The sequence below is a fragment of the Chiloscyllium punctatum genome, chromosome 26 (genome assembly GCF_047496795.1).
Source record: "Chiloscyllium punctatum isolate Juve2018m chromosome 26, sChiPun1.3, whole genome shotgun sequence".
Classification (NCBI taxonomy): domain Eukaryota; kingdom Metazoa; phylum Chordata; class Chondrichthyes; order Orectolobiformes; family Hemiscylliidae; genus Chiloscyllium; species Chiloscyllium punctatum.
The window spans coordinates 52588129-52723732 of NC_092764.1; the positions used below are offsets into that span (position 1 = coordinate 52588129).

At 42.7% G+C, this 135604-nt stretch overlaps 1 protein-coding gene across 9 annotated transcripts; it reads right to left on the minus strand.

Moving 5' to 3' along the window:
- Nucleotides 1–1608: 1608 nt before the first annotated feature.
- Nucleotides 1609–92335, minus strand: dpep2 (dipeptidase 2). 9 transcript variants are annotated; one of them, XM_072547402.1, is made up of 11 exons: nt 92255–92335; nt 52386–52584; nt 51446–51572; nt 45533–45662; nt 45290–45431; nt 38649–38718; nt 22462–22638; nt 19411–19495; nt 17810–17885; nt 17591–17726; nt 1609–2638 (listed from the first exon to the last, which is right to left on the minus strand). In XM_072547402.1, the coding sequence occupies exons 2-11, from the start codon at nt 52505–52507 to the stop codon at nt 2441–2443; spliced, it is 1263 nt and encodes a 420-aa protein (XP_072403503.1). In that variant the 5' UTR covers nt 52508–52584; nt 92255–92335; the 3' UTR covers nt 1609–2440. The 9 variants fall into 9 exon arrangements, 8 of the variants coding, with proteins under 8 accessions (XP_072403503.1, XP_072403500.1, XP_072403501.1 ...); XM_072547399.1 differs by lacking the exon at nt 92255–92335 and adding an exon at nt 58566–58635; XM_072547400.1 differs by lacking the exon at nt 92255–92335 and adding an exon at nt 58520–58581.
- Nucleotides 92336–135604: the final 43269 nt, after the last annotated feature.

The window sequence follows — 135604 nt, forward strand, 5'->3', positions numbered from 1 at the left end:
TGTATTTTTATGAATTTTATAAATGAATGTATTTTGGGAAAACAGAATACCTTTTAAATTGGCACCAGTTGTACCATCTACACAACAATGAACTGATTATCTTACCTCTACTTTGTCAAGAAAATGAATCAAAGTTTTAAACAATCTTCTCACAAAGGACGCGAGTGACTTTCAGGAATGTTGTGATCTAACCCCTCTTGGCCCTGAAAGATGCTTATTGTGTAGGTAGAGTATGATTAGGTCCAGAGGACCTGAGTGGAGCAAAGTTAATGCCTGCTATGCTCAAGACAAACAAATTTCACAGATACCTCCTAAAAGTGGTAAAGGCCACTTGTGTGGATCTGGAAAGGTTTGAAGACTTATTTCAAGTGGTGGCTATGCAAGTTCAAGTCTGAAATATGTTAGACATCCTGAAGGCACAGAATCTTCCATCTTAGAATTGTACCGCAACGCACCCATTTTACGTACATTTAAAAAAATGCAAAAAGGTCTGGTTTTTCTCTGATGTTTTAGAGAACCATTTGTCCATTAAGTGAAAATAAGTGGTTGGAAAGTATACTATTTGTGGTCTGTATCTAAAGTGGATTCACAAAAGGTGCTTGGCTTGCTGAAATCTATACACAAAATTGTGCATCTGGTCATGTTTCTGCTCATAAACAACATGACTTTTGTACATGGAAAGTGCATCTAAAGCAATCAAATGCAACTAGTTAATACAAAATGCTCTTGTTATTTCTACACCAAAAGATGATATTGCATCTTGTAGATACTCTACACAATGTTGTATGCTGACAAATTGTTGACTTCTTTGAGATTTATAAATCTTGGAAGATGTACCTGCTAATAATGACAGGGTTAAAGATTGAAGCTGGCCAAATCGTGTTCTTATGCAGGGCAATATTAATCACATGCAGTACAAGAGAGACCATGTTTTTTGTCCTTTTTGTGACATTCATTAAGAAAACTATTGGCCAAGGCAAATGGAATCAGTCAACTATTTTTCTTCAAAATAATCCACGAGATTTCTGCATTTCCCTGATTGGGCAGACAGGCCCTTGGTTTGACATTTCAAACCTCTAACAGTGTAGTTCCCCCTAAGTACTACACTGGAATGTCAACTTAGATTTATATTTCAGTAGGACTTGAACCTGGAGCCTTCTGATTGAGAGGGGAGCTACCATCTCAGCTGTAGTTTAGATGATTGTGTTATGGGTTTTTAATTTTTAAAACCACAAAAGCCACAATTACTCTTTTGACTATTAGGCTAGAGGCATGTAACAGATTAAGTGGTACTGCATTGCACAAAGGTGGTGTACAAAATCCATGTTTGACTCCTGTGATCCCTCTGGCCTGTTGTCATGTATCCACAAGGATATCGCTGAATTTATATTGGGTAATGGCCCATAGAAAGAGAATATCAAAAGGTGAGTCACCCAGAATCACTTCCAGCAGACTTGTCAGAGGGCTTGAACTCAATCATGTACATATTTCCCTTTTTGAATTGGATACGTGGGCAAGAATACACAGAACATATGAAAAAGGGAAGGATTAGTTTTCTTAAATGAGAATTTGTGTGTATTTGGCACAATAGCTATGTTGTTCAAAACCTTTTTCCTTTTTTTGTAATATCAGTCAAATACATGACAATAATCAGATGGAATTGTGACAAAAATACCATAAGCAAGAGTTGCACATCCATACTGTGTTTTTGGTATTTCAGTGAATAAAATGTCCAAAGGCACTTCATTAGTCATTAGGCACAAAACAAAAATGGCACAAAGGCATATGAGGGTATGTTATTTCAGATGACCCAAAGCTTGGGTAAAAAGATCAGATTTAAGGAGCGTCTTAGAGGAGGAAAGCAAGGTAGAGAAATACTAAGAACAAAGCACAACCCGTTAACCTCTGAAACAGTTCTTCTCAAGAGAGTTTTCTTCTAATGCGAAGTAATTAGAGGAGGTATTTAAATTATTGCACTGCTCACAATTTAGTAGGATATCTATGATGATATCTTGTTTGGTCAACAAGCTCATATACGTGAACAGAAATAATTGTGCTCAGTTATTTTCAAACTTTGCATCTCATTCTGTAAATCAGAGATGAATTAATTCAAGTCCTCCATTATTTTAAGATGTGTAGGTTGATTTACCTCCAACTCTCATCACTCTGCCAAATAGCAAGATTATTACAAGCCTTTATCTTTTAGCCCAGCGAGATAATTCCTTGAACATGGTTTGGCTGTCCAATAACCTTGGGAGAAAATGAAGATTGCAGATGCTGGAGATCAGAGTCAAAACGTGTGGTGCTGGAAAGCACAGCCGGTCAGGCAGCATCCGAGGAGCAGGAGAGTCAATGTTTCGAGCATAAGCTCTTCATCAGGAATGTCCCTAAGCAGCTGTGCTTTTCCAGCTCCACACTGTTCAATGACTGTGGACTGTATTCAATAACCAATTAAAATGATGGAAACGATGTAGAGTATAACTGTATGAATAATGTTAAGAGCAGGAGGCATTGTTTTGCTTAGCGATAGTCCTAAATTTGGAAATGGTTTCTTGAGATTCAAGCGACAGGGATTGTTAACGTCTTCAAAGGGGATCTCCATTTCACTGGATGAAATATCCTTCAGTTGCTCCTTCACCTGTTTGAAACACAGAATTTTGTTAGCTATTTTAAGTTATATTTTTGAGCGCTATCCTTGAAGCTATTTAAAATGTTTAAATTTTGGTTGAACTGAACCCACATGATGACCAATTTCTCTGTTAATGGCCACTTCTGGCAAAACTGCAGCAGAGCTCCAGTGTTAGCACTTTCACTTCTGAGTCTGAGAAGCAGCAGTTAAAGTTCCAATTCAAAACCTAAAGGGAAAGTAAATCACTGGGAAACTGTCGTGCTAAGCATGTTCTTCTTTCAGACAAGATGTTAAACTGCTGCTTTATTGATTGAATACAACATCTTATGACACTATTCTAAAAGGGACTGTGAAAAGTTTCTTAGACAACTTTTGGATTTTTTTTAGCATTACATTCAGACATGTTATAACATATCTCTGGAACACATGGGACTTGAACCAGATGTATGGCCATTACCACTATGCTACAAGAGCCTCTTGACCAACTTTTATATTCATTTGATGCAGCTTAAACAGAACAGATAATCTCATTATTTATTTCATTGCTAACTGATGTATTTGTCCACATTGCAACAGTGAGTATATTTTAAAGTAATGCATTAATTGTGGAGCACTTCATGATGTGAAAGATGCAATTTTGGTCTCCTTCCTATTGGAATTACGTTGTGAAACTTGAAAGGTTCAGAAAAGATTCACAAGGATGTTGCCAGGGTTGGAAGGTTTGAGCTAAAGGGAGAGGCTGAATAGGCTGGGGCTATTTTCCCTGAAGCATCAGAGGCTGGGGGGTGACCTTATAGAGGTTTATAAAGTCATGAGGGGCATGCATAAGAGTAGGAGGCATTGTTTCACTTAGCAATAGTCCTAAATTTGGGGGAGTCCAGAACTAGAGGGCATAGGTTTAGGGGAGAAGGGAAAAATATAAAAGGGACCTAAGAAGTAACTTTTTCACAGAGTGGTGCGTGAAAGAATGAGCTGCCAGAGATAGTGATGGAAGCTGGTAGAATTACAATATTTAAAAGGCATCTGGATGGGTTTATGAATAGGAAGGGTTTAGAGGGATATGGGCGAAGTGCTGATAAATGGGACTAGATTAATTTAGGAACTTGGTTGGCATGGACAAGTTGGACCAAAGGGTCTGTTTCTGTTCTGGAAATCTCTAGGACTGTCTGTGTTCATCTTTCTTTAAATGTTTCAAGCTGCTGCCTTGCCCATTAAGTGTATATGACAGGAATTAATATCAGTAAATTTGATTATAATGGGAAAAAATGACAATACGAAGATGAGGAATATTGATGCAAAGGAGTGAAGCTCATACCTTTCAAGGCCAACAACAGATCAGACAAAACACTGTGGATGCTGGAAATACTCAGCAAGTCAGGTGGAATCTTTGGAGAGGAAGGCTTTCCAGGTCTGTGAGGTTTTCTTAGAATGCACCCTACCCTGAGCTTCAGAACAGCCCTGTTATGCAATGCAAATTATGATATTTCTACTTCTACACAAACCAGATATTCAGCAGACATTTGGACAAGTTTTTTTTTTAAAGTCAAACTATGTGACAGAAACTGGATTGATGTCCCTGCAATTCGCTGCATCCTTTAAAGCATGTTTCAGAAGTTCAGAACTGATGTAAACATTGCTCTCTAAACATCGTTGCCATGACAACAAATTCAAAATTGATTTTTAAAGAAGGGGAATAGAGTATAAACTAAATGGATTACAATCATAAACCATTTAATAATCAGGTCTGTGTCACCTAATTACAAGGTCAAGTTGCTGATGAATTATTGATATCTGATGCACAGCACAAGTTTTCTTTGTGCCTACAGACATTTCAGAGAAGACATTTTTGATATTAATTCCAAAGATTAATTGAGCCTGTCAGACACAACAAAAAAAGAGAAAAGACAACCATGACTGAGTCTTTTTTTTGAGGATGTATCCAAAATGACCGAGGGCAGAGCAGGAGACATTGTCTACATGGACTTTACGAAAGACTTTGACAAGGCTTCACACAGTTAGTAATGTTAAATCACAATGGATTCAGGGAGAGCCTTACCAACTGGATACAAAATTGACTTGACGGTAGGAGAGAGGGTGGAGGGTTGTTTCTCAGCCTGGAGGCCTGTGACCAGCGGTGTTCCACAGGGATCAGTGCTGGATTCACTGTTGTTTGTCATTTAATTAAACTATTTGGATGAAAATTTGAGGCACAGTTAGTAAGTTTGCAGATCGCACCAAACTCGATGATACAGGAGACAGTGAAGGTGATCTAAAATTACAAAAGGATCTTGATGCATTGGACCAATGGGCTCAGGAGTAGCAGATGGAATTTAATTTGGATAAACGCGAAGCATTGTATTTTGGTAAAATAACTACATAAGTCCTGACCTTATTTAACGTTAGAGCCCTAGATAGTATTGATGAACAGAGAGACCTAGGAGTTCAGGTTAAAAGTTCTTTGAAAGTGGAGTCACAGCAGGACAGGGTGGTAAAGAAGGCATTTGAGGATGCTTGCCTTCATTGCTCAGACCTCTGAGTGTAGGAGATTGGATGTCATGTTAGGGAAGTATTGTGTGCTATTCTAGTCGCCCCGCTATAGGAAGAATATAATTGGAAAGGGTTCAGAATGGATTTATCAAGATGCTGCCGGGAATAGAAAGTTTGAGTTATAAGGAAAGGCTGGAACTTTTCTCCCTAGAGCGTGGGGGTTTGAGGGTTGGCCTTATAGATGTTTATAAAATCATTTGGACAGTTACATGAACAGGAAAGGTTTAGAGGGATAAGGACCAAATGCAGGCAAGTGGGATTAGTTTAGTTTGAGAAACCTGGTCAGCATAGACGAGTTGGACCGAAGGATCTGTTTTCTATGCTGTAATGCTATAATTTCAGGTCATAGAGTTATAAATAGGACTTGCACAAGTACAATATCCCTCTTTTTTTACTGTCTTGTTTAGACTGCCTTGTTTAATCAGAACTGCAGTCTTATTGTTTAGATCACCACAAGGCAGTAATTTGGAAAATCAAGCCTCAATCCAAAGCCAGAAAGAACAAGATGCCAGGAACCAATGTCAGGAATAGTTCAGATATGTTTGAATAAAAGTCAGTGAATGCATAAGGAAGAAGAAAAAAAGAAACATATACTGGTGGGTTTAGATGAATAGGGGCAGGAAAAGGCTTGGATGGAGCATCAACATGAATATACAGCGTTGTGACAGCAAAATGGCTGTCTAGTGTGTCGTTACATTTCCCAGGAGTTTTGAGCACAGTTGCACAGATTTATACAAAGAATGTTTTGTGTCCCCATACATACCAATTCCTGTTTAAGAATGTCAGGGTTTAATGGAAGAACAGTTTGTAGAAAAGCTTCCAGCTACTCATTTACTACAACAGTAATGGTTCCAGAAGATCATTGTCATCATTGGCAGTCCCTTGCAGATGAGAATCACCCTCTTCCACTCTCAGATGGCTGTACAGTCTGGTGAGGCTTCTGCAGATTCTGTTTGACTTGGGGCAGAAGGTGGTCATGGGAAGGGGGTGGGTGAGGCATTGGTGTGGCAGTGTGCTCCTTTCATTTGGTTTCTGCTTTTTCCCAATAGCAAGCCTCGAGGTTCTCGCTGCCTTCCTGAATGCTGCTCCTCCATTTGGGAGGGTCTTGGGCCATTGATTCCCAGGCATTGGTGGGAATGTCGCACTTCACCAGTAAGGCCTTGAGGGTGTTACTGAAGCATTTTTTATGTCCACTGGGGCTCACCTGCCATTTCGGAGCTGGGCGTAGAGCACCTGCTTGGGGAGTCTCATTATTAGGCATGTGAACAACATGCCTGGGGCGTCAGTGCCTCAATGCTGGCCAGATGAAGGATGCTGGCGTTGGGGTGTTTTTCTTCCCAGTGGATTTGCAGGATCTTACATGAGCAACATTTGTCGTCCTGCTCCAGTGCCCTGAGGGGTCTGCTATAGGTAGTCCACGTCTCAGCTGTATAGGAGGGCAGGAACCTTCGCAGCACTGTTAACCAGGACCTTGGTGTTGGATCTGATGTTATCGTTCTCGACCATCCTTTTCCTCAGGTGGCCGAAGGCTGTGCTAGCAACTGGACGCGGTGCTGGACCTATTCATCAATAGCTGCTTTGGCCGACTGACCACTTCCAGTACCATGGGAGTGTCCTATGTTCTCCAAGGCCTCCCCATGGATCTTGATGATCAGGCATGCTCTCATATGCCTCTGTAAAGGTGCTGCTGGTGGTCTGGAATATATCCTCAGAGACTGCGCATACACAAGCACCATCTGTGTACTGCAGCTCAGTAACACTGATTGGGACAACTTCCATTTTGGCTTGAAGACAGGTTGAATAATTTCCCATCAGTTCTGTAAGTTAGCTCCACCCCAGTGGGAAGCTTGTCAGCAGTGAGGTGAAGCATTGCAGTGAGGTAGATCATGAACAGTGTTGGGGTAATGACAGTCCTGCTTGACACTGGTCCGAATGGGGAATGGGTTGGTGGGAGAGCCATGTGTCATTACCATGACTTCTATGTCATCATGGAGCAGGCGAAGGCTGGTGACAAACTTCATGGTGCAGCCAAAGCGGAGAAGGATGCTCTATAATGCTTCCTGGCTGATGGAGTCAAAAGCGTTTGACAGGCAAACACGTACAAGGGTAGGTTATTTTCTCTGCATTTCTCCTACAGCTGTTGCACGGTGAAAACCATCTCTGTTGTGCCCCTTCATGGCCAAAAGCCACACTGCAATTCCAGGACGAGATTTCTCAGCCACAGGAAGGAGACAGTTGAGGAGGAACTTGGTGATGACTTTTCCAATGGGTGACAATAGGAGATTTCAGCTGTAGTTACCACTGTCAGATTTGTTCCCTGTTTCGAAAATGCTGACAACTGTGGCATCGCGGATCTCTGCTGGGATGCTCTCCTCCTTCCACATAAGGCAGACAAGGGGATAGCTGCAGCAGGAGCTCTTCTGTGTTTCAATAGCTCAGGGAGGATACTGTCTGCTCCAGCAGCCTTGTTGTTTTTGAGCTGGTGAATGGCCTTCTCTATTTCAGGCAAGGCTTGGGTGTTGCTGCAGAATGCATTCAAGGATGCTTGGATCAGTGGCAGAGCGTCTGGTTGAGGAGGTGTCTGAGATGCTCCCCCAACATTGTTTGAAGGCTTCTTTACCTTTTGATAAGTGTCACTCCATTCTTGGCCAGCAGTGGGGTGGGGTTTTGAATGTTTGGTTCATAGGTGGTGTTGACAACCAGAAGAAACCCTGCACATCATGGCTGTTGGCCATTCTTTGGGCCTGCAGTGCTTTCTCCACCCATCATCTGTTCTTTCTGTGCAGGTCAGTTGTTGGACCTCGCCAGTGAGCTTACCTTTTCTCTTCTGAGTGCAGTTGCTGTTATACACTCAAAAATGCCACGTGCTTCCGGCTTATCAGTACTTGGATCTCCTGATCATTCTCAAATTAAATTAACCAAAATTAGTTTAAGTGACCAACGGAGTTTTTGCAGGCATTGATGATGCAGCCTTGAGGATGGACCAGGGACTGTTGGGATCCCGCAACTCAGTGTCACCGAGGGTTGCTAGGTTTGTGGAGAGGAGCCTGTTGTATGAGGCTGTCTTTTCCAGGTCTTTCAGAGCCGCAGTGTTGAACTTCTTGCAGCAGTGCTTCTGTTGTCTCCACTGCACCGGTGCTGTATTTCTATTGATCCTGGCTCTGACAATGACGTAGTCAAGGAGGTGCCAGTGTTTGGAGCGGGTTGCTGTCACGTTGTTTTGTATTTCCCCCTTTGGCAGATCAGTGTGGTGGTGATGAGGAAATAATGTTGCAGCATTTGGTCAGGAGAAGGATGTTGTTGCAGTTTTGCTTTCCTGCTACCTCTTTCCCGATTACATTGTCCCAGAGATCTGCACTATCTTCCAGAAGATACCAATCAGTGGATGCATATATTAACTGCAGGAACTGCTAACTGCTACCATTTTCTGGTACAAATTTCAAAGCAATTCTTCCACTTTCTTTCAAAATAACCCAGCATTAACTTATCAAAAATATTACTTTGTAAATTTCAATTATGTTGCAAGTATGTTTCAGCTAAAACAAACTATGTATAACTATTCATATGCAACACTTTAAATGAAGGAATTAATGGTAGACTGATGCTGACCATAGTAGAACATTTATTTTTAAAATGTTAAACCAGCCCATCCTTCTCTGTGTGACTTGCATTTTATTTTTAACTATTGAATTGCAATACGGATTTTGCATAAGTTTCACAACAACCTGTCAAGACCAAAATAAGCAATTAACTAGTTATCTCAGGACTTCAATCCCTGTGAATCAGATCATATTGCTGAATAAACCCCCCATTTGTGTGACTGGAGCTGTGCTGAAATACAGGTTCACACTAACCAGTTTCTGCTAATGAACTCCTGGATTCAAGCCACCCCATCTTTGGGATGGTGGTCACATTTAAAAAAAGGGAATGAATAGCAGTGAAGTCACCCTGACCACTCTCAGTCTTCAGTGTCAATCAGATATTGTCCTTGGTCAAAGAATGTTCTGTATTTTGTGATTTAAGGGAGCTGGTGTTGTACTGGGGTGGACAAAGCTAAAAAGCCACTCAACGCCAGGTTATAGTCCAACAGGTTTATTTGGAACCCCTAGCTTTTGGAGTGCTGCTCCTTCATCGGATGGTTGAAGAAGAGGCAGAGCTCTGAAAGCTAGCACTTAAGAATAAACCTGTTGGACTATAACTTGGTGTTGTGTGGCTTTTAAACTGTATTTTATTGGTCTGCTGTAGTGGGGGTTTGTTTATTTTGTCATACTTCTGTAGGGTCATAGGGTCATAGAGTCATAGATATGCACAGGAGGGAAACAGACCCTTCGGTCCAACTTGTCCATGCCTACCAGATATCCCAACCCAATCTAGTCCCACCTGCCAGCACCTGGCCCATATCCCTCCAAACCCTTCCTATTCATATACCCATCCAAATGCCTCTTAAATGTTGCAAATATACCAGCCTCCACCACTTCCTCTGGCAGCTCATTCCATACACGTACCACTCTCTGCGTGAAAAAGTTGCCCCTTAGTTCTCTTTTATATCTTTCTCCTCTCACCCTAAACCTATGATCTCTAGTTCTGGGCTCCCCCACCCTAGGGAAAAGACTTTGTCTATTTATCCACTCCATGCCCCCCATGATTTTATAAACCTCTATAAGGTCACCCGATAAGGTACTTAGAATTGAAACAAAATTATCTCTCAGACTCAAACATCCACTACTTATTAACTAGATTGATTTGCTAAAGTGTAACCATGCAGTAGTTACTGATCGGGGTTCAAAAAGGTCCACAAACATAGCACAGAAAGCCAAAGGATTCCCTGAATGTTATAATGGAAAAATAACACAGGAAGAGGATTAGACTAATTAGTCTCCAACTGTGTTCCCCGTTACTTCAGACCATGTTTCATCGCATCAATCACCCTCCAGCCAGGATTCTATTTCCTGTGGCATTATCCTGTCCCTCACTTAACAATCCTATTATCATCCCACGCTTCTTCCTTTTATTAATGTGCCTGCAAAATATTTTGCTATTTTCTGTTCCTTAATCATTCAATTTCAGAGCTCATATTTTCCCTCATAATTGTTTTGTTCCTAACCTTTTCACATTCTCTTCTCTTGTGCATTCTTTTCCTGCCTATGTATTTAATACATGCCTTTTTTCTTATACTCTATTCAGTTATGTTTATCATCCCTGAAATGTCATTACTCTAAGCCTTTTCTCTGAATTGTGTTAATATGTTTCCTGCAATATAATGTTTTCCATTGTTGTTCTATGTGACTGTTTGCCAATATAGTTGCTCATTTTATTTTCCCAACTGTTACATTCACCTGACAAAATTGTTTTTTCTTAGATCCATTCCTTAGGCTTTCATTAGACTTACATTCTTTCCTCTTTTTGTCCTAAAGTGCTATTTCCTACTCGTCTTATAAATGTTTCCTACTTTTATTTCTCTTATCTGCTCTGGATTATTCCTAGTACTAGATCCAATGAGAATCTTCTTTTAATGGGTTTTTACATCTTGGGCAAAAAAGGAGACACATTCACAGGGTAGGAACTCCATTCCCCTCTTCCCCCCTCCAACCCCCCTTTACCTACTTCCTCTGTTCAATTGATAGTGAAATAATTTGAATCAGTCTTCTGAAGGATTTTATGTTTCTTACTCAATCCTTAATTTGAAGGACTTTAGTGAAGAGGATAAGTTTTTTTTAATGACAGTCTACCATTGTGATGGCCTGAGATCTTACAGTAAAATGGAAAATGTTTTTGAAATATAATTTACATCATTCAATTTTATAGCCAACCCCATATCTGGGCTTTGTTTAATGTCCCATTTGAAACATGTTATCTCTGACAGTACAACATTCCTTTAATGTTGCATTAAGTACTAATCTGTTACATTTACATTTTCTCCTTTAGTCAAATGCATCTTGGTGGTAAACACTATGAATACGGCACTTTGAATTTGCATAGAATATTCAACATGGAAGCAAGCCATTTGGCCCAATAAATCTAAGATGGCCTTTATACTTTACACAATTCACCTTCTATTTCTATCTGCACCATCTCACTCTTTCATTATATCTTTATATTCATAATCTTTCTATTCACATCTCTCAAGAAATGCTCTAGTTTTCATTTGAAAGCATATAATAAACTTCATTTTGCTACTAGATTTATTCATAACTATATAATGATTATCCACACTCTTATTTTAATTCCTTCAATACCAGTTGCTAGATATGTATATTTGAATAGTTCTCAACTGGCTTGAGGCAGGAGAACATTATAAAGCCATAGAACATTATAAAGCCATATATGGCACGGAAACGCACCCTTTGGTCTAACTTCTCAATGCTGACTAGGTATCCTAAATAAATCTAGTCTCATTTGCCAGCATTCAGATCACATCCCTCTAAACATTCCCTATTCAAATACCTATGCAAATAGCTTTTAAATGTTATAATTGTACCAGTCTCCACCACTTCCTCTGGCAGCTCAATCTATACATGTACCACCCACTGTGTGAAAAAGTTGCCTCTCTGGTCCCTTTTAAATCTTTCCCCTTTCATCTTAAACTTATGCCCTGTAGTTTTGGACTCCTCTATCCTAGGGAAAAAAAACTGTTCATTCTATCCATGCCCCTCATTATTTTATAAACTTCTGTAAGATCATCCCTCAGCCTCCGACAAATAGCCCCAGCCTTTCCCTATAGCTCAAACTCTCTGACCCTGGCAACATCCTTGTAGATCTTTTCTGAACCATTTCAAGTTTCACAACATCCAGAATATTAAACCAATTAATCTTTATTTTTAATTTGGTTAAGTGGGAATACTTGGCTTAAACCCACACATTTATTTGGTAACGTCCTTGCAAGAACTAATAATTCGGATTGAATCCTGATGCCCTGCTATTTTACACCCCATCAAATGCATAGAATGTTACTAATTACCAGTTAAAGCATTGGTTTTACTTATTGTTCAATCCACTTGTACTTCCACTGTGCTCTAGATTCCAATCTTGAACAGATCATATTTAAAATGTCTTGGGGGCAGAAAGCCTGCCGACTGTAACACAGTCTGATAACTGAATCTGGTAAGGCAGCAGAGACAGGCAGAAGATTAGTGTCTGGGAATGTGAGCAGGAAGAGGCATACAAACAATGAATGACACTGTAATACATCCACATGATTGCAGCTATTTGAAATAATAAAAAAACATATTTGTCATTAAAAGTAATTACATTCACAGCATTCAACAATGTTGGTATATGTGCTGCTTCCTAACTGGTATGGTGTGAGGATGGATCTTACCAGTTTTTTTTCCCCTTCGTCTTACTGCCCCACTACAGCACTACTGAAAATCTTGACTTGTTGCCTGGAAAACTTCCAGAGATCTGTACCTAAATAACTCATTTGAGCACATATTTTTCATGTTGTACCCTTGAATATTTGCCAAGTATTCAGCTAAAGCAATTTTAATGTCAGCCAACTTGGCCCACTCATACCAGTCAAAGATGTGGTCTTTCCATTAGAGATTTCTGGATAATACTCAGCAGCAGGAATGCCACCTAACCTTACAACTTAGTGCCAAAGTATACAGACACAGACCACAATAACCATGAACAAACATAGCACGGATCTGAAATCAAACGTGATATTTTCTTAATCCTTATCTTCAACTTCCCACTATCCTAACCAACTAAGCTATTACAGGAACTTGGGGGAAGTGTGTGATTAATACAACTTGAGTGTGTTTCGCAAACTACAACAGAAGTAATGCACCGCCTTACACCAGCTTCTGTGATACCTTCTACTCCCTGTAGCCTTTTTATTTTTAATTAAATTGTCAACCTCTCCCTTGTGACTGGGAAATAGTTTTATAATAGAGACCTACTTGGACTGATAAGCTTTAACTTCTTACTCCACTGGTAATGAATAAACGTCATTGTTTGAGCTACTCTCATTAATCATATCTTGTGTATTTGGAAATAGTCACTGATATCTATGCTGGGCAGCTGATATAACTTGTTTGAGTACTACGAAGAGTGTCAGGAAAAGAGTTCAAACCTCTTCACTGTTTCACACAGCTTTTCAAGTGCAGATTTCCATTAAAGGCTATGAAATCAGAGAATGGGGAAGAGTTATTTTATAATGATAACATCGTTAACAGTGGAAGGGAAGAGGTACTATCTAAAGATATAACCAGTCAAACTGGATTCTGTCTGCATAACGCACAGCTCAAAAAAACATTATTTCTTTTAAACTTTGGACATACCCCTGAGTGTGAGCCTGTGCGCTGAAGTTGAGAAACAGACATATAACTTAAATATATGTATCCTCAACTGATAAATCCATAAGCGCAATTTAAAACTTCTTTACCCAGAGATTGGTCAGAATGTGGAACACAATACCACAAATGTTTAGCTAACCTGAATAGCACAGACATATTTAAGAGGAAGTTAAACAAAAACACGTTGGAAGCAAATGAAGATTATGTTGACAGAGTTAGGTGGAGAGAGATGGGAGAGAGCTCATGTGTAACTTTTTTAAACTATTCACTCTTGGGATGTGAGAGTCACTGGGTGACCAGCATTTATTGCCCATCCATAATTGCCCTTGAGAAGGTGATGGTTAGCTGTCCTCTTGAACTGCTGCAGACCATGTGCTGTACATAGACCCACAATGCCCTTAGGGAGCCAATTCCATGATTTTGACCTAGCAACAGCAAAAGGAATGGTGATACATTTCCAAGTCAGAATGGTGACTAGTTTGGAAAGGAATTTGGTTTTGTTCCCATGCATCTGCCGCACTTGAGCTTCTAGATAGAAATTGTCATGGATTTGGAAAGTTCTGTCAAAGGATCTTTGGTGAATTTCTGCAGCACATCTTATAGATAGAAGACACTGCTGTGACTGAGTGTCAGTGTGTAGTCAATAGATGTTGGTAGATGTGGTGACAATCAAGGGGTTGCTTTGTCCTGGATGGTACCAAACTTCTTGAGTGTTGTTGGAGCTGCATCCATCCAGGAAAGTAATCCATCATACTCCTGTAGATGCTAGACAAGCTTTGGGGATTCAGGAGACAAATTACTCACCACAGTATTCCTAGCCTTTGACATGCTCTAGTAACCACTGTGTTTATGTAGTGAGTCCAGTAGAGTTTCTAATCGATAGTAACCCCAAAGATGTTGATAGTCGGGGATTCGGTGGTAGTAAAAGCATTGAATGTCAAGGGCTAGATTGACTATCTCCAGAGTAAGACAATGTCTAGCATTTGTGTAGTGTGAATGTTATTTGCCACTTGTCAGTCCTGCCTGAATATTGTCCCAATCTTGTTGCATTTGAACATAGAATGCTTCAGTATCTGAGGAGTCACAAATGGTGCAGAAGATAGTTGGGCCTAAGATACTAACCTGAGGGACTCCCTCAGAGATGCCCTGGTGCTGAGATGACTGACCTCCGACAGCCACAACCATTTTCCTATGTGCCAGGTATGACTCCAACCAGCAGAGAGTTTGCCCCCTCATACCCATTGACAACAGTTTTGCTTGAGTTCCTTGATGTCACATTTGGTCAAATGTGGCCTTAATGTCAGTGGCTATCACTCTCACCTCCCCTCTGGAATTCATCTCTTTTGTCCATGTTTGAACCAAGGCTGTAATGAAATCAGGAGCTCGGTGGCCCTGACAGAACCCAAACTGGGCATCATTGAGCAGGTTATTGCTGAGCAGGTGCTGCTTGATAGCACTGTTGATGACATCTTCCATCACTTTACTGATGATTGAGAGTAGATTGATGGAGTTGTAATTAGCTGGGTTGGATTTATCCTACTTTTTGTGTACAGGACATACCTGGGCAGTTTTCGATACTGTCGGGTAGATGCCAGGGTTATAGTTGTACTGGAAGAGCTTGGCTAGAGGAGTGGCAAGTTCGGGAGCACAAATCTTCAGTACTATTGTTGGAATGTTCTTAGGGCCAGTAGTTTTTACAATATTCAGTGAGCTTATCGGTTTCTTGATATCACATGAAGTGAATCAAATTGGCAGAAAACTGTAATTTATAATGCTGGGGATCACTGGAGAAGGCTGAGATGGATCACCCACTCGGCAATTCTGCCTGAAGATTGGTGTGAATGCTTCTGCCTTATCTTTTGCATGTGTTGGGCTCTTCCATATTTGTGGATATTTGTGGAGCCTCCTCCTCCTCCAGTGAATTGTTTGATTGTTCATCCCCCATTCATGACTGGATGTGGAAGGACAGCAGAGCTTAGACCTGATCTATTGGCTGTGGGATTGCTTAGCTCTGTCTATCACTTGTTGCTTATGCTGTTTGGCATGCATCTAGACCTGTTTAATAGCTGCACCAGGGTATGCCTGGTGTTGCTTTAAGCATGCCCTTCTACATCCTGTATTGAACCAGGGTTGATCCCCCGGCTTGATGGTAATGGTTGAGTGGGGTGGGGTGTGGGGTGGTATGCCAGGCTATGAGGTTACAGATTGTGCTGGAATTGATGGCCCACAGCACTCTATGGATACCTAGTCTTGAGTTGCTAAATCTGTTTAAAGTCTGTCCCATTTAGCACAGTGATAGAGCAACACAACATGATGGTAGTCTCAATGTGCAAAATGACAGTGCAGTGGTCACTCTTACTGACACTGTCATGGACAGATGCATCTGCAGCCAGCAGACTGCTAAAGATATAGAGCGGTTGGACCAAATAGAATTTACTGTACAGAAACAGACTAAGTTGCTTTTTGTTACTTTCCTTCATTTAGAGAGAAAAATATAAAATGCTCAAGTATTGAAGATGCAATATTTGTTTTCAAAGAGGAAATATCTTGGATTGTTTCCCACTTAGACAAGAAAAGGTTTCATTTTTGATTTTATTTGGTGCTTCTTCCAAAAATTTGGAATTTAGAATGAACATTGGCTTTGATTAAAAGGTAGTTTTCATCAATTTTATTGAAAACCGCTCTCAAATTGTCACGTAGAACTCATTATTTATCTTCAAATTCTTTCACCCAATAGCACCAAGCAAAATCTATTTAATGGGGGAAAAGTCTCAAAACGGTTTCTTTATAATTTTTGAAAATTGTTCAATAGCAAAGGGCACATTATGCTCATTATTATTGAACACAAAATATGATTCCTGAAGAAGGCCTCATGCCTGAAACGTCGATTCTCTTGCTCCTTGGATGCTGCCTGACCTGCTGCGCTTTTCCAGCAACACATTTTCAGCACAAAATATCTTCAGCCAGGGCTGTGTTTAAAAATCAAAAACAGCCTTCAAAATGTTGCCCGGCGAAAGTGAGGCCTGCAGATGCTGGAGATCAGGAGTTGAGAGTGTGGGAGTCGACATTTCGGGCAAAAGTCCTTCATCAGGAGGCCCTTCCAGATGAAGGGCTTTTGCCTGAAACGTCGATTCTTCTGCTCCTCGGATGCTGCCTGACCTGCTCTGCTTTTCCAGCACCACACTCTCAATTGAAAATGCTGCCCACCTATTCTTGCAATGAAGATATCTGCAGTTGATCTGGATAAATGTCCCTTCTGATGTACTTCTTGATCTGAAATAATTGGATCTCAGACATCGTGTTGTTCATTTTAATTCGGTCTTACTGAAAAATGTTGCTGGTATTGGCTAACAGATGCTTATACGGATGAGAGAAAAGAAAAGCTTTGTGCAGACTGAAAATGGCAATATAATTCTACCCTATGACTTTTGTAATTTTCTTTTGGTAGTAACTGCTTGTCATGTCTCATTGTAGACAGGCAGGAGGCTGGAAGAACACAGCGAACCAGTCAGCATCAGGAGGTGGAGAAGTCGACGTTTCGGGTGTAACCCTTCTTCAGGACTGAGGGCGAGTGTGGTGGCAGCTGCAGATAAAGGGGGTAGCGGGGGGGGAGGGGGGGGGGTGGGGGCAGGGTGGTGAAGTGGTGATAGGTGAAGACAGGTAGAGGGTACGGTCAATGGGAGGAATGAATCCGGTTAATGATAGAGAGCAGCAACAGTGAGGGGGAGGGGGTGGGAAGGGGGTCGGAGGATAGGAAGGGAGGTTATGTCTTACTGCCAGATAAGAGACTAAGCCACTGAAAATATTATCCTGTGCTGAGCACTTGTTGACATCGCCTCTCCCTTTAAATTTTCCTTCACTCTTTGATATTGCTGAGACTGAGGGTTGGGGCCTGTCACTCAAGGCAGTTATTTTATACACAGCTGCACATTTCCTCCTTCACTGCAATGATAAATGAGGGTTGGAAGAAGGAAGGGCATGATATCATTGTTGAAGTTTGCTCCTAATGCTGGTTTCTTCGGACGATTTTGACTCTTAGCAGAGGTGACATTATTTAGCTAACACAGACAGTGACGAGGTGATCCAGCCCTCCAACCTCTCACACTGGGTCTCTTACCTTTTCCACACTGCGGAAAACCCGCAGAAAGTTGTATCGAAGTACAGCTTTTAGTTCTTTTTCTGGCCACTTGCGTCTCAACAATTCCTCAATGAGTGCAGGATATTTGGACACATCTTCCAGACCCTGTGGGAACCTGCAACCCACCACAACTGTCAGGCGATATTAGGCAACATACCAAAAGAAGAAGTAACCATTGGATTACGATTGAATACAAACCCAGTGGCCCCATCATAGTCTCCACCTATTCCAACTGACTCGTATCCTGCAATCTTTTTGATGTGGTCAAAATGATCTGTAACAGAAGGCACAAATTGTAACATCAACTGTGACAAGAAGTTCCAATGTTCTAAATGAATTCTCAGTGAGGTTCAAAATTCAATAAGAAATTAAAAGCAAGTCCATTTATTCTTAACAAGTTGCACATTGATTGAAACCTGTTATGGGGGATAAAATTCAGATTTTTAAAATTTGCTTGTGTTAATTTACTCTTAGAGTTTCCAGGACAGTCCGAAACCATTCAGACCATTGCATCAGAGTCATTTCTGACTTTTCAAATCAATTAAACTCCTCCCCCACCACTACATTTGCATCTTCTGTCTTTATTGTTCTCTTTATAGAGACAGAGACTCCAATTTGGTGTCAGATACTGTGATGTGGAATTGTGATTGATTTGTAGCTCTGAGGATAGAAACTCTGCAAGTTACCACTTGCTCCACTAATACAGCATCACTGCTGTGGGGAGGTGATCACAGACATTCATTTTAATCCATTACTTATCTGTCTCCGTATTTTACCTGTAGTCCTAAACAGGAACAGGTTATAGATATCATAGGCCTAGGTGCTGCTCCTAGCACAGGCCACGGTCAAAGTACAGGGATCCCCTAGAATCCCCATACCCCTGGTTATTGGGCCCTATAGTTCCTGATCCCAGGCCTTGGCCTGAGGCACATCTACATTTCTCTTGGAACGTGGGCTTAGATTAATAGCTGTTTTGTGGCTAATGTGGACATGATGAATCAAATGTGCTCCTTCTCTATCCTGGAATTTTAAAGTTTTTATGTAATCTGCTCTGATTAACATACTGCTTAGCTTTTCAATTCATCCTTTACCAATCCCCCAAATATGATTTCTACTTGATCAGGCACTTACATTCATAGAATCACAGAATTAATACAATGTAAACAGAAGCTATTCAGTCTGTTGTAACTGCAACAACACTCTAAATGAGCAAATCACTGAGTTAATCTGCCTGAAACCTAATTCCAAATTCCCCTGTGAAATGCTTCACATGAAACTAACTCCACCACAGTGTTAGCCAATGTAATGCAGACTTTAACCATTCACTGATTAAGAAATCTTTTCATCATGTCCCTTTTGTTTCTTTGGCCAATTACTTTAGGTCAATGCTGTCTTGTGTTCTCAATCCTTTCCCGAATGGGAACCCTTTCTCTACCTGTTTTGTGCAAGATTGCTGACTCCCTATTCTTATTCACTACAGTAAAGAAAAACAAATTAATAAGTAAATGATGGAGGCTGTGTTCCACATTTCATACGACATAACCTTTCATTTTGATCACCAGGTATTTAACTAAAATTAAGGCATAGCTTCTCGTCCCATCACCAGAGTATCCCATGAATTCTTTCACCCTGAAACATTTGTGAGCAAGTACATAAGTGGTTTATTTCATCCAAAGGAACAATTTCATAACTTGACTGTAAATATTGGAACATCAAAGGCTGTAAACCTTTTAAAAGGGCTTTGGGGCAGAATAGCATAACAATTGCTTTATCCCAGTGCAACTGTTCAAATCAATTACCTGCAACTCTAGAAATATTGGAAAGCTTCTGACAGGAGACAAAACCAGAGTAGAAGTTCACCATTACTAAGCCGTTGTTCTTTTTCTGAAAAAAATGTCATAGAGAAAATCACAGCTGATGTGAACACATATTTCCTTATTTAATTCTTATTTTTAATGTTGTGGTTATTTTCCACAAAATCTTCACACCTTCTTGAATTCTCTAGCTGAGAGATTAGAATGGCTGGGACAATGTTTCTGATGTTTCTTTGTTCGTTGTAAACATCTGTTGCCTCCCATTTGACATCTACTTTCAGATATAAGATTGAGATCAGGAACTCTGTGTGGGAACATGACCAATGCAGCAGCAAATTGGCATAGCAATGATTCATTGAACCATCACTGCAATGCAGATGAAATTCACCAGAATGATTACAGGGGTTAAGAGTTTTAACTACAAAGTTTTATTAGGGAAGCTGAGGTTTTTCTCAATGGATCAAAGGACATCAGAGGAATGGGAGCTTTAATTTATGATAGTTTGAGATAAATTAGACAAAAGGCCATGACACAGTATCCTGCAGGCACAGTGTAAGATATTGAGCGAGAGATAGAGAAAAGAGTTTCTTTTACACAGTCAGTGATAATGATTTGGAACTCTGCCTACGAAGAGTTGGAAGCAGAGCAATTAATAATTTCAAAAGAAAATTATATAGACATTTGAGCAAACTAACCTTGCAGAGCTAAGCGCATAGAGAGGGGGAATGGAATTGATTCAATTACTCAACAGTGTTATGGACTCAAGGTTGAATAACCTCCTATTACTCCTATTGTGCAACCTCATGATCCATCATATCACCCATTCCACCATTACCATCAAGCCAAGAGGCCATCCCTGGTTCAATAAAAGTGCAGGAAAACATGTCTGGAGTAGCACCAGGCATATGTCAATGAATATATGGTGCCAACTTGGTAAAGCTACAGTGCAGGACTGCTTGCATGCCAGAACAATGGCAGCACCATGTGACAGATGGAGGTAAGCAATCCTACAACTAAGCGATCAAATCTAAGTTCCCTTGTCATGAAGGTGGTGAACAATTAGACAAATAATCAGAATGGGAGGCTCTCCAAATATCCCCTTCCTTAATGAGTGGGGGAGAACCCAGCTCATCAGTGCAAAAGCGTTTACAATAACTTTCTGTCAGAGGTGCCAAGTGGATGATCCATCTCAGATTCCTCCGAGGTCCCCAGTATCACAGTCTTCAGCCAATTTGACTCACTCTACATGATGTCAAGTAGTGGCTGGAGGCACTGGATACTGCAAAGGCTATGGCCTTGAGTATATCTCAACAATAGTGTTCTAATAGCACTAGCAATAGCCATGTCCTGAGCCATGTTATTCCAGCATAACTATGGGCATTTAACTGGTAATGTGGAAAATTGCTCAAAAGTGCTTATTGAGCAAATCCAAACCAGCTGATCACCATGCAGTCAGTCTACACTTATCATCAGCAGAGTAATACACAGGGTCATCAAAAGTGCTGATAAATGGCACTTACTCAGCAATAATCTGTTCACTGACAGCCAGTTTGTGTTCCACCAAGGCTTCTCAGCTCTTATTACAGTCTTGTTTCACACATTTACAGAACAGTTGAAATCCAGAAAACAAGTGGAAATAGTAGCCACTGACATCAAGGCTGCATTCGGCCAAGTGTGGCATCAAGGAGTCCTAGCAAAACTGGAATCAATGGGAATCAGGAGCAAACTCTCTGCTGGTTAAACTCTCTCTGGCACATAGGAAGATGGTTTTGGCTGTTCAAAGTCAATTATCTGAGCTCCAGGACATCTCTGCAGGAATTCCTCAAGGTAGTGGCCTAGGCCCAACCATCTTCAGCTATTTCATCAATTACCTTTCCTTCATCGTAAGGTCAGAATTGGTCACAATTCACAACTCCCCAGATGCTAAGGCAGCCAGTGTCCAAATGCAGCAAGACCTGGACAACATCCTCAGACTGGGACTAATAAGTGGGAAGTAACATTTGCATCTCACAAGTACTAGGTAGTGACCAACTCAAACAAAAGAAGCAGCTAACCATCTCTCTTTGATGCTCAATGGTGTTTACCATCACTGAATCCCCCACTGTCAATATTCCAGGGATTGCCAGTGATTAGAACCTGAACTGGACCAGCCATATAAATTCTGTAGCTATAGAAGCACTTAACTTACAATGTGAGTAATTCATCTCCTGTCTCCCCTTGCCTGCCCACCAACTTCAGGAGTCATTTTCGACTTGCCTGGATGACTGCACAAGGAGGTCAATACCCTAAAGGACAAAGCAGCCTGCCATCCACCACTTTCATACCCTTCACCATCAATGCACAGTGACAATGGTAAGTACCATTTACAAAATACACTGTACCAACTCAGAGAGGCTCCGTCTTAGAACTTTCCAAACCTGCAACCTCTCACCTGGAAGGACAGAGGCAGCAGATGTATGGAAACACCACCTGCTGCTTTCCCTCCAAGCACACGGTATCCTATGTTGGAACTATAGCAGCTTTCCTTCAGTGTCACTGGGTGAAAACCTCAGAATCCCTCCCTAACAGTCCAGTGGGTGTTCTCCAGGGACTGCAGTAGTCCAAGCTGGCAGCGCACCACAATCGAACTAGGGATGGACATCCGATCCTAGCCTAGACTAGCCACAGCACCCACGTACCATGAATAAATAAAAGTAAAACCACCCAACACTAACATATCACATTTTACAAAATCAGCAGCATAAACAGCTTTGTTCTCACAGGAAAGCCAAAACAAATGACCTGCCATAAAATGCAAAGTTTAGTGGCGTAAACAGTGTTTGTCGCAGATACAGCAAAGATATGGTGGCCAAGCAGATGATGCTCAGGGAATGTTTGCCCCCAGTAGTACTAGCTGGGCCACACCATGGCTATTTCTCCTGTGTAAACACCTATCGCTGCTCCTGGCATACCACGATAACATCAGTAAATTGTAAATTGTGTTCTCTGAACAGTTATTAAAGAGGAACATCATAGAAATGAGTTTGAATTGCTTACGATCATCTTGAGAAGTTCATCTGGAACATTCCTGTGATGTTGGCAGATAGCGTAAGCCGATGAGTGGCTGAAGATAGCCGGTGCCCTGGAGATGTTAAGGACCATTTTTGCTGTGTTACTGGAAGTATGTGACAGATCTATTATCATTCCCAATCGATTCATCTCCTTCACAACCTCCTAAAATTCAACATTAAATTTACACAGTTTATTAATGTCAGTCTCCTTGAGCACTCACATGAAAATCTGCTGACTTGCAACTTTCATGTTCATCAAAGTGTCTGTTGGAGCTAAGGATTAAACTCTCCCAGATCAAGTAAATGGATAGCAGATATAACACACCTCATGCCCAACCTCAAATAGCCATTCTTCCAATGTGACAGCTTTTTCATTGCCCCATTCAGGATCCTTAAGCCTGAGTAAAGTTGCCAAGTGTTGGACTGATGGACTGATATTTCCAAAACTTGTTGCACTTTGAACACTTCGAGTCACCAAACATGGGATGTCTCACCTCCAGCAGCTTGGGCTGGGTGTGAACCTCTGAAAATGTCTCAGGTGCATAGAAGATTCCAGGGCACTAGTTTGAAAAAGAATAGAGGGCTTTTCTTACTGGTCTGGGCAAAACTTTCCCTCAAAATAACAGATGAACTGGCCATTATTTGTAGTAGCTTGCCATGTAAAAACGATCCACTATGCATGACAACAGTGACTTACTAAGACCTGGGAAAGGGGATAAACAAGGGGCAAGCTTGCACCCCTCCAAGTTCCAAGCTGGCCTGGGCATACTACAAGATAAGCAGCAACTATTGGATGAGTAGCCTATCAAACGGGTTGGTCTATGCAGCAGATTGGATGCTTCGGACACTGCCAGAATAATAGTGATCAATGGCTGGCTAGAACATGCCAAGTTCCCCAGTTCTTCCTTTCTCACTCGGCTCACCAGAGTGAGTGGCAGTTGGGAGGGTGGATACAAAGAGCTGGAGTGCAAGATAGGCAAAGCACATGCCACTTCATTCCTCGAATTGTGACCACAACCTTTAAGAAGCAGTAAGGGAATGTAATTGCGCCGAGACATCATAGGGCTTTACTTATAAACATTGCCAGTGGGCTGGGTTATCAAGCGATTGTACAATTGAGTGGTTCAGCAACATGGCATTCTGAGGATGTAATTCAAGTGGGTGCATTTTTGTAACTCTAAGTCTTCCCGAACCCCTGATAACCACATTACATATAAAAGTGTACAAGTGGATTGCAGATTTATTTTCTCCAGGGGAATGCTGATCAAATTTACTCTATGCTCAAGGTATGTACTGCTCAAAGCATTTCCAAAGCAGAATATTACACTGAGAAAGCTTGAATTCAGCAGTAAGGCAGCAAGAACTACTCTATTGGAACAGCAATTAAAAAATTAAACTTTCTGAACTACAAAACAGACAGGAGCTTTGCAATCTGTGGATAGCAATTAAGTAGATAATGAGTAAAAACTAACAAAGAAGCACGGAAATATAGATGTAGTAATGTTGTCTAGCCATTCTGAATTTTTGTAAATGCAAAGTGTGAGGAAGCTGATTACTTTCATTCTGATAAGGCAGTGAAGCTGCAGTTCATTACTGAAATACAGAGTTAGCCCTCTGGCTAGAAGCCTGTCCATAGCAGGTACTATCAATAGCTGCCATTATAATGATATTGCTGTTAGAATAGATTTTCAATAACCTGTGTCACAGTTTCATGTCTTCCCTTCTCCATTTATAATTTATTTTCTCAACCTGTGGTATCCCAGACTCCACAAAGGTTGATTGATGCTACTACTTTTGTAAGGATGGCAGAAGTGCACAGTGCCAATGTAACATAAGATATTGAGTGCACAACAACACGTAGCTTTTGAATACTTGGTGAAGAACTGCTCACACCAGTTTGAGTCCCCAGAACGCCCAAGATAAACCTACCTATTTCTTATGAACAGACTGTTTCAAATTTCTGGCATCCGCAGTTTGTTTTATTTTTCAAAGCTGTTTCCTGACCTTTGACAACTCAGGAGATGCATACATATAGTCCAGAAAGAATACCAAAAAACATACAAATCAGGAACAGGATTATACCACTCGCCCTTATGTTTGCTCTGCCACTCAATGAAATCATGGCTGATCTGATTATTTGACCTGCCTACCCCAATAAACTTTCACTTCTCCCCCCTCCCTTTCTTTATCAAGAATCTATGCACCCCTACCTTTAAAAAAAACACTTAAAGCTTCATCTTCCTCTGCCTTTTCAGGGAGAGAGTTCCAAAGATCCAAAACATTCAGTGAGAAAAAAATCTCCTTGTCTTCATCTTAAATGGGCGACTGATTTTTAAATGCGATGATATAATTGGAGATTCTCCTACAACAGGAAACATCCTTTCCATATCCACCCTGTCATGACTGCTCAGGTCTGAAATGTTTCAATCAAGTTTCAAGATCTCAGTTCCAGCAGTTACAAGCCTAGCCTGACTAATTGTTCTTCATAAGGCAATCCATCTAATCCAGGTATTACTCTACTGACACTTCACTGAACTACTTCTGATGCAGTTATGTCCTTGCTAAATAAGCAGACCAATACCATCCACAACAGTCTGATGTGCCCTCAATAATGCTCTGTATAATGTAAGCAATACCTGCATATGTTGGTACTCAATTCCTCTTGGAACAAACATTCTGATCATTTTCCTAATTACTTCCTGTATTTGTATGCTGACTTCGTGTGGTTCACGTACTATGACTCCCTCTGCATCTCAGAACTCCGCAATCTCTCACCATTTAACATGCTTTATTAATTCTTTCTACCAAAATGGATAATTACAACTTTCCAAAATTATCATTCATTTGGCAGATTTTTGCTCTCTCAGATTTTATGTGCCTTTTCTTAACCTCCTTATACTTCTTCACAATTTACCTCCCTACCAGTCTTTGTGACATCATTGCATTTTGCAATCATACCTTCAGTACCTTCATCAAAGGCATTTATACACAGTTTAAAACTGACACTCTGGCACTGATCCCTGTGGCACCTAAACCATTATAATCTTGCCAACCAGAAATTGGCCCATTTATTTGTTTCCTATTAGCTCAACACAATAGATGTCAAACTTCTATTCCTGGAAATTTGTTACTCTCTACACCTCATTGTATTTTCCACAATAATTCTTGATATAGTACTTTATCAAATGTCTTCTGAAGATTTAGGTACAGGAGATGGAATTTTGCCTTCATTTCAATGCAAAGAGAGTATTGAAATAGGCAGCTGAAAATGTGTTGCTGGAAAAGCACAGCAGGTCAGGTAGCATCCAAGGAGCAGGAGAATCGACGTTTCAGGCATACGCCCTTCTTCAGGAATCCTGAAGAAGGGCTCATGCCCAAAACATCGATTCTCCTGTTCCTTGGATGCTGCCTGACCTGCTGCGCTTTTCCAGCAACACATTTTCAGCTCTGATCTCCAGCATCTGCAGTCCTCACTTTCTCATTGGAATAGGGAGGTCTAGCTAAAACTTTACAAGGCAGTAATTAGTCAAGAGAAGGTTCACTAGACTGATATCAGGTATAGAGACACTGTGGGGTTAGATAGAGTAGGATCGACCTGAATTTGTTGGTATTTTGTAGAATGAGAGGTAACCTTATTGAAACATACAAGATGCTTAGGGGATTTGTCAGTGTAGATGCAGAGTTAATGTTTCTCTTACAGGAGAATCTAGGTTCAGAGGGCATAATCTCAGAAAAGGGATTGCCCATTTAAGACAGAGATGGGGAGGAATTTCTTCTGAGGTAGTGAATCTGCAAATTGTTCAGCACAAATGACTTCAAGTTTTGCTCCTTATGTATATTTAAGGTCGAAATAAACAGATTTTTAATCAGAAAGGGAATCAAGGGTTATGGGAGAAAAGGCAGGATTATCAGATCAGCCATGATCTCATTGACTGTAGGAGCAGACCTGATGGATTGAATAGACAATTTCTGCTCCTGTGTTTTACCATCTTAAATCGACCAGTTCAACTTTATATGCAGTATGTTTCATTTTCACAGAACTCCAGTAAATTGAGTGAACGGGTCTTCCCTTTCAGAAAACCATGCTGATTTTGATTGATTACCTTGCATTTTACCAACTGTTCTGCTACATCGTCTTTAGTGATAACCTCTCTAGGTAAGTGTTAAGTGGCCGGTAGAGCTTTAGTTTTTGTCTCCCTCTTCTTTTGAATGAAGGAGTTACATTCGCTATTTTCCAATGTAATGAGACCTTCCGAGAATCAGGAAAGTTTGTACAATTATAACCAGCACATTACTTATCTCATTCACAGCAGCTTTGAAGACTTTAGGATAAAAGTCTGTCAGAAGCCAGAGACTTATCAGTTTACAGCTTCAACAACTTTCTCATTACCATTTCCACAATGGTTGTAACTTTTCCAAGTTCTCCCTCACTTCCTTTCGATTCTTCATCGATAGCAATTTCTGGGAACATAGGAACATTGGAGCAGGAAGAGACCATTCATCCTCTCAAACCTGCTCCCTTATTGTCAATCTTGGCTGATTATCTACCTCAGTGCTATATTCTCACACCTCATTTTGAAGAGGCTTCCATATCTTGCTTGTACTGAGCTCTGATGTTGTTTGCAACTAGCATTGAACAACTTGTTTCGTCTACATGTGTAAATAGGGGAAATGTGTGCAACATCCTAACCTATTACCGGAGTGCTTTAGTATGCATCATTAAACCTCAGAACGTTGGCCTGGGCACCATATGATGCCAGCAAGTCAGTTAACGATTTGTATTTTCCACAATGGTGGTCTGACAGCCGAATTTATTTTTATGTAATCTGCTAAGAAGATATTGTCCAGGCCTTGCTGCCTGTGACCACAGAATGCTGAAGAGTTGTGAACAGTAGTGCACTCTGCAACTTTCTCATCTGGGTCTACAAATCCTGCCCATAGATGCAGAAGGAAATCACACTGAGCAAGAATTAGGGCAAGAATTGTTAGTATGCCATCTTAATGATCGCCTTTCATGGTGAACAGCAGCTACTTATAATATTGCAAAATGAAGTTTCTAACTGCTTATGATTTGATATAAAAACCCTGTTTCTTCTTTTGGCTTCTCCCATTTTACATGGGTTCATCACAATGCTAGTTGATCACTCCTGCTGCCACCACCTGATTCTCTCTCTCTCTCTCTCTATCTCTCTATCTCTCTCTCTCTAACAGACAACCATATCACTTCCATCTGTTTCAGTTACTTTCTTCAATGTTTTCACAATATCCTGATATGCTGGATATTGATTTTGTTCTCTTTTCTCCACACGATATCCATCTCAGCACTTACCTCTCAATGGTATTCAGTCACTGGTCTTGTCTTCTTGATATTTCCTTCTTGATTAGATAACAAGGTCAGTTTCTGAAATGCCTTGTGATTCTCCCTTTCAGTTTCAGCAACAGTTTTCTATCATGTAACATTCAACTGTACTTTTCCAAATACTCCAAACAGAGCTAATCTATTACTTAATTTCTCTCTTTTCAAATTTTCATCTTCTGCCACCACTGACCCCAGGAATTTGAAAATATTCATTTCCTATGTTTTCATCTCAAACCTTTTCCTCTTCACTCTGATGCTCGCTCCTTGTCCCAATCTGACTGTCTATGAATGTTCATTGTGCGTCAGAAGCCATCTTCCAGTGTCTGTCTCCAGATGTTCGATTGTCTTCCCATCAGTCCCACCACATCGCCCAATGTCAATCGCAAACATCACTTCCCATCTCACTTCCTTTAGTTACAACATTCAACATGTTGAGAGAAAGGGACTCAGTGCTTATCCTTGATGTGATCCACCTTTGGATTTGAAATTGTCACAAACCCTCACACTGTTTCTCACTGTAACTCTGGAACTCCTTGCATATGTCGATAATTATTGTAATTACTTCGTAGGGACACCACAAATTCTAGGAGATCTCCAGGCCTCCTTGTGAAGCACTTGGTCATAAGCCTTCTCTAGATCAATGATTAAAATCTTCATAATGTATTGACCTTCCTGATATTTCTCCACTACTTGTCTCAAAACAATAGTAAATACAGTTGTGATCCATGCACTGATCCCGGTCACACTCCACTTGTTCTGGAGACACATCTTGAATATCCCTCCCTTATTCTAACTCTGTCTTCTATTAGTTAACCAATTCTTTATGCATGTTAATGTGCTATGTGGAACACTAAGTCCCTTATCTTGCAAAGTAGCCTTATGGATGGTACCTTATTGAACGCTATTACATTATATCCATTGGTTCTCCTTTATCTATCCTGTTGCTATCAAAATAAGACCATAAGAAATAGGGACAGGAGTAGGCCTTTTGGCCCCTCAAACCTGTTCTGCCATTCAATAGGATCATGGCTGATCGGATATTCCTCATATCCACTTTCTTGCTCTTTCCCTGTAGCCCTTGATTCCTCTACTGACCAATAATCTACTGATTTCAGCCATAAATGTACACAAGGACTCTACCCCCACAGTTCTCTGTGGCAAGGAGTTCCAAAGACTCTCAGGTCTCTCAGAAAAGGAATTCCTGCACGTCCTAGTTTTAAATTGGCACCACTTTATTCTGACCCTATGTCCCCTGCTCCTAGATTTTCCCATGATGGGAAGCATCATCTCAGCATTTACCCTGGCAAGCCCCTTTAATAATCCTACATGCCTCAATGAAATTACGTCTCATTCTTCTAACCTCCCGTGAGTAAAGTCCCAACCTGTTTAGCTTTACTCATAAGACAATCCCTCCATACCAGGGATCATCCTAGTAAACATTTTCTAAGCTGCCTCCAACAAAATAATATTTTTGTCAAATAATTCTAATTATTCTGTCAGGCATGATTTCAATCTCATGAAGCTATGCTTAATTATATTACATATTACATAAGGCTCTGCTATGAAAGTCCTTATAATAGATTTGAATATGTTCCCTATGACAGGTGTTAAGCTAACTAAGCTAAAGTCTCCATAGTCTTACTAGATCATGGGGCTGCTGCCTCAGTAGGAAGAGAGAGAGAGACAGACAGACAGACAACTGGTGGTGGTTTAACCGGAGGGTCACCACAACTCAGGAAGGAAAGATGTTGACAAGGAGAGTCTTTCATGGTAACCTCAGCCTTTACGAGAATTGAACCACACTGTTTGTATCATATTGTATCACAAACCAGCCATGCGGCCAACTGAGCTAACTGTCATAGTTAATTGTGTTGGTTTCCCTTCCTTATTGAATAAGGTTGGCAAATTTTCCAGTTCTCTAGACATTTCCAATTCTGAAGGAATTTTGCAAAATTACTACCAGTGCATCTATTATCACCATCACTACTGCCAACAATACTCTTGGATGCAACCTATCAGATCCAAGGGATCTATTGCTCTTTAGCACTATTAGTTTCCCTTGTACTCTCTTTTCAGCAATAGTTACTTGATTATTTTGGGTCATCTTTCCTTGATTGAGAAGATTCCCAATCCTCTGGCTTACCGCAGGTACCACGTTGTATGATATTTTTCTCTCAATTTGATGGTGTCCTTGACTTCCTGGTGAACTATCATTGGCATTTTTACTTGAGAACCTTTCTTCCTTCCGAAAATACATCCTTGTTGCAAAATCATGAACTATTTTCTGAAACGTCTGCAATTGTTTATCAACAGTCTTTTCTGCTAACCTCATTTTCCAGTCCAGTAAGCACACACTGCCATCATTCTTTTATGATTTACTAAAGAAACTTGGCACCATCCAGGATAAAGCAGCCCACTTATTTGGCACCACTTCCACAAGCATCTCCCTCTACTATGACGATCTGTGATAGCAGTGTGTCTCATGCACAAGAAGCACTACAGAAATTCACTAAGGCTGCTTAGACAGCAACTTCCAAACCCACAGCCCCTTCCTTTCAAAGGGACAAGAGCAGCAGACATATGGACACCTCCACTTGCAAGTTCTCTCCCATCATCCTGACTTTGAAATGCATTGCCATTCCTTCAGTGTCACCAAATCAAAGTCTTGGAACCTCCTTTCTAAAGACTCTGTGGGTCTCCCTACAGCACCTGGACTGTGGCAGTTCAAGTTGATGGTTTACCATCACCTTCTCAAGATACTGTTGTAAATATCTGTGTCTTTGGGTTAGTCATTATTTATACATATGAAGCATCTTGACAAGGGCTGCCACAGTCAGGAATTATAAATGAGCAATGACTGATCAGAACTGCTTGAAGAAAAAAACAAATTGGGGATTTAAGTTGATAGATAAGAACCAAGTAATTATAATGGAGTTCAGAGTTGGAAACTGTGCACATTCTACATTATAGCTCTGGATTTTGATTAAATGAATTTCCAGTTTATATTGAAGACTCTGAACAAAACTCCTACTTGATAGGAAAAATCTTGTGATTTGATCAGCTAAGTGGGATATGCATGTAATTGAACAATCCGGATACAATTTCAGATATACAACACTAAGCAGATTTGAATCATTTGTGACTTTGCAACCTGTTTGTTCATTCTTATTGCTTCACAGTATGATGTCTAATCACTTGTTCAGTTTCCATCTCTCATTAAATATGCTTTTACTCAATATTTTAAAACAATTTGTACTATCCTGAACTGCATTATTACAGTTAATTAACTGATTAATTGGCAAAGCTTTATACCTTTCCATATTGTCAGTAATCTGTGTCATTACATTATGGTTCCTTTAAAGCATGGCTGCATTGATTAATGTTCAGTCAGCGACAGAAGTTACGGCAATATGAGGAAACATGTAGGTAGCATAGCAAGTGAGGAACCATTAACGGAAAGAGAGACTGTGTGTTCCTCATAAAAAGCACTGGCACTGAAACAAGGGGTTGAATAACCTTCTGTGCAGCAGCCACTTTTTTTTAAACTCGATAAGCTTGCTTAGGAGTAGGATAAATCTAATTGTTGGGATTCTTTACTATTTCTGGATAGTATGGAGGCAATACTTCTCGTGGATGTTGAAACTGTATGAATGACATGTTAAAAAAAGGAACAGGAGAAACAGCATAAAGAAGCTAAAGCTGACTAAGATAAACAAGAGGGGCTAAAGCAAAAATCTGTAGAGAGAACCTAAGACTTTTCGGGATCTCGAGTTGAGGTCTGGCATACCATCCCTGTTTGAGGAGGGAGGAAACGATACTGAGGTAGAGGGGGAATGGGGATGTTACCCTAGTGCCTCCTGTTGAGCCACCTATGACTCTGTCCCCGCTGCTGTACCAGAGTCCCTGTATAGCTGATCGGGTTAAAATGTGCTGTAGGAAACTGCAGCACCCTACTATCTTTGCACTGGAGTTCACCATCCCCATGTCTTCCCCCCCAAAAAAAAAACTATGCCCCCCACAATGAAACAGGCTCCAGATCGCTAAAGATAAACCTGCCCAATTCACCCAATACGTCCGGCACACAATTCAAATGGACAATGCAACATCCCGGGATCAGTTTGCCCTCTGTTGTATGATCTTGTCACCAGCAGAAGTTACTAAGTGGCAGGAACAAATGGGCTAGGGTGACGGAAAAGAACCAGTCCACACTTAGTGATTTAAATGACAGATTCAAAGAGGACACCTCAAGTGTCACAGACATGGTACACACATATAACATGGATTGGTCTGAGAACACCAGGACACAGATGAGGAGAGCCCTTATTTATTACTGGGATGGCCAGAATGATCCCAAATCACACTCTAAAAGTCATACAAAAATGGAGTTTGTTCAGCTGCCCACGATCACAATGCACCTTCAGCCAGTACTGATGAATTTCATTGGGACCAGAATACCACAGACCTGCCACTTGAACACGAGGACTTCACTTTCTATGTGGATGGCAGCTCCCTTATTTCGCCCACAGACAACAATGCTCCAGATACGTGATTGCTACGGATCCTGAAGTGGTTGAACGTGCAGGCTTAGAGACTCCACTGTCAGCACAGAAGGCGGAATTGTTTGCCCTCACTTGGGCTTGCATCCTGGCAGAAGGGAGTTCGGCCAATATTTATACAGACTCTTGCTACGCTTTTGGCGTTACCCATCACTATGGCATCCGATGGGAGCATAGGGGATTTTTAACCTCCATGGGGCAACCCATTAGTAACACTGTTTTTGTGCATAATCTTTTACAGGCCTCCCAGTTACCATCCAGCCTAGCGGTGATCAAATGTTCAGCTCACACTGGTGCCACTGACAGAATCTCCAAGGGCAATGCGCAAGTTGATGCCGCTGCCACGCAGGCAGCCTTACACCCACTTTCCTGGTTCAGATGGGCTCACAGCAACACCTCGTTACAACACATATGAGGACGGGTATGCCTGACCTGGGTGAGATACGCCACTTACAGAGGGACGCCCCCTGCAGAGGAACACAGACTGCAGAGGAACACAGAGGAACAGAGAGGAACACAGAGGACATAGATGGGGTGCACCCTTGATGTTCATACCAAACTGTGGGGCCAGGTCTGTGTTCCTTCTTTGCTTTTACCAATCATAACTGTACACACCTAGGAAAGGAGGGAATGGTCAGCACTTTGCTACAAACCTGGTGGCACCCTGATTCCCAACAGAATGGCTGAGAAACAAGCCAAAGCATGCTTGATCTGCAAAAAGACAAGGGATGCCTTGCTTTTCTGAGACTAACCCCTTGCCTGGTGGGCCTTTCAATTGTCTAAAACTGGATTTCACAGAATTACCCAGAGTACAATGTTATAAATATTGTTTGGTAATAGTAGATGTTTTCAGCTAATGGATTGAGGCAATCCTGACAGGGGACAACATTTCCCCGCTTTGGACTCCCAGAAACAATAAGCTCAGACAGTGCGCCACAGTTTGTGGCTAAAGTTAACCAGGGGATCTGCGGGGAACTAGCATTCACCACCCAAAAAGCAGCTGGAGTGATGGAACAAGCAAATGGTACCCTCAAATAAAGCTGATAAAGCTAAAACAGGTAACAGGCCTAAGGTGGTTGAAGGTCCTACCCTTGGCCCAGTTCCACATGAGGATTACCCCTTCAAGCAAAACCGGTCTGTCTCCTGCTGAGGTGGTTTATGGGAAGCCCATGAGGACCCCATGAAGACCTGGGATGGTCCAACTCCCCCCTCCCTGAGAGACTAGATATGAACACCCTGGGAGAGGAGATGAGGCCATACCTGCAGTGGGTAACCAAAACTCTCCAGAGTTTGTATTCACAGGTACGCCAGGCTTACAGAGCAAGTGACAATCTGCCTGAAGGGGACTACCCTGCAGCTGAGCCTGGGGAATTTGTCCTGGTAAAAGACTGCAAATGAAAGAAGCTGGGACCAGGATGGAAAGGACTGTTTCAGGTGCTGCTGACCACCCCCAAAGCTATGAAGGTACAAGACTACCCCCTGTGGATACACAGAACTGACTGCAAAAGAGTCTGTGTGGAAACTGACACCGATAAGGACAAAGATGTTTTCCATACTTGTGACTTTGGGGAATATGGCCTTGGGAACAGGTGGCTTTCAAACTGACACCATTATGCATAATACCTTTTTGTACCTGGCCTACCAGACAGCCCGTGTCATGGGGAGAGACACCAGCTGCTGGATGTGTGCCCACATGCCACCCCACTTGGGGGGGGGGGGTGGAAGGGAGGAAGAAGAGAGAGATCCCTTTGTGGCCCGTACCTTTTCACTGGCACAAAGTGGCTGAATGGCTACTGTGTTGATGCACGGGAATGACAGTCGGCAGGGTATAACCCGACTTTATTCAGGGACTGGTATCAAACTAATTATGACCAATCGCATAGACCTCCCTCCCTTGTCATTCTCAACAACACCATTTGGTTCAGGCAGGAAGGGAAACTTTCTAAAGGGGACAAGTGCTGTTTTGCTATCGCCTGGGTTGAACCTATTCAGAATTTAACAGAATTTGGTATTTGATTGGTCTTCTGTCCCAAACAGAACATCAGGCTGCCTCTGGAATAACCCTGCTCCCAGGTTGTAGGGGGCTGCAGTTTCCACCTTCACAGCTTACAGTGGCACTTATTTTATTTACAGGTTGAAAGCCTACCCCTGGCTTCCCTCCGATTGGAGTGGGTTATGTTACACGGGGTATGTTGTACCCCGCATTCACGTTTTGGACAACCTATCCTCACCCCCGAGAGCCAGAAGGTCTCTCACCGGGTTCCTCACCTGGGTGGGAATGTTCACTCCTCCAACAGGAATCTATTTACATGCCCATGACCTTAGTAAGCTCAGGACCGTATGGGAAAGAGTCACCAATGATACGGCTAGTGCCTTAACTGAAATTAACGCAGAGCTACTTTCAAAATGCTGTGTGCATTTAAGGAAAGAACCATTATGCTTGTCTTTGTACCATTTCTTTCCCTTTTGATTCTTTTTATTGGTTTTGCTATATTTGTACACCCTGTTACTTCCTGTCCCACACTGGGTGTCATTGTCTAAATAGCTGCCCTACAATGCAACCAAGTCATTTTGCTTTGTAAGCCTACGTAGGTCTTCATCAAGACCAATCCCACTCTCCCCATTTAGTTTAAAGTCCTCTCTGTAGCCCTAGCTATTCAATTAGCCAGGACACTAGTCCCAGCATATTTTAAGTGAAGCCTGCTCCATTGGAACTGCTTCCTTTTACCTCTGTACACGTGCCAGTAACTTTAAACTGAAATCCATTCCTTCCCGCACCAACCTTTGAGCCACGCATTGAACTTCTTGATTTATTTATCCAATGCAAGGTTTCCCATGGCTCAGGTAGTAATCCCAAGATTATTAATTTGGCGTTCTGCTTTTTTGTGTAGCTCCGAAATGAATTCTTTCTGCAAAATCTCCTTTCTAGTTCTATCAATAATGTTAGTACCATCATGGACATGACAACTCTCTGCCACTCCAGGTTCTTCACCAGCCCTGAGGTGATGTCTTCAGCCTGGCACTGGAACGGCAATACTGCCTTTGGGACTCATGATCACGACTGCAAAGAACCATACACAACTTACAAAAACCTTGTGACTGTTGGACAATTGTAGAGGCTAAGACACCTTGAAATTTACCCCTTGGGACACCATACCTGCATGAAGTACAGGCACAGCCTTCTGTCCCTTATCACCAAACTAAGTTTGAATTATGTAGTCTAGGGGATGTGACCACCTCCTACAGCCATGTGTCTAGCTAATCCTCTGCCTGCCTGTGCAATGTCTGCAGCTCAGACTCTAACTCCTCAAATTAGATCAGAGGTTCCTCACGCTGCATTTACTACAGATGTGTTTGTCCTAGCTCACCTTGATGTAAAATAGCACCCACATGCTACAGCAACAATACATCACCCATTCTGCCTTTGCTTTGTTATTTAATAAGTACATTTCACAATTAAGTATGATTTTTTTATATCAGTGTAAATCTTATATGTAACAAGCTATTTTAAGGAAAGGAGAAAAAAACATGACTAGAGACCTTATCACAAACTAAACACCTTAGTTTTGTTTCAAAAATGGAAATTCTCACTAATCTTAGAATCCCTACAGTGTGGAAACAGGCCCTTCGGCCCAACAGGTCCACACCGACCCTCTGAGAGTATCCTACCCAAACCCATTACTCTACATTTATCCCTAACTAACACATCCCTGAATACTATGGGCAATTTAGCATGGCCAATTCACCCAACTTGCATATCTTTGGATTGTGGGAAAAAACCAGAGTACCCAGAGGAAACCCACGCTGATTCGGGGAGAACGTGCAAACTCCACATAGACAGTCGCCTGAGGCAGGAATTGAACCCAGGACCCTAGCGCTGTGAGCCACTGTGCCATCCCTAATCTTATTCACGAATCATCTTCCTTCTCTGCAATCATTTCATGTTGTGGTTCATGATACCACACTGCTGATATGTCAATACAGGCAAAGCCTCAACCAGGCCTTTCACTCTCTCCAGATTACCCCATACTCAGGAGGCTTTACTTCTTACAGTAGCTACCCTACTTAAAGCACACCCTCACAGATATCCACCACCAAACCCCTGCCCCTGGTCCTCGGCAGGGTACAGCAAATTACCACTTGAACCAAATTCCTACAAATGCTCTCTCACTCAAACAAAAGCTTCTTCACATTGACCATGTTCCTTAAATGTGTAGTTATTTAAAATGATATCAAAATTCAGGGTTGCTTACAGTGAATTAATAACAGAGATGGATAATATAATAGCTTAGAAATAAATGGGGTTTAAATAAATCAAGCCAATCAGGCTAGGCTGACAGGAACATTTCTCAATCATGTTCAACTATGTATGCAATGTTCCTCTGTATATAAGGGCAATACCTCCTGGACAGTCCATTGAATACATTCATTGGTGGTGACCTTAGTACCAGACGACCTTAGGGCTGCACTGTTGTTAGAGAAAGGTGACTGGTGATGAGTTTAAACTGAGGGTCACTCAACCAGGGGCAAGGTTGAGAAGGCATGACCTTCATGCTGACCCCAACCATTGCCGGAATTGAACCCATGCTGCTGGATTCAACCTGCATTGCAAACCAGCCTATGTTAATAAGCATCTGAAACAGTTAAATATAAAATGTTTTATAAAATTCTCTCTTCCCAGCTTGATCCAGAGTTCACAGATCCTGGAATTGTTGACAAGCCCAAACATAGCAGTCAAGTCTAAGTCCTCTATTCTGTTAACAATATTGAGTAGTTGGTGCCTTCTCCAGAACAACTAACCTTGGACTCTTCAATCCTGCATCAGACCTCGGATGTATTCAGCTCTACATCAGTGCAGTTGCTCTTTTCTGCACTGTACAGTTCCTGGCCAGTCCTAACAGCTGTAGTTCCAAACAGTGTTCTATATGCCTATACAGTTCCAGAGGCAGGAGAGCTCCTGACTTGGCAGATCCAAATCCATTCAAAACAATACCTGCACATGATTTTCGTTCAGGAGAGGTGGGGGCATGATCAAACTGGGCCCTTGGAGATGGGAAAATGCTAAGAGAGGATGGTTAGAAGGCGATCTCAGTTCTGTGTGACTTAAAGCCCATTTGTCATTTCTTCGCAATACCACAGGCATCCCTCCTCATACTCCCATGCTACCTCACCCACCAATAGTGGGAAGACTTCAAGTGCCATACAGAGAGAGATAAAAACAAAATAAAGTTGAGTATTCCTGTACTAAAAGATACGCTGGCAAAGCTTTTTATTTTCCACTCATGAGGACAGAATGCAGGAATACCAAATTTCACAGGGACCAACTATTTCTGCTGCATCAGAAAGCGTGCTGATTAGTTAGGAAGAGAACTCCGATTGATTAAGGGGTTACCATGGAGGGTCCAACAGGTTACATTTAATTCCTCTAATTAGCTGAGCAATTGCCATGTGTAATGTTCCAGGGAAACATTGTCTCCCAAACTTTTGTTTAGTTGAAAAAGGTGCAACGCCTGGACAAGTTGTTCTTGATTGGGTCCTGTAGAAGTGATTATCTTGAATTGGTTGTTAGTACAACTCTTCGCACATTCAAGATTGTTTAATAAGTGCTGTTCATTCATGGAATTGCATGAAATGTTGAGAATTATGTCCTGAGCTTTGTGAACATTTGTTAATGAGTACACAGTCAGCTGTGAAGACAATCCAATGGGATGTGCTCTCGGATACAACCCACCAGTACCTGGAATTACAGGCACTGAAATTTACATTCTGTATTACTCATTTTTATAGTTGATAGAGAATCTTTATGGCTTTAAGGCAGCATCCTGATAGTGGAGAATATCATGATATCCACTTTGCTGGTTAATGTTCGTGAAACAACGACAATGGAATCCTTTCAAATTCAGTACTGCCTTCAAACGGACTGGCTGATTTCGGTTTCCCAGCCATCTAATTCAAGACCTGTTCCCCTTCTCTGACATAAACGTGATTTTTTGGAAAATCACTTTTAAAGCCTTTCAAAGTCAGCTTGACTCTGGGGAAAATCCAATCCAATCTATCTGTACCCAAGATGTATATTGTATACCTTGGGGTGAGTTTCACATACTGCTGAAATTTACTTACAAGAAATGCTAGAGCATAAGTACAAACTGAATGGGATGGATTGACATTGGCTAATCACGGACAGAAATTAATATTAGCTGTAACATCATTGCAAACAAGGGCAAAACTCAAAAACATGTATCAAAAATGAAATCTTACCTGGCCAAATTTAGATAAACTGGCATTTCTGTGAGACTGCCTGTTGTGTTTCTCTGCTGCACTCTCTGCCCTGAAAATATAAATAAGAATGATTGTGTTTTCCAATTTTAAAGGTCAAATCTATACAATTACTAACAAACCGACAGAACGTTACACATTTCTAAATGCACTTCACCATTAGAACTGCTCAATCAAATGTGACAACATACAGTACCCACACGGCCACAAACAGATGTGCACTGTGGGGCAAATTTGAGTCCACAGTATTCTATAATATTCCCTTTCCTTGCGTCACTGTACTGTGGGGTTTAGTTAAAGTTCCCTGATAGAAAGTATTTTTAGTATTCACCATAAAACAAAAGAAGCATGCCTAAGGTATAGGTGATTAAAAACAAAGTCATAGAGTCATACAGCAAGGAAACAGACCCTTCAGAGCAACCAGTCCATGCCAAACATAGTACCAAACTAAACTAGTCCCACAGAAGTTAGATTAGATTACTTACAGTGTGGAAACAGGCCCTTCGGCCCAACAAGTCCACACCGACCCACCAAAGCGCAACCCACCCATCCCCCTATATTTACCCCTTCACCTAACACTACGGGCAATTTAGCATGGCCAATTCACCTGACCTGCACGTCTTTGGACTGTGGGAGGAAACCCACGCAGACACGCGGAGAATGTGCAAATTGAACCCGGGTCTCTGGCGCTGTGAGGCAGCAGTGCTAACCACTGTGCCACCATGCCGCCCAAAGTACTTGAAGAATTTAGAGAAAGAAGGAAGGAGCTCAAATGGGAAGTTAGGAGGATTGAAAGGGGTGATGAAATTCCTTGGCCAGCAAGATTAAGGAGAATCCCAAGGCATTTAAAACATATATTACAGCAAGAGAGTAGTGAGGGAAATAATAGGCCCACTCAAGGATAAAGAAGGGAGGTCATGTATGGAGCTAGAGGCAATGGGTGAGATCCTTAATGAATATTTTACATCAGTGTTCACCAATGTGAGGGATGTTGAGGTTGGGGAAAGGTGTGTGAATACTTTCAGGCAGGTCAACATCTTGAAGGAGGAAGTGTTGGGTGTCTTTTTTTTATTAGATTAGATTGCCTACAGTGTGGAAACAGGCCTTTCAGCCCAACAAGTCCACACCAACCCTCCGAAGAACAACCCACCCAGACCCATTCCCCTACATTTACCCCTGACTAATGCACTTAACTTGAAATGGATTAAGGTAGAGAAGTCCCCAGGACCACATTTGATCTATCCCAGGATACTGAGAGAGGCAAGGGAGGAAATAACTAGGGCTTTAACAGATACCTTTGTATCCTCATTGGCCTCAAGTGAGGTTCCTGAGCACTGGAGAATGGCCAATGTTGTTCCTTAAAAAAGGGAAACCGACGTAATCCAGGTCATCAAAAGAGAAAATGCTGGAAAATCTCAGCAGGTCGGCAGCATCTGACAAAGGGTTAGTTAGACTCAAAACGTCAATTGTTTTCGCTCCTTACAGATGCTGCCAGACCTGCTGAGCTTTTCCAGCATTTTCTCTTTTGGTTTCAGATTCCAGCATCCGCAGTAATTTGCTTTTATAATCCAGATAATTACAGGCCGATGAGCCTAACATCAGTGATGAGGAAGCTGTTGGAGAAGATGCTGAGAGACAGGATTTATTCACATTTGGAAGCAAGTCAGCTTATTAGTCATAGGCAGCATGGGTTTGTGCAGGGAAGTCATGTCTCACCAACTTGATTACGTTTTTTGAGGAGGTGACAGGGATGATTGATGAGAGAAGGGCAGTGGATACTGTCTACATGGACTCTAGTAAGTCATTAGTTAAGGTCCCTAGTGGCAGGCTGGTATAGGGTGAACTGGCTAGATGGATATAAAACTGGCTTGGTTTTGGAAGACAAAGTGGCAGCGGTGGAAGGGTCCTTTTTAACTGAAGATCAGCAACTAGTGGTGTCCACAGGGATCAGTGCTGGAACCTTTGTTGTTTGTAATATATATAAATGATCTGGACAAAAATGCAGGTAGCTTGTTTAGTAAGTTTGCAGATGACAACATTGTGAGAGGCATAGATAGGGTGGATAGTCAGAGGCTTTTTCCCATGGTGGAAAGGTCAACAATAAGAGGGCAAGGTGAGAAGGAGAAAGTTTAGGGGAGAATTGCAGGGAAAATTGTTCACACAGAAGTGGAAGTGGTAGAGGCAGGGACATTAGCAACATTTACAACTTATCTTGATAGACATGTAAACACGAGATGAACAAAGGGGCAGAAAACACATATGGGCAGTAGGTATCGGGTCTAACTAAAGGTTAAGAATCTTAGTGGGCTGAAGGACCTGTTCCTGTGCTGTATTTTATTGTGCAAATGTAATGATAATATGGATGACTTAATGTAAATGATAGGGAAATTGATGTATACACAACCTACTTACCCATTCACCTTGACTTCAGGTTTTACATTCACTCCTTATTCTTCAATTTGTTAAGCAAAATTCTCCTGCCTTATTCCTCTGCCCCGCCTTCATTTGCTCACACTTTTTTTCTTATAATTCTGCGAGATGCTTTATGACATTCTAAAATGCAACATTTAGTCCGGGACCACGCTGTCTGTCTGATTTACCAAAACGTTCTTCAATAATTTTTAAAAAACGGTTGCCATTTATCTACTATGTCCATATTCTATTACATTTTCAGTTCTATAAATATTACTACTAGTTTAATTCCAGCAAGATTTCGGATGAACGTGTTCTATTTAATTTCCCATCCAGAAATCCTAACCAATTCCCCACCTGTGCACTCTTACTGGATCCAATTGGTGCTTTGGAATTTGTAAACTATGTACATCCTATCTCTTTCTTTACATTACAAACACATAACCTGTAAAGTTACTACACAATTGGACCTTTTGGCTGGAAAATGCAAAGGCAACCACCATGCTGCAGTTCTTCAATTTCTGCAGGTGGTGGGGGGAGCACTGGATGGTTTAGCATCAACTAGAAGGAACCAGGAAGGTCTGTGAAATCATGCTGGAGAAAATAGCATATCCTGAAAAGGAGATTCTTGATTCCAAAATTAATACCGAGTACATTTAAACATACTTAGGCTGAAATTAGACCATACTCACTTCCTTTTGGCCTGGTCATATTTTTGGAGAATTGTTATATTTGTAATTAAACAGCAAAAGTTTTATTTTGTTTGTACAATTTTATGTCAAACATCTGAATCTCATTCTTGTTGATTGTATTGAGCTAACTGACACTTTTCTTTGATGTGAAACATGTACATTCTTTATTTCTCCACATTTAACAAACGATCGAATACCAATTCAATTCCAACATTAGGGAAGTGGATACAGGCCGCTTGTTTGCATTTTCATTGATCAATTACTGCATGGCTTCGGTCCATTGGTTTTTCTTACATGGGGCTGATCAGCTCCTGGAGTCCATAAAAGCATACCAAAAGATTTCATAACCAGCACCTCAGTGATTTCTTTGGAGCCAGTTTGAGGGGCGTGTTAGATAAGTTACCCATGCAGAAAGCAGGCAGAGGCTCAATGAACTGAATGGCCTCCTTTTTATCTAATCATTCTCCAATTCTACGATTTCAATGTTGAGGTACCTACACAGTGACTGTAAACAAACGGTATGTTGAAATCACTATACATGCACCAACTCAAATAAAAGGAGTTGTATTATTTTGGAAAGTAGCATATCTTGCAGTGGTGTTCATGATTTCACAATGCAGAATTTCAACACTGCTTCACTTAGTTTTACAAGACCAATTACTGATTACCTGTTAGGATAAAACGTTGACTTTTAAATGAGTACTGACATTAATACATTGTGACTAACCAATGAAAAGAAAGACCCAGCAACATGTGTCAACAAAACGTACTTTTAGAAAAATATTAATGGTTGATGTAGCAAGCCAACATTTTGGAACAGAAGTATGTTGCAATCAGGTTTCACCAGAATGCAATATCAGTGGGTGTTTGGTTTGGATTTGTCTTTCCTTGCAATGGAGATGATACTCCAAAGGTTTACGAGATTGGTGCTTGGGATGAAGGGATTGCTGTATGATGACAATCTGAGTAAATCTGTATATATTCTCTACAGTTTGCAGGGATAGAGGTGATCTGATTTAAAAAGTACAATTTTCTGATTGGGCTTGATAAGGTAAACACAGAGATTGTTTCCACTTATCAGGGGATCTGAAACATTCAGGCAGTTCCAGGACAAAGGGGGTAGGGTTATTTAGGTCTGAAATTTTAAGAAATTACTTCACTCAAATGAATGTGAAATTTAAAAGTTTTCTGCCCCAATGGTTTATGGATCCATTGTTGAATACAATTAAAGCTGGGGTAAATAAGTATGTTGATCTCTCAGAGAATCAAGGGTAATGGGAAGCAGACAGGAAAATGATCAATCATGGCCATATTGAATGACTGAGCAGACTTGATGGGTCATACTGTTTACTTGTGCTCTAATTTCTTGTGCTTTTTTAACTTAGATTACTGACAGTGTGGAACTAGGCCTTTTGGCCCAACAAGTCCACACCGACCTGCCGAAGCACAACCCACCCAGACCCATTCCCTTACATTTACCCCTTCACCTAACACTACGGGCAATTTAGCATGGCCAATTCACCTAACCTGCACATTTTTGGACTGAGAGAGGAAACCGGAGTACCCGGAGGAAACCCACTCAGACACTGGGAGAATGCGCAAACTCCACACAGTCAGTCAGTCGCCTGAGGCGGGAATTGAACCCGGGTCTCTGGCACTGTGAGGCAGCAGTGCTAACCACTGTGCCACCATGCCACCCACTTTTGTGGACAATTATAATTGAATTGTGGCAGAAACAGACAGAGCATATAAACTTTACAGTCCACCAGCATAAAAAGCCACAGTTTGCAAGAATGGTGAAAAACCAGAAGTAAAGAATCTGGATCTGAAAGTGACCTTCATAACAAAACAGATGAATCGACAACACAAGTAGAAATAAATAAGTATGACTTACATTGAAGAAGAACAGGAAACTCGGAGAAGGTGATACAATATCTCTCAAGTAGGCATGGCATTAGTTACAGTAGCGGAAAATGCCCTTAGTTCAGAAAATCAAGATCAGAATGGATGGAGATAAGAAATAGAAAAGGTTAGAAGTTACTTTTTGGGAATGGTTGAAAGACACAGTAGTAGTAGCTATATTGTAGGATAGAATATACAGGAAGAAAGGTACTGCAATAACAATGGAGTGATTTCAAACACTTATATAGAAGAGGTCAGATTGACAATCACAAGGGTATGAAGACGGATTTCACTAAAGCGTATTCGAAAAATAAGTTAAAAAGTGGGACATTGGAAAGCAGTGGCAACATTTACTGGCAGCAAATATGTATTCTTGTGCAAAAGAAGGACTCAAAGGGAAGTATCATAGAATCCCTCCAGTGTGGAAGCAGGCATTTGGCCCATGAGTCCACGCTGACCCTCTGAACAACATCCCACTCAGACCCACCCATTACCTCATTCCTGTAAGCTTGACTTTTCCATCACTAACCCACCTAGCCTGCACACTCCTGGACTCTATGGGTAATTTAGCATGGCCAGTCTACCTAACCTGCACATCTTTGGAATGTGGGAGGAAATCAGAGCACTCGGAAGAAATCCACGCAGATACGAGGAGAATGTGCAAACTCCACACAGACAGACTTCGGAGGGTGGAATTGACCTGGGTCTCTGGTGCTGTGAGGATGCTAAACACTGAGCTACCATCTTGCCCTAGGAATACAGAGTTATTAGAATTTATTTTTGCTATTACCTGGAGTGTGAGAGTGTGCACTTAAGGGGAATCAAAATTAACATAACAGGGAGAAGGAAATAGAGGATATAAAGAAGAGTTTGATAAGAAATTCTGAGGGATGCTCATCTAGAGCATGAACATTACCATTGGCTAAATGGCCTATTTCTTCACTGTATACTTTGAAAGATAAAATATATCTCAGAAAAATAGTCTGTTAAATAATTGAACAAAATGTTTTGAGTAAAATGCTCTTATAAAGCACCTTTAAGATGAGCTTAGAAAATGGGACCATCATCAGGAAATTTGTGAAGATCCTAAAAGCCAGTCAGGCTCTAACAAAACTCAGTGCCTGTATAATAAAGTCACCAGTAGTCTTTATGTCATGATGTGCAACAATTATGTGTAACAAAACCTATAGAATAGAGACTTTGCATGAGATTGGTCAGGCAGGAAGGCCAGAGGAAATGGTTCATTGTAAGCTCAGCCTACAACAGTCAGATAAAAATATCACCTCTCCCAGGGCTGTAAGGATTGTGGAAAATAATCTGAATCTAGTTCCCAGACCAAAATCAAACACACGTTTGTTCATGACCTGGGAAACTGTGGCTTCAAACTCAGGGAAATGGAACTAAATTCAGTGTGTGTAACTTTATGAGATTGCCATTAAAGGTATCTTGCTATCTCTCCAGAAGGGACATTACTCCAGCTCTGTCCTGCTCCAAATATGACTGAACATGCTCAATGCTGGCAGTCAGTTCCAAGATTGGAATTTTTAAAATTCAAGCACAAAACAGTAATTTCTGTTTATCATCTCACTATGAAAAATGTTGAACTAAATGTCATACCATGGTGTGTGGCAGTCATGCGTCAAGGACATAGAGCGCACTCCAAGTTCATAAAACATCCTTAAGGCTGCCAGACTGCTGTCAATGGAGTGTCCTCCTTCAATGCTGATGAGACAAGCTATTTTTTTAGTCTTGTTAATGCCTAGAATCAAAGAAATTCACACATTGTTGAATCATTATTTATTATCATAGACGTAAATTCAAAAATGCCCAATTTCCAGATGAGACATTCACAACAGGTACCTTCTGAAGTTGTAACCAACTCAAAGTCTGGATACTTCGTGCACATCCGTTTGATAACATCTATCTGTTCCAAGGTCAGGCGAACAGCATCTTTGTGTTGGGCTGAGCACAGTACAAATGAAGACCACATCTACAATGAATAATGAAATCAGTTTGTATTTATTGCATGTATTGTGACTTTTGAGAATGCTATTGTTTGAGCAAGATGGAAGGTAAGATGAAACTTCATGCTTTCTGAGTGATGTATGTATATAATAGACAACCTGAGAAATTAGCTGATTCAAATATTGGGAGGATCAAAGCTATTATCTCTATGCACCTTATTTCAAGGAATGTTAGAAATGCATACAGATATCTTGCCATTTTGCCCATTGTAGACATGCCAGGCAAAAACAAGCTAAATCACTGCTCAGCTCTTGAACAGTCGCAGGTTTTTTTTGTAGGTTACAGAACCACAAGTGCATATCCAAGTACATTTTAAATGCCATGAGGGTTTCTGCCTCTGCTACCCTTTAGGCTATTAAAGACCACCCCATGGGTAAAATTATTCTTCTTTAAATACTATTGTTTATATTGTAAATCTCAGCACCCTCATTATCTCCTCTTTGTTAAAACTAATTTAATGGAATATTGCTACTATTGTGGTGTTTTATGACAGATGAAATAAACATTGATAGCCATTCATTTATTTTCAACTCACAATAATCAAGGATTGATTTTAGCTTAGAAAACCCACAGATTGCAAGTTTTAGGCAGTTCAGCAGGGAATGACTAGGGTAAGAAGCAAATATAGCTTCTACCTTAAAAAGAGTACAGAACACTTCAAGGAAAGCACCATTACCTCAGAAGAAAATATTAGCTTGTACGACTTGCAGACCAAGAATGTGTGGTCAATACTCACTTTTGGGAACGTTTGTGTAAGAAGACTTCACAGTTCACAGGAAAGAACTGGGATATCCAACAATGTCAAACTTCAAGTTTTTGATTTGGAGATGCTGGTGTTGGACAGGGGTGGGCAAAGTTAAAAATCACACAACACCAAGTTATTGTCCAACAGGTTTATTTGGAAAGTTCATTAGGAAGGAGCTCCAAAAGCTATTGCTTCCAAATAAACCTTTGGACTATAACCTGGCATTGTGTGATTTTTAACTTCAAGTTTTTACAATGTAAGGTAATTTCTGCCATTGAATTGTAGTAAAGTGATGGGATTAGGGAATAGTTTGAAACTTTGTCTTACTTGACATTTTACCTTTTTTTGTGCTCTATACCTGGATAACTCGGTTTGTTTATTTTGTTTCTGTTTTCTGTGTAATAAACTCCTGGATGTTTAAGAAAAACTGCAGCCTCAAGTGAAAAGTTTCATTTGCTGACCACTACATCAACTCAAAGAAAGTTACCTATCGAGCCAGGTTTAGATCTGGGATCTGTCTTGTCCAGTATTACCATCATAACAGTTTGTGTTCCTCACAGCCCTGTTTACCATTACATTTTCTGCCTGTTTAGCTTTTATTTCTCCTGTTTTCTCCACATAAAGATTTTATTTTCTTGGATTGGCATTGATTGGATGGCTATCTGCTTCAATTTTAGTTGTTTAGTTTTGATAAATATCTCATTGGTGACAAGATTGATGGTTATACACTTGTGCTGCGAGACAGAAGAAGAATGTCAAGATTAAATTGAGGAGGCAGGAGATCTGATACATACATTTGATGATTATCTTTCAGAATTGGAAAGTTTATACACTGAACCTTCTGCCAGAAAATCAGATCAATGGTGATTTAAACAAATTACTACTGATGCTAGAAATCTGAAACAAACATAGTGATTACTGAAAAATCTCAGCAGGTCTGGCAGCATCTGAAGAGATAGAAACAGAGTTAACATTTTGAGTCTGGTATAACTCTTTGTCCGAACTTCTTATTCTGAACTCTAACTCAATTTCTTTCTCCACAGATCCTGCCAGACCTCCTGAGTTTCTCCATCATTCCCTATATTTGTGTGAGATTATATTTGTCTGGGTAGCTTGAAGGATTAGACTGCCATTTCTCATTCCATACTTCCTTACAGATAAGTTATAGCAAATAATTTTGTTTCCATTTTGCCATTTTCCACTTCCAATACCCAGCCGCCAGTCCCTCATCCTGAAGAGTTAAGTAATATTGTGCTGTTATTCTACAGGCTTTGGCCAACTTGCTCTAATTCACTAAGTGTCCAATTTTCATTCATGATCTAGATAATTGGAGGTTGTGTTCTCAGGTAAGCATGTAAACTAAACCCAAACCTTTGCCTTTCCAATGACTACACAAATGAACTTCAGCACAGGTCCAACTTAACAAGTAGGAAAGACTAGTTAAATTTCTCCCATCAGATCCAGGGACACCAAGCAGATTGGAGCACTTCTCCTGCTGTAGTTAGGGACAGTCAGCTTAATTCAGCTCAAACTGGGCACTTTTTGATTCATTCAACTTAGCTGCTGCCTGGATAAACTTACTGAGCCAAGCAACTGATTTTATGGGTAAGTCTGAGGCTACACAAGACAGAAAGAAAGATCTGGTCAGTTAACTTAAGATTTACCAAATCTGGAAAATCGCTTTTCATATGTTTGCCAAGCAAATTAACAGTTTGTTTTTGGCCATTAAGAAAAATTAAGATATTGCAGCAACATGAAGTTGATATAGATCAACCATGATCTTATTAAACTGGAGAACAACTCAAAGGGCTGAATAGACTATTGCTGCTTTTAGTTTTTCTGTTGAGAATAAGGATTGATAAAAAGAGTCACTTAAACTGGAGTAAAGTTTATCTTCTGTTATAATTTCTGTTCACTCCTTTACTCAAAGTTCTAATTCCATTTGTAAAACATCAGCATCACATTTTTGTTGAGTTCTCATCCACACCCTTCCATCATAAATAAAAGTTAATTAAAACTCTATGTTTCTTTTGCAGTTGGTAATTCACTCAGTAATGTGTATACTTAAAGTGATTCACAGTGAAATGCTGCTGCTACTTGCAGTTATTCCTCCCTGTGGTTCTGCTGTCATGGTATGTTGTGGTCTGTCTTGTGCCATTTTCACATCTACAACCACCCTGTGACATCCAGCATCTGACGTTGTATGGGTTGAACCCTCTTTCAGCTGACCTCTACTTTGCAATCTAGAAGACATCTCTGGAGCTTTTCTACTCCAACCAAATGGCCAAAACACTGACATTTTGTTTTCTGGATGTCATATTTTGAGTTCTATTTCATTTTCAGTATCTTTTCGTTGATCGTATAGTTTGCACGTGGAACTTTGAGCACATGTTTTAACATCCACATTTCAATGTCTTTTATTTTCTTCCACAGATGATTAATTCTTGATTCTAAGGCATATAGGCTCATTGATAGAATGTAGCATTTTGAGTGTTATTTCTTGTTACAAGCTTGAGTTTCCTTGTTGTTAACTTGTCCTTCACCTTAACAAAATTACTTCTGGCTATCTCTATCCTTTGAACTTCTCCCATCACATCTGCTATATTCTATAATCATTTAATCCTAAATAGAGAAAATTATCTGCTTGTTCCAATGTGATAGCATCCATTTTAATCTTCACTCAAGTTTCTTCTAATTTTTTTGCCTATTTTTGTTCATGTAAAGTTATTATAGATGTTCATTTCAGAATATAAAAGATTAAAATTGCACAGGCCTCAATTTGAGCTGATGTTATCATAGATGTCAATTCGGCAACTAATTAGCTAGACTGGAGTGCCTAGTCTCCTTTCACTTTCTGTTAAGTATAAAGGCCCTAATTGAAGTGATTTTAAATAGTCTAAGGAAATTATACTGACAGGATTAACATAACATTTCATTTTGTAACCATTGAGAATCATGTTAGAATTCCATTGTGCAAACATAAGACCCTCAGGGTCCTCAAGACATTAATCTCATGTGTTCTAAACTGCTCATGTCTTTCTAAAGAGCTTGGGTGCATGATGGCTCAGTGATTAGCACTGCTGCCTCTCAGTGCCAGGGACCCTGGTTTGATTCCAAACTTAGGTGACTGTGTGGAAATTGCACATTCTCCCTATATCTGCATGGATTTCTCCCACAGTCCAAATATTTGCAGATTAAGTGAATTAGCCATGGTAAATGCGGGGTTATAGGGATAGGGTAATGGGCTAAGTGTAGAGTCAGAGGTTCAGTACAGATTCAAGGAGCTGAATAGCCTCTTTCCACACTGTTGGGATTCCATGAATTTAACTACTAAATTACAGTATATAATTACATCTTGTTAACCCTAGATTTTAAATAGTGGTATCAAGAAGCAATGAGACTTTGCTTGAGATGTAACTTTTGGATACCCAGGACTGCTGACCAGGAGAACAGCTTAAATTATTTGAATGTGCCTTAATTCAGTGGGAACACTACCTTAATATTTGATTTAGATGTTGGACATTAAGCTTTGAGTAAACGTTTTGACTGAAAAAATTATATTTACCTGAAATTCCTTATGCTGGCTTAAAAGAATGAACCATGTAACTGCAAAACCAAATCAAACTGATTTAAACTGACCCTTAACTGAGAGTATGCATGAATTATTTCAGCTCTGGAACAGGCAAGGATTAACTTCATCACATCATGTACAATCACAAAACACCAAGGAAACCAAGGCACTGGAAACAGTATGACGACGAGTATAACAAAATCCCTGGTTGTGATAGAGAAGGAACCCATTACCAAGTACAGCCTAACAGAGTGCAGAGCTGTACACAAGAGATCTCATGATGATCTCAGTATGCTCCACTGCCTACAAATCAAAGCAGAAAAAAAAAGCCTGTAGAGATCTATAAACAGTTGCCTGACTTGTGATGGTTTTTATAGATTAATGTCAAATAAATTCCCTTTGTCTGCTTTCTGTCACCTTCTTATCTCACCTCCAAAACCTATCTAAAATGTAAAGCAGAGACCAACACTGTGCAAAACCTGCAGCCCAAAACTGTGAATAATTTAGAATTAAATGGACCAGTCTCACTCAAAAAGGTCACAAATTTAGCTAGAATGGTGAAAATATCCATTTTTGAAGGAACAGGATAAACACCTGCAGAAAACATTTCCAGACTTTTAACCTCTTGATGCCTGACATGAATATTACTTTTAACATTATGGCATTGGCTATGGTTGTCCAGATATTCAGGTCTGTCACAGTGGTTTTTTAAAGATTGCCGTTAACTAAGCAGCTGAGAATTTAAAATAATCACCACTACAACTTCCAAACTGCCCTGTGAAAGACCATTCCATTGTATTTGAAAAGGCAACTCATCGCCACCGTCTTGAGGAAATTAGGGAATGCCAATGAATGCTGGCCCTGGCAGTAATGTCCATATGCTATGAAATAATTGTGAAAATACATTCCCAGCATGGGATGAAACTGCCGTATGCCAGGTGTAAAATGGCTTTGGCCAGGTCATGGCCTAAAGCTTCAATATTCAACTAAAGCACTTGTTAATTTGAAATGATAAAATTGTTGCTCATTACGAAAGTTCAATGCACTCTACCAGCTATTTCATGCTCTCCATAATTCACACCTTGCAGAATGTACCAGGCACTTCGATTCAAAACAAGGCTTTTTTTCCCTATTCATTCATGGGATGTGAACATCTCTGGCCAGGACAGCATTTGTTTCTCATCCCAAGTTGCCCTTGAGAAGGTGCTGGTGAGGTGCATTCTTGAGCCACTTTAGTCCACTTCACGTACATATACCGACAATGGTGTTAGGGAGGGTGTTCCAGGATTCTGATCCAACGACACTGATGGTACAGCCATATATAATCCAACTCAGGATGGTATGTGGCTCAGAGGGGTGACATGAGGTAGGGAGAGAGGGGAAGGAACAAGCAATGAAAGGAAAGCAGAAGAAGAAAATTGAGAAAATATACCTGGGCTCCTACATTTCCTTCTTTTAGTTTGTTAATATTTGTATTTGTCTTGTTCAAAGTTTTCAAGTCAACTGCAGTCAGGTTGTTGTTAAAGTATCTTCTCAGTTGTAGTGCTAAATCATTGTGGCTAAGACCAATAACAAATAATTATCAGCTTATTCAAAATGCTACCTGTAGAAGTTAAATTGTTTTGATTCTGGTTAACAGTATTTGGCCAATATTTGTCCATCCAACTTACAGTCTCCCATCACTGAAAACAATCATTTCTTAAATAATGATTTTGACTTAATTTCAGAAGTATTTTTCATGTGTTGGTTATTAATTGTCAATCTTATCTCATTCCATTCCTATCTAAGCCGTTGTAGCCAGAGAACCACCTGCAAAGGGGTCTTTTTCCATCCCTGCACCAATTCCCCCTTGTACCCAAAGGATTTATCCTTGGCTCCCTTTATTTCTCAGCTACATTCTCACCCAAAAGCAAAATGCCAGTCATTTATTCTGACAACACTCAAGTCCGCTATCTTTCAACCCCATTCCACTGCTACTGATTCCTCATAGTCTTGTCTGCTACTACTTGCAATCATAAATTTTGCCCAACCAAATTCAGTTATGAACTCTATTCCTTACCCACTGACTTTCATTGGTTGCCACTGGACCAAAGCAGATTATTCAAACTTGATGCCCTATTTGACTCAGTTGAACTTCCAGCCTCAAATATGCTCCATTTTGTACCATGACTACTACCTTCTTCCACCTCTCTTTACCCGTATCAGCCTTTGTTCCTTTCTGTTAATGATACTACTTATTTTATTTAGTTTAACATGCTCTGTTGCTGGATTTCAATTTGTTTCTCATTTCTAAATATTTTACACTGCAGTGAACTAAGTTTTCTAAATGGTGAATACTGAGTGAGGAAGTAAGATAAATATAGTGAACATACCCATCGATTAAACGTGCAGATTCCATGATTTCAATTACTTTCTTGCTTCTTTGGGCCACCAGTCTGGTGGAAAGTAGTAAGAGTGGAAATAAAACTGGGTAGAATGGTGCCCAGAAACCCATCTTGCCAGAAACAATATTGCTCTCAGAATTGGGGAGATACGATAAATGACATTCTATATGACAATGGACACAATGAGCTGCGAGGAGAAAACAAAACAAGTGCAGAATTAAATCTGTGCCACAACTCTTTCATTCAGAGACAGATGCTGTACTGAGGCTTCTGGAAATAATTGCTTCTTTTTCTTGAAGGGTGAATGGATGTATTTGTGACTGGGTGGTGGAGGGAGGAGAAGAGATTGAAAAAAAAAGAGTTTCCAGAAGATTCCAACTGACTTATGGATATTTATGCTCACTTTTATCTAGTGTGGCTTACTCACTGCAGTTCAGAGAGAAGAATGGAGAAAAACATATTTATAAAGTTCTGTTCAAGACTCAAAGCACTCCACAGTGAATAAAATTTTGTGAAGTACAGCCACTGTCGTTATGTTGGATACATTGCAGCCAAATCACACACTGCAACATCCCACAAAAATTTAAAGGATTACCATGTCAGTGTACTTTTAGCAATGTTCTTTAATGGATGAATGTTAGGCAGTACAGTAGGGACATCATAGGTAACAGTGGACTAATACGAATGTTACTGGAGTAGCAATCCAGAAAACTCAGGCGTATACGCCAAGAACATGAATTCAGAATCACTGCAGCAACTGGTGACATTTTGAGTTCAATGAATTAATAAGTCTGGATTTTTTCTTTTAAAAACAAATGTCCTTTGGAGAAGAAAATTCACTGTCCTTACCTGAATTATTCAACAAGTCGCTTCAGAACAGCACAATGGTTGGTTCTTAACTTGCCCTCTGAAATGTCCTGGGGAAGGCTATCTGGTTTGATTGGATTGGTCTCTGTAGCAGGAATGGCAATGGAACTTTGGCCCAATCAACACGGCAGAGCTCTCATTATAAACGTTTGTGGGGCTTCTGTCAATATTGGGAGAGCTGAACCACCGATTAATCAAGTAACAGCCTGATATCGTCATACCCCGAATCATACCTTATAAATGTGCCAGACACAATTACCACCATTACTGGATACATCCTCTTCCATCAATAGGACAGACCCACTGAAGGTGGCCCACTGTGGCATACAGTCAGCAAGCAATTGCCCTCAATATTGACTCTAGGTCTATGAAGCGTCATGGTATCAGGTCAAAGAATGGCAAAAGAAACTTGCAGTTAATGGCTTCCATGTTCCTCCATGCCAAGCCCCTTTTCCCAGAAAGAAAAACCTTGTGAGTTACACAGACTGATCCAACTCATTTCACATACATCAAAATAGGCTCTGGTATGACCAGTACCTTCAAAGTGTGACTTTTTTTAAATGTGTTTTTTTTTGCCTCAGTGTTAGAACAGGAACTGACAGCAGTAAAGACATATAATGTACTCAGTGTAAGGCACTTCAATAGCCACCACCGAGAGTAGCTTAGCACATTACTGATCATCTAGCCAAGTCATGAAGAACATTATTTTTCTGACAAGGCCTGCAATAGGTGGTGAGGGAAAACTAGTGAAAGGAGAAAACAGCTAGACTTCATCCTCACCTAGCTACCTGTCATAGAGGGATCTGTTCATGACAGTATTGTTAGGTATGGTCAGCACACAGTCCTTATGGAGACAAAGTCCCATCTACACAGAACTTCAGAAACCATGGAAAAATGATACAACACAGAAGGGGGGCATTCAGCCCAGCTGTCCATGCCGTCCCAAAGATACCCAGATGTGTTTTCTAAATAGATCCATAGAAATTACACACTGAGGGTACCCTCCATTATATTGTCTGGCAATTACCAATAAGCTAAATGGGATAGATTTTGAACAGACTCAACAGTTCAGAACAGAGCACCAATGAGGCACAGGGAGCAATAAACAACAGAATTGTGCTCACTACAATAAGTAGCCTGTGATTTGACGTACTCCTCAATCTACCTTTTCTATCAACAACAGATCAGCTCTAGTTCAATGAGAAGTGCAGGAGTGCAAGTCAGGAGCAGCAGCAGGCAGAGTTAAAATTGTGTTGCCCATCTCGGATGGTTTCAACACGAGACTGGAAACATGCTACATAACAGAAGCAGCACGCAGCAGAGAGCTAAACAATTCCACGACCAATTGATCAAAGCTCTGCAGAACTGTCACAAACTCATCGTCATCAATGATGGAAAAGTCCAGCACATCAGTGCAAAAAAACAAGGCTGAATCTTTTGCACCAACCTTCCATTTCAGCCACATGCTGAGATTTGTAGCATACCAGAGGCTAAAGAATCATTGAGTCAGAGTTATACAGCGAGTTTTGAGAAGATTTGTAGCTCAGGTTGAGGTTTTGGATGTAGGTTTGCTCGCTGAGCTGAAAGGTTCATTTCCAGACGTATCGTTACCTTACTAGGTAACATCTTCAGTGGACTTTATGCAAAGCAATACTGAAACTTCCTGCTTTCTACTTATATGTTTGGGTTAGTGATGTCATTTCCTTTGGTGATGTTTTTTTTTAGATTACATTGCAGTGTGGAAACAGGCCCTTCAGCCCAACAAGTCCACACCGACCCACCGAAGTGCAGACCACCCATACCCCTACATTTACCCCTTACCTAACACTATGGGCAATTTAGCATGGCCAATTCACCTGACCTGCACATCTTTGGACTGTGGGAGGAAACCAGAGCACCCGGAGGAAACCCACGCAGACACGGGGAGAACGTGCAAACTCCACACAGTCAGTCGCCTGAGGCAGGAATTGAACCCGGGTCTCTGGCGCTGTGAGGCAGCAGTGTTAACCACTGTGCCAACCACGGTGTTATTTCCTGTGGTGAAGTCAGTTCCTATTCTTTTTCTCAGAGGGTGGTAGATGGGGTCTAACTCGATGTATTTGTTGATAGCATTCTTGTTGGAATGCCATGCTTCTAGGAATTCTCGTGCATGTCTTTGTTTGGCTTGTCCTAGGATGGATGTATTGTCCCAGTCGAAGTGGTGTCCTTCCTCATCCACATGTGAGGATACTAGTAAGAGAGGATCATGCCTTTTTATTATACAGCATGAAAACAGATCCTTCAGTCCACTCATCCATGCCAACCAGATGTCCTAAATTAATCTAATCCCATTTACCAACGTTTGGCCCATATTCCTCTAAACCTTTTCTATTCATATACCCATCTAGATGCTTTTTAAATGTTGTAATTGTACCAGCCTCCACCACCTCCTCTGACAGCTCATGCCACACACACACACCACCCTCTGTGAGAAGAAGTTACCCCTTAGATCCCTTTTAAATCTTTCTCCTCTCGACCTAAACCTGTGCTCTCTCGTTTTGGGCGCCCTTACCTAGGGGAAAGGATGTTGGCTATTCACGCTACCCATGCCCCTCATGATTTTATAAACCTCTATAAGGTCAACCCTCAGCCTCCGAAGCTCCAGGGAAAACAGCCCCAGCATATTCAGCCTTTCTCTGTAGCTCAAACCTTCCAACCTTGGCAAAATTCTTGTAAATCTTTTCAAGTTTCACATCCTTCCTATAGCAGGGAGACCAGAATTAAATGCAGTTTTTCAAAAGTAGCCCAACCAATGTCCTGTACAGCCACAACATGACCTCCCAACTCAATGCACCGACCAATTAAGGTAAGCATACCAAATGGCTTCTTCACTATCCTGTCCACCAGCGATTCCACTTTCAAGGAACTATGAACCCGCATTCCTTGGTCTCTTTATTTGGCAACACTCCCCAGGACCTTACCATTAAGTGTATAACTCCTGTTCTGATTTGCTTTTCCAAAATGCAGAACCTCACATTTATCTAACTTAAACTCCATCTGTCACTCCTTGGCCTATCTACCTATCTGATCACGGTTCCATTTTAATGTGAAGTAACCTTCACTGTCTACGACACCATCAATTTTGGTGTCATCCGCAAACTTATACTTTCTATATTCACATCCAGATCATTTATATAAACGCCAGTCTTTAACCAATTTAGTTCACTCCATATGATATCAAAAAGCAACAGAAGAAACTCACGATCACAAAGGCTAGGGTTCTAACAACATTCAACAAGTTGCACTGAAGACTCTGAACTAGCAGTGCCCTTAGCTGATCTGTTCTAGTATAGCCACAACTCTAGTATCTATCCAACAAATGTAGAAGATTCCCCAGGCAAGTCCTGTCAACAAAAAGGCAGGCCAAATCCAATTGGCACTCAATCAGTTGTCCACAAATATCAACACTACGATGGAAAATAAAATAGCAATTGACCTGCTCGGCCTGTGTTCCACCAGGGCCATTCAGCTCCTGATCTCATCACCATCTTGGTTCAAACAGTGAGACAGACTGTCTTTGTCTTCAAAGCACATTGATGGAGTGTGACATCAAGGAGCCCTGGAAAATTTAGAATCAACGGGGAACTTGGGAATAACACTTTCCGCTGCTTGGAATAATACCTAGTCCAAATGAAAGCAGTGGTGGCTATCAGTGATCAGTCATTTGACTCTCATGATATTTCTGCAGGAGTTCTTTAGGGTAATGTCTTAAGTCCAACCATCAAAAGCTGCGTCATCAATGACGTTCCCTCAAACAGAACATTTGCTGGTGATTGCACAATGTCCAGCACCGTTTGCCATTCTTAGAAAGTGAAGCAGCAAAAACCACACAGCATTCAGGCTTGGCCTGACATGTAACAAGTAACATTCACAGCACCAAAATACCGGACATGTACTGTCTCCAGCAGGAGAGAATTTAACCTTCTCCTCTTGATTTCAACATTACTAAATATCCGATTATTCTGTGGAAGTTGTCATTGAATAGAAACTTAGCGAGTTTTGAGCAGATTTGTAGCTCAGATTGAGGTTCTGGATGTAGGTTCCAGCTCAGCGAGCAGAACTACATCCTGAATAGAAACTTAACCAGAGAAACCACGTAAATGTTTGTGGCTACAAGAGCAGATTGGAGGCTGGGAATTCTGCAGTGGATAACTCACTTCTTCCTTCCCTGAAGCCTGTTCTACCACCCACAAGGAACAAGCCATACAGCACAGAAACTAACCCTTCGGTCCAACTCACCCAGTCCGGCCAGACACTCCAATCTGACCTACAGGCAGGCCCATTTGTCAGCATTTGGCACACGTGTCTCCGTTGTTTCCATTTGCCTGGATGAGCGCAGCTCCAACAGTCCAGGATGGACACCATCTGGTGCGGGGCAGCCTGCCTATTAGCCAGTGCACTCACCGACACTTCCACATGTATTCCCTCTACCTCAGTAGTGTGTGCACAGTGACAGCAGTGTGTGTTCTATACTGGAGAACTGCAACAACTCTCCAAAGCTCCTTCAGCAGCACCTTCCTAATCTGCAAACTGTAGGACAAGAGCAGCGGGTACATGCCAACTGCAAACTGCTCTTCAAGCCATCACATAGTTCGCTCCTTGTGGGCTGGGTCAAAACCCTGCACACTCTACCTGTACCTGTCCCACTACGGGCAGAGAGACGCTGGCACAGCCAGTGACACTCATCCCAGGACTTCTTTTAAAGAAGTAAACTCCTGCGTTTTATTTCAAAGGGACACGATTATAGTCCTTACTAGAAAGATGCACGGTCCTGCTTTAATGTCTCTCCCAAAGCATTGCAGCATCAGCGTGGGTTAGCAACTGTCTTCCCGGACTTTGTGTTCAGATCTTGCAGTGAACTCAGAAATGTAACCGGGCAGGCGACAGAGCAGCCGGCTCGCCTGAACCTTTCCACTATTTTGTCCCATTTAAAGTTGCTCCGTTTCTAATTTAACATAGCATTGCAGTATAAGGATGAAGCAGCATCACAAGATGTTCTCTGAGGGGGAGAGAAAAGGAGGCATAACCCTCAAACTCTTTTTAGGTTAGCGGTAGCGGAACTTCGTTAAACTATCTAGACTCCCTCTGCGAGCTATTCCCCGGCCACCACAGAGGCGTAAATAGAGGCAGAGAGCGTCGACAGATCTTGAAATAGTCATTTTAAACACAGCGCCGCGCTTTGACTAAGATATGGTCAGTTACTGCCCCCTCTATACCTGTCCCGTTCACACACTGGCACCGGGCTGACCTCTTCTCTCTCACCTTTCCCCAGGCGCTGCTCCTGTGCACTGACAGTTCTGTGTCAGTGAACCCCCGGGCTCTGCAAGGCAAGTTTCCGCGGTGTAAAACGCCTACATTTCCACTGACATCACTCAGCCCAGCCCCGAAGCAGGACTTATTGCAGCAATGCCTCTAATGTGTTAACGCAGAGCCTGAGGACCTCAAGTAAAGCACCCTGGACATTTCATTGGAGATTAGTTTAACAGCCAAGAATTAGCCCCAAGCCTCTTGACAAAGAAGAGAACTCATCCCAGTGCTCCTTACCCGAGACTCCTGCTGGTTTGGGAATGTTAACGAGAGAAGAGCTGAACCACAGAGTAGTTCATGAGAGTGTTGCTGGAAAAGCACAGCAGGTCAGGCAACATCCGAGGAGCAGGAAAATCGACGGGCAAAAGCCCTTCATCAGAAGTTTCCCACCAACTACACTCAACATCTAAGGCCACACTGTAAGAATGGTCAATGTTTGTAAAACACAGAGGACCATCAGATATCAGTGGCTGCATAAACACTTACCAATTTTTATAGATGTACCACAGAAAGTATCCAATCGGGATGCAGCACTGCTTGATATGGTGACCGTCCTTCCCAAGATCAGCAAGAAATTACAGAGATGTGAAGACAGCCCAGTCCATCACACGAACCGGCCTTCCTTCCATTGACTCCATCCATCTTTCTCACTGCCGTAATAAAAGACCCATTCCCACCTCAATTATTCACTTTTCCATTCTATTCCATCAGGTAAAAGATACAAAAGTTTGAAAACACATACCAACAGCTTCAAGAACAGCATCTTCCCTACTGTTATCAGACTTTCAAACAGAGCTCTCACATATTCAAGTTGATCTTTATCTGCACCTACTTTGTCACTGTAACATTGTATTCCTCATTCTGTTCTATTACACTGATGTACTTATGTACAGTATGTTTTGCCTGGATAGCACACAAAAACAATATTTTTCACTATCTCAGTACACATCACAGTAATAAAATCAAATCAAATTAAATCCCCACAGCCACAGAAACTTCAAAATACTAGGAGAGAAAATGGTAACCTTCAAAGAAGTTAAGTTTGACAGGACCTGAGCTATAATCTAGGGTAACAAACTATGAACTATAAAGAAGCAGGTACAAATTGAACCATTTATTTTTGAAGTTATTAAAAGCAATAAAATTGCCACATTATTACAAAATGTGTTCTGGTTCGACCTGTTTATCCATCAGTTTTAATTATCTTTTGTATAAATTCCTGGTGGAGACTACTTAATGAGGCATACATTGAGATATGTTGTAGACTAATACTCAGGCGACATTTACCCCATAAACTGCATCGTTTTAAAAATTTTCTGCACAAATACAACATTGTGAGAAACATAGAATTTCCTTTTTTTGTGTTCATTTACATCTTCACATTTGTATGTGTGTACATTTTGACAGAGCAGCAAGTAGAGGAGGTGGAGTGAAGCGAGGGCTGCTGGGAAGGGTAAGGGCTTAATTTATATTTGGGCAGATTTGTTGGGCATTGGGACCGGTTCTGGGGAAGGTGGGACTATTACAAAATGGATGGTCTATATCTGAACCAGACTGGAACCAATGTCCTTGGGGGAGTTTTTGCTACTGCTGTTAGGGAGGTTTTAAATGAATGTGGCAGGAGGCTGGGAACCAGAAGTGACAACAAGTAGGCAGTGAGATGGAGACTGGAAACTAAGAATTATGAAGATAGCATTAATAAACGGAAGAGTAGACAGAGAGCAGATGAGTGCAAAAAACCTGGTGGCATGAAGTGCATCTACTTTAATGCAAGAAGTATAGTGTGTAAGGCAGATGAACTTAGGGCTTGGATTGGTGCCTGGGAATATGATGTTATTGCAATCACAGAGACTTGGTTGAAGGAAGGGCATGATTATTGGCAATTAAATGTTCCAGGATATAGATGCTTGAGACAGGACAGGGAAGTAAAAGGCCGGGGGGGGGGGGGGGGGGGGAGGATGTGGGAGGGGGTGGTGGAGTTGCAATGCTTGTCAAGGATGATATCATGGCTGTGCTAAAGGAGCACACTATGGAGGTCTTGAGTAGTGAGGCATTATGGGTAGAGCTGAGAAATAAGAAGGATGCAGCTACATTGTTGGAGCTGTATTACAGGCCTCCCAACAGTGAGCGTAAGGTAGAAGAACAAATAGGAAAACAAATTATGGAAAGATGTAGAGGCAATAGGGTAGTGGTGATGGGAGATTTTAATTTTCCCAGCATTGACTGGGATAAACTTAGCTTCAGAAGTCTGGATGGGGTAGAATTTGTAAGAAGCGTCCAGGAGAGTTTTCTAGAGCAGTATGTCAATAGTCTGACGAGGAAAGGGGCCATATTGGACCTGGTACTGGGGGATTTCTTTGGGAACAGTCACCACAATTCTGTAAGAATACTCGTAGACAAAGATGAGCGTGGTCCTAAAGGAAGAGTACTAAACTGGGCCAAGGCCAATTATATCAAAATTAGGCAGGAGCTCAGAAATGTGGATTGGACACAGCTATTTGAAGGGAAGTCTACATTTGATGTGTGGGAGGCTTTCAAAGATAGGTTAAAGACAGTGCAGGATAGGCATGTCCCATTGAAGGCAAAGGATAGGAAGGGCTAGATTCATGAACCGTGGATGACAGGAGAAATTGTACGACTAGAGGAAAAGGGAAGCATACATAAGGTCTAGGCAGCAAAGGACAGAATGGGCCCTGGAGGAATATCGGAAGAGTAGGACAAGTCTTAAACGAGGAATCAAGCGGGCAAAAAGGGGTCATGAAATAGCTTTAGTGAGCAGAATTAAGAAGAATCCCAAAGCATTTTATTCTTATATAAGAAGCAAGCGGGTAACTAGAGAAAGGATTGGTCCACTAAAGGATAATAGAGGAAGGCTGTGTGTTGAACCAGAGAGAATGGGTGAGATTCTGAATGATTACTTTGCATCAGTGTTCACTGAGGAGAGAAACATGATGAATGTTGAGATTAGAGGTAGAAGTTTGAGTGGTCTGGATCACGTTAACATAAGTAGGGAAGATGTTTGGGTAGGCTAGAGGTTATTAAGGTGGTCAAATCCCCAGGACCAGATGGGATCTAGCCCAGGTTACTGAGTGAGGCGAGAGAGAAAATAGCTGGGGCCCTGACAGATATCTTTGTAGCATCCTTAAATACAGGTGAGGTGTCAGAGGACTGGAAGGTTGCTCATGTTGTCCCTCTGTACAAGAAGGGTAGTGGGGATATTCTGGGTAACTACAGACCAGTGAGCCTGACGTCAGTGGTGAGAAAGTTGCTGGAGAAAATACTAAGGGATAGAATCTGTTTATTTTTAGAAAATAATGGGCTTATCAGTGATAGGCAACATGGTTTTATGCGGGGGAAATCATGCCTTACCAACTTAATAGAGTTCTTTGAGGAAGTGACCAAGTTGATAGACGATAGAAGGGCTGTTGATATCATATACATGGACTTTAGTAAGGTGTTTGATAAGGTTCCCCATGGTAAACTAATGGAGAAAAAGTGAAGTCACATGGCGTGCAGGGTGTTCTAGCTAGGTGGATAAAGAACTGGTTGAGCAACAGGAGACAGACAGTAGTGGTTGAAGGGAGTTTCTCAAAATGGAGAAAGATGACCAGTGGTGTTCCACAGGGGTCAGTGTTGGGGCCACTGTTGTTTGTAATATACATAAATGATCTGGAAGAGGGCACTGTTGGTATGATCAGCAAGTTTGCAGATGACATGAAGATTGGCAGAGTAGCAGAAAGCATAAGGGACTGTCAGAGAATACAGGAGGATATAGGTAGATTGGAGAGTTGGGCGGAAAAGTGGCAGATGGTTTTCAATCCAGACAAATGTGAGGTGATGCATTTAGGCAAGTCTAATTCTAGAATGAATTATACAATGAACAGAAGAGCCTTGGGAAAAATTGATGGGCAGAGAGATCTGGGATTGCAGGTCCATTGTACCCCAAAGGTTGCTGTACAGATGGATAGAGTGGTCAAGAAGGCATATAAGTATGCTTGCCTTCATTGGATGGGGTATTGAGTATAAGAGCTGGCAAGTCATGTCAACACTGTACAAGACATTGGTTCGGCCGCCACATTATCAAAAGGATGTGGACGCTTTGGAGAGGGTGCAGAGAAGGTTTAAGAGGATGCTGCCTGGTATAGAAGGTGCTAGTTATGAAGAAAGGCTGAGTAGGTTAGGTTTATTTTCAATAGAAAAGAGGAGATTGAGGTTTACAAAATCATGAAGGGTTTAGACAGGGTGGAAAGAGACAAGCTTTTTCCTAGGATGAAGGATTCAATAACGAGAGGTCATGCTTTCAATGTGAGAGGTGAAAAGTTTAAGGGAGATACATGCGGCAAGTACTTCACACAGAGGGTGGTAGGCGTTTGGAACGCATTGCCAGCAGAGGTGGTAGAGGTAGATTCATTAAAGATGCGTCTGGATAGTTGGTGGGGAGTAGAGGGATATAGATGTTCAGGAATTGATCGACAGGTTTAGACGGTACATTTGGATCAGCTCAGGCTTCGAGGGCTGAAGGGCCTGTTCCTGGGCTGTAAATTTTCTTTGTTCGTTGTTATTTTATTCCTGTGATAGACAAATGGTGGTAACCTTATTGCGATAAGAATTTCCCTAATTTGATTGAAACAAATTCACTGGTCAGTGACTTCATCTGACTCAGTGGCCATGATGTCAATACATTTGTCTTTTACAACATATAATGAACCACCCTACCCTCAAATTCAGTTGGTCCATCTCGGACACCTCCTTCCCTTTTCTTGACCTCTCCATTTCCATCTCTGGTGACAGTCTCCAGATGGACATTTACTACAAGCTTTCAGACTCCCATAAATACCTGGACCAGACCTCCTGCCACCCAGTATCCTGCAAGAACTCCATCCAATTCTTCCAATTCCTCCGCCTCACCTCTACCTCCACCATATCCGCTCGGATGAGGAGACATTCCATTCGCGAGCACATCAGATTTCCACCTCTTTTGAACAATGTGCTTTGCCTCCCACCATCATCCAGATAGCCCTCCGCTGCACCACCTTCATTCCCCATTCCACTGCTCTTAAACCCCCCTCCCAATGCAATAAAGACAGAGTCCCCCGATTCTCACCTACCACACCCCAGCCTCCGAATCTTACGCATCATCCTTAAACACTTCCGACAACTTTAACTAGACCCCACTACCAAGAACTAGAGCTTCTCAGGTGGACTTAAACTAGTAAGGGGGGGGGGGGAGGGGGGGAAGAGGAAGGGTATCCCAGGGAAATAGTGAGGAAAGAGATCAATCTGAAACTGGTACTATTGAGGAAAGAAGTGAGTCAAACAATCAGGGCAAGCAGGGACAAAGCAGCGAACAAGGCAGGACTGATAAATATAACTATATTATTTCAATGCAAGGGGCCGAACAGGGAAGGCAGATGAACTCAGGGCATGGTTAGGAACATAGGACTGGGATGCCATAGCAATTACAAAAACATGGCTTAGGGATGGACAGGACTGGCAGCTTAATGTTTCAGGATACAAATGCTACAGTAAGGACAGAAAGGGAGGCAAGAGAGAAGGGGGAATGGTGTTTTTGATAAGGGATAGCATTGCAGCTGTACTGAGGGAGGTTATTCCCAGAAATACATCTAGGGAAGCTCTTTGGGTGGAACTGAGAAACATGAAAAGGATGATCACCTTGTTGTGATTGTATTATAAACCCCCTAACAGTCAGTGGGAAATTGAGAAACAAAGTTGTAAGGAGACACAACTATCTGTAAGAATAATAGGGTGGTTATGGTAGGGGATTTTAACTTTCTAAACATAGACTGGGACTGCCATAGTGTTAAGGGTTTAGATGGAGAGGAATTTGTTCAGTGTGTACAAGACCATTTTCTGATTCAGTATGTTGATGTACCTACTAGAGAAGGTGCAAAACTTGACCTACTCTTGGGAAATAAGAGTATACCTACCAGCCTTTCCTTTCACCCGAACAAGACACTGACTGAGGTGTCAGTGGGAGAGCACTTTGGGGCCAGCCACCATCATTCTATTAAGTTTAAAATAGTGATGGAAAAGGATAGACCAATCTAAATTTTAAGTTCTAAACGGAAGAAAGGCGAAGTTTGATGGTATTAGGTAAGAACTTTCAAAAGCTGATTGGAGACAGATGTTCATAGGTAAAGGGACGGCTGGAAAATGGAAAGCCTTCAGAAATGAGATAACAAGCATCCAGAGAAAGGATATTCTTGTTCGGGTGAAAGGAAAGGCTGGTAGGTATACAGAATGCTGGATGACTAAAGAAATTGAGGGTTTGGTTAAGAAAAAGAAGGAAGCATGTGTAAGGTATAGACAGAATAGATTGAGTGAATGCTTAGAAGAGTATAAAAGCAGTAGGAGTATACTTAAGAGGGAAATCAGGAGGAGAAAAAAAGGGGACTTGAGATAGCTTTGGCAAATAGAATTAAGGAAAATCCAAAGAGCTTTTACAAATACATTAAGGACAAAAGGGTAACTAGGGAGAGAATAGGGCCCTTCAAAGATCAGCAAGGCAGCCTTTGTCTGGAGCTGCAGGGGAGATACTAAACAAATACTTTGCATCAGAGTTTACTGTGGAAAAGTTCATGGAAGATATAGAATGTAGTGAAATATATGGTGACACCTTGAAAAATGTCCATATTACAGAGAAGGAAGTACTGGATGTCTTGAAATGCATGAAAGTGGATAAATCCCCAGGACCTGATCAGTGTACCTTAGAACTCTGTGGGAAGCTAGGGAAATGATTGCTGGGCCTCTTACTGAGGCATTTGTATCAATGATCGTCATAACTGAGGTGCCAAAAGATTGGAGTTTGGCTAATGTGGTGCCACTATTTAAGAAAGATGGTAAGGACAAGCCAGGAACTATAGACCAGTGAGCCTGAAGTTGTTGGTGGGCAAGTTGTTGGAGGGAATCCTGAGGGACAGGATGTACATTCATTTAGAAAGGCAAGGACTGATTCGGGATAGTCAACATGGCTTAGTGCGTGGGAAATCATGTCTCACAAACTTGATTGAGTTTTTTAAAGAAGTAACAAAGAGGATTGATGAGGGCAGAGTGGTAGACATGATCTATCTGGACTTCAGTAAGGTGCTCAACAAGGTTCCCCATGGGAGACTGGTTAGCAAGGTTAGATGTCATGGAATACAGGGAGAATTCACCATTTGAATATGGAACTGGCTCAAAGGTAGAAGACAGAGGGTGGTGGTGGAGGGTTGTTTTTTTAGACTGGAGGCCTGTGACCGGTGGATTGCCACAAGGATCGGTGATGGGTCCACTACTTTTTGTCATTTATATAAATGATTTGGATGTGAGCATAAGAGTATAATTAGTAATTTTACATATGACACCAAAATTGGAGGTGTAGTAGACAACAAAGAAGGTTGCCTTAGATTACATCAGGATCTTGATCAGATGGGCCAATGGATTGAGAAGTGGCAGATGGAGTTTAATTTAGATAAATGTGAGGTGCTGAATTTGGGAAAGCAAATATTACCAGGATTTATACACTTAATGGTAAAGTCCTAGGGAGTGTTGCTGAACAAAGAGGCCTTGGAGTGCAGGTTCATAGCTCTTTGAAAGTAGAGTCACATAGGATAGTGAAGACGACATTTGGTATGCTTTCCTTTATTGGTCAGAGTATTGAGGGCAGGAGTTGAGAGGTCATGTTCCAGCTGTACAGGGCATAAGTTAGGCCACTTTTGGAAAATTGTGTGCAATTCTGGTCTCCTTCCTATTGGAAGGACGTTGTGAAACTTGAAAGGGTTCAGAAAAGATTTACAAGGATGTTGCCAGGGTTGGAGGATTTGAGCAATAGGGAGAGGTTGGATAGGTTGGGGCTGTTTTCCCTGGAGTGTCGGAGGCTGAGTTGTGACCTTATAGAAGTTTATGGAATCATGAGGGGCATGGATAGAATAAATAGGCAAGGTCATTTCCCTGGGGTGGGCGAGTCCAGAACTAGAGGGCATAAGTTTGGGGTGAGAGGGGAAAGATATAAAAGAGACCTAAGAGGCAACTTTTTCATGTAGAAGGTGGTACATGTATGGGATGAGCTGCCAGAGGAAGTGGTGGAGGCTGGTACAATTGCAACATTTAAGAGGCATTTGGATGGGTATATAAATAGGAAGGGCTTGTAGGGATATGGGCCGGGTGCTGGCAGGTGGGACTAGATTGGGTTGCGATATCTGGTCGGCATGGACGGGTTGGACCGAAGTGTGTGTCTGTGCTGAACATCTCTATGACTTTATAACATCTTCTCCTCCCCACCCCTCTCTGCCTCCCTCAAGGACCATTGATTTCGACAGTCCTTGGTTTGCACCACCCTCTGCACCAACCCCTCCCTGAACCTCCAGGTATGTTCCCCTGCAATCGGAAAAGATGCAAAACCCACTGGTACACCATGCCCTTCACCTCCATCTAGGGCTCCAGTCCTTCCAGGTGAGACAGAGGTTCGCCTGCCTCTCTTCCAACCTTGTTTACTGCATCAGGTGCTCCCAATGTGGTCTTCTCTACATCGGGGAGACCAAACGTAAACTTAGGGAAGGCTTACCAAGCAACTCAGCTGGGCCCGCAGAGGACCTCCCAGTCACTGCCCATTTAATTTCCCCTTCCCACACCCTTTCAACATGGCCTCCTCCATTGCCAAAATGAAACACAGTGCAAAATGGAGGAACACCTCATCTTCCACCTGGGCAGCCTACAGCTCGGAGGACTCAACATTGAGTTCTCCGATTTCAAATAACTTCCTTTCCTTCCCCCTGACTCCCTTCCCAGTCCTTCCCCCTCCCCTCCACTGCTCCCAGCCACCTACCAGATTCATTCCTTCTATCGACCAACCAGGTCGTACCTCTACCTGCCTTCACCTATCCCCACCTCACCAGCCCACCCTGCCATCCCCTTTATCTGCAGCTCCCTCCACACCTACCCCCCAGTCCTGAGGAAGGGTTACACCTGAAACATCGACTTCTCCACCTCCTGATGCTGCCTGGCTCGTTGTGTTCTTCCAGCCTCCTGTCTGTGTATTTTGGATTCGAGAAGCTGCAGATCTTGTCTCTAATGAGTCTTGTTGTGGCACGTTGATTAATTTGTCATTAAACTTCTTAGTCGACACAGATCAGGGGAAGTTCAGTGAGTGGGAGCAGAAGTATGTTGTTCACCGATAGCTAGGTATTCATGTCAATGTGTCTTGGATTTCCGCACAGACAGACACAATTTCAATAACTACACTGACAGCCTCGTTCAGTGAAGGTTCTAGTTGAGAAGCCCTTGTCCAATGTTTAGTCCTTCTCCAATTTCTTGGGTGGTTGGAAAAACAGAGAGTCCTTGATGAAATGGCTCGATACCACAGCCTGCATTATTCTCAGTGTTTCTGCCAAGCATCACAAATATACTGACACTCTGCAGGTTGTAAATGGTGAGTTTAAGGAAGAACACAAGTCAGAACAAGGAACTGTTTGGGCTAACCAGTTTTATATATATATACCAGTATAGGCCCAGCATAACATCTACCACTATTGCAGCTCATAGCTTTCAGACCACAAACAATCTGCTTCCGAAGTAGGACCACCTGTGAACCATGAGTTTGAGCAAAATACATTAAAATTTGGCAAATAGTTTGGATCTGTGCAATTATAAGTGAATGGTTCTCAGCAATGAGCCTGCCATTGAATATCGGTAGTTGAACAAAAAATACTGACATTGGAGCATCTCTCACCAATCTTAAAATAACGGATCTAGAAATCTTGTCCATCTATTACATAAAGATAGTTATGACTAGCTGGACTCTGTTCTACCCCACTTGACCCTCTGCCATTCTTTGGCATTACATGGTCACAAAATGCTCAAAATAGGGCACCTTCATGTACACTTCTGATGGGAAATGTGTCAAGCATTCATATCTGTGCACTGAAAGATTGCTGAAACATGTAGCTTCTCAAATTTGCATAACCTCGTAGATCTTCCTTTGAGAATTGGTCACACCTGGGAGAAAGAGAGGTTTCACAGAATAGGTAGGAAAAAGACAATAAATCTCAACATGACAGGAGATAAAATCTGCTGAGTGTCTTCAGAGAGCAATTCTCTGAAATCAACTCCAGTAAGAACCAAACACAGAATGAAAGAGATTCTGACTGAAGTCCAGAAACTGCCATAGCCATAATTACAAGTTCAAAGCAGGACAACAGTAACATTACTTGTGGCTATCAAGGCAAATTGACTCTTAAATTTCAGACATCTGATTCCTCCCAGGCTGCTTTTAGATAGAAAGGTAATATTCAGCAGAGTATTCTGTTGCATTACGGAGGCACTGAGTCAATTTCCAAAGAGAAACAATTCGATCCAATTCTCTTTTACCAAAGTCAAAACCGACAGCATGTACAAGAGTTTACTCTGATGGCCATTGAGTGCATATGCAATGCTTTGCACGCAGTTTGTGTCATCTTGGTCATCTTCTTTCAGAGAATGAGGGCATCATTGACAAGGCCTTATTTACCCAGCACCAAACTGTCCTTGAGAAGGTAGTGGGGAATTACATTCTTGAACTATTGCGGGCTACATGGTGTAGGTACATCTCCAATACTGTGAGGGTGTGAGTTCCAGGATTTTGACCCACTGAGAGTGAAGGGATGATGATATAATTCTAAATCACCAATAGTGTGTGACTTGGAGGCAAATTGCATGTGATAGTGTTCTTATGCTGCCTTTTGCCATTGTTATCTCAGGGTTGATTAACTCCATGTTTTAGTTCACTTAGAAAAATACATGATAACTTATGAAACAAATATTACAGCAGAGCAACTAGTTTGATTGCAGATTGATTGCACATCCAATGTGCTGTCCAGGTGAAGTGAAAGCGACAGCCCTTGACATCAAGGACCCCGCTTGACCAAGTGTGGCATCAAAGAGGCCTAGCAAAACTGGTGTCTATGGGTATCTCTGCTGGCTGGGGCGACATCTACCACACAGGAAGATGGTAGTAATTGTTGGAGGTCAGTCGTCTCAGCCCCAGGACGCTCTCTGCAAGAATTCCTCAGGGTAGTGTCCTAGACCCAACCTACTTCAAGTGCTTAATCAATGATCTTCCCTCCATCATAAGATTAAAAATGGGGATGTCCACTGATGATTGCAAAATGTTCAGCACCATTTTCAACTCCTCAGATATTGAATTGGTTCATAGAGTCATAGAGATGTGCAACATAGAAACAGACCCTTCGGTCCAATTCGTCCATGCCAACCCAAATATCCTAATTTAATCTAGTCCCATTTGCCAGCACTTGCCCATATCCCTGTAAACCCTTCCTACTCATGTTTCCATCCAGATGTCTTTTAAATGTTGCAATTGTACCAGTCTCCATACATGCACCACCCTCTGTGTGAAAAAATTGCCCCTTAGGTCCCTTCTAAATCTTTCCCTCCCTCACCCTATCCTTATACACTCTAGTTTTGGACTCCGCCAACTCAGGGAAAAGACTTTGCCTATTTACCCTATCCATGCCCCTCATGATTTTATAAACCTCTATAAGGTCACCCCTCAGCCTCAGATGCTCCAGGAATAACAGCCCCAACCTATTCAGCCTCTCTCTGTAGCGCAAACTCTCCACCTGGCAACAACCTTGTAAATCTTTTCTGAACCTTTCAAGTTTCACAACATCCTTCCTATAGGAGGGAGATCAGAATTGCACATAATATTCCAAAAGTGGTTCAACCAATGTCCTAAATAATCATAACATGACCTCCCAACTCCTATACTCAATACTGTGACCAATAAAGGAAAGCATACTTCACAATCCTATCTACCTGAGACTCCACTTTCGATGAACTATGAACCTGCACTCCAAGGTCTCTCTTCAGCAACACTCCCCAGGACCTTACCATTAAGTATCCGTGTTCAAATGTAACAAGATCTGGGCAATCTTTAAGCTTGGACTGACAAGTGGCAACTAACATTCACACACACAAATGCCAGGCAATGACCATCTCCAATAAGAGACAGACTAATCACCAGCCCTTGACATTTAATGGTGTCACCATCACCAAATCCTTCATTATGGACAACCTTGGGGTTACTATTGATCAGAAATTAAACTGGACTCATCATATAAACACAGTGGCTACAGGAGCAGGTCAGAGGCTTGGAATATTGTGGCAAGTAACTCCACTCCTGACTCCCCAAAGGCTGTTCACCATGTACAAAGCACAACTCAAGAATGTGATGCTATACTCCTCATTCGTCTGGATGAGTGCAGTCCCAACAATGCTCAAGAAGCTTGATATCATCCAGGACAAAGTAGTCCACTTGATTGGCTCCACATCACAAGCACCCACTCTCTCCACCACCGATGTTCAGGAGCAGCAGTGGTTATTATCTACAGGACAGATACACTGCAGAAATTCACCAAACCCACAACCACTTCCATCTAGAAGAACAAGGGTAGCAGATACATCCGAAAATTACCTTTAAGCCACACATCATTCCTGACTTGAAAATTTATCACCATTCCTTCACTGTTGTGGAGTCAAAATTCTAGAATTCCATTCCTTATGGCATTGTGGGTCAACCTACAGCATATGGACTGCAGCGGTTCAAAAAGGCAGCAACCACCACCTACTCAAAGACAATTAGGATCAGACAATAAAAATGCAGGCCAGCCAATGCTGTCCACATCCCATAAGTGAATTTTACAACTTAAACTGACTGGCAGACAGAGTCATTGCTTTATATATGCACAACACTTGGAGTTGTTAGAGGTGCAGCCTCTTATTGATAAAGTTACACATAAAACCTTTCCAGTTTTCCAAAAGAAATTTTAACAATTTGCAATGACAAATAAGACGGTGAGCCTGTTATAATATGTAGGCAACCTGCTGATACACCATTAACATCAGATCTGAATACATCTGGAGGTGCTGTTGATTTTCAGGGTCATCATGATATTGTCCATCATTCCTGTGTGTCAAGTGTTCTTTTGTTCTCTTGAAAGCCTGACCCCCCTCTTAGTTGTTTCAGTGCTTGTTTGGTTTCCTCTACGTCCTGCTTAAGTTCTTTCAACAGAGCGTCATTACCGGTAATTATTTCTGACAGAATTCCTCCCAGGCTTTCTTTTAGATAGAAAGGTAATATTCAGCAGAGTATTCTGTTGCATTACGGAGGCACTGAGTCAATTTCCAAAGAGAAACAATTCGATCCAATTCTCTTTTACCAAAGTCAAAACCGACAGCATGTACAAGAGTTTACTCTGATGGCCATTGAGTGCATATGCAATGCTTTGCACGCAGTTTGTGTCATCTTGGTCATCTTCTTTCAGAGAATGAGGGCATCATTGACAAGGCCTTATTTACCCAGCACCAAACTGTCCTTGAGAAGGTAGTGGGGTGCTGTCTGTGTTATCATTTTCTACCTGTTATTGCAGACTTGGCACTTCTTTCAGCCTTGCTTTGGACTTCACCCAATGTTCAAGTGGCTTCTTCAACCAGACTGAACTGTTTTATATGCAAGTTGCTTCAGGCACTCCTGTCAAGTGGCAATATCTTCACTGAATTTATGAAAAACAACCTGAGTTCATCCTGCTTTCTCTCCTGCTAGAGGTAATCATTGTCAAGGACTTGTGTGGTGCTGATATAACTTATCACTTATCAATCCAAGCCTGAATGTAGCCTAGATTGTGCTTCGTACAGATACGGATGACTTCAGCATGGGAGAGGCTGTGATGTGTGCTGACCACTGTGTAATCATCAGTGAACAGCTCCAGATCTGAGCTGAAGGTGGAGAGAAAGTCATTGATAAAGCAGCTGAAGTTGGTTGGCCCTGGAGTAGCACTTTGTAAAATTCCTTGACAAGGCCCTGGGTAGTGAGGCAATTGGCTTCTAATGACCATCATCATGAACTAGATTCCACTTCCTCACTGTGCAGCTGCTGCATAACCACAAGCAGTGCACCATACAGGTGATTATCCTGGAAACAGTTTCAATTCCTTCATTCTGTGACAGTCCTCTGCGCTATTTGGTTCTGAACCACTGCAACAAATAAAAGATAGGCAGAGAGAGTTGTTTACTCATGATATATCTCGATTTCAATGTGGAACTCGTGCCCATACATACAGCAAGTTAATTAAGAGAGTTCAGGACACAGCAGCTCAATAGATTAACTGTACCCTAACCTTAGCAACTCACTGAGCTTCTTTCTGCAGCACCCTTTAAACTGTTTACTCCTGGCACCTGAAGGGACAAGAGCAGCAGGCTCACAAGAGAACCACCATCTGCATGTCCCCTTCATTAGCCTCAGTTGGAAAAACATCACCGTTCCCTCACTGCCACTGGGTGAAATTCCTGGAACCTGCTGCCTCTCAGTCTTGTGGATGTGCATACACCACCTGGACTGCAATGGTTCAAAAAAAAAGCAACTCAACATCACTTTCTCAAGTGATTTGGATTGCACGGAAAATTCTGGCCTAGCCAAAGAAGTGCATATCCTCGGAATGAAGAATGAAAATTATACGCCGTTACCGTCCAGAAGGAACAAGGAGACAGTGAGGTCCGCAGATGCTGGGGATCAGAGTTGAGACGGTGTTGCTGGAAAAGCACAGCAGGTCAGGCAACATCCGAGGAGCAAGAAAATTGATGTTTCGGGCCAGAGCCCTTCATCAGGAATGAGGCCGGGAGCCGCGCGGGTTGAGAGACAAATGGGAGGGGGATGGGGCTGGGGAGAAGGTAGCTGAGAGTGTAACAGGTGGATGGAGGTGGGGGTGAAGGTGATAGGTTGGAGAGGAAGGTGGACCGGATAAGTGGAAAGGAAGATTGACAGGTGGGACAGGTCATGAGGGTGGTGCTGAGCTGGAAGGTTGGAACTGGGGTAAGGTGGGGGAGGGGAAATGAGGAAACTGGTGAAGTCCACATCGATGCCCTGGGATTGAAGGGTTGGAAGAAACAGAGGGCTTGGAGGCCCTGGTAGATGTAGATGAGTTCGGTGGGGCAGGAGCTGGCTGAGACGATGGGTCATCTCCCAGGCCATACACAACCTCATCATCTCAGGAGGATCTTCCACCCACAGCTTCCCATCTTATATTTCGGGAACCCCGCACCACCCGATTCTACCACCGACCCAAGATCCACAAGCCTGATTACCCCGGCCGATCCATCATCTCAGCATGCTCCTGCCTCACTGAACTCATCTCCACCTACCTCAATACTGTCCTATGTACCCTGGTCCAGGAACTCTCCACATACATTCAGGACACCACCCACGCCCTCAAACTCCTTCAAGACTTCCATTTCCCCGGCCCCCAGTGCCTCATTTTCAACATGGACATCCAATCCCTTTACACCTCCATCCTCCACGAACAGGGCCTCCAAACCCTCTGTTTCTTCCTCTCCCGATGTCCCCACCAGTACCCTTCCACTGACACTGATTCGTTTGGCTAAACTGGTCCTCACCCTCAACAACTTCTCCTTTGAATCCTCCTACTTCCTCCAGACGAAAGGGGTAGCCATGGGTCCCAGCAATGCCTGTCTCTTTGTTGGCTATGTGGAACAGTCCATCTTCTGAAGCTACACCGGCACCACCCCCCACCTTGTTCTCTACTACATTGATGACTGCATCGGCTCCACCTCGTGCTCCCACGAGGAGATTGAACAGTACATCAACTTCACCAACACATTCTACCCCAACCTTAAATTCACCTGGACCATCTCTGACACCTCCCTCCCCTTCCTAGACCTCTCCATCTCCATCCACCAGGATCGACTCAACACTGACATTTTTTACAAACCCACCGACTCCCACGGCTACCTGGATTACACCTCTTCCCACCTGACCTCTTGCAAAAATGCTATCCCGTATTCCCAATTCATCCGTCTCTGCCGCATTTGCTCCCAGGAGAACCAGTTTACACAGAACACACCAGATGGCCTCCTTCTTAAAAAACCGATATTTCTCCACCCACGTGGTGGAAGATGCCCTCCAACGCCTGCCCTGCCCCTCCGCCTTTGAACCCCACCCCTCCAACCTCAACAAGGACAGCACCCCTGTGGTCCTCACCTTCCACTTCACCAACCTCCACATAAATTGCATCATCCGCCGACATTTCCGCCACCTACAAACAGACCCACCACCAGGGATATATTTCCCTCCCCACCCCTTTCCGCTTTCCGCAAAGACCGTTCCCTCCGTGACTACCTGGTTAGGTCCATGCTCCCTAACAACCCATCCTCCCCTCCTGGCACCTTCCCATGCCACCACAGGAATTGCAAAACCTGTGACCACACTTTCCCCCTCACCTCCATCCAAGGCCCCAAAGGAGCCTCCTACATCCATCAAAGTTTCACATGCACTTCCACACAAGTCATTTGTTGTATCCATTGCTCCCGATGCGGTCCCCTATACATTGAGTAGACTGGACGCCTTCTCGCAGAGCGCTTTAGAGATCATCTCCAATCAACCCCACTGCCCCGTGGCCGAACATTTCAACTCCCCCTCCCACTCTGCCGAGGACATGCAGGTCCTGGGCCTTCTCCATTGCCACTCCCTCACCTCCCGATGCCTGGAGGAAGGATGCCTTATCTTCCACCCTGGGGACCCTTCAACCCCAGGTCATCAATTTGGACTTCACCACCTCACTTCCCTTCACTCCACCTTACCCCAGTTCTAACCTTCCAGGTCAACACCATCCTCATGACCTGTCCCATCTGTCAATCTTCCTTCCCACCTATTCACTCCATCCTCCTCTCTGACCTATCACCATTACCCCCACCTCCATCCACCTATTGCACTCTCAGCTGCCTTCTCCCTAGCCCCAGCCCCCTTCCATTTACCTCTCCAGCCCCGAAGATCCCAGCCTCATTCCTGATGAATGGCTCCGGCTGGAAACATTGATTTTCATATTCCTTGGATTCTGCCTGACCTGCTGTGCTTTTCCAGCAACACACTCTCAATTCAGAAGGAACAACTCCATTGCTCTGGAAGAGCTCTGTTGAGTAGATACCCAGAGTAGAAGTAGCGTGCCACCTATCAGCTTAAGAAGTTGAGGGTCCCAGAACATAAGTCACAGAATAACAGAATTCTAATGTACTGAAGATGACCATTTGGCCCTTGAAGTTCTAATGAATATCACACCTTAGTGGTATCCTCCTTCCCCACTACTTTGTACAAGTCGCTCTGCTGTAATGTGCATTTCGTTAACATGAATTTACTGTAACATGATTGACAATTGTGGGACACTATTTCTAATGCACAAACTTTTAAAAAGTGTGTTGGCTGTAATGCAATCACACCGCCAACACTTTAAGCACAGTTTCTATAGCACGATGTTTCGAATAACACAGAGTTTCACAATAATGCAATCATTGTGTTACAGAAGATACAAATGTACATTGTTTCAATTTAAATAAATTTAAATAAGTTTAAATAATCACCTAATGTCGGTGCAAATTGTTGAAGGGAATCCTGAGGGACAGGATGTACATGTATTTGGAAAGGCAAAGACTTATTCAGTATAGTCAACATGGCTTTGTCCTCCAAGACTTCCGTTTCCCCAGCCCCCAATGCCTCATCTTCACCATGGATATCCAATCCCTCTACACCTCCATTCGTCATGACCAGGGCCTCCAAGCCCTCCGTTTTTTCCTCTCCAGACGTCCCCAACAGTACCCTTCCACCGACACTCTCATTCGTTTGGCCGAACTGGTCCTCACCCTTAACAATTTCTCCTTTGAATCCTCCCACTTCCTCCAGACCAAAGGCGTAGCCATGGGCACACGTATGGGCCCCAGCTATGCCTGTCTCTTTGTTGGCTATGTAGAACAGTTGATCTTCCCTAATTACACCGGCACCACTCCCCACCTCTTCCTCCGCTACATTGATGACTGCATTGGCGCCACCTCGTGCTCCCACGAGGAGGTTGAGCAATTCATCAACTTCACCAACACATTCCACCCTGACCTTAAATTTACCTGGACTATCTCTGATACCTCGCTCCCCTTCCTGGACCTCTCCATCTCCATTAGTGACGACCAACTTGACACTGACATTTTTTACAAACCCACCGACTCCCACAGCTACCTGGATTACACCTCTTCCCACCCTACCTCTTGCAAAAATGCCATCCCGTATTCCCAATTTCTCCGCCTCCGCCGTATCTGCTCCCAGGAGGACCAGTTCCACCATAGGACACACCAGATGGCCTCCTTCTTTAGAGACAGCAATTTCCCTTCCCACGTGGTTAAAGATGCCCTCCAACGCATCTCGTTCACATCCCGCACCTCCGCCCTCAGACCCCACCCCTCCAACCGTAACAAGGACAGAACGCCCCTGGTGCTCACCTTCCACCCTACCAACCTTCGCATCAACCAAATCATCCGCCGACATTTCCGCCACCTCCAAAAAGACCCCACCACCAGGGATATATTTCCCTCCCCACCCCTTTCTGCCTTCCGCAAAGACCGTTCCCTCCGTACTACCTGGTCAGGCCACACCCCCCTACGACCCACCCTCCCATTCTGGCACTTTCCCCTGCCACCGCAGGAACTGTAAAACCTGTGCCCACACCTCCTCCCTCACCTCTATCCAAGGCCCTAAAGGAGCCTTCCACATCCATCAAAGTTTCACCTGCACATCCACCAATACCATTTATTGTATCCGTTGCTCCCGATGTGGTCTCCTCTACATTGGGGAGACTGGGCGCCTCCTAGCAGAGCGCTTTAGGGAACATCTCCAAGACACCCGCACCAATCAACCAAACCGCCCCGTGGCCCAACATTTCAACTCCCCCTCCCACTCTGCCGAGGACATGGAGGTCCTGGGCCTCCTTCACCGCCGCTCCCTCACCACCAGACGCCTGGAGGAAGAACGCCTCATCTTCTGCCTCGGAACACTTCAACCCCAGGGCATCAATGTGGACTTCAACAGCTTCCTCATTTCCCCTTCCCCCACCTCATCCTAGTTTCAAACTTCCAGCTCAGTAACTGTCTCCTTGACTTGTCCGGACTTGTCCGACCTGCCTATCTTCTTTTCCACCTATCCACTCCACCCTCTCCTCCTTGACCTATCACCTTCATCTCCTCCCCCACTCACCCATTGTACTCTATGCTACTCTCTCCCCACCCCCACCCTCCTCTAGCTTATCTCTCCACGCTTCAGGCTCACTGCCTTTATTCCTGATGAAGGGCTTTTGCCCGAAACGTCGATTTCGCTGCTCGTTGGATGCTACCTGAACTGCTGTGCTCTTCCAGCACCACTAATCCAGTGCGTGGGAAATCATGTCTCACAAACTTGATTGAGTTTTTTTGAAGAAGTAACAAAGAGGATTTATGAGGGCAGAGCAGTAGATGTGATCTATATGGACTTCAGTAAAGTGTTTGACAAGGTTCCCCATGGGATACTGGTTAGCAAGGTTAGATCTCACGGAATACAGGAAGAACTAGCCATTTGGATACAGAACTGGCTCAAAGGTAGAAGACAAAGGGTGGTAGTAGAGGGTTGTTTTTCAGACTGGAGGCCTGTGACCAGTGGAATGCCACAAGGATCAGTGCTGGGTCCTCTACATTTTGTCATTTATGTAAATGATTTGGATGAGAGCATAAGACGTACAGTTAGTAAGTTTGCAGATGACACCAAAATTGGAGGTGTAGTGGACAGCGAAGAGAGTCTTGACCAGATGGGCCAAAGATGGAAGGTAGAAACAATGACTGCAGATGCTGGAAACCAGATTCTGTAGTAGAGTGATGCTGGAAAAGCACAGCAGTCCAGGCAGCATCCGAAGAGCAGGGAAATCGACGTTTCAGGCAAAAGCCCTTCATCAGGAATGCAGGCAGAGCGCCTGAAGGGTGGAGAGATAAATGAGAGGATGGTGGGGGTGGGGAGAAAGTAGCTTAGAGTACAATAGGTGAATGGGGGTGGGGATGAAGGTGATAGGTCAGGGAGGAGGGTGGAGTGGATAGGTGGAAAGGATGATAGGCAGGTAGGACAAGTCATGGGGATGATGCTGAGCTGGAAGTTTGGAACTGGGGTGAGGTGGGGAAGGGGAAATGAGGAAACTGGTGAAGTTCACATTGATGTCCTGGGGTTGAAGTGTTCCGAGGTGGAAGATAAGGCGTTCTTCCTCCAGGTGTCGGGTGGCGAGGAAGTGGCGGTGAAGGAGGCCCAGGACCTCCATGTCATCGGCTGAGTGGGAGAGAAAGTTGAAAATGTTGGGCCACAGGGCGGTGTGGTTGATTTGTGCGGGTGTGGCAGATGGAGTTTAATTCAGGTAAATGCGAGGTGCTGCAGTTTGGGAAAGAAAATCTTTGCAGGACTTATACACTTAATGGTAAGGTCCTAGGGTGTGTTGCTGAACAAAGAGGCCTTAGAGTGCAGGTTCATAGCTCCTTGAAAGTGGAGTCGCAGGTAGATAGGATAGTGAAGGTATGCTTTCCTTTATTGGTCAGAGTATTGAGTACAGGGGTTGGGAGGCCATGTTGCGGCTGTACAGAGCATTGGTTAGGCCACTGTTGGAATATTGCATGCAATTCTGGTCTCTTTTCCATCAGAAAGATGTTGTGAAACTTGAAAGGGTTCAGAAAAGATTTACAAGGATGTTGCCAGGGTTGGAGAATTTGAGCTGTAGAGAGAGGCTGAACAGGCTGGGGCTTTTTTCCCTGGAGCGACTTTATAAAGGTTTATAAAATTATAAGAGGCATGGATAGGGTAAATAGGCAAATTCTATTCCATGGGGTAGGGGAGTCGAAAACTAGAGGGCATAGGTTTAGGATGAGAGGGCAAAGATATAAAAGAGACGTAAGGGGCAACGTTTTCACACAGAGGGTGATGTGTGTATGGAATGAGCTGCCAGAGGAAGTGGTGGAGGCTGATACAATTGCAACATTTGAAAGGCATTTGGATGGGGATATGAATAGGAAGGGTTTGGAGGGATATGGGCCAGGTACTGGCAGGTGGGATTAGATTGTGTTGGGATATCTGGTTGGCATGGATGGGTTCGACCGAAGGGTCTCTTTCCATGTTGTACATCTCTATGACTCTATAATGACCTCATGAATGCCTTGATTGAACCTATCTCTTCTGAAGTGAATGTGTGAAGTCAGCCAGTTCCCTGGCTGGAGTGTTGATCTGGTCCAATTAGGGAGCCCTGGCTGACAGATAAAAACAGGGGTGTCAAACATCCTGTTCACTCTGAGAGCTGGATAAGTGTGCCTAAGCGCAAGGACTCTCCTCCTTGAAGAGGTCTGAGAGGAAGGGGACTGTCCCTGGACCAGCTGCCCCAAAGAGAGCTGAAGGAAGAAAGGGCAGAAGCAGAAGGAGGTGAGAGCTTTTGGAGCTGCAGCCTGGGCCTCACCCAGGTCAAGGCAGTGTTGCTGCTGACTCCCACTCCCACTGCTGGTTTCTGGGACCCTGCCTGGACCTGCCTCACTGCTGCTGCCTGGGACTTGCCTTGGGGACCCTCCCCAACAGATCTGCCCCCCACTGCTGTGACCAAGGGTCTGCCTCCACTGCTGCTGTTGCCTGAGACCTGTCTCCACCACCACTGCCTGGGCCTCTCCTTGGGCCCCTCCCCACAACCTCCACCACTACTGCTGCCTGGGACTCAATTTTGGGGCTGCCTGGGATTTGTCTTGGGAACCCTCCCCAACAGGCCTGCCCCCACCGCTGTGACCAAGGGCCTGCCCAGGACTTGCCAGAGGGCTGCTTCCACCGCTGCTGTTGCCTGAGGCCTGCCTCCACGACCGCTGCCTGAGACTCGCCTTGGGCCCTTCCCCACAACCTCCACCACTGCTGCTGCTACATGGGACTCTATTTTGGGGCTGCCTGGGACTTGCCTTGGGAACCCTCCCCAACAGGTCTGCCCCACCACTGCGACTGAGGCCTGCCTCCACCGTCACTGCCTGGGACTCTCCTTGGGTGACTCGCCTCAGGCCCCTCCCCACAACCTCCACCACTGCTGCTGCCAGAGGCCCACCTCAACATCCAGCAGCAGAGTATGGCAAGTCGCGGGGCCCAGCTGCACCTACGCCAGGGTAGCCGTTGCCTTAGGCTCCGCTGTCCCAACCCCGGCTGCGACCGCAACCCCCTTCAGGCACCTAACTAAACACCTGGGGTTAAAGGCCTATCCCCACCCCAATATGACCATTGAGGCCTGCAGCAAGGCCATGGCTAGTGTGGTCGGCCCACTGGCCATCGTCGCTGCGGCCCGGATGTACGGGAAGGCCGTGTTTTTCCTGAAGACCGAGCAGGTGGTCCACCTGGCCGTGGAGAGGGGGCTCACTGTGGGCGGGACACATTTACCCGTCGACCCTCTGGAGGTTACGGCCCAGAGGGTTGTGATCTCCAACGTCCTGCCCTTCACTTCCAGCGAGCTCCTTCTTCCCCACCTCACCACCTTGGGGGAGATCCGGTCAGGTGTCCAACCGCTCCTGCTCTGTCTTAAGGACCCCACCCTCTGACACATATACTGCTTCCGACGCCAGGTGTTTATTTGCCTGGCCCGGGAGGAGGTCACCGAGGGCTCTTTCACCCTCCTCCATGAGGGCGCGGCCTACCGCACCTTCTGGACGGCAGACGGCGTGCGGTGCCAACTGAGCCACGAGGTGGGGCACATAAGAACAAACTGCCCCACTCAGAAGGCTGCCCAGCCCACACCAATGGCTGATGGTGGCACCACCGCAGCCACTCCCCTTCCCCCGAAGTCTACACCACAAGCCCCGGCACCAGTGCTAAGCCGGCGGCTTCCAATGCTCCAGCCTCTGGCAGGGAGGGGGGTGAGCGTCCGGCCAGCCAGAAGATGCTCAAAAAGACGCGTCACATCAGGCCCGCCCACGGGGAGACCACCCTATCCCCTTCCCCGACACCCAGCCCAAGACCTGCCCCGCCCGGCACAACAATGCCCCTGCAGCCGTGCCAACGTCACCCCGGTACGGGAACCCTGACCCCCAAACCCGTACCTGATCCTGACCCCACATCCACCCCCCCACCCCGATAGAGAAACCCCTGAGGCTTTGACACCCACCCCTGGCGCTGCAACACCTGGCCCAGGGGAGCCCGAGCCCGAGCTGGGGGGAACCATCGCTGCCCAAACTCCTGCAGCAACCGTGTCTCCAGGCCCCAGAGAGGAAACTGGACCTCTACCCTGCCCTGCCTACCATCACCTGATAAACCAGGGGTGGGGCAGGAAGTGACACAGCTGACCCTCCCTGCACTGGCCATGCCCCCTGTCTGCCCCCAGCCAATCGTATTCCAGGAAAGGCTGGGGAGAGGGACCTCGGGCCCCATGACCACCAAGGCAGGTGGGGAGGGGAAGACCCATAAATTCCCCCCTGTCGCTCTGGGGAAGAGGTGCTGGCCCTTGGAGAGGAGAGATACTCCAGCAGCGCACTGGCAGCTCTGCACCTATCCAGGGGACGAGCCAATGGTGCCTCTCGACTGTCCCACACCGCGGCCTGACCTACCCAAACCCCCAGGGGCTACAGCAGGGCCTCCTGCTGCCTCAACTCCTCTGGCCCCTGGAGAGGACTGTAATAACCACACGGGCCACAATGCGGGTGACGACGGAGGACCCTCTGCTGGCTTGTTGAGCGGTGGAGGGCAGGAAGGTGTTATCCTTGCTCCTCCCTCCCAGACTGCTTGGCCCTGGGGGAGGACCTTTTCCCTGAGGAGCCGGGCATCCCAGTGTCGGGAGAGGAGCGGGGCCCCGAGCATCTGCCGGCCGACGACCCGAACTCTGCATTCCGGGAAGGTGTGCACCGAGGAAGGCACCACCGGTGACCCTGGGGGTGGGGTCGCCGGGGGTTCGAGGCCAGTTGGCAGTGCTGGACCAGCCCCTAACCTCTCAGTGGGGGAGGGGTCGGTGACCGAGGGCGACCTCCTGGAGGAGGGTTAGAGATCAGTGGCGGACACTGGGGATGACGCGGAGTCTGTCTGCAGTGACATTTTTGAGTCCCAGGTGTCCCCCGCCGATCTCCCCCTCATTCCCCCTCGAGGAACTCCGGGAATTTGTCGAGGAAACTCTGGGTCGCCGGGACAGCGCTTGACCGCTGGAGCTCTTTTGAAAGAATTTATTGGTCGGCCCACGCTGCTCGCCAGGCGCCTGGGCTCGATGTCAATGAGCGAAAGCGAGTCAGGAACTTCCTGGGGGCACTCCTGGTGAGGGCGAGGGACTTCTGTGCCCCTCCCTCGTCCTCCCTGTAAATGTGTATATAGGTTTTTAACTGTACTGGTGGTGGTAGCACAACGCTTCCGACATGGAGACAACTATAGCCAGCCTCAACATCAACGGCAGAAGGGAGTCACAGCACAGATTCCAGACCCTCTCGGTCCTTCGGGATGGGAGGTATGCGGTGTGCTTCGTGCAAGAAACCCACACTACCCCGGGAGACGAAGCCACCTGGCTCCTGGAGTGGTGAAGGGGGGGGGTCTACATGAGTCACCTCACCCGCAGATCTGGCGGGATGGCTATCCGTTGGCCCCGCATTTTCAGCCGGAGATCTTGGAGGGTCAGGGAGCCCATGTCAGGCCGTTTGCTTCACCTGACGGTTCGGCTGGGTGGCGCGGTGCTTCACTTGGTGAACGTCTACACTCCCCTGGCCGGGCCGAGGCAAGCGAGCTTCTTCGAAGAAGTGTCCGCTCATCTCGCTTCCATCGACGAGAACCAGTGCGTCGTCCTCGGGGGAGATTTTAACTGCGTCCTCGAGGGCAGGGATGACGGCAGTGCCCGCACCGGTTGGGCGTCGGGGAGGAGGTTGGGGGACTTGGTCAAGTCCTTCGACCTGGTGGACGTCTGGCGGAATCTCCATCCCGACTCCATCGCTTTCACCTTCGTGAGGCCTGGGGTCGGAGCGTCCAGAATCGACCGCTGTACGTTTCGCGGGCGTACGCCTCCTGTTTTCCGAGGGCCTCCACGCGGCAGGTGTCGTGCACGGACCATCACCTGGTGTGGGCGGAACTCCTTCCGTTCGGCGCCAGGCTCGGCTCCGCATAGTGGCACTTTAACAACCTGCTGCTGGAGGACGAGCGGTTCCAGGACTCGTTTTGTTGTTTCTGGGCCGGCTGGAGAAGGAAGCGGGGAAGCTTCCCCTCCCTGAGGCTATGGTGGGACGTGGGCAAGGCTCACGTCCGCGTCTTCTGTCAGGAGTACGCGAGGGGGTCGACCAAGAGGCGGAAATCCAGGATCGGGGAGTTGGAGAGGGAGATGCTTGACCTGGAGTCACGCCTCGGTCAGCCCGACGCGGACCCGGCCCTGCGCGGGGTGTACGAAGAGAAGAAGGCCGTGCTCCGGGACCTGCAGCTCGTCGGGGCTCGGGGCGCGTACGTGAGGTCGCGGATCCAGCTCCTCCAGGACCTGGACTGTGGCTCCCCTTTCTTCTACTCGCTGGAAAAAAGGCGTGGCACCCGTCAGCAGCTCCTTGTGCTGCTGGCCGACGACGGGTCCCTCGTCTCGGATCCGGAGGGCATCAGGGCCCACGTCCGAAACTATTACACGGCTCTGTTCTCTCCGGATCCGTCCAGCGAGGATGCTCGCAGAGTTCTGTGGGAGGACCTGCCGCAGCTCAGCCTGGAGGACGCCGGAAGGCTCAACGCTCCTGTCACTTTAGAGGAGCTGACCGGTGCTCTCGAGGGGCAAAATCCCCGGGCTGGATGGGCTGACTGTGGAGTACTTCAGAGCGTTCTGGGACGTCCTGGGGAGTGACTACGAACAGGTCCTGGGGGAGTATCTAAATGCCGGACAACTGCCCCTTTCTTGGCGCAGGGCGGTCATCGTCCTGCTGCCAAAGAAGGAGGACCTTCGTTCTTTGAAGAACTGGCGTCCGGTCTCCCTCCTCAGCACGGACTACAAAATCTTCGCCAGGGTGTTGTCTTCTCGCCTGGCCTCCGTGCTGGCCCACATGATTCACCCGGACCAGTCCTACACGGTCCCGGGCCGGAGGATACACGACAACGTCCACCTGGTCCAGGACCTGATCCATTTCTGTCGACGGGCTGGTCTGCCGAGCGCCTTCCTGTCTCTCGACCAGGAGAAGGCATTCGACAGGGTCGATCACGAGTACCTGCTCGGGACTCTGCGGGCATTTGGGTTCGGGACGCAGTTTGTCGCCCGGATCCGACTTTTGTACGCCGCCACAGTGTGTCTGGTTAAAGTCAACGGGTCCCTGACGGCGCCCCTTCACTTCGGGAGAGGAGTGCGTCAAGGCTGCCCCCTGTCCGGCCAGCTGTATTCCCTGTGCGTAGAGCCTTTCCTGTGCCTCTTGCGGAGGAGGTTGTCGGGTCTGGTTCTGCGTGGTGCGGGCACGGGGGTGGTCCTTTCAGCCTACGCTGACGACGTGCTCCTCACTTTCACCGACCCAGTCGGTCCGTGGCGGGTGGACTCTCTGCCGGAGGAGTTACGGGGGTTCAGCTGGAGTACCACCCATCTCCTCTACCTGGGGGTCTACCTCAGCCCCGCTGAGGAATCCCGGCCGGCCAACTGGCAGGAGCGGGAGGCCAAAGTCTCGGCTCGCCTAGGCCGCTGGACAGGACTGCTCCGAGTGCTATCTTACAGGAGTCGAGTGCTGGTCATAAACCAGCTGGTGGCTGCCATGTTGTGGTACCGGCTGGTCACTTTGATCCCTCCTCCTGGCTTTGTCGCTGACATCCAGAGAACGTTGGTCGACTTCTTCTGGGACAAAAAGATGCACTGGGTCGCCGCGCAGGTTCTGAGTCTCCCTATTGAGGAGGGCGGTCAGTCGCTGGTGTGCGTCTGCACCCAGGTCGCGACGTTCCGCCTTCAGACCTTGCGGCAATACCTTTACGTCGAGCCTCCTCCTAGGTGGTGCACCCTGGCAACGTATTTTTTCCGCCAGGTGCGTAGCCTCAATTACGACACGCAGCTCCTGTTCGTCGACCGCGACGGTTTGGAGGTCGCCCTCAAGTCGCTGCCTGTCTTTTACCAGGACCTGATCACTGTTTGGAACATCGTCGAATCGCACCGGGCCTACCCTCCGGCTGGAGTTGTGTCTGTCGTCAGGGAGCCGTTGCTCAGGAATCTGCACCTCCGTACTCACGGGTTCGAGTGGCTGTCAGAGGGGAGGGCCGTGGCGGCGAGGGCGACCAGGGTCGGGGACGTGCTGGGTGCCGGGGGCCTGGGCTGGACGCTGCCGCAGGACATAGCGAGCAGGGCAGCGGTAGACGTCCAGTACCTGGCCACCGCCATCCGACGCCTTAAAACGGCGGTGCTCGGACCCGACGTAGTGCACCAGTTGGAGGACGCTCAGGTGTGCGGTGGGATCCCTTCCACGCTCACCCCAGCCTGGACGGAATTTCACATTGGCCCCAAGGTCCCATACTTCCCGCAGGAACCTGTGCCCCACAACCTGAGCCGCCTCCGGAATTTTAATTTTGTCTCCTTCAAGGATGTAAAAAGGAGGGCCCTGTATAGACTGCTGCTGCACACCGTCCACCTCTTCTCCCTCATCCACCGCCCGGACACGCCTTGGCATGCCCATTTGCCACCGGGCGGTGGGGATCCCCAGTGGCGGGCTCTCTACACGGGAGTCCTCCCCCTTTCTCTCGGGGATCTGGGGTGGAGGGTGCTGCACGCAGCAGTCCCCTGCAACCGCAGATTGCGGTGGTTCACGGACTCCCAGCCCAACTGCTTGTTCTGTGGAGTCCGTGGACCACATGTATATTGGGTGTGGGCATTTTACACTCCCTTTTTAATTTTCTTAAAAAACTTCCTTCTCCCCTGCTTTTGGCTGCACTTCAGTCCCACGCTCCTGATCTTCGGGCACCCGGTACGGAGGAGGGAGGGCAGGTCCGAGGACCTCCTCGTGGGTCTGCTCCTGGGCCTGGCCAAACTGGCCATCAACAGGTCCAGGCAGCGGGCCGTGGAGGGGGTCGTTAGGGCCGACTGCCTGCCCCTCTTCCGCGGTTACCTTAGAGCCCGGGTGTCCTTGGAGAAGGAGCACGCGGTGTCCACCAACACCCTGGAGTTGTTCAGGGAGAGGTGGGCGCCACAGGGATTGGAGTGTATTATTTCCCCCTCCAATTCTATTTTGATTTAATCCCTGCCCTCCCCTTCACTGTTTGATCACACAGCATTACCCTTTGTGAAGGGCACTGCTTGTCACTGGCCACTCGCGTGTTTCTTTTCTTCCTGGTGGTGGAAATTTGAATAAAGATTCATACACCTTGTGTCTTTCACTGTGTCCCACACCTGCGCACACGCACCGTGGGCGCTGGGGAAAGAATAAGCACTACTGCAGTTAGGCGGTAATATGGGGGTAAAATAAAAAGGAGGCTAAAGAAAACAGGGGTGTCAAACATCCTGTTCACTGTGAGAGCTGGCTCTGCAGGAGCTGGATCACTGTGAAGGACTCTCCATGTGTAAATAAAGGGCAACTGAATGACAGGATGCCGGCTTCTGTGGGATTATTTAATCTACGGCACTTCCAGGCAGTGCGTCCCAAACTAGAAACTCTTGCACATAAAAAAACATTAAAAATGTGTCATATTTACTTATTGTGTAAATCAGTGTCAAGCTTGTTCCTGTTCTTTGTTTGAATCAGAGCTAGTTCTCCTTGACTACCTTGTCCAGACCTCTCATACAGTCATAGACTCCTACAGTGTGGAAACAGATCATTCAGTCCAACCAGTCTATGCCAAACATAACCCCAAACTAAACTAGTCCCATCTGACAGTTCCTGGCCCATATCCCTCCAAACCTTTTCTCATTCATGTACTTTTCCAAATGTCTTCCAAATGTTGTAAAAGTACCCACATTCATCACTTCCTCCAGCAGTTCATTCCACCCAAGAGCCACCCTCTGTGTAGAAGATTTGTCCCTCATGTCTTTTTTAAATCTGTCTCCTCTCACCTTAAAAACGTCCCTCTTAGTCTTGAAATCCCCAATTCTCAGGAAAAGACAACTACTATTAACTCTAGCTATTCCTCTCATTATTTCATAAATTTCTAAAAGGCTTCCTCTCAACCTCTGACACTCCAGTAAAAGAATGTCCCAGCCTATCCAGCCTTTCTTTATAACTCAAGCTTTCCATACCAAGCAATATCCTAGTAAATCTCTTCTGAAGCCTCTCCAGCTTAATAATGTCCTTCCTCTAACATGACTGGAAAACTTCCAACAAATTTCCTTTTAGCCTTCTCCAAGAGTAACAGCTCCAAACTATCTCCAGAACCATTCCTGTAATCCTTTTTATCACTCTCTACAATGCATTCTTATCCTTTAGAAAGTGTGATGTTCAGCATTGTGCATAATACTCCAGCTGAGGTCTCATTCAGATTAAGCATAGCCTCCCTGTTTTTGTACTTTATGCTCATATAAATGAATCACAGGATTTTTATCACAGAATCTCTCAGTGTGAAAACAGGCCATTTGGCCCAACAAGTCCATACCAACACACCGAAGAGTATCCCACGCAAACCCATTCCCCTGACTAATGCACCTAAACTACACATCCCTGAACACTATGGGCCAATTCACCTAACCTGCATATCTTTGAACTGTGGGAGGAAACCAGAGCACCCAGGGGAAACCCATGCAGTCACAGGGAGAATGTACAAACTCCACACAGACAGTCACCCAAGGCTGGAGTTGAACCCAGGTCCCTGACGCTGAGAGACAGCAGTGCTAATCACTGAGTCACCTATTTTGTTTGCCTTATTAACTGTGTTGTCCACTTGTTCTGCCACCTGTAATAATTAATGCTCATATACACTCAGGTCTCATTGTTCCTGCACAATTTAAACTCTGTCTCCATGTTGTTTCTACCAAGATGTATCACCGTACACTTTACTTTGAACTTCATCTACTACTCTTTGCCCATTCCACCAAATTGTCAATGTCCTTTTGAAATTCTATGTTGTCCTCCTCACAGATTACAATGTTTCAAGTTTAACATCATCTACAATCTTTGAAATTCTCCTCTGCACTTCAAGACCAATTATATGCATCAGGAAAAGCAAGGGTCCCAATACTAACCACCTGGAGAAATCCACAACAATTTTTTCTTCACACTGAAAAGTATCCAATAGCCATTACATTTTGTTTACTACCATTCTGCCAATTTTCTATCCATGTTTCTACCATCCTGTTTGCTCCATGCTATAAATTTCCTTATGTGCGGCATTGTATTGGATACCTTTTGAAAGTCTGTGTACCCACACCAACAGCATTAGCCTCATCAACCCTAGCTCTTCAAAGAATTCCAGTAAGTTACTTAAATACTATTATCCCTTGAGATATCTATACTGGCTTTTCCAAACTAAACAATATTCATTCTTGTGACTATTGTTTCTATCTTGAATTATTGCTTTCCTCACTGCTGAAGTTAACTGACACCACTGTAATTGCTCTGCATTTCCTTACAATTCTTGTTTGAAGAAAGGTGTAATGTTTGCAATTCTCCAGTTCTCTGGCATCACCCTCTGTGTCCTCAGAGATTATGATTTGCACCTTTGCAATTTCTTTCATTATGGTTGGATGCATCTCAACTGGTCCATGTGCCTCAACAGCTCATCTAACACTTCCTACTTATCAATTTTGAATGCTGTAGTGACTGAATTTTGTCACCACGATCTGAGTAACATGTGCTTCCTGGATACAATATCTTCACATGCCTTCTGTCACCACATGCAAATTACCTTTTTGGTCCCTAATCAGCCCTAATCCTCCTTTTACCAAGTTTTAGCTCTCATTGTCAGAATAAAAACCTTGTTATTTCTCTGTATCATTAGCTACCAGCTTTTCCATACTCCCTCTTCAATTCTCTTATTTATTTTCACAGTTGCCTTTCTGAACATTTTGTATTCAGGTCGGTACTCAATTGCGTTCACCAGAACAAACCTGGTCAGAAGCACACTTTATCCTCTTTGCCCTAATTTCTATCACCCTATTCTTCCAGGGAGCACTGAAGTTTTGACCCCATCTTTCTCTTTTGAAGGAATATGCATTGACAGTATCCAAGCCATCTCTTCTCTCAAGGTTGACCATTATCCTGCTTCTGATTTTTCTGCCAACCTTTGGCTCCAGTCAATGCAGTGCAGCTTCATTCCTGCCCCAATGAAGTTGGCTTTCCCTGGTTAATAATTCTTACTCTGGATTGACTAAAAATTTTCTCCCATCATCCAAAAGCTTATTATACACGATCATTGTCCCTTATGTGTTTCTGCATTGACACTCGATCTAATTGGCTCAACGCATTTCCAAAAACCAGATCTCCTTTCAAATTGGGTTGGACACATATTGCTGTAGAAAATTCTGCTGAAAACAATCTGAGAACTCTTGTCGATCTTGCTCTTAACATTACCACTAAAACAATTTCAATTTGCATAATTAAAGTTCCCTATTACAACTGCACTACTGTATAATTTTTGCATCGGTCTATGATGTCTTTGCAAATTTATTCCTCTACATCTTTTCCACTAGTTAATGGTCTGTAGATAACACTGTGCAATGTAATATCCCCTGCTTGGTCCCTAGTTCTTACCAAATTATGTCTTACCTTAAACAATTCTTCTCTTTTGATTTCTTTCTTATCTTTCCAAAACACTCAAGAGCCAAGAATATTTAACATCTAGTCCTTTCCTTCCATCAGGCAGATCTCAAATATCATCTCATCGTCATCATTCCAAATGACAACATGTACCTATAAATCACCAATCATATTCACTATATTTTGTACAGTTTAACATGATTTAGAAAGTTTAATTTTTCCCTTACTGTGACTCCAACTGATAATTTGCCATTCTCTACTCTGGTGTCATGATTAGATTAGATTAGATACTGTGTCTCACACAGTATTTTAAGGACCTTGTATTACTCTTTAAATGTTTCTCCTGGTTCCCACATTATATCAGAATTATTTAAGGCCCTCTCAACACCACTAGGAAAATGCTTTCTCAGTCCCGACTTTGTTCAGATGCAACCCGACTTGTAAAGGTGCTATCTCCTCAGGAGCCAATCCTAGATTGCCATGAATTTGAACCCTTCTTTCCTGCACCATCTTTCCAGCCACACATTCATCTGTCTTATTCCTGTGCTCACTGGGCGAATACTACTTTGACATCCTGCTTGCTAATTTCATACCTTTTTTTAATTCATTCAAATGATGAGGGCTGGCTAGGTAGCATTTATGGCCCATCCCTAATTGCCTATAGGGATGTGCCAATGTGGCAGTTAAGAGTCAACCACATTGCTGTGGGTCTGGAGTCACATGTAGGCCCAACCAGGTAAGGGTGGCAGTTTCCTTCCCTTGAGAACCCTAGTGAACCAGATGGGTTTTTCCCAACAATCAACAATGGATTTGTGGTCATCATTAGAATCCTAATTCCGGACTTTTAGTGAATTCAAATTCCACCATCCGCCGTGGTGGGATTGAAACCCGGGTCACCAAAGGATCTCTGGGTTAACAGTCCGGCGATAATACCACTAGGCATCTGCTTCCCCCAGTTCTCTGAATTCTGATTACAGAACCACATCTCCCTTTCTACCTGTATAATTGCTACCAATGGAGACCAAGACCTCTGGCCTGTCACCCTTCCCTTGCAACCACACTGTGATATCCTTGATCCAAGCCCTGGGGAGGGAGCATACTTACAAACATGCGAAGGTATAGGCAATTCAGTCTCTCGAGCCTGCTCCACCATTTAATATGATCATGGCTAACCTCATCCCAACATGTTTCCTGCCTACTCTCCATAACTTATCGATTCATTACTAATTAAAAATCAGTCCATCTCCTCATTAAACTTACTCAATGTCCCAGCACTCAACCGACTCTGGGGTAGTGGGCACAGATGCACGACCCTTTGAGAGAGGTGATTTCTCTTCTTCTCTGTTTAAATCTGCTATGCCTTATTCTAGAACTATATTCATCTCATTCAATATCATTCTAGATGGCCCCCACATGAGGAAAGAACCTCTCTACATCTACATTTAACATCCTGGAGACACACTTATGACCCACAGAAACATCTGTCTGTCCCCTATGCAATGGATCATCTATCACTGGTACTCTCCCACTGTTCTTCCCTCATACTCAGTTGCCCCACTGGTGTTGCCATGGGTCAAGTGCTTGCTGCACTCCTCTGGGGAACCATCATCTTCAGCACTGTTTCAATAAAGCTAAAGCTAATGCATTCATTCATTCATTCAGACATGTGAGGTGTTGTCAATGTGTCCTGGGATGGGCACTGTACATGGCGGCCTTTATTTAAGCTTACTTTTGTGCTGTTTAATATTAAATGAAGACTAGAGATTAGTGTATCCACTGTTCTCCTGCAATGTCACTCTTTGTTTTCAAATTGTACAACTTCCTGTCATCTGCCAAGCATAGAGAAGAGAAAAACAGCCCTGTCCCTTCCTCACTGACAAACTCACAGTAATTCCACTCTGCCTCTCAGCACCTCTATGCACCACACTACACCTTTTTGATTTACACACCAACACTTCAGATGAATCTATTATCTGGCAGTTACAGAGCTAGCTTAGGGCTAGTACTTAATTAGCTAATATCATTTATACTCCAGCAGAGAGCTTGATTAGCCCCACCTAAGCCTGGAAGAAACCTAAAAGCAGAAAATGTAAGTAAAATGTCAACTGCGAACAAGCAGTGCTAAATTTTATACAACAAATAAATTATCCTTTAAATTTAAACGTACTCACTTTCTCACAGAATGTGCAGTGATTCCATTCTGCCTCTATTGAACTCAGAAAGTGCAAGATGTAGATGAGACGGAAATAATGTAGCAGGAACTAGAGGAGGAGTAAAAGGAATAGAGTGACAACATTGTATTCTCTTCCTGCCCAAGCTCTGCTTGGTCAAATAATCTGTGAATGATAGCCATAGTTGCTTATATACAAACTTCCCATAATCCTTACCTCTCCTCCATCACTAACTATTAAGTTATGTGTTTTAAGAAAACACAAAAAAATCATAAAATACACTTTACAGATTTTGAACTCAATTATAATACATTAGGATATCCCAAAGTGTTTTACAGTGAATTAAGTACCTTTGAATTGTAGGGATCTCTATCAAGTGGGAAATATGCACACAAAAGGCTCCAGACAGCAATTGGATAATGTTCAGCTGATCTATTTTTGCAATACTAGTTGAGGGATAAATACCAGGATACTGCAGCAAATTCTATTGCTTTTCAACAAATTGTGCTGTAGAATCTTTGATGCCTACTGCAGAGTACTCATTGCTATCTCATTCAAAAGGTAATCCATTTTGGTGGGATAAATAGGGAGATGATTCATCACTTGGGATGTAATTTCAGGTGGGGCAAATGAACAAAGATATTGCTTGAGTATGAGAACACCAGTTGGTAAATATTGCGCCACAGTTTAGCAAGTCTTCAAAAGAACACAAACACATGGCTTTATTTCTAATGGGATAGAACTGAAAAGTGGAGAACTTGTACTGAACTTTGATTAGGCCAGAATACTCAATACAATTCTGGTCACCATTTTCTAAAAATATGGAGGCATTGGAGAGTGGGCAAAGAAAATTTCATAATAAACAATGTTTAAATACATTTGGATAGTGTAATGGAAAATTATCATTTATTGTGAAATCTATAAAGGCACAGGGAAACAAAGAAGTAAGGACCTGGCTGAAACTAGGGACAAGTATTGCAAACAAATAGAAAAATGTAAAGGTAAACCAACCTAACAGCAGACTTACAAGGCCAGTTAAACTACCTTATCAACAGTCAAGGAATGAGAAAAACTACTCCATATATGGAAAGGAACTCAAATGTTCCAGGCCCCTAACCTTGCAGGTGTTGATAAGAAGAAGCAAATTAGACTATAAAGGGAATATGTGAAAACTATCAAATGCCCTTTACATGAGGTGTCTTGCCAATGTATTGGGTCCCTTTGCAGAGGTCTGAAATAAACTTTTTCTTTGCCCTTGCAAGCATTTGAGTCGAGTCGATTTAATTTCCACGACAGATGGATACATAGAACATAGAACAGTATGGCACAGAACAGGCCCTTCAGCCCACGATATTGTGCCGACCATTGATCCTCATGTATGCACCTCAAATTTCTGTGACCATATGCATGTCCAGCAGTCTCTTAAATGTCCCCAATGACCTTGCTTCCACAACTGCTGCTGGCAACGCATCGCATGCTCTCACAACTCTCTGTGTAAAGAACCTGCCTCTGACATCCCCTCTATACTTTCTTCCTACCAGCTTAAAACTATGACCCCTCGTGTTAGCCATTTCTGCCCTGGGAAATAGTCTCTGGCTATTAACTCAATCTATACCTCTCATTATCTTGTATACCTCAATTAGGTTCCCTCTCCTCCTCCTTTTCTCCAATGAAAAAAGTCCGAGCTCAGTCAACCTCCTTTCATAAGATAAGTCCTCCAGTCCAGGCAGCATCCTGGTAAACCTCCTCTGAACCCTCTCCAAAGCATCCACATCTTTCCTATAATGGGGCGACCAGAACTGGATGCAGTATTCCAAGTGCGGTCTAACCAAAGTTTTATAGAGCTGCAACAAGAATAGGAATGTGGTTTGGAGGGATATGGGCCAGGACCAGGCATGTGGGGCCAGTTCAGTTGGGATTATGTTCTGTATGGACTGGTTGGAGCAATGTGTTGTGTTTCCATGCTGTTTGACTCTATAACTCTGTTTCCAGAAATACATGAGTGTACAAATATATTTTATCTTCAAAAAGGAAGACTGGGGTTAATCTAGTAATGGTCATCATTACTAGATTAGTGAAAATTTTTAATTCAGAAGATACAGACAGAATGTTTTTGATTTTGGGGAATAGCATAACTATAGGCCAAAATATAAGATCGTTACTAAGAAATCCAAAATCCACTTACCTGGTTTGAATTTTAAACAAAAACTTGGCAGTCAACTGTTCTGTGGTGCATACCTCCAACAAACAGAGTCCATTGCTTCATTTAGTAAGTTAAAAATCACACAACACCAGGTTATAGTTCAACAGGTTTAATTGAAAGCACACTAGCTTTCGGAGCGATGCTCCTTCATCAGGCTATCACCTGATGAAGGAGTGTCGCTCCGAAAGCTAGTGTGCTTCCAATAAGATCTGTTGGACTATAACCTGGTGTTGTGTGATTTTTAACTTTGTACACCCCAGTCCAACACCGGCATCTCCAAATCATTCATTTAGTAAAGTATTATTTCCTTTAGAGATTTAGTATTCTTGTGATTCTGTCCTAATGTGTGCAAGCTGAAAAGCTTTTAACAGCATGCTTCTTTTTTCACCAAATTCTGTACTACCAGCAACTATTTATAGAGACAATACTTCTAACAGGACAACACCCCAACAATACTACATTGGAATGTCAGCCAGATATTGCGTTCAGAACTCTGGGATAAAACATAAACACACAAGTGTGTACAGAGCCACAGACAACACATCAAGATTTCAGCTGTCAGGTGTTTCCTTGTTTAATAATGTATTGGTAACCTAATGATAGCTCTTTATTATAAGTTCTTCTTTCGAGTAGAGCTCAGTTCTGCCTTTGCCTTTGTTTTGAGTCTCAATCTCTGGAGACACCGATCTTCGATACAATATAGCCACATGTGAAACAGAGGAGACAATGAATGGAATAACCACTCATGTTTGTCACTTGACTCTCTGGTCACTCTTTTATGATAAGAATTCTATAGCTTTTCAGCTAATTGGGCCATTGAACACAATTATGCAGATGTACTGTAGGATGCCTATGCATTGCCTCATACATTTTATGGACATTTCAATATGTTGAAGTTCCAATGATATATCCATAGTTAAGGAAAATCTTGCATGCCAACACATTACGGCATATTATATGTGAAAGATGTGCATTTTAATATGATGGACTTGCTTCTACATTGTCTGTAATCCATTAAAACTAATTGAATGTGTATATGTTTATAGAATGCTGTATAACATTTTCATCAGTATAATGCAAGAAAGCTGATTTCCACCTGCATGTGCTAAATGGTTGGAAAACATGAGTTGGCTTTCGTCCCCACCACAGATTCCATTCCATAGCATCATTTTCATGTGAACTATCTGTGGCTAAATCAGAGTGTTTTCAACTGTGGTGACATATTTGATCAAGAGATGACTTAAGACTATATATCTGCACCACCATTAACCTCAGCTATTTCTGCTTTGGCAGCTTTGTCAGACTGACTTCAGCCTCAGCTTATCAGCTACTGAAATCCTTTGCCTTTATTATTCTAAGAACAGCTACTGAGCATCTGCTTAAGGAGTTATATCACACCAGTGTCCGATCACATGGAGCTGGAGCCTGAGAGTGTTGGTTCCAGAGGATGTCCTCTGTTATCACCCCTTGTAAATTATTATGTTTTATAAAACTTGTTCATGTTCACTCACATTACCTGATCTTACTACATTGCCTGGCCTTCCCCTTTTTACTTTCTACACTCAGTAAACCTGATGTCATTGAAACTCTGCCACTCCTGTCATAGCTCTCTGCATATTCCATTCACCTATAATGCTTAACAAATACCTCAGTATTAAAATTGTCACTCTTGTTTTACAATCCCTTCAATCCTTCATTCTCTCTCTCTCTCTCTCTCTCTCTCTGTAACCTCCTTCAATCCGACAACCTTCTAAGATATCAGTGCTCCTCCAATTCTGGGATCTTGCACAATGGTTATTTTAATTTGTCTACCATTGGTGGCTGAACTCTCAAACCTTTTCACTTTTTAAAAAATGATTCATTCACAGGTTGTGGGCATGACTGACTAGGCTGAGCATTTATTGCCCATCCCTAATTGCCCAGGGAGCAGTTAAGAGTCAACCACATTGCTTGTGTCTGGCATCATATGTAGGCCACACCAAGCAAGGATTGCAGTTTCCTTCCTTTAAGGCCATTAGTTAACCAGATGGGTTTTTCCAACAATCAACGACGGATACATGATCATCATTGGACTTTTAATTCTAGATATCTTTTTATTGTTGAATTCAAATTCCACCATCTGCCATGGCAGGTTTTGAAACTGGGTCCACAGGACATTACCTGGGTCCCTAGATTAACAGTCCAATACTACTAGGCCATCGGCTCTCCTTTGTGTCCTCTTTTATGCTGTAAGGTACACCTTTTATAGTGTGACCTGATGTTCCCTGTGTAACTCAGTGTTATATTAAACCTGACAGTTTAGTCAGTCAGAGGTGCTATTTAAATACATGTGGTTGTTATTTTTGTTGCTGTTCACACCTAAGATTACTTCTCATTGCAACACAAATAGCATAGGTGTTGAAGATAATACCCAGGAAATTTCCAGGCAAAGATGCTTAAAAAGGAAACAAAAAATAAATGCAAGAACTCGGTTTAAGGGCCACAATAACGTCCCATCCATGTTAACATTTCTGGGGGGTGCGCAGCAAGGTACTGGATAATGCTGTTTCACTAATGAGAGCATTAATTATTAAACATTTCGCTTTGCCTCCATCTTCTTAACATGCTATTGTAACCTAAACCATTTTATGTTTTGCAAAAAATGGACCTCAGCAATAAATGTTTTCTGGCAGCAAATCTACCTTTTGAAGTCCATTTCAGTGTAAACTCTACTTTTTATTCAATTACATGTTGAAGGCTGTTTTGACTCATATCCCCACAGGCTACCAACAATCCAGATCTAATTTGTGCTGCTGTATAGGCTAGATTTATAGAGCAAACTATTTCAAGAAGCAAGGTCAAGCTTGCAGTTGTGTGCAAAAGGACATTTTTTTTTAACAATCACAAAGAAATAACAACAGCAGGAAAATGAGTCTTAAGAAAGGATTAGTAAGGTTTCTATCGTGACTTTTTGAGACCACAAAGTAGTGTCATATATTGCAAAATCAAATTCAAATTCAGCATTCTTCAATTGAAAATTTTTGATTTTCATAGCAACAATCAGGACCAGGCACAATATTCCCTCAGAAGAGGATTTTTAAGGTCTGTTCAGAATATTCTTTCCTTGCTCAGTCTGTCTATCATATTTCAGCTTCGTTATCACCTCTGAAGTTAACTGCTATTGTCCAGCTCTAAACCAAGAGAAGAATAGGTTATAAATGGTCTGACAACATTCAATTAAACTAGAAAATAACCTGGGCTTAAAAAGTGTAAAGAAATGGCAGAGTTATTGACAATGCCTGTGGAAGTGTTAATATAACACAATCACATTTGGGCAAGGACTAGGAGCAACCGCTGATCAACAGGATAGTCACAGCCAAGGACATGAAGTGGGAAGACTCTTCACAACAACAAAGGATAATTGTATCATTCACATTATACAAATTTGGATGTAACTCGCTTTGTAATTGGTGGGTCACCTGAACATCCGAATTAAAATGTAAAGAAAATGTCACCATAATCCACTGACCCCATGGCTGTTCTATCATTCGAGAGAGACGACAGGTGGTAGTTTAACCAGAGAGTCACCACGCCTCAGGGGAGAGAGAGGTTGAGAAAGAGAATTCTTCACAGTAACCTCACTTTGATACTGTCAAATGCATTGTAATTATTGTTCTGGGGCTCAGAGGAGAGACATTGCTTTGTCCTTTTGTTCCTCTGCATATGCTTGAATAAAGGAAACTGGTAAAAGATAACTCGAGCATTTGTACTGGATCATTCCTCCCAATGCATAATTCCCATAATCATTACAAACTGTAGCCGTATTCGGTGACTTTGCTACAGCACAAGCCCACGTGAAGGAAACTGGATACCATGCACAATCCTGAATATCTATCGCGTATACCATCAAAACTCAAGCAACATTTGTGTATCAGCAACAAAGAGAAAATACAATCTTTATAGCTGCAAGAACATTGCATTCAGAGGTGTCAGCACTGCTGAATATTTGCTATCGCTCCTAGAATATAAACTTGCATAATTTGATGAAGGAACAGCACAAGGGAGAAATTATTAAATTGAATTGAATTGAGTTTATTGTCACGTGTACCGAGGCACAGTGAAAAGGTTTGTCTTGTAAGCAATACAGGCAGATAACAGAGTTAAGTAGCATACATAAGTAAATAATAGGTAAACAGCAGCAAAAACAAAAACACAAACGCAGGCGAATGTTAAGAGTTTGTGAGTCCATTCAGTATTTTAACAACACTACGGTAGAAACTACTTTGAAACGGCTTTTGTATGTGTTCAGGCTTCTGTACTTTCTCCCCAATGGTAGAAGTTGTAGAAAAACATTGCCAGGGTGGGATGGATCTTTGAGAATGCTGGCGGCCTTTCCTTGACAGTGGGCCTGGTAGATGGATTCTCTAGATGGGAGGTTGGCCTTTGTGATTGTCCAGGCCAAGTTCACCACTCTGTGCAACCGTCTCCGATCTTGAAATGGTATGGTTGCTCTCGATGGCACATCTATAAAAGTTGGCAAGGGTATTCGCTGTCATGCCAAATTTCTTCAGCTGTCTGAGGAAGAAGAGATATTGTTGGGCCTCCACATGAAGAGTCCAAGAAAGCTTGTTGTTGATGACCACTCCTAGGAGTTTGACATACTCCACTTGTTCCACCTCTGTACTGTTAGTGTGGAGGGGTGCATGAGTAACATCCTGCCAAAAATCAATAATGAGTTCCTTGGTTTTGCTAGCATTGAGAGCTAGGTTGTTCTCAGTGTACCATTTTTCCAGGTCTTCTACCTCCCTTCTGTAGTCTGTTTCGTCGCCATCTGAGATTCGACCGACTATGGTGATGCCATCAGTGAACTTGTAAATGGCATTAGTCTGGTATTTGGCAATGCAGTCATGGGTATACAGTGAGTAAAATAGGGGACTGAGTACGCACCCCTGGGGGCTCCAGTGTTGAGTGTTAGTGAGGATGAAATATTGTCCCCAGTCTTCACTGATTGTGGCCTGTGGATCCGGAAACTGAGGATCCAGTTACAGAGAGTGGGGCTTAGTCTGAGATTGCTAAGTTTAGTGATTGGTCTCAAGGGGATAATAGTGTTGAAGGATGAACTGTAGTCAATTATCATGTTAAGTGGCTTTTGGATAGTTGTTAACAATTCTCTTCGCAAAAGTATCATGGTTTTTTGCAGAGAAAGTCCACAATTTCTCATTTTCAGTGGGTTTCTTCATTTTGAACATTTCCTCCAAAGCCTAACATTTTTTTATATAGAAAAGCAATTTAATGTAGTTTAACAGTGTTTGCAATGGGAGATTATTAACATATGAGAATGGGAAAACAATTCTAAAAGGGGATTGTTTAGCGATGACAGGATAGATGGCTAATTGCTAAGAGTACACTTGTCAACTTGACCAGTTTGATGGAAATAAACAGTACCTGAAAACCAACTAACGCAAAACCAAAGTACAAAATCAGAACTGCAAATGAAATCAACTTACAGTTACTGGGAATGGAAATATAAATGGAAAATGCTGGAATTGCACAGCAATTCTTGCAACAGCCATGGAAAGGGGAGGTGACATTTCAGGTCAAGGATATTTTGACCTGAAACATTTACTCAATTCCTCTACCATGTGAAAATCCTTGGGAAAGCTTGAGTCTCCAAATCTGTGAAAACTATAATATTTAAATGATAGAATATGAAATACATTTTTGATATTGGATGATACGAAATCAGGAGGAAGTATGGGTAGAGAATTGGTTTTATTTTTGCGGATTTTGCTTTGAGGGTTTTTCTTTGTGTGTTTCTGTGTATGAGTTTTAAAATTAGATAAAGTTTAAGCTGTATCAGTTAGATTTTTTTTACGGTTCTTCTGAAAGTTAAGAGTCTTTTTTTTTGTTTTAGAAAATAAAACCTGGTTTGCTTTTATCCTAGCTAGCATTCAACCCAAAGGAAGTTGAGATCCGTGGTAATTTCATCAAATCTTCACATTTTTCTGATCTGGGGAATAGTGGGGCTAAAATTCCCAGCACTCTGTCAATGACACATTCTCACTTCCTTCTATCCTCATCTCCTGTGGGTGCCTTATCAACTTCAAGTACCAACAGTATATGCAATATGTGCTCCCGATCATTAAAACTCTTCAAGTGACTCAGTTTGTCACCATGGCCTGAGTAACATCTGCTTCCTTGGGAAAGACAGATTGCAACAAATTCATTTAATATTATAGCCATACCCCTTGCTTCACATGAAAATCTTTTTAGTCCTCAGTTGGCTCCATTCCTCCTTTTATCGCCCTGTTACTGTTTAACTGCTTATATACGTCTTTAGGCTTCCCTGTTACGTTAACTGCCACTCTTTGTCATATACCCTCTTATGAGATCATAAGACCTTAGAAATAGGAACAGGATTAGGCTATTCAATCCTTTGAACCTGCGCTACCACTCAATATGATCAAGGATGATCTGACGTTTCTCACATCCACTTTTGTATGTTTTCCCAGGACCGTCAATTCCACTGCTGATCAATAAGCTATCTATCTCAGCCTTAAATATACACAAGGACTCTGCTCCCTTAGGTGGCTGTGGCAAGGAGTTTGAAAGCCTTACAACTCTCTGGGAAGAAAATCCTCCTCATCCCTGTTTTAAATGGATGCCACTTTATTCTGAAACTAAGACTCACAATCTGCTTATTTCTTTCTTCACCTCCCCTCTGGACATTGTGTGTTGAGTTTAAGTTCTCAGTCATGTTTTCTACCTGATACCTAGAATAAACACACTTTCTCTTCTTTAGATTAATTTTTGTCTTCCATTTTCATTGAAAGAAGTTCTGGATGTATTTGCCTTATCACTCACTTTTGAGGGAATATACCTTGACTGTACTCAAACCATCTCTTCTTTGTCAGTAGCCTATTTTTCCCATGAAGCTTTGGCCCCAGTCTATGTAGCCTAGATTCATTCCTGTCCAATTGAAGTTAGCTCTGCTCCGTTTAATGGTCTCACTCTGCATTGTCCATTATCCTTTTACACCAACATCCTAAAACTTATCATGATCACAATCTCCAAAATGTTCCTCCACTGACACTTGATCTACTTGGACCAACTAATTTCCAAAAAACAGTTCTATCAGGGCCTCATTTCTTGTCAGACTGGGTACATACTGCTGTAGAAAATTCTCCTGTAAAAATTTAAGAACTTTGATCCTCTCTATGGTTAACACTACCACTTATTACAGTCTGTATTCAAGTAATTAAAGTCCTCTATTCTATTATGTTTGCATCTGTCTATAATTTCCTTACAGACTTATTTCTCTATATTCTTCCTTTTAGTTGTAATGTAATTGCATTCTTCTTGTTCCTTAGCTCAAGCCAAATCAGTTCTGACCTTGAATACTCTGAGATATCCATTTTCTCCCTCACTGTAATGCTATCTTTACCCAATTCCACCAACCCTCCTCCTTCGATTCCTTTTCTATCCTTTCTGAACCCATTGTAACTAGGAATATTTAACACCTAGTCTCATTCTTCCTTTAGCTGAGCCTCAAATATCATCGCAATTTTGTAAGCTGTGCTTGTAACTTGCCAATGGTAATAACTATCCTCCAGTCAGTCACATGCATGCAGTGTAACTCTTAATTTACAAAGTTTACATTTCTCCCTTTGTTGCAACTTACTGGAGTAGTGAGCAGGAAATCAAGCCTTGTTATTCTCAGATTTGTCACAGAAGTTAATTTTTTTTAAGAAGTGCACAAAAGAACCCCAACTTCTGTTTCTAAAAGGATCAGGGTAGCAGAAAAGACGGCGCTGTTTCTGTAGTTAACTAGCATTTTTTGCCAATGAATATGTTCAAACCACAGGGAAACAGCATCATACAACTCCACTAATTAAAATTTGCACTTCCTTCTACAAACCTATCCCTGGCCCCAACCCACTATGCACACACAGAGACAAAAATAGGTTTTGCGGGGGAGGGAGCAAAACTGGGGAAGCAGGTTAATGGCACATTGAGGGTGTGCCTTTGTCAATCCCTATGCCTAGGCTGCAGCTGACTGCTCCATCCAGATTTATTTGTATTAGACTTCCCCAGAGAATAGTTTCATATTTGGTCAGAACTGAGACTACAATAAATGGGATTTGAGAATTGTATGCAAGAATAAATGTGTGAACAATGAAAAGGCCAGCATGTCGCCACAGTTAGAAGATGAAGTTGGAAAAAAGTCAGTGACTATGACTGGAATGGATCTAACTAGATCTTTAACCTGAAACAAGCCAAACAAATGTTGGCAGTGTGGATTTCAAAGTCAGTCCAAGGTGATGCACCAAGCTCAGGAAGAGAAACATTTTTGTACAGCAGCAGAAAAACAAGGAGAATCTAATGACAGAGTTATCTAATGACATTTCAGTTGTTTAGACTGAGGTGATGAGTAAAAGATTGGATACAGATTGACTGGGCACTGGCTGCATAACTGGGAACTGAATGGAAATATCTACTCCGATGGAAATATTGAGTCGCAAGGCAACCACAACCATAAGCTGTAGAATAAGTGACATGAAATAGCCACACCCATATAGGATCATTCATAAAAGGATGTCAACTCATTTTTCATCTGCTCTGTTTGTCATCAAAATTTCCTTCTTGGATTAATTAGAAACGTGAACAAAACTTAAATCGAAACAAACTGAATGTATGTCAACATTTTCTTCCCATGAAAATTCAACCTCAAGTGAGCATAAATGTCCAAGAATGTATCGTCAGAGATATAAGAAATAAAAATATATTTGTCAATTTAAATATATGCACAGGAATCACCGGAAAGGGTACGCAGACTTGGCATACATGTTGGATACACAAATGTATTTCTCAAAGAGTTAATTATTATACAACAATGTCTACCTGAAAGGGTTAATGCTGAGGAAGGTGTACTACTTGATATGTTGACATCATATGGACTCAAGCAGGGAAAACAGTTTGGACCTTGAAGGAGTGAGACTTAATATCGAGGTCTCCCTCACAGACTTAGCAACAAATTTGTGAATATTGCATTAACCGTCACAGGCTGAGATATTTAAGTGGAGTTGGTCAGCCTGTAATATGTTGTGATTGTCAGGAAGGTTGACCAGATCACCAACATGAACGTGAGGTGACTGCTGTTACTCTCCAGGAAGACTTTGTGTCTGGCAGAACCAATGTTGAAACTGAGTAATCCTGTTGCTGGAGAGGCCTGGGAATCTGTACATTGATGATCTCATGTCAGTGTCTCAATGACTCTCCCTGCACAGTTTCTCGAAGGTGAGTACAGATATTTGCAGTCAGTGAGGACATTAAGGGCTGTGCTTGGACTACACAATGTATGAACTGAAGTGCCTAATCAAAGCTACAATGGCCAGAGCTTCATTATCACAAGGCAGCCATGCAGATTGCCACTGAAAAAGAACAGCAGGTTTGAGTCCATTAGACCACAAGACCATAAGAGATAGGAACAAGACAAGACAATTTAGCCCCTCAAACCTCCTCCACTGTTCAGTGGAATCACAGCAGATCCAATATTCCTCACATCCTCATTCCTGCCTTTTTCCCCTAACCCTTGATTTCCCGATTGATTAAGAATCCATCCATCTCAGCCTTAAATATACACAAGGACTCTTCCCCCACAGCTCTCTGTGGAAAAAGAAAAAACATCATTTCAGTATATTCCCTGTCAAGTTCCTTAAGAATCCTATATGTTTTAATGAGCTCACCTATTTTCACACACTATGTGAGTAGACTCCCACGCTGTTTCACCTTTGTTTATCAGACAATCCCTCCATACCAGGAAACAGGAGATTTTTCTTCTAAACAGAACTAGGAGAAATGATATCATATCCTCCCTTAAATAAGGAGTCCAAAACTGCCCACAGTACTCCAGATGCCATTGCACCAGCACCTTGCACAGTTGTAGTGAGACTTCCCTATTCTTTGCTCCACCTCCCCTTAACATTGCATTAGCCTTCCTGTGTGCTCACTTCCATGTATAAGTACTCCAAAGTTTGATTAGATTAGATTAGATTACTTACAGTGTGGAAACAGGCCCTTCGGCCCAACAAGTCCACACCGCCCCGCCGAAGCGTAACCCACCCTTACCCCTACATCCATATCTACCCCTTACCTAACACTACGGGCAATTTAGCAAAGTCTTTTTGTGTTTGAGCTTTCTGCATCTTTTCGCCATTTACATAATATTCTGTTCTGTTGTTTTACATCAAAAATGAAAAACTTTACATTTTCCCACAATCCACTCCAACCTTTTGCCCATTTACTTAACCTACCACTATCTCTCTGCAAACTGTTTGTATCCCTTTCCGCAACTTGGCTTTTCACCTATTTTTGTGTCATCAGCAAATCTGGCTACAGTACGTTCACTTCTTCCCTCCAAGTCACGTGGATGAAGTCATGAGTCCGTGGATGCAATCCAATTCTTCTAATTAATAACATCTATCTCAACCCAGAGGGGTCACCTGGAGGGCACAGGGCAATGGTTTTGACGGAAACTGAACTGAACGGGGCCTTGTAAGTATGACAAGACCAGGTCCTAGGCTGGGAATTCTGTAATGAGTAACTCAGCTCATTTCCCCAGAGTCATCTGTAAGGTACAAGTCAGCAATGTAATGGAAGACTCCCACTTATCTGGATAAGCGCAGCTCTAACAGCACTAAATAGGTATACACCATCCAGGACAGGCAGCCTGCATGATTGACATTCCATCTACCAGCTTCAACATTCACTTCCTTCATCATAGTGGCAGAGGTATGTATCAACTACAAGATACACTGCAGTGAGCTCAACAAGGCTTCTCCAGCTGCACCTTCCAAGCTCTTGATCACTCCCATCTAGAAGGGCAAAGTAGTAAATGCATGAGAACATCAACATCTGTAAGTTCCTCTTCAAGCTAGTCATCAACCTGACTTGGAAGTATACTGCTGTTCCTTTAGTGTCACTGGATTAAAATCCTGGCACTCCTTCCCTAGCATTACCATGACTGCATATGTCCCAAAGACTGCAGCCTTTCAAGAAGGTAGTTCTCCATCACCTTCTCCAGGGTAACCAGAGATGGACAATAAATGCTGGCCTAGCCAGTGCACATCTGGTAAACTCAAAAAGAAAAGGAAAAATAGATTATGCAGTTTGGAATATTGTACAGAGATTATCTTTCCATTTGACCCTTTCATTTGACTGATATTTGACAATAGTAATGAATTCAGGGAGAATGTAAGAAGCAGACTGTGGAAATATTCTTGAAAGTATGATGAAGGTTTCAATTTAAGATTGCATGTCAAAATCCTCTTTTGGCAGAAAGCAGGTAGTGAGATTGGCCACGCAGCGTAAGCTAGTTTTCACGATGTTCTGAGGCAAATCCATCTTAGGCCTTAATAATAAAACAAAGAACTGCAGATACTGGAGACCTGAAACAAAAACAGAAATTGCTGGAGAAACTCAACAGTACTGGGAGAGAAAACATGGCAAACAAGAAGAAATGGTAGAATAGAAATCCTATCAGAGAGAGGAGCAGTTCTGATGAACAGTCATCAGACTCAAAAATGTTAACTCTGCTTTCTTTTCACCGATGCTGTCAGACCTGCTGACTTTCTCCAGCAATTTCTGTTTGTGTTCCATCCTAGATCAGTTGCAGTCTCAGGGCTGATGACAGTTATAGAGGGGGACATGGGTACAGATTACACTATCACAAAGCATCCAGTACATGTAACCAGTTGTAAAGAAGTTAATCAGGACAGTAAGTACTATCATGTAAGTGACCTGTAAGTTTAACAACTATGATGATCACCTCAGACAAGATACGTCAACTCCTCAAGAACAGTTTCAAATTCAAGCATTTTGGAACAACACAAACATCTTTGTAGGATGTGAGCATTCCACAGTACCTCATTGAAGATCATGCTAATGGAATCTGATCGGATACATGGGTCACATATGTTGAATAATGTGTTTCCAATGGGCAATCTTGCCAATCTTGCAGCATCCAAAATTAGCAAATGCTGTGCTAAGTCATAATCCCTGTCTGACAAGAAGTACCATTATAATTGAACTTGGGAACTGATCATCTGTATTCTCATCCCAGTCCTCTACTAGTCATAATAAATTTTAAACTTAATCTGAGTGGTGATATGATCATATCTATAGTTTTAGACTGCATTTCATTTTGCATAAGAAGCAACTTTCTTTTGTTGACAATAGTTTATGACAGATAAAACTTAAATAAACATGGAGATTACTGACAAAAGAAAAGGTTTAGACTGTGCAAAGAGAGATATAAAAGATGTCCAGTTGATGATAATACAGGACAGGTCAGATCCCAGATTGAAACCTTGCTTCATGAACAAATTTTAGTTTTATTTTTTCCCAGTTATTTTTCCCCGTAGTCAGTCTCATTCACAAAAGGCTGCCAATAAACTTTTGACAAGAGAATATTACTGTTTATTACACACAAAAGAAAAAAAAACACAAACTATTTTAATTTTTTTTTAATCGCAATCCCCAAACCTAATGAAATAAATTTGGGCAACAAATAAATGAAACAAAACCAGAAATTGCTACAAACTCACAGCAGGTCTGGCAGCATTTTTTTTTAGATTAGATTACTTACAGTGTGGAAACAGGCCCTTCGGCCCAACAAGTCCACACCGCCCCGCCGAAGCGCAACCCACCCATACCCCTATATCTACATCTACCCCTTACCTAACACTACAGGCAATTTAGCATGGCCAATTCACCTAACCTGCACATCTTTGGAGTGTGGGAGGAAACCGGAGCACCCGGAGGAAACCCACGCAGACACGGGGAGAATGTGCAAACTCCACACAGAGAGTCGCCTGAGGCGGGAATTGAACCCGGGTCTCTGGCGCTGTGAGGCAGCAGTGCTAACCACTGTGCCACCGTGCCGCCCTCTCTGTGGAGAGAAATCAGAGTTAATGTTTCAGGTTTAGTGATCTTTCCTCAGAACAGATAAATGATGTTTGAACATCTCATAGATATGGGGAGGCAGTGCTTTAATTGTAATATTAACGCATTAGTAATCCAGAACACCAGGCTAATGTTCGAGTGATATGAATTCAGATCCTACCATGGCAAATGGTGAACTTTGAATCCAATAACATTCAGAACAATTGTGTAACTGCTGTCCTAAAACCCATCTCAGGTTTCAGGAAACCTTTTAGGGAAGAAAATCTGTTGTTCTCACCTCATCTGGCCTAAAGCTGACTCTTTACCCGCAGTAGCATGGTTGACTCTTAACTGCCCCCTGGATATTTAGGGAGAGGCAAGAAATGCTGATCTAGCCAATGATGCCCATATCCCATAAATGAACAGATTAATAAATAGCAAATGTGATGAAACTGATCCCATGGATTTCATAGCAATCCTTCCACAGATATTAGTGATGCTGCGGGCCACTAAATCTCCTTAAACCTCCACCAGGGATTTCAATACTTTGTCATCAGTGCCCTGTCCTTGACATGCCCACAGAAGCCATTCTGACATGGATTGTATCAATTAATGCTCATGTTTTGGTTGTCCATCCTCCTTTCCTGAATGTCACTCTCCTAGATTCTTGGAAATTACATTTACTAAAAAGCATAAACTCCAACTTTTCACAAATTGCAAGCTTCATCAAAGTTGGGACTGCCCCTGGATTTACCTGCTCTTCAAACTGGTTCAGTTGCACAAAGAAAGTATTTCTTGTGAGCTTTAAACATCCAGTCTCTGCTGTTTGAACCATTAGTTGAGTATTGGCTTCCTTTGAGCCCTTCGAAGGCATCAGACATCCCTGAGCTTTCATTACAGAGAGCTAATTAACTGGCCTAGTACCTCCTAAAGCTCCAATCACACTGACTCAACACAGATCGTTTGCCCATGATAGCACAGCTAACAGCACCCCCTATGTAACATGGAGTCTGGTTCTCTCTCTAACATTAACACACACACACACAGACGCATAAACACAAAAACAGTGACCCATTAACTTTCATAACTGATCTATGGAAATCCATGTAACATATCCTGTCCGTACTTCCTAGCATAATTAAAAGTACTATTTCTTTGGTATAGTCAAATTCCATATGAACTTAGAATTGTATCATTTTTTACAACAAAAATTGCATAAAACAAAAGTGGTTTTCATCACAGTCCTCCACAGTGATCCCCACATCTTCAAATCAATCAAAGACTCCAAGGCCTAAAGATTATCAAATCTTTGTTACAACTAAACCAAGTTTAACAATCTGGGAAAGATGACATTTGCATTGAAGTTTGTGTAGAATCATAGAATCATAAAGTACACAGACTCATTGAGTCTACACCGATTAAAATTACTTTAAATCAATGAAAATCCCACTTGGCCGATAGCCTTTGATATTATTGCACTTCAAGTGCTACTCCAAGTACATTGTAATAGTTGTGAGGTTTCCAGCCTCCACTACACTCCTAGGTAGTGCATTCCGGATTCTCCCACTCTACATGAAAACATTTTTCCTCAAATCCACTCGAAACCTCCTGCCTTTCACCTTAAAATATGCCTCTTGTTATTGATCCTTCAACTGAGGGGAATGGCTGCCTCCTATCCACCTTATACACATCAATCAGGTCCCCCTCAGTCTTCTCAGTTTGAAAGAATACAACCTAAGCCTTTCCAGCCTCTCTTCATCACTAAACTGCTCCACCCAGGCAACATCCTGCTGAATCTCCTCTGCACCCTCTCCAGTGTAATCCCATCCTTCCTGTGGTGTGGTGGCCAGAATTGGACAACCATTTGGTTGTGTCACCTATAGTCTTGCCAGAGCATAGGGGCTGCTCACTCTTTAGCGATAGAAGTGACTGATGGTGATTTAAGCTGAAGTCAACCAGGCTTCAGGTGAAGGAAAAGCTTGTGAAGGAGAGTCCTTCATAGTAACCTCAAACCAGTGATGGGAATTGAACCCAGGCTGTTGGCATCACACTGCATTATAAACCAATGATCCAGCCAACTGAGCTAAACCAATTCCCAGATGGTGATCAGAACTGCACACAATAATCCAGCCATAGTCTAACCAAAGATTTTAACAGGTCCAACATAACCTCCCTGCTTTTATAAACTACTCCATGATTGATAAAGGCATCATTATCATGTGACCCTGCTCGTCAGCTGGCTGCATGGATTCCAGGTGGTTTCAACTGGGAAGGTTCCTCGCCCACAGATTTGCCTCCTCCTTTTGCCTACTTCTTTGGGGTCAGAAATCGGGCTTTGAACCTGGGGCCATTGAAATGTAGTGAATGCTGCTCCAGTGCCTACTGCAGGTTGGATAGGTGGGTTGCCCAGAGGGAGCAGATGTTGAACGGGCTAATTCTCAGGGTATAGAACTGAATTAAATATGAGGGGTGGGTGAAAGGAGAGGCAGACACCAGGGCACCTCGGGATAAATCTGGATTGCCCAGGCAGACCAGGACATCTGATCACACTAATGATGACATGTCTGGGGGAAGGAGTAGTTATATGCCACTGTTCATTTTGGCTTCTTTTAGTGAGCTGAATACGAGGAGATATTTTCCTAATCAACCTTCTCTGAGATGTTATTACACATCTCTGCAGCAGAATGGGACTTGAACCCAGGTCTCCTAGCTCAGAGGCAGGGACATTACCACTGTGCCACAAGAACATATGGTCATAATGTTAAAGTAAGGAAGATCATTGCAGCAAACTTCAGTAGGACATGTGCAAACTAATAAAATGAGCAGAGACGTGGAAGATAAGAGTTAACATGGATGAGTGTGAACTGATTTGGTTTGGTAAGAAAAATGAGGAAAATAAACCAAATAATATAAGTTTAAAAGGGATACAGCAACAAAAAGACCTGTTGTTGGGGATGTACGAGCCAAAATCTTTAAAGTTGGCATCGCAAGTCGCCAAGCCCATTTAAAACATCTATTGAATCCTTATTATTAATAATAAGGGAAGCATTGCGAAAGCTTTACAAAACACAGGCTAATGATCTCAGCTGGAATACCTTGCTCAAATCTTTATATCACACTTTGAGAACAATGTCAAGGTTATTGTGTAAGGATGTAAGAGCTTGAAGGGTTAAAACTGTGGCAGGCATTAAACTCCACCCATTATGACGATATCACATGGATTCAGACTGGAGAACAGCTTTGGATCTTGAAGGAGTTAAAAACCACATTGAGGCTGCCATCATAGACTTAATTACAGTCCAAGCCCTTCAGCAATACGGACAACAGTGAACCATTTGGGTAAATATGGCAATTTCAGAAAAATTAGATTCTCAACATTGAAAAAACTAGATCAGATATTCCAGCCTAGGTTTCAACCACGAGATGCGAATCTCACCCAGTTTCCTGAGTGTCTCTGCCAAACCTGCTTGCTGTTCCTGGGTCTGATTGTGCACCTTCATGAAGTTAATAATGGTTGAGACCATGGACTCCTTTCTTGCCTGAGGCTGAGTGAGTACTTGTCTCTGGCAGTGCTCCTGTGGCATTTCACTCCCGGCCAGCTGCTGAGGTATCGCAGTGAGGTGCTCACCAGGTACTGGCCCCGATTCTAATCCAACTAAAGCACTTACCGTGCTGTCAGTGTCTGGGCTGGTGGAGGGTGCGGAGGGCAACCTTGCCAGTAATTCCTCCGAAGGCTCGGCAGCTTTTCCCTCCAAGGTGGATAATGATGTCCTGAGAAAGTGCTTTCCTTGTGGTGCAAATCATGCAGGTACCACTCGACCCAAGAGTGAGAATGAGTTGTGACGTAGGAGCAGAAGTTAAGACATGTTAAGAACACACTCACAGTGCTGGGGATTGGAGTGCAACACAGCATTTGCTAATGAATCTTACTTTATTGCCAGGACATGGAGTTCTCAGCATCTCCACATGAACAGCCTCTGTCCTCTCCCACTAAGGCAAGGAATCTCTCCTCAGAGGGGACAAGGAGATGAACGTCTAGCACTCTGCCACCTGCCTTGGCCTTCTCTGCCCTACTCTGGGCTGTTACTTTCCCGGAACAAGACAAAGGGAGAGACTGAGTGGGATGAAAGCGGCTGGCACAGCTGTCAGAGCTGGAGCTAGTAGAGAAAAGCTGGTGAGATGGCCTGGTTGAGCAAGTAGAAAGCACAGAGGGCAGTCAGGGTTAGTGGTTTGTTGAGAGGGAGTGATTGAGGGAAGATGCTGCATGCAGTAGTGGGAGTAGTAGGCCATGAGCCTTGGTGGGAAGTGGGTCCACTGTTAGAGTTCGAGTGAGCGTGAAGTAACAGAGCGAAGATAGTGGAGCTTACCCTTGCTGACCACAAAAGGTCATTAACTATTTTCTTGCATTACTGGTATTCCTCCAAACTGACTTAGATAATAACTTCAGACCAAACTGATAGGGATTGGTGCTTGGACGTCAGCAAGCTGGGCTGAGGAGAGATGCCGTGCCCCCCCCCCCACCCGCACCATCCCAACCACCAAGATATCCAGACTTGTCAACGGCTTCCCTTTGTCAACCTGGTCCCTTAAAATTGTGCAGCCACACATGGTGAATGGGCGATCCAGGCCGGCTTGCAGCAAATGACCTGGTGCAAAGGCTGTGTTTAAATATGATGCCAGCAACTAACCATCCCAGAAGGTGCTGTCAGCCGTGCATGTGAGACAGTCCAATTAGGGCACGATAGAAGGATGGTGCTTACATGACACGAGAATAGTATGAGAAAGCTCACTAGCACTTAAGGAGGAACAACTCCAATGACACTTGGCCAAATTTTTGGTAAAATTTCACTCAATGTCAGTCATACCAATATAACTTGTAAATCTGGTATCATACACTAAACTAGCTTGTTTAAAATATGAATCTTTTCTCAATAAACTCCCAAGTGATTTTCCTCTAGGTACTGTATGTCTGAACTCAGTAAGAGGGTGGTAACAGCAAATCTCCCAGATGGGACTTATTTTCATTATAAGATCTGGTCAAGATCCACATACATCAAAAGTCTTGGTCTTGAAATGATTCATTATAATGGTGTAAGCAATAAGTTATACAGACAGACTGGAGAAATTAGGGCTGTTTTCCTCAGAGCAGAGACGTTTCAGAGACTTTTTTAGTAAGATGTTTCCGAATGGTTTTGATCAGAGTAAATAAGGAGAATTATTTTTAATTGCAGGAAGATTGAAAGACATCGGACACAGATCTAAGGAGATATGCAAAAGAATGCAAGGCACAATGTGGAAACATTATGCTTTGACACATCTGGAAAGCTATGTCTGAAAGGGTGGTAGAAGCATATAAATACATGAAGGGGGAACGATCATGGAATTGAACCGAGCATGATTAATTATAACTAAAGATATGGTTGCCAAATAGTCTTATTCAATGCTCTAAGATTCTAAGTAAATAGGATAACTGAGTAACTAAAATATGTTGGCCCAGATAATGTATTGAAGGTTTGAGTGTCCCTGTGTGAGACTGTCTGAGCCGCAATGGTCAGACTGTTTCTAATCTAAAAAATGGATTTACAGAATCTTACATGGATTCATGCAGTTTTTGAGTAAAGTAAAATTCTGCAAGTACAGATTCACCCCACAAACGTATATGTGTATGTGAGCATCTGGGTGCGTGCGGGAGGGGCATTGGGGTTTATGGGTGTCTGTGAGAGAGTGTATATATGTATGTGAGTGTGAGTGTAAATGGGTATATGTGTGTGAGAGGGTGCATGTGTGAGTGTGGGAGTGCATGTGTGAGTGTATGAGAGAGGGTCTGCATGAGTGTATGTGTCTGTAGGAGTGTGTGTATATGTGTGTAGGAGTGTGTGTTTGTGTGTGTCTGTGTAGGCGTGTGTGTGTGTCTGTGTGGGAGTGTGTGTGTCTGTGTAGGCGTGTGTGTGTGTCTGTGTGGGAGTGTATGTGTCTGTGTAGGAGTGTGTGTGTGTGTGTTATCTGGGCCAAAATGACACCAATTGTTAAAGTTCACTTGAGAATGTAACTTTTTAAAAAGTTTTGAGATTTACATATGAAAGAACTGAAACCAACATGTTCATTCTAAAAGATGAGAAACTTAACAAATAATCCAGGTCTTTCTCAATATATAATTTCAGTTACATCACGCTGTAAACTTTTGCGTCATACAATCTTATACTCCACAACCACCTGATGAAGGAGCAGCGCTTCAAAAGCTAGTGCTTACAATTAAACTTGTTTTAACTTTGTACACTCCAATTCAACACCAGCATCTTCAAATCACAGAAAACAAGGACAAACTTCAAAAACGCAGTTCACTCTTAGTTGGCAGGGACCATATATAAATGTAACCTGAGTTGAGTTCAATGTGAAATTTGTTATCCACTCCTTTCCTTCTGTAGAATATTAATAATTAGCAAGATTTACGTTTTGACAATATCAAAATTGAGTAAGTTTCAGGCTGTGACTTGACACACCTTATTACAAATATACTTGACTTCTTTCCTAACCTACGTTCAAAATTTCACTACAAAATCTGGGCTGGTAGCAGCCCTGTGAATCTCTGTGAATGGTGATTTTATCTTTGGGGTTCAGTTGACTGGATGGTTGGTCTGCTAATGTGGATTAACAATAACAGTGTGGGTTCAATTCCTGCTTTGGCTGAGGTTACCATGAAGGACTCTCCTTCTCAACCTTTCCATCTTTCCTAAGTTATAGTGACCCTCAGGTTAAACCACCACCAATAACATCTTGAATGCAAGAGTAACCCTATGGTCCAGGTGGACTATGGTGACATTACTTACTTATTTACATAGAGTGAGAGGTGAGTAAATGAGTTATGCATTCAGAATGGAAGGAGTATGAAGGGCTTTTGCCCAAAACATCGATTTTCCTGCTCCTCAGATGCTGTCTGACCTGCTGTGCTTTTCCAGCACCATTCTAATCTAGACTCTGATTTCCAGCAACTGCAGTCCTCACTTTTGCCTAGTATCAAAGATGAAAGTGCTGATAATAGGCAACCCGTTTTATCCTCCAACCCAGACAGCTATGAGTTTAAAAATGATGCATAAATCAAGTCAGTATGGGCAGCAGACCATTTGCTATTATTATGGAGTTAAAGAATTGATTGGTCTAACCTATTACCTTTTAGATTCTTCCATGTGAATATGCATTTAAAAGTAGTCTAGAACAACTGTTGAAATCCCGCTGGTTATCTATTATTTAAGAAATAGCAATGCTATTTTGTGCATCTAATTTATCTATCAGCCAATATCAATCTCATTATTTTGACAAATCCTCCATTGTTAGGCAAAATTAAAGGTTCAAATAGCATACAGAGTACACATATGCATTTGGTCATTTAATGTACGACTGAATGAACGAATTATCTTTGCAAATTTCTAATCTGTGGGTTATTCTGCTTAATGATATGAAAGACAGTAGAAATTGTGGAGTGCAAGGTTTTTCTGTCTCTCATTCATTGTTATTGAGCTCTTGCTATGAGATATGGAACTATGGAAGCATGGTTATGTCACAACTACTTAAAACAGCATCAGTGGTAGGACCAGTATGAGACTTTGTGACATAGTAGATAACATCCTCAGCCTGTGAACCAAAACCTCAGGATTAAAGTCACACTACATGACTTGATATGAGAAAGTGAGGACTGCAGATGCTGGAGATTCCTGATGAAGGGCTTACACCCGAAACAGGATTCTCTTGCTCCTCGGATGTTACCTGACCTGCTGTGCTTTTCCAGCACCACACATCACTTGATAGCCAAGGAAGGCTCATTTATAGTATCAATATCAGGTTGAGTATTAACTTTGTTACAACCAGTCCTCAAGTGAAGTTTCCATAATTTATTACAGTTCCAGATAGGATGCCGAAAATTGTTGAGTTTCCAAATAATGGGGACAATTTGGTTCCCCTTCTTTATTCATCTGTTCCTCAGTTGGTAGCAATAAAGATACCTTAAAAATAAACCATCCTTTGGTTAGAGACACATAAGATAATCAGAGGGTTAGATAGGGTGGACAGGGAGAGTCTTTTTCCAAGAATGGTGACAGCGAGCATGAGGGGGCATAGCTTTAAATTAAGGGGTGATAGATATAGGACAGATGTCAGAGGTAGTTTCTTTACTCAGAGAGTAGTAGGGTATGGAATGCTTTGCCTGCAATGGTAGTAGATTCGCCAACTTTAAGTACATTTAAGTCATCATTGGACAAGCATATGGATAAACATGGAATAGTGTAGGTTACATGGGCTTCAGATTGGTATGACAGGTCAGCGCAACATTGAGGGCTGAAGGGCCTGTAATGTGCTGTAATGTTCTATGTTCTATGTTTGCAGATGCCTTTTTCCCAGACCAAGTGAACTTATGTTTTCAAAGGAGTGAATTTAAGCAGGCTTTATTGAGTTGACAAAGAGTGAGTTTATTAACTATTAAACAAGAGAAGACATAACATTGCACACATACACAGAGTAGAAATGAGAGGCAAGTCCAAGTCAGATAAAACTTGAAAAGGCATATGAAACAGTCTTAGTGTTCCCAGGTGAAATATTAGGTGCTGTTCCTCCAGTTTCCATTTGGCCTCATTCTGGTAGTGGAGGAGACCAAGGATGGACATGTCGCCAGGGGAGTGAGACTGGGAATTAAAGTGGATGGCAAGCAAGGCTTGAAGCTTGTACCACTGCAAAGTCCTTTCAAAGGATGTCCACTTTGAAGAAGCTCTCTGCCTTCAGTCCTGAAGAAGGGTTAAACCTGAAACGCTGCCTTCTCCACATCCTGTTGATGCCTGGCTCGCTGTGTTCTTCCAGCCTCCTGCCTGTCTACTTTGGATTCCAGCATCTGCAATTTTGTTTTTGTCTCATACACTGGAGAAACCTTGCAGTCTTCAGGACTCAATATTCAGTTCAATAATGCAGATGGTGCCAGACCTGCTGAGTTTCTCCAGCAATTTTTGTTTGTATACTTGAACACTCCTTTGTGGAATTGGTCTTTGTTGATCACTGTCTTGCTTCCGATATGAGGAAATAAACGTGCTTGGGGAGGATACTAGCAAAATCTGCATGTGGTATCTTAACATAACATTCATCAAGATTTGGTAGAGATTGGGGAACAAACCATACTGAGAAATCACATTGAAAACATTTTGCATTAACCTTCTTCATGTTCTTAGTGAAACCATATAACAGGATAGAGGTTTGCAATTGGTATCTGTTGTAGAACGTGCTTAAATTTTAGGAGCACCCTCAGAAACTCTTACTCTTCACTTACATATAGTTTAGACGCAATGAGGAATGAAATGAAAACCTCACACATGTACATTATAGTCATGACCACTAGATGTCTCAAAGTGCCTTAAAGATGGTGATGTATTTTTGATGTGGAGATGCCGGTGTTGGACTGGGGTGTACAAACGTAAAAATCACACATCACCAGGTTGTCAAGAACTGAGACCAACATGGTCATTCTAAAAGATAAGAGACTTAAGAAACAATCAAGGTATTTTTCGATATATCATTTGAATTGCATCACACTGTAAACTTTTGCTATTAATTCTGTTTTATAATCTTATACTCCACAACCACCTGATGAAGGAATGGCACTCCAAATAAACCTATTGGACTATAACCTGGTGTTGTGTGATTTTTAACTATGTATTTTTAAAGTCAAGTCACAATTGTAATATTTAAAACATGATAGCCAACATGCACACGGCAATATCACAATGACTAGACAATCTGTGTTTTTGTCACTTTGTTTGGGAAATAAATAAGATTATGAGGTATGATCCCCTATTCTTCTTCAATATAGTACTCTAGGATCTCATATCCACCACAGTAGACAGATTAGTTTACCATGTCATCCAAAAGACAGCACCTTGAGCAATGTAGTACTGTGTTATACAGTGTTGTTCTGCAATGAGCAGAACATAAAGATGGAAGCTTGCAGAGGTGAGACTGCTACTAACTGAGCCCCAGCAGACACACCAGCCATGTCACATGTACTTAAGGTCAAAAAGTACGTAGGCTGATGTCAATGAACTGTTTTATGTTTTAAATGGATTGGGTTATTTTATTCACTGCTCATGTGACATCATTCCAGAATTGCATTGCTTCAGCTCTCAACTCCCAACTCATCAATCTGCCTGAGCTTCAATATATTCAGTTCTGATCTTTTGTTTTATTACTTCAAACATCGTCCCTTTAATTATTTAATCTCTTCAGCCCTTTTGTTCTCCCCTCCCTTTCTCCTGCTTCTGAATGTGTTAAAAATCCTATTATATCCCTACCCTTTCCAGTTCGGACTAAAGGTCATAAACCTGAGACTTTGGCAAAATTTTGTTTTCGGTGAGGAACTACTGATGTCAGATTTGAGTTAAAGGAGGTGATCTGACAGAGTTGAAAAGTGATTTGATCCAGGCTTCTCAATTAACAATTGAAAAACATAGCAAGTGACCAAGAACATGGAATGGCTAGGACCAAAATCCGACACTGGAGAGGTATCTCCCGTATTTAAACTGCACTTTGTTGTAAGGCAGAACAAGCATAGGATATAAGATGTAGGAGGAGAAGTTCACCATGTTGACTCTGTGCTACCACTCAATGAGTTTGTAGCTGACTTGATAATCCTCAACTCTACTTCCTTACTTTATCCCCATAATGAAAAGAGTGGCCAGGCAAGACTGTACTATCACAATGACAACAGCTAAAGGATGAGTGGCACCCTCTGATATCTCTCTGGAGATGGCCCACATGATGGCTTTTTGGTTAAAATTTACTTCAGCAGCCGAACAATCGAGGAGTGTGTGAGCCTCCAGACTGTGGTATCAAGATTGAACACCCTGATGGGCTGAAGCTGATCAAATCGACAATGTAGCATGCTGTACTGTGACCTGGAGAACCCAAGAGTTGCTGTGTTTGTAGAAAGTCTCTGGGCTTTGCTGTGTCTGCAGTATTATTGAGCTACTGTTAATGACTGACTTCATAAGGAATGTGCTGATGCCTGAAAAGGACCACCTGATTTTTGCGCTGCATCCAAAAAAAAGCATAACAAGATCACTTCTATCAATGTAGGGCATGTGACTAACCTTGTTGGGTTATTGTGCAGCCTCAGAACTGAGGAGAAAAGGTTGTAACGGAACTCTGCAAAAAAACTCAGGGCAGCGACAACTCTAGAAACTCACTATCGCAGTAAGAAAGAAGATCCTGATAGTCAAGTCAGCGAAGGGGCACTGGATCATTTACATTCTGGACAGATTTATCACTAACTGGGTAATAACTAAGCTTGGTTGTGAATCCTGAGCTTATTTACATAGACTGTTCATTTAAATACTCAATAAAGACTAAAAACTTATCAATACATGATTGTCTACTCTATCTGTTTCTGTACTGACTTAAAGTTGACTTGACTGAGAGAGAGTCAATAAATAAGATTAGGTGATATAGCTCCTTGGGTTTGCTCTGCCATTCAAGAAGTACATGGGAATTCCTACATCAGCTTGCTCTTTTGTCTGATCCCCATTTTTCTCAATTCCCTCAGACTCCAAAGTCTATCTCAGCCTTGAGTTTACTCAATGACTGAATGACCATATCGCCAGAATGCAGAGGTTTGAAAGATCATTTTGAGTGAACCAATATTTCCTCAATGGCTAAGAGTGTGCTTTCTTTTCTAGACTGGGAGATCTAGTTGGCAGGTCATGTTGTGGCTGTACTTTTGGAATGTTGTGTACAATTCTGGTCTCCCTCCTATCAGAAGAATGTTGTGAAAATTCAAAGGGCTCAGAAAAGGTTTACAAGGATGTTGCCAGGTTTGGAGGATTTGAGCTATAGGGAAAGGCTGGATAGGGTGAGGCTGTTTTCCCTGGAGCAATGGAGGCTGAGGTTATAGAGGTTTGTAAAATCATGGGGGGCACGGATAGGATAAGTAGACAATGTTTTTTTTTCCCTGGAGTGGGTGAGTCCAGAACTAGAGAGCATAGGTTTGGGGTGAGAGGGATAAGACATTAAAGGGACCTAAGAGGCACACTGAGGGTGGTACGTGTATGGAATGAGCTGCCACAGGAAGTGTTGGAGGCTGGGACAATTACAACATTTAAAAGGGATGGGTATATGAATTGAAAGGGTTTCGAGGGGTATTGGCAAAGTGCTGACAAATGGGATTAGATTAGGTTGGGATATCTGGTCGGCATGGACGAGTTGGACTGAAAGGTCTGTTTCAGTGCTGTCCATCTTTATGACTCTATGATTTATCTGCCATAGGGAGAATGCTCTCAGCACTTTTTCTGTCGAACCTTCTCAATGTCTTATATATTTCAATTAGATCAATGTTCATCCTTTAAATTGGGAACCTAGCCTTTCTATTTAATCTCAACCCTTGGGCAAACACTTATTTTATCCAGTCAATGTGCTGCTGCCATTTCCTTTTCTGTTTCTATTAAAACATTTGAGCTCCAAAGCATCTTGGGAAATTTTACTGCAATAAGTGAACTAAGTAACTTGACTACTTTAAAAAAAAAGACCATGATGTTGATACAAGGTATAAAACAGAACAGCATCAGTCTCTTTCATACAGTAAGTGTGGGCTAGTTGTGTTTGTTTGGAAAAAGCTGCTTTTTTTTGGAGTGAATGGTGTAAACGTTGGTGCCAGATAAGCACTGGTATTGAAGATGCTGTAAAAACAACAGGTCACAATACCAAAGTACAGTGGACGTATTTAGCTCATAATTCAAAAACATGTTTTTTTGAAGAAGAGGACTGCTACAGAGACAATAACTGTAGGGTTAAAAGTTTCTGTGTGGGACTGATGGGATGTAATACCTAATGTCAACGTAATTTCAAACAGACTAGATTGTGATCTTGTATGATTACAAAGATAACGAGGAGTTGACAACCCCCATCTGAACAGTGAGACGCCTCCTGTGTATTATGTCCCAAACTGCAGGCACATATTGTGTTTTTCCCTTTGAACAATTCACAAGGAAATAATGATGGAAAAGGATAGACCAGATCTAAAAGTTGAAGTTCTAAATTGGAGCAAGGCCAATTTTGATGGTATTAGGCAAGAACTTTTGAAAGCTGATTGGAGGCAGATGTTCGCAGGTAAAGGGACGGCTGGAAAATGGGAAGCCTTCAGAAATGAGATAACAAGAATCCAGAGAATGTATATTCCTGTCAGGGTGAAAGGGAAGGCTGGATGACTAAAGAAATTGAGGGTTTGGTTTAGAAAAAGAAGGAAGCATATGTCAGGTACAGACAGGATAGATCGAGTGAATCCTTAGAAGAGTATAAAGAAAGTAGAAGTATACTTAAGAGGGAAATCGGGAGGGCAAAATGGGGACATGAGATTGCTTTGACAAATCGAATTAAGGAGAATCCAAAGGGTTTTTACAAATATTTTAAGGTCAAAAGGGTAACTAGTGAGAGAATAGGGCCCCTCAAAGATCAGCAAGGTAGCCTTTGTGTGGAGCCTCAGAAAATGGGGGAGATACTAAATGAATATTTTGCATCAGTATTTGCTGTGGACAAGGATATGGAAGATATAGACTGTAGGGAATAAGATGGTGACATCTTGCAAAATGTCCAGATTACAGAGGATGTCTTGAAACAGTTAAAGGTGGATAAATCCCCAGGACCTGATTAGGTGTACCCAATAACTCTGTGGGAAGCTAGAGAAGTGATTGCTGGGCCTCTTGCTGAGATACTTGTATCATCGATAGTCACAGGTGAGGTGATGGAAAACTGGAGGTGGCAAACGTGGTGCCACTGTTTAAGAAGGGTGGTAAAGACAAGCCAGAGAACTATAGACCAGTGAGCCTGACCTCGGTGATGGGCAAGTTGTTGGAGGGAATTCTGAGGGACAGGATGTACATGTATTTGGAAATGCAAGGACTGATTCGGGATAGTCAACATGGCTTTGTACATGGGAAATCATGCCTCACAAACTTGATTAAGCTTTTTGAAGAAGTAACAAGGAATATTGATGAGGGCAGAGCAGTAGATGTGATCCATATGGACTTCAGTAAGGCGTTCGACAAAGTTCCCCATGGGGGACTGATTAGCAAGTTTAGATCTCATGGAATACAGGGAGAACTAACCATTTGGATACAGAACTGGCTCACAGGTAGAAGACAGAGGGTAGTGGTGGAGGGTTATTTTTCAGACTGGAGGCCTGTGACCAGTGGAGTGCCACAAGGATCGGTGCTGGGCTCTCTACTTTTTTGTCATTTACATAAATGATTTTGATGCGAGCATAAGAGGTACAGTTAGTAAGTTTGCAGATGACACCAAAATTGAAGGTGTAGTGGACAGCGAAGAGGGTTACCTCAGATTACAACAGGATCTGGACCAGATTGGCCAATAGGCTGAGAAGTGGCAGATGGAATTTAATTCAGATAAATGCGAAGTTCTGCATTTTGCGAAAGCAAACCTTAGCAGGACTTATACACATAATGGTATGGTCCGAGGGAGTGTTGCTGAACAAAGAGACCTTGGAGTGCAGGTTCATAGCTCCTTGAAACTGGAGTCACAGGTAGATAGGATAGTGAAGAAGGCGTTTGGTATGCTTTCCTTTAATGGTCAGAGCATTGAGTACAGGAGTTGGGAGGTCATGTTGCGGCTGTACAGGACATTGCATGCAATTCTGGTCTCCTTCCTATCAGAAAGATGTTGTGAAACTTGAAAGGGTTCAGAAAAAATTTACAAGGATGCTGCCAGGGTTGGAGGATCTGAGCTACAGGGAGAGGCTGAACAGGCTGATGCTGTTTTCCCTGGAGCATTAGAGGCTGAGGGGTGACCTTATAGAGGTTTACAAAATTATGAGGGGCATGGATAGGGTAAATAGACAAAGTCTTTTCCCTGGGATCGGGGAGTTCAGAACTAGAGGGCATTGGTTTAGGGTGGGAGGGGAAAGATATAAAAGAGACCTAAGGGGCAACGTTTTCATGCCGAGGGTGGTACGTGTATGGAATGAGCTGCCAGAGGATGTGGTGGAGGCTGGTACAATTATAACATTTAAGAGGCATTTGGATGGGTCGGCTGCTGGCAGGTGGGACTAGATTGGGTTGGGATATCTGGTCGGCATGGATAGGTTGGACCGAAGGGTCTGTTTCCATGGTGTACATCTCTATGACTCTATGACTGTGACTCCATGACTCTATGACAGAGGTTAAGAAGCCAGTTTCAACTCTACTAGAGTGTACTAATGGAACTGAATGCTCTTGTGTATACTAACCTGGATTCAAGAGCAGTTCCTTGTGTTGCAGGTAAAGGTAGACCTTCTCAGATTCTAAATGTTACAAAACAATTAAAAATGGAGTCAGGACAAAGAGATTTCCATCAACCGACAACCAAAAATTTCAAAAATCCCCCATTCAATTTGCAAACATCTACACCACCTTTAAGGTAACCTCCAATACAATGATTGCAATGTTCAACAATCCACCCCTCATGAGCATTTCAGATACTGATCCAGATAACATTTTCTACCTTTTCTCTTTTTGGACACTCCTACTATTCTAATTTGCATGTATATGTGTTGCATTACAAACTCTTCTCACATTTAGAGAGTAATAAACTCACTTCCCATTCATTCAACAAAGCCTGATTTATTTGGCTTCTTGTCAAAGAGAAATTCCTTCAGCTCTGGAAGTAAAGCGTCAACAAGTAAAGAGATCCTTTCTAAGTTAGCCTTGTTGCGATCAACCGAGAGGATGCATGAATAAAGAAGAGTAACCAATTCATCACATCTCACTGGAAACTTAATGGTTTGGGTATTCCATCTGAAACCATAACAAATTTGGGAATCTCTGAGATGAAAAGGAGAATGAAGATTTATTATTAGATTTTATTGAGTCTTATCTCTTCCTCTGCTGATGCAGATTGCTATGGCGTTCATCAGTCTTCCCAACAATTTTGATTAGATTAGATTACCTACAGTGTGGAAACAGGCCTTTTGGGCCAATGACTTGTTATTATTACCTAAACTGTCCAAAGGGAACTTGATTTCCTCCCCATTCTACAAGTTGCACAATTTAATAATTTAGAATTGTGTGGAAAATCACAGAAAGAATAAATCTGGTGGTTAGATCATGTACTGAAAGAGTAATTCAATTTATTGTATTCCTTAATTTCAGCAGGACACGACTGAAAATATATTCTCTGATATCTGGTGTGAATGCCAGTTTAGATTAAAAAATAACTATTTTCCAATGGTTGGCATTTCCATTTCAAGTTCATTAACTTTCAGAACCTTGGAAAATGAGAAAAAATGTGTGTTTATTTTGGCTTCAAAAGATCGAGCTGGAAGACAACTTATCAGAATCAGATTAAAACTGCAACTAATATTTGTCTACTGGAATTTTCCTATTATGTAGGAAAGAAGCATGAAAGAGACAATAATCAAAATTTCAGTGCAGCTGTACCAATCCCATTATGTTTCCAATATCTTTATTTTCTATTCAAGTGCAAATGAGTCACAATTTTAATCACTTGCTAATAGATAGCTAAAGCTATTACATAATGCTGATATTGCTCTCTGCATTTTGGGAAAGGTTTATGAGGAAGCATATCTGCGCATAACACCTAAACGTATATAGCAGTTTTGTCCTGATTTTACTCAAAGTGTTTTAGTTTGGTATCGTCAACATCATCGTGGGCCAAACTGGTATGAGTTTAGGATGTATGTTTCATGGTCTACTGGCTTGTTTATGGACTTGTCCTATACAAACAAATGATTTTTTTTAAAAAACACACTGTCACTATCAATCTATCAGCATCAATAAAATCCTAAAACTGGCAGGAATACAACTGAATTCTTGGACCCACTCAGAGAAATGGATTTAATACAAAGTTAACTGACAGCCCTATTAGTCATAGCTCTATTTTACAATGATTCAGGTGGTTAGGTGTCTGATTTTGTAGATTCCAAATTTCTGTGACAGAATGCCCTCCCAAAGCTGCTGAGCTGTAATCAGATGGTTGGAAGCTCTTCAATCCCAATGGCATCATTTGCAGAGTGACACATGAACAGCTAAGGTCTTTTTCTCAAGGTATGGGAGTCCAAAACTAGAGGGCATAGGTTTAAGATGACAGGAGAAAGATATAAAAGGGACCTGAGGGGTAACCTTTTCATGCAGATGCGTGTATGGAACAAGCTGCCAGAGGAAGTGCTGGGTACTGGTTTAAAAGGCATCTGGATTGGTACATGGATGGGAAGTGTTTCAATGGATATGAGCCAAATGGGACTAGATCATTTAGGATATATAGTTGGTATGGATGAGTTGGGCCAAAGGGTCTGTTTCTATGCTGTATAACTCTATGATTCTATGCCTCTAAGACACTGCTCAAGATATCAATGTTGCAAAGAGTCTGATCTTTGAACTATCATTTTAAATGGGCAAAGATTACAGCTTTTTGAATCAGAATTTCCTGATGAATGTTATCAATGAGTGTTGATTCTTCTTAGGGCAGCAAATCGAAGATCATTCCTTAAACATGCTATCCTTAAATCCCAGGATGGTATCATTCTTGCAATAACTGGAACAAACACAACAGGGAACTTGGTTTCAAATGCATGCAGTCAAAGCTGGGTCAACTTGACATGACAGTAAAATCAAAACTTCAGGATGACAGTATGTGCTAAACAATGTTGATATTTATAGTTTCTGTGTCAAGACAATATCCAGTATTCATATAATTTCTACACTGTTGCAACATATAATATTGTTGTTTCCTTAGTGTTTTGCAGGATATTGTTTTATTTGTCGATGCATAAAGCTGAAGACATCTTTTTATTAATCATATCATTGTGGTTCAGTCAAGATTGAGGAGCACCTCACTCTGCAATCATCTGTTATTACCTTCTTCGAAATTGAATTCTGAACATCAATTGACAATTTCACAGAAAAGCCTTTTAAAACACAGCAAATCCATGGATTTTAAAATCCTCAAAAGAACTATATTATGAAATGGTGCATGTGATAAACTCAATAAGCATTATATGATAATGCACCACTTTGTAATCTATTTCAGTTGAATTAGAGAGCATGTATAAAATTGAGACCTCAAATGTGACTTCCAAAAAACCAAATTAGCCAAATCAACTTTCTATCTTTCTGATATTACTGTCAATTATGTAACTACCTTGTAATATCATTAGCCAAATCATTAGTGCATTGTCCAGAGATCGTTCCCTTCATTTTCATGCTTTTTAATGTAACATTTCTTATCATTCTGGTTAGCTCATGGAGGGGCTGGGAGTTAGCACTGGGAAATGAAATGTTTTCTTAGATTAAGCCTCTGGGATCAGTACTGAACACCCATGGATTAGAATCGATGTGAAACAGTTGAGAGTAAAATAATGAACATTCCTCATTATTCTCTCTCTCTCTCTAAGGTACATCACAGAGATATGGGAATCGATTGGGAGTCAGGTCCAGCTTTGACTAAATTCCTGTTTCAATCCCTCTAAGTGTAAGATGTATCAGAAAAGCAGGTTGCACCCCTCTGATACTTCAGGAGATTTGTGTTAGCCCTTCTCATGACTCTGGGGTTTACCCATAGCATTCACTAATTTAGTTGCAAATTCTGCTATTTGTTCGTTTCACTTTACAAAGCGTCTGGTTTATGGCCCAATTACTGGTCGATTGAGATGAAGAAAAGCTGTTTGAGGTACTAAGCCAATAAAAAATAACAAAGGGCCGTTCGGCCCCTGGAGCCTGTTCCACCATTCACTGAGATTGTGGCTATCCTCCATATACTGTACTGCCTTTAATAGCTTTGCTTGTCAAAAAGCTGCCTATCTCAGATTTAAAATTAACAACTGCTTCTGCATCCACTGCTGTTTGTGGAAGAGAGTTTCAAACATCTACTACACTTTGTGTAGAAGTCTTTCTAACATCTCTCCTGAATGGTCTAGCCCCAATTCTCAGATTATGCTCCCTGATTCTAGAATCCCCAAACAGTGGAAACAGTTTATCTTTATCTACCCTGTCTTTCCCTGTTAATATCTTGAAGATTTCAATCAGATCACTACTTAACCTTCCAAATTTTTGAGAAACCAGTCCTAATTTGTATAATCTGTCCCCATAATTTTACCCTTGAAGTCCAGTATCATTCTTGTAAACCTACGTTGTATTCCCTCCAAGGCCAATATATCCTTCCTAAGGGGTTGTGCCCAGAACTGCTCACAATACTCCAAATAGGGTCTAGCAGGTTTTTAATATTGTTACAGCATTACTTCTGCAACCTTATCAGGTCTCTATACATCAAGGTCAGCACTCCATCAGCTTTCTTGATTACTTGCTTCATCTGTTTGTGACATTTCAAAGATCCACTCATCTGAATCTCCTATTAAAAGGCATTTGGACAAATTCATGGATAGGAAAAATTTAGAAGGATATGGGCCAAGTGCATAGCTAAATGGATCTAAAATGATCATAAATAATGTCATACCACCAACTTAACAGGACAGAAAATCCTATAAGAATTCAACTCAGGGATTCTTCACAGCAGAACTCTGTGGTACAACACTGTGCAAGAATCGAAACCTGGACATATGCAGAAACAGATGGTTTAGGTAGAATCAGAGCTAAATTCAATCATTAATCGGTAAATAGCCAAAATGAGTCGTGGGACTTACCTTGCTTACTTGAGGGCTTGTATTTAGGTTATAATATGGAATAAAGCTTAAATCATTGTTTCAGTATTTGATTGTGAAATTCCTTAATAAGCATCTGAATTAAAGGTAGCTTGTAGTGATATACACACAACTGACATCCCCAGCATTTCATATTTAATTGAAACAGTTAAACTTCTGTTTTAGTGAACTTAGCATTGAAGCTTTGCTGCAAAATCATGGCAGACAATCAAGTTGAATGGGGCAACTTGGTTAAGGAGCATTGATTAAGGAACTGTTAAAGTGGATATAGTGTTGTGAAAGTTGTGATGCTACAATATCCCGGTGCACAAAACTGGTTGTTAGTCATTGAGGAAATCCTTAGAAAAGCACGCACCCAAACAGGAGAACCTGTGAGGAATTTGTGGGGTGTTTTTTAGGAGACTTGGTACATGAAGTAAGCACTAAAATTGAAATAAGTGAATTAAAATCGGACAATGTGGGATTACAGATAAAAAATGCCGAACTAAAACAAAAGCGTTAAGCCCAGCAGGTTCACAATCAGGAAAGGTTCCAGTTGGATAACTGAGAATTAAAGGGAAAGGTTAATCCCTAGCAATGGCCAATCAGGAGAAGATAGTTTACCTTTCAAATTATTAAAGTCAGTTGAGATAGAGAACAGGAATGCTGAGAAGTTACGGAAGCAGGTTCAGGATCAGAAGTTAAGATTTAGGAACTTGAAAACAAATATAAAGATTTCCAGGAAGCACTTAACGTACGACATCAAGCACAGCTTGAGTGACAAGTGCAGAATGCTGATCATTCTAAATGTCAACAAGAAATTGATACTGGATTAGTGGTGCTGGAAGAGCACAGCAGTTCAGGCAGCATCCAACAAGCAGCGAAATCGACGTTTCGGGCAAAAGCCCTTCATCAGGAATAAAGGCAGTAAGCCTGAAGCGTGGAGAGATAAGCTAGAGGAGGGTGGGGGTGGGGAGAGAGTAGGATAGAGTACAATGGGTGAGTGGGGGAGGAGATGAAGGTGATAGGTCAAGGAGGAGAGGGTGGAGTGGATAGGTGGAAAAGAAGATAGGCAGGTCGGACAAGTCAAGGAGACAGTAACTGAGCTGGAAGTTTGAAACTAGGATGAGGTGGGGGAAGGGGAAATGAGGAAGCTGTTGAAGTCCACATTGATGCCCTGGGGTTGAAGTGTTCCGAGGCGGAAGATGAGGCGTTCTTCCTCCAGGCGTCTGGTGGTGAGGGAGCGGCGGTGAAGGAGGCCCAGGATCTCCATGTCCTCGGCAGAGTGGGAGGGGGAGTTGAAATGTTGGGCCACGGGGCGGTTTGGTTGATTGGTGCGGGTGTCTCGGAGATGTTCCCTAAAGTGCTCTGCTAGGAGGCGCCCAGTCTCCCCAATGTAGAGGAGACCACATCGGGAGCAACAGATACAATAAATGATATTGGTGGATGTGCAGGTGAAACTTTGATGGATGTGGAAGGCTCCTTTAGGGCCTTGGATAGAGGTGAGGGAGGAGGTGTGGGCACAGGTTTTACAGTTCCTGCGGTGGCAGGGGAAAGTGCCAGAATGGGAGGGTGGGTCGTAGGGGGGTGTGGACCTGACCAGGTAGTCACGGAGGGAATGGTCTTTGCGGAAGGCAGAAAGGGGTGGGGAGGGAAATATATCCCTGGTGGTGGGGTCTTTTTGGAGGTGGCAGAAATGTCGGTGGATGATTTGGTTGATGCGAAGGTTGGTAGGGTGGAAGGTGAGCACCAGGGGCGTTCTGTCCTTGTTACAGTTGGAAGGGTGGTGTCTGAGGGCGGAGGTGCGGGATGTGGACGAGATGCGTTGGAGGGCATCTTTAACCACGTGGGAAGGGAAATTGTGGTCTCTAAAGAAGGAGGCCATCTGGTGTGTCCTATGGTGGAACTGGTCCTCCTGGGAGCAGATACGGCGGAGGCGGAGAAATTGGGAATACGGGATGGCATTTTTGCAAGAGATAGAGTGGGAAGAGGTGTAATCCAGGTAGCTATGGGAGTCAGTGGGTTTGTAAAAAATGTCAGTGTCAAGTCGGTCGTCACTAATGGAGATGGAGAGGTCCAGGAAGGGGAGCGAGGTGTCAGAGATAGTCCAGGTAAATTTAAGGTCAGGGTGGAATGTGTTGGTGAAGTTGATGAATTGCTCAACTTCCTCGCGGGAGCACGAGGTGGCGCCAATGCAGTCATCAATGTAGCGGAGGAAGAGGTGGGGAGTGGTGCCGGTGTAATTACAGAAGATCAACTGTTCTACATAGCCAACAAAGATACAGGCATAGCTGGGGCCCATACGTGTGCCCATGGCTACGCCTTTGGTCTGGAGGAAGTGGGAGGATTCAAAGGAGAAATTGTTAAGGGTGAGGACCAGTTCGGCCAAACGAATGAGAGTGTCAGTGGAAGGGTACTGTTGGGGACGTCTGGAGAGGGCTTGGAGGCCCTGGTCATGGCGAATGGAGGTGTAGAGGGATTGGATATTCATGGTGAAGATGAGGCATTGGGGGCCGGGGAAACGGAAGTCTTGGAGGAGGTGGAGGGCGTGGGTGGTGTCTCGAACGTATGTGGGGAGTTCCTGGACTGGGGGGGATAGGACAGTGTCAAGGTAGGTAGAGATGAGTTCAGTGGGGCAGGAGCATGCTGAGACAATGGGTCGGCCAGGGTGGTCAGGCTTGTGGATCTTGGGAAGGAGGTAGAACCGGGCAGTGCGGGGTTCCCGGACTATGAGGTTGGAAGCTGTGGGTGGGAGATCTCCTGAGGTGATGAGGTGCTGTATGGTCTGGGAGATGATGGTTTGGTGATGGGGGGTGGGGTCATGGTCGAGGGAGCAGTAGGAAGAGATGTCCTCGAGTTAGCGTTTGGCTTCTGCGGTGTAGAGGTCAGTGCGCCAGACTACCACTGCGCCCCCTTTATCCGCTGGCTTGATGGTGAGGTTGGGATTGGAGCAGAGGGATTGGAGGGCTGCGCGTTGTGAGGGTGAGAGGTTGGAGTGGGGGAGTGGGGACGACAGGTTGAGGCGGTTAATGTCCCGGCGGCAGTTGGAAATGAAGAGGTCGAGGGAATTGATGCCTTGAAGTCTCAGCTTTCCAGTCAGGGAGGCTTTCTCTCTGTTTTGGCAGCCATACAGAGACTAGGGGACAAAAGGGGTGATCCCAACTGGGACTGATTGAAGGTGAAGCCATATGCTATTTGGATCAGGGCAGGGAATATGGTTATAACCCCAACCCTGGCATTCCTCCTCCATATTCGGATAACTGTTCCCTGTATTCATCTGTACCACTGGTAAAGATAAAGATTTAATGAAAATCTAACAATATAAATAAGGATAGAGGCAATCGACCAGTAATTGGGCCATAAACCAGACGTTTTGTAAAGTGAAACGAACAAACAGCAGAATTTGCAACTAAATTAGTGAATGCTATGGGTAAACCCCAGAGTCATGAGAAGGGCTAACACTTATCTCCTGAAGTATCAGAGGGGTGCAACCTGCTTTTCTGATACATTTTACACTTAGAGGGATTGAAACAGGAATTTAGTCAAAGCTGGACCTGACTCCCAATCGATTCCCATATCTCTGTGATGTACCTTAGAGAGAGAGAGAGAATAATGAGGAATGAAACAAAGGATCCATAGTCCTTTGTTTTCTCATAAATGTCCACCTGGGTAAACAAGTTTTTGGAGTAATACATTGCTCCAAATCGCTATATCAAATTTTACACACGTAACAAGGTACAAGTTTTGGAAGAACAAAATTCAAATTAAGGATTTGTGTAAGCTGATAAACTGTAAATAGGAGCAGAAACTAGCTTGGTCTTCTGTTTATGGACTTTAAATAAACAATGAAGCTGATTGTTTGGAATTTTATTGCTGACTTTCACAAATGAGGTAGAGTCAGTGCTCAGTGGAAGTGGACACAATGTATACAATGTAACCATTAGCCTCTCCACGACTCCGTGAGAGGCTTGATACAAACACTTGATCAAGAATGCACAAGTCTACATGTTCAACCGGTTCATCTGCAGGACCCTTTACAATTGTTATACTATCAAACTGTATGTTATTCTACAAGTAACCAAACGCACTGAACTTCCACTACACCACTCCCGTGAAAATCAGGAGTGACAGAAAAACACTTTTGAGGAAAAATAGAACCCAAACATAGGGTAGTTATGTGAAGCACGTGTTTTGTATGAAAATGTCCATTATGAATTGGTACCAATAATTCTGAATCTCTCAGGTATTCAGTTAACAACATGGTGTATAAAACCTTTACCTAACACTTACAGGAATTCATAGAACGATGGAATCCCTACAGGGCGGAAGCAGGCTATTCGGCCCATCAAGTCCATACCGCGTATCCAAAGAACATCCAACCTAGAACCATCCCCCACCCTATCCCTGTAACCCCTTCATTTCCCATGGCTAGTCTACCTAGCCTGCACACTCCTGGACACAATAGGCTATTTACTATGGCCAATCTACCTAACCTGCACATCCATGGACACATGGGAGGAAACCGGAGCACCTGGAGGAAGCTGACACAGACACAGGGAGAACATGCAAACTCCACACAGACAGTTGTCTGAGGGTGGAATCGAACCTGGGACTGTGAGGCAGGTCTACACATATAGTGTTTGATTACTTGTAGAATAACACACATTTTGTTAATCTGACAACTGTAATGGGTCTTGCGGACAGCTGCCTGACGGTGGAGTCGAACCTGGCATTGTGAGGCAGCAGTGTTAACCTCTGAGCCACAGTGCTGCCCATGGTGACTTTGTGGTTAGCACTGGTCTAGGTGTTATTTAATAAAAAGAGTTACCAAATTGTAGGGAAAAAGCAAGAAGTGTGATAGGAGACACTGCAGGCATTTACACTTCAGGAGTGTCTATAATTAATAGAACGTTGCCCACATGACATGAACCAATACAAACAAAATTTATTTTTCGATGTTCCCTCCAAATGCTTGCTTTCCAATAATATTCTTAAAGTCCACATAAGGAGCTGAGGGGACTGTCAGTGTGAGCAGTAGAGTACATCAAGTGGCAGGACTAAACACTTTGAGGTGAAGTAAAGCTGTTTGAGGTACTAAACCAAGAAAAAAATTATATCAAATGGTAACCTTGAGGAATAGCCTTGAGGTATCAACACGCTACTCTAAAGTTATTTGGCATCAGGGCCTTATCACCAACAGAGAGCAGATTTACTTCCTTTTCGATTCCAATAGCATTTTGATTTTATCCTTCAGATGTGTTTCAAACAGTATTAATCTACAGCCCTTCTCAGCTGTGTTTAGAACTGACCTTCATCCTTTTGATACTGTGGATACTGTACACAAACCTTTAGCTCCATTGTATGTAGCTGATTGTTGCCAGAACACAGGATGTGTGGATTGAATTTGGAAGTTGACAGACCCTGAGTTTGAGTGCTAGGTTCATTGTTATATTGTCATTTCAGAAAGTATTATTACATGCATTACTGCTTAGGGATGTTGGTTCCTAACAATCAATTAAAAGCTAATTCAATAACAGGGATAGCTACCAAAGCAAAGTGAGGAGAATGTGTCTCACCTGCAGCAAAAATTTCCCTCTAGCTAACTATTGTGTCAAAATCACTTGTCATCTCTACAGAGCTTTCGGACAAATACAATCATACCCTTGGAGATACAATAATATCATTCATGTTCCTTCCCCCTAAATAATTCAGTGTTACATAATAATGCAATGTCACTTTATAATTAAAATATCCTCAACAACACAAAGGCAGCAAGGATTCATCCTAATGTTCCGAGAGATACTAACCAAAAACTTCACCCTGTGTTGAAGAAAAGGATAATGGGGAAAGTGATCAAAAGTTTGAATAAAGAGGTCGAGGCTAACCAAGGTTAAAGCTGCCTGACCTGCTGTGCTTTTCCAGCACCACTCTAATCTTGACTCTGATCTCCAGCATCTGCAGTCCTCACTTTCGCCTGAAAGGACTTGGAGGGCTGGAATACAGGGTAATGCAGTTCAAGACAGCCATGAATTGTAGAAGGGTGGATACACAACAGACCAAAATTGATAGAATGAAGGTATGGAATTGTGAATGACTTGAGATAGTTTCAGGTATAAACATTTAGAAACTTTGATTTTTTAAATATTTAATAAGACAAGAATAGCATGACTGGATCTTCGCACACTTATTCTCCTTCATTTTCTTGATGCAGAAGCACTGCCAGTATGTAAGAGTGGCTGCATCATTTCTGGAAATGGTTGCTTTTGTGAAAAGTGACTCATTTACTTTAATTTTCTCTGATGAGAATTTTAAGCATTGGGCAGTCCATTCATCCCCATCTATAGTGTACAACATCTATCTAATCTTTTTGCTAAAGAGGGAGTGCAGCACATGACAAAACAAGAAAACGCAGGAGAGAAAAGGAAAATTAAAAGCTCTCTTGAATGTCACAAAAAGAGAACATCATGGCCATTGAGCAGCAAATAACAACTGGACCTAGAAGAGCATTTCAGTACAGAAATCTTCCAGTGTTTTGCATGGTCTGCATACCTTTCCTCAGCAGCAGCAATACTGCATAGACGGAACCACAACAGTTGAGATCCCAGTCACTGTATGTTTGGACTACAAAGGAAGAATCAGCCTGGACAGGAAGATAAATGGGCGTTGGAGAGTGTCCTCAAATGGAAGGAAGCTGAGATTGACCCTGGAGAATACAAAACCAGTTGGTAAGAATTCAGAGCCAGGAAACGGGAAAGATCGAAGAGTTAAGAAACGGATCACTTTGAAATAACTGGATCAATTCATGAATGAGTATACATTAACAACAGAGATGTTTATTTATTCAATGAATAAGCTTTTTATTGATGTAGTCAACTGTTTCTGCCTGAAATACAGAGTATTCAGCACTCTATATGTGGTCACTCTAAAGCTGAATTTCATGGATAATAATTTGAAACTTTTGGCCGGTTTAAATTATTGTTTAATTTAAACATGGTCATTTTAATTGCTGACAAGTATAACCATAATGGTCAAGATTTTCATTGACAGGAAAGGATTGCAATTTTCAATGAATATGTTGACAGTCATTAAAGTACACACGTGCTGACATATGAATACATTGGAGCTTGAAACTGTAGTGATTGTAAAGAGGTCTGCCAGGTGGGCTTCATAGAATATGAGTTCCCTGATTGGGGCTGTTAATCTGGTCCAATCAATAAGTCCTGGCTGACAGATATAAATAGGAGTGTCAGAGGTTCTGTTCACTCTGAGAGCTAGCTCTGCTGAAGTGAAATCAGTGTCAAGGATTCTCCACATATAAATGAAGGGTGACTTGGTGATGAGATACCAGCTTCTGCAGAGTTATTTCAGAAACTATGCAGCCAATTTTCTGACTTGCATCCAAGGTTGAAATGGAAACCTTTCCTATGAGTGGAACATGATTTTCCACTTTCTTATAATAATGGGCATAAATATGCACACGAATTATACACAACTTTCTAACTTGTGCTACTGATGGACAATTAAGACTTGCTGCATGAACAGTAAAATCAGAAAAGGGAATCATTCATACTTCTTGTGCAAGTGTTCCTCAGCCTCTGCCATCCTGAATCTTGGGATTCAGTTTACTAGGATGGGGCTAAAATAGAATCATTAGATAACTATGAGCCAGCAGTAATATTCAGTAAATCTATGTTGTGTTAGAAGTTGTTTTTCAATTCAGTGACAACTTTGAATTAAACTAGGAGAAGTTTGCTGAGCTTTGTATTTGAGACAAGAACATAAGTAAACTCTATTACTATTAATGGCTGCTTAAGGGGGACTATTTTATTTTCTTATTACATCTGTGTTACTGACAATTAATCAGTATTTGAAGTTATTTCCTTATTCCAGCTCTATGCTATTATTATCAATTTTTGACTGAGTTTACTAGGAGATAGTGAGGACCGCAGATGCTGGAGATCAGAGTCGAGAGTGTGCACTGGAAAAGCACAGCAGGTCAAGCGGCATCCGAGGAGCAGGAGAATTGATGTTTCAGGCATAAGCCCTTTATCAGGAATCTGATGACAAAGATTTTTTTTTGTTTTCTTCCTGATTCAATTCCTGCTTATACCCGAAACATTGATTTTCCTAATTCTCGGATGTTGCCTGACCTGCTGTGCTTTTCCAGCACGACACTCTCGACTGAATTTATGTCATATTCTGAGCAGTCAGGTTTGAGGATAGCAGATTTAAAGCATTGCATTAATTGTCTTTTAACGAGGCAATTTCTCCACAATGACAAAGATGTCTTTTTTTGTTCTCTTCCTGATTCAATTCCACAATTTACCATGTCCTGAAATACACTTTGCAAAGATCAACCTATGACATGCTACGCAGAGTGACTGAATTGCAACAACAAATGCTGTGAGATAAATCTCTTCATTATTTTATGTCTTGAACACAGTTTGATCAATAGTCTTTGGTCCCAATTCCATTTATCTGTCAGCTTGTAATTGTAGCAAGGCACCAGCAACTGTCTGGCATGAAAACATTAAGACATCCTCAGCAATATAAACAACAC

Excerpts from the sequence above, each read along its gene's own strand:
- dpep2 (XM_072547402.1), bottom strand. The coding sequence starts at position 52,507 with ATGGGTTTCTGGGCACCATTCTACCCAGTTTTATTTCCACTCTTACTA. Across the intron at positions 17,886-19,410 it reads CAATATTTCTAGAGTTGCAG|ATCATTTTGACCACATCAAA; the intron begins GTAATTGATTTG and ends CTTCTGTTACAG. Across the intron at positions 17,727-17,809 it reads GACTATGATGGGGCCACTGG|GTTCCCACAGGGTCTGGAAG; the intron begins GTTTGTATTCAA and ends GGTGGGTTGCAG.